This window comes from Balaenoptera ricei, chromosome 4 (genome assembly GCF_028023285.1).
Source record: "Balaenoptera ricei isolate mBalRic1 chromosome 4, mBalRic1.hap2, whole genome shotgun sequence".
Classification (NCBI taxonomy): Eukaryota; Metazoa; Chordata; class Mammalia; order Artiodactyla; family Balaenopteridae; genus Balaenoptera; species Balaenoptera ricei.
This window is the reverse complement of record NC_082642.1, coordinates 87,403,312-87,546,484: the sequence shown is the minus strand read 5'-3', so window position 1 is coordinate 87,546,484 and position 143,173 is coordinate 87,403,312. Positions and strand designations below refer to the sequence as shown.

The 143,173-nt window shown below is 45.7% G+C and overlaps 3 protein-coding genes across 5 annotated transcripts; 2 read left to right on the top strand and 1 right to left on the bottom strand.

The window, feature by feature from the left end:
* Positions 1-22,896: 22,896 nt before the first annotated feature.
* FAM43A (family with sequence similarity 43 member A) lies at positions 22,897-27,635 on the bottom strand. Its single transcript, XM_059920796.1, has one exon. It carries the CDS (start codon positions 26,706-26,708, stop codon positions 25,410-25,412), a length of 1,299 nt encoding a protein of 432 aa, XP_059776779.1. The 5' UTR covers positions 26,709-27,635; the 3' UTR covers positions 22,897-25,409.
* A 15,376-nt stretch (positions 27,636-43,011) lies between these two features.
* Positions 43,012-69,580, top strand: LSG1 (large 60S subunit nuclear export GTPase 1). Its single transcript, XM_059920795.1, has 14 exons — positions 43,012-43,169; positions 46,024-46,150; positions 49,993-50,113; positions 50,293-50,379; positions 50,870-50,956; positions 56,303-56,363; positions 57,992-58,168; positions 61,823-62,221; positions 62,650-62,751; positions 62,898-63,041; positions 63,485-63,608; positions 66,010-66,089; positions 67,440-67,613; positions 69,107-69,580. The coding sequence occupies exons 1-14, from the start codon at positions 43,071-43,073 to the stop codon at positions 69,284-69,286; spliced, it is 1,962 nt and encodes a 653-aa protein (XP_059776778.1). The 5' UTR covers positions 43,012-43,070; the 3' UTR covers positions 69,287-69,580.
* Positions 69,581-81,432: 11,852 nt separating this feature from the next.
* Positions 81,433-114,983, top strand: TMEM44 (transmembrane protein 44). 3 transcript variants are annotated; one of them, XM_059920793.1, is made up of 11 exons: positions 81,433-81,780; positions 84,648-84,774; positions 86,489-86,582; positions 87,649-87,815; positions 88,030-88,116; positions 92,811-92,981; positions 95,619-95,747; positions 97,402-97,506; positions 102,394-102,552; positions 111,934-111,966; positions 114,574-114,983. In XM_059920793.1, exons 1-11 carry the CDS (start codon positions 81,644-81,646, stop codon positions 114,682-114,684), a joined length of 1,320 nt encoding a protein of 439 aa, XP_059776776.1. In that variant the 5' UTR covers positions 81,433-81,643; the 3' UTR covers positions 114,685-114,983. The 3 variants fall into 3 exon arrangements, with proteins under 3 accessions (XP_059776776.1, XP_059776775.1, XP_059776777.1); XM_059920792.1 differs by having other exon boundaries at positions 95,619-95,759; XM_059920794.1 differs by lacking the exon at positions 111,934-111,966 and having other exon boundaries at positions 95,619-95,759.
* Positions 114,984-143,173: the final 28,190 nt, after the last annotated feature.

The following is a 143,173-nucleotide window of genomic DNA, read 5'->3' as shown; positions in this document are numbered from 1 at the left end:
TATGATAATAGGGGAGCATGCCAAGGAGGGAAGGGGCCCAAGAGGAAGTTGTAGTGCTTTCAGGGATAAGAGTCTTCAAATAGACATGAGGATCACCTGCCCCGGTAGGGGTGGGGAGTAAAAGAAAATACAATGCCTGCCCCCTACCCCCGCTTCAGACCAAGTGAATCATATTGTCCAAGGGGTGGGCCTGGGGGTTGGATGGGAGACTGTTGTCATTGTGCTGTTTTGGCATTTGGTGCTTTTGTAGCTCCTTAGGGGATTCTAAGGTTCTGCAAGGCTGAGAATCACTGTTGGAAAGTCTTATCCAGAGCTGGAGGCTGGGGTTCAGGCTGTTCTGTAGGAGCCTGAGCACTCAGAGGTAACCTAGGGAAAGGGAGTTGGGAGAAGAGAGGGGCAGAGGAAGGAAGAGGGGGAAGTAGCTTGGTGGGAAGAAAGAAATGACCAGAACCTGAAAGGCCTGCCAACATTAATTGCTAAATTTGTCCCTAGGAAAAGTTAAATTAATGTGTTGTGTCTTGTGCAGGCACTGTGCTTGGAGCCTTGACAAGTGAGACATTATGCAATCATGACATCATGCCAACCTGGTGAGGTCCATGACCCACTTACCAGGGGAAGAAAGGGAGGTCCAGAGAGGAGACACGGTTTGCTGGCTGAGCTGGGATTCCAGAGCAGGTAGGTCTCCAGATTCCAAGACCAGATGAGGAGGCCCAGACTGGATTTTCTTGGAATGTTGGCACTGACCAGGACTCAACCCATTTTTATGAAGAATAAAGAAGATGAGGTAGACAGATTAATAAGTGCCTGAAACCAGGACATCGGAGACCCATGCACTATGTGAGCACCTGGGAAAGCCTGAGGGAGATAAAACAATCAGGATCTCCAAGCCTCCAAGATTCCCCTGTCCTGTGGCAGGAGGTGGGTGTGAACTTGTGCTCTTCTTACACAGCCCCAGGAGTACAAAGGCTGGAGCTACCCAAGGAGGCACACGCGGGCAGGCAGTTTCACCAGTGCAAAAGTAGTCAGGGGCTTAACCTTGGTGCTGAGACGTGTGATTCCCAGCAGACAGCAGATCAGAGAGGAGCCACCAGATCAGACATGAAAACAGGAAGGGGAAAGAGGCACCGCAAGTGTTGGTGGGCAGAGCCGAGACTGCACCATGCATGGCGGCATCCGGGGCCCTCGAGCCTGGTGTTGCCACATCCAGACTTGCATCCCAAGTGCATGCCAGCCCATCTCTCCCCTGGTCATCTCCACCTGTCTCATGCTCAGAACATCCTGGTTGGTGCCCTACTTTCTTTTTGTTACTATATATTTTTGTATTATGAAATACTTCCAAAAGGAAAGAGTATAGAAAATGATATAATTTGTGCACATCACCAGGCTTTGTCAAATTCTAACATTCTTCTCCATATTTGTTTCAGATATATATTTTTAAAGACAAAACTTCACAGATACCTTTGAAGCCTCCGTAGGCTGATTTCTTTTTCTTTTTCTATTCCCAGAAGAAACCACTGTCTGGAATTTGATGTTTACTATTCCCATGCATGACTTTACTTTCGCTACGAGTGGACATCCATAAATAATGTTGTTTTCACATATTTTAACTTAATGGAATCATAAATGTAAACAATATAAATTAATATAGTATTAATAAATTATATTTTATGTAATATAATAAATAATATATGAAATATGATAATAAATAAATATGATATTAATATAGTTGGAATCAAACTGCTACTTGCTCTGTTTTTTGCTGATATTCTTGATCAGGGATTCATCTATGTTAATGCTAACTCATTTAATTTGATGCTGAATAGTATCTCATTGTATGAAAATTTATGATTTATATATTCATTCTCCTTTTGATGGAAGGCGATGTGTCCACTTTTTTCCCAGTGTTCCAATTTTTTACTATTGCAAACAATGGCATAATGAGTTTTCGTGAACGTGCGTGGGTTTGTCCAGGCTGTGTACCCAGGAGTGGAGCTGCTGGGCTGGGGGAATGCATATCCTTCATCTATGCCTCAGTCTCTTTTAAGCCTCTTTGCCCATACCTTGCTATCATGGGTATTTCAGAGGCACTCCTGGCACCAAGGGTAAGATCAGGAAGTGTTAACCATGGAAACAGAAACTGCTGGACATATGCTCTCAGTACATGCACGAGTGCCCGCTCTGAGCTGGGCTGAGTGTGCTTGTCAGTGAATCGGGGCCTCTGGTCCAGATGTTCTCCAGGAGCTAAGAAAATCAACCTGAGCGACTGAGACCTGAAGCCTGCAGTGACCTCACCAGCTATATTTTGGAGCCCAACCTCAAACACACAGCTGCCCTGTCTTTATCTTTTCTTTATAAATATTTAACTTTATTTCCCCTGACTATCAAAGTAATATGTACTCTTTTTTTAATTTTATTGAAGTATAGTTGATTTACAATCTGTAATATGTATTCTTAACATAAATTTTAGAAATTTTAGACAAATATGTTTTATGTTAAACATTTAAAATATCACTCCTGGGACTTCCCTGTGACACAATGGTTAGAATTCCACTGCCAATGAAGCGGACACGCGTTTGAGCCCTGGTCTGGGAAGATCCCACATGCCACGGAGCAACTAAGCCCGTGCGCCACATCTACTGAGCCTGCGCTCCAGAGCCTGCGAGCCACAACTACTGAAGCCCGCGCGCCTAGAGTCCGTGCTCTGCAACAAGAAAAGCCACCACAATGAGAAGCCTGCACACCGCAGTGAGGAGTAGCCGCCGCTCGCCACAACTAGAGAAAGCCCGCGCGCAGCAACGAAGACCCAACGCAGCCAAAAATAAATAAATAAGTAAAAAATTTTAAAAACATAAGATAAAATATCACTCCTCAGAAACAGTCACTATTAGCATTTTAGCCTAAATATCTTGTCTTTTTTCTTAGCATTTTCCCCTTACATATATATTCTGTTCTATTCTGATTTTTAACCTAACATTATATAATTTTCCATATTGTTAGAAACTCTGTAAACATAATTTTAATGGATTCAGATTATTCTTTTACTCATTTTCTATTACCTACTTAATTAGATACTCAGTTATCTACTTAATCCCCCTCAGTATCCATGAGGGATTGGTTCCAGGAGCCCCTTCATATACCAAAAATCCTGGGATGCTCAAGTCCCTTATATAAAATGGTGGAGTACAATGAATACAGCTGGCCCTCCATATCTGCAGATGCAAAGCCCACGAATAAGGAGATCCAACTGCATATTTATTGAAAAAAAATCCAATCCACAGGTTTGGACCCTGTGTTCAAACCTGTGTTGTTCAAGGGTCAACTGTATATTGGATATTTAGTTTATTCCTGATTTCTATTTTTACAATTAAAATGCAGTGGCCGTCTTTGGGGATAAATCTTTGATGATCTTTCAGATCCTTAAGAGAGGATCTTAGAAGTATAATTCTCAGAAGGGGAAAGAGCATTTTTAAAACTTTAGATATTATAAAACTGATATTATAAAAGACACCCATATTACGAGCCCACCAACAAAGTGTTCAGAATGGCCAGCGGGCCTACCTTCACTGAAGCTAATTGGGAGAGCTTGTTACACTGGGGCTCAGATGTGGAAGGAAAGGGAACCTATAAATGCCATCGTGCTCAGCCACAGACTGTCTGGTTTGGTGGAGTAGAATGTTTGGCGTCCTCCCAAACAGTATGTACTAACCTGCTTTCCCTCCATGAGAACTAACAAGACAGCAAAATGGATGAATCATACTGTGGGAAAGTCAGACTCCAGAACCAGGTCTCTTATATATAGTAGACACTTGAAATAGGCCACTGGGACAGTAGAAGATGTATTATTTAAATTTCCTTAGGTTGAAAGTGACAACAGCAAAAAGACTCTGGCTAATTTAAGCAAAACAAAAAGGAATTTCTTGGAAGGATACTGGGATCAAAGGACTGTGTCGACTGTTGGGCCAGTTGTACACTGTACAACTCAGGCAGGGTGGAATCATTCACGTTGCCACCTATATGAACTGCACTTCCTAGAGTTGTGCAGTGCACTACCTATACAACCCTATATAGCAGCCCGGCTGGAATATCTCATAAGCCAGTGTTTCTCAAACTATCTGTGCTGAAGGCCCAGGGGTTTTTTTTTTTGGTTTTTTTCTTTATTTTATTTATTTATTTTTGGCTGCGTTGGGTCTTCATTGCTGCACGTGGGCTTTCTCTAATTGCTGCAAGTGGGGGCTACTCTTCATTGCAGTGCACTGGCTTCTCATTGCGGCGGCTTCTCTTGTTGCAGAGCACAGGCTCTAGGCGCGTGGGTTTCAGTAGTTGTGGCACGCGGGCTCAGTAGTTGTGGCGCATGGGCTTAGTTGCTCCACAGCATGTGGAACCTTCCCGGACCAGGGCTCGAACCCGCATCCCCTGCATTGGCAGGCAGGTTCCTAACCACTGCGCCACCAGGGAGGCCCCAAGGCCCAGGTTTTATTATTATTATTATCCATTGTAGATCAATACTTTGGTAAATTACATCAATATGAATTACTAGAAAAATAAAATGCCTCTTAATTTACTAAACACTCACTTTCTGAATTTACCTCACTACAGACAAATAATGCACAGTTTGGGAAACAGCACTGGTCCACAAACACACCTGAGTACACTTTGAGTAGTACCAACATAGATTATCCAAACTGCACAAAAGTGGGAATGGAATGAGAAGTCCAGAGCCAGAACCAAGGAGTCAAATACAACTTGTCTCTCCGTCTCCCATGTTTTCCCCTCTGCCTGTTAGTACTATTAAACACCATCACAGAACAGCTTTCTCTGGATACGAGAAAACATAACAACTAACAGTTCTTCACATTTTATGTCTTACAGGCTCAGCCACCAGGGAAAGAATCATTGGTCCCAAATCCAAAGATTTCAGAAAAGGGACTGAGTGGCCCAGCCCAGGTCTGGTGCTCACTCCTATGGCTTCGAGGTGTGTTGCTTGTGGTCAAGAAAATGCCAGCTCCCTTGGGGACTACATGAATGGGGCTGGGAGCAGTTCTCAAGAGAGGGGTATGGTGTTACCAGAAATAATCGAATGTGGATGTGGCACACAGATGAAACGGTAGGTTTGCAATTATTAGGTCTATGTTTTCCTATATCTATTTTCCGCTGAATACTTTTTCTGAAATACACCCCCCCTCCCAAAGCGGTTTATGATCAAATAAATGTGGGAAAAACTTTAGATTGTATCACCCTCATAGAGATTCATAAGGAATATTAGTATATTAAATGCTCTGAGAAGTCCTGTAAAAAGGAAGCTTGTTTAACTATGTTTAATCCAGTGTTTCCTGACCTCATTTGATCACTGAAACTTTTTTAATGTAACGTCCAATAACACCCCATGGGACTAGTGTTCCAAGAACACGTTTTGGGAAAACCTAGGTGATAGATGTTCTCCAGAAAGATGTGCCTCAAATCCTTTAAAAAAGAAAATAAAAAATGTTTAAACAAACCAGAGAGCTGGGTATTTACAGAAACTGGTAAATTATTTGCAAAGAGTCGTTTTATAGCATAAGTTATAACATCATCAAAACTACCAGTTTCTAGGCTCAGAGTTTTGTATGTTCGATATTATTAACATGAGGTACATCTCTGCAACTCCAAACCTTCCTGCTCTGGAACATTCCTTTCCTAGGGCAATTTTACAGGTTGTTCGGAACCCTTTTCATGTGATGTCTGGTACCCTGCCCCCTTCGAGGTGAAGTGTGTCTTTATGCCATTAGGTAGTTGGCCACTGCGGTTTGCAAAACCAACTTAATAGCACGGGGCATCTTCTCTGCTCTGTGTGCTCATGTAATAAAGAGGCCCACTGGGGTGAGCAACACCCTGGAGAGCAGTGCTAGTAGCACCCACATCTGGGGAGGCTTGGAGGTGAGGTCAACATTAATAAGTATAATGAAGGCCTTCTCCTCTCTAATGAGAGATTAGGATCTTATACCAGATCAGCCAACTGGATTACAGGCACGACTAAAGGACAGAGTAAACTGCCTGGGCAATCAGGATCAGAGGGCATAGTAGAGGTTGGCCACCAAGTCTGGCAACACAGGCCAATATATAATAAATGGTTTATGGATATCACATTATAACACGTGATAAAATAACATCTCTGTTTCCAGACTTTGTGGCCACTCTGGAGCCAAAGCTAGGATTTATATCAAGCAGTCACTAAATGTCAGGAGGCACTGTTCTTAATGTTTCACCTGAATTAGCTAATTTAATTTTCACAACATCCCTATGAAGCAGGTAGTGTCATCATTTCCACGGAAATAGGTGCGGAGACTGTGGCACAAAGGAATTGAGTATCTGGCCCCGGGTCACACCGTTGGTGAGTGGTGGAGCTGAGTTGTGAGCCCAGGAAGGCTCACTCTAGAGCCCAACCTTGTACCCACCGTACTGCAGCTGCCTCCCCTGGAGGTCTGAATCCCCATGCTTTGCTGAATAGCCATCAATAAGCAAGGATGTAGGGTTCTCTCTCTTGCATTTTTTTTAAACAAAGGTGGCTTAGGAATAATCACCGGAACTAACATCTGTACTGTTCTGTGCAGTTTGGTCCTCATCACAACTCATTATGGCAAACCAGGCAGGACCAATTGTCCCACTTTAGAGGTAAAGGAAGTTGAGTCTTTAACGGGATCCCTACCTACCAAATGGCAGAATCATGTCCTCTGACTTCAAGAGTCTCCCAGTTTTAACTCACTTCCTGTATTGGGTTCTATGGTAACCAACATCCAAGCTGGTCCCCAGTGATCCCTGACTCTTGTATTATCTCCTGCCACACTGAATAAGACTCACTCGTGTGACCACTAGGATATTGTGGAAATGATGATGATGACTTCTGAAGCTAAGTCATAAAAGACTTTGGAGCTTCTGCCTTGATCTCTCTGGATTTCTCACTCAGGAGGAACCAGCTGCCCTGCTGTGAGGATGCCAGCAGCCCTACAGAGGCCCCCAGTGAGGACCTGCAGCCTCCTGCCCACACCAGCACGAATATGCCAGCCACGTGAGCGAGCCCCTGTGAAAGCTGATCCTCTAACCCGTCAGATGATGGCAGCCCCCGCCGACATCTCTACTGCAATTTCACGAGAGACCCCATGATGGTTAATTTCCTGTGTCAATTTGACTGGCCATGGGGTGTCCAGATTAAACATGATTTCTGGGCGTGTCTGTGTGGGTGTTTCTGGATGAGAAACAGTAAGGTTGATGGCCCTCCGCAGTGTGAATGGGCATCATACAATCCGAGGGGCCTGAATAGGACACATGGTGGGGGAAGGAAGAATTCATCCCTCTTCTTCTTGCTTCACTGCTTCAGCTGGGACACCTCATCTCATATTCTCCTGCCCTCAGACTTGGATTTACACCACTGGCTCCCCCGATTCTCAGGCCTTCAGGCTCAGACTGAATTACAACACCAGTTTTCCTGGGCATCAGGTTGTAGACAACAGATAATGGGGCTTCGTAACATCCACATTGTGTGAGCCAATTTCTCATAATAAATTATATATACATAATATATATAGGTTATATATAGTTATAGTTATATCGTTTATATATAACATATAAATTTTATATAATATACAATAGTTTATATATTTTATATATATATATATATATATATATATATATATATATATGTAAAACTATTGGTTCTCTTTCTCTGGAAAACCCTGGCTAATACAGACCTCAAGCCAAATCCACCCAACTAAGTCACTCTTGAATTCCTGACTCACAAAAACTCTGAGATAATAAATGTTTATTGTTGTTTTAAGCCAGTTTTTTAACTGTTTTTTGAAAGTTGGGAGGAATTGTGCTTGCAGTTTTAGATAACTATTAAAACTTCCACCTCCAAAGTGTTGATCCTGGGGAAGGTCACTAACTAGCTGTGATCCTGAGAAAGTCTTTGGAACACTCTCTGGCGCTCCCCTGCTAAAAATAACCTAGGAAAATTTCTGAGTCATTCTTAAGGTAATTAATTAACCATTACAGCTGGATTCAGGGAATGCTCTGTGTAAAGATGAACTCCTGGCACAAATAGACTAGTTCCTGGTAAACGTGCATCACGTACCTGTAAGTATTTAAAGAACATTTCATTGGTGCATCTGATCTATCAATTCATAAAGATCTGCTTGAAGATTCTGCTAGCAGTAGCCAACAAACGGTCACCAAGCATCTCTTAAGTTCCATTCTCTGTGCCGAGATACCCCAGAGGAAGGTAGGCCTTTGCTCACACTGAGCGTTCACTAAAAATGTCTTCCCATACCCCCTACCGACCACAAACTTATCGCTTGCCCAAGGCTCACCTCAAATGCCTCTGAAATCTCCAGAGGCCACTGCCTCTGATGCCGCCCTCTGCACCACCCACAGCAGGAGAAGCTCAGCAAAGGTGTGTTGGTAAATGTTTAACAACCAGCTCTCTGAGGAGAAAAAGTCCTGATTTGTAGACTATTTTTAATTTCTGTGGTGTTACTACTACTCCCACGGCTGCTTTAAAGCTGCCAACATGATGTTCCTGAGTGCAGATTTAGGAAAAGATGTACACAGTCCGTCTCCTGAGCCAGTGCCAGCCGGCTCTAGCACACCCCTGCATTTTGGACACCTCACTCTCCCTTACTCTTGTCCTCCTGATGATTTTGAAATGTCCCTGGGACCTGTCCCCCTTCTCCATGCCCAGCATCTCTCCCTCAGCCCAGGTCTTCATCAACTCCTGCCTGGACTATTGCAAGAGCCTCTTCCCTGTTCTCCCTGCCTCCGGGCCCTCCCTCCTCACCCCCACCCCTCCTCCCTCCTCACCCCTACCCCTCCTCCCTCCTCATCCCCACCCCTCCTCCCCAGCATCAGGAGTGAGCGCTCCTACACCGGTCATCTCACGGCACCGTGCTGCCCATGCTTCAGATCCTTCAAACCCATGGTTTTCAATGGAAAGATCAGAGTTGTCGGGTGTGCAAGCTCCTTATGATCTGATCCCCATCCACCAATCCATCTTCACACACACACGCACACTGAGCCCCAAGGCATTTCTCTGAGGAACCATGATACTCTTCATGTCCCCCCTTGACGTTCCTACAGCCTAAAATGCTCTGTCTCCGGTCATTGCTCCACTCCTCCCTCTGGGCTTATCAGCGTTGTCCTCTTCCTCCAGCCCCCCTTGCCCCACATTCCCACGCATTTTATGGAGAACTCGGTGGGGGAACTTGCTATGGGGAACCACGGCTGCTTCTGTGTACCTCTGCCTTTCTCTCCCCCCACCAAAGCCACAAGGTCCTTGAGGGCAGGAGCCTCGAGTGAGTCTCCTACTCTTCCGTGCCCGGCACCGTGTCCTGCGTGATGGGAGAGGCTGTCTGGCTCTGGAGAGGGAGGGTGGTGCTACGAGGTCAATGGGGTGAGGCAGTGGGAATGTGCCCAGCCAAGCACCTCTCCCACCCCAAAGCCTCGTAGCTCCTGCCAGACAGGGGTACAGGTTGCTGAGGGAGGTGGGGGAGTGTAAGGGAGGGGAGTGAGGACCAGGAGCCTTTCCAGAATGCTCTATGGTGGCTGAGGCTCCCAGGATTCCTCCCCCATCTGTTTCCTTCTTCTGGGACTGAATGCCCCACTCTGCATAGTTAAAACCCGTCTCTTAGGTTCTATGTCTGTTACGTTGCTTCAAATTGGTGATTACGGGCTCAAAACAACCACTGGGCCACATGTTAAAGGCTCTGGTCCAGGCTCTGATCCCGAGGCTGGAGGACAGCCACTCCCCTTTCCCCAAACACATTCAAACTTAAGTGCCAGATCAAATGGACAATGTCTTGGATTTCAGGTACTTTCCTTAAAATAATTGTGAGAAAACACCCTTGGCAAGTTATCTCTGCTCCAGTTACTAAGAGACTCGGCAAGACTCTCTTCCCTCCAGCTGGTTTTTCCATCTGAAAAAGAAAGTCAGTGACCAGCTGATCACTACTATCTCTGGTGCTACGATTCTAAGCCAGTTCCCCCTCACCGTGCCTTAATCTCCTCATCTATAAAATGGTCATAATATCTACCCATCTCAGAGGGCTAGTGAAGATCAAAAGAGATAATGGACATAAAAATACTCTTGTATGCTATAATTATATTAGTATTATTATTTGTGAAATTTAATGAGGGCACTAAAAGTCTTTTATAAACATTCCTGGGTGATTTAAATAGATTTTAACATGATGGTAGTCATCATGGTGACTGTGAATTTAGGAGAAAAGCGAGAGTACATTAAAGGCGAGACTTCCTAAATGGGGACTCTTCACATAATTGGGCAAACTCATAGGTCAGACATCTCCTAGGTGAACTATGGACAGTTACAGGCCAGGCCTGTATCAGCAGTTTTCATTATGGCTTTTTTTATTCCACAAGATCTACACAAAGGACTGGCCATTACAGTCTGTGCATGCCGGTTTATTCTAAGGCTTGTCCTGAATGTTCAGTCAGCCTTGTAACAGATGTGCTGAAGAGAATCAAAGTAACTCATGCCTGTTCGCCTTTCCCAAGTGGAGTGTAGCTAGGTCACTATAGTATTTCAAAACGTTTTCATTCCATCTTTTTTATTATCATTATTATTATTCAGCCCTTCAAAACCAAGGTCAAGATTCAGAAGTAAGCCATGTCTTACTTTGATCTTCAAGATCATGGGCACACTCTGCTCAGCAGCCTACATACCCGTGTCTCCAAGCACAGTAAAAGTCTAATTAGGAAATCTTTATAGTGTCCTTGAGAATTGGGACTCCGGGGGTAACTGAGGCCAGGGACAACAAGAGGAGTCCATGTCACTCCACAGCTTTTGCTTGAAAATGATGGCTGACCACTCTTCCAAGCCTCCAACCAAAGAATGACACTCTTCTTTTGCTCGGTAGATTAGTAGAGAAGTACTTGTTGGTAAACACCTGTGAGTGAATAGCCATTGACCCAGACCTCCCTGCGGTCCTCCTGCTTGTGTCACCCTGGCCACCCTGGCCACCCAGGCCCTCCCTCTGTACCTCGCACCACACACGTGATATTGGGAGTGTAGTTTCTGTTCAGTGGTTCCAACTGATGCTTAGAATAAAAGGTTGACTCCTAAGGAACCCACTTTTTCATCAATATACAGTTACCTGATCTACAAAGGTGGACAAACACAGGTGGCCTACCCGCAGGTGACCATCTATCTTGCAACAATGTAAATGTATCTTACTGATGGAAGACACTGAGGAAGAAAGAAAAACTTACCCTCCCCACCACCCCAAAAGCAAGAGTTAATCAAGGCTCCCAGTCCACTGACCAGCCAATCAGAAACATCCTCTTGGGACTTCCCTGGTGGCGCAGTGGATAAGAATCTGCCTGCCAATGCAGGGGACACGGGTTCGAGCCCTGGTCCGGGAAGATCTCACGTGCCGCGGAGCAACTAAGCCCATGCGCCACAACTACTGAGCCTGCGCTCTAGAGCCCGTGAGCCACAACTACTGAGTCCACATGCCACAACTACTGAAGCCCGTGTGCCTAGAGCCCATGCTCCGCCACAAGTGAAGCCACCACAATGAGAAACCCGCGCACCACAACGAAGAATAGCCCCCGCTTTTCACAACTAGAGAAAGCCTGCATGCAGCAACGAAGACCCAACACAGCCAAAAATAAATTAATTAATTTAAAAAAAAAGAAAGTGAAATTCAAACATAATTATTGTTCTTTATAAAAAAAAAAAAAGAAAAGAAAAGGAACAACTTCTTGGTATCTGAAAGGCAGCACATTAGAAAATAGGCATGAAAGCAAAGTCCAATAGTGCTGTTATGAAGGGACTAAATGTCATCATTTTATTATTAATAAAATATTATTATTATTATGAAATATTTGATACTCATAAATTACTTTACAGATAAAAAAGTACTTTTCTCATGATTGATATTCTGCTAGTACAGTCATATTGATTGGTGAAACATTGAGTTATTTCCATATCTATTGGTAAATAGCCACTGACCCAAGCCTCCCTGCAGTAGTGCTTCTTGGGTCACTCTGACCACCGGACCCTTCCTCTGGACCCCCTCCCCCCTCCCCCACACAGACACACACACGCACACACACACCTGTCCAAGATCCAGCAATCAAACAGTTAGCACCTGGCCAAACAGAGGTCCCTAAGACCCGTGCTAGGCCAGTGCTACAGCCAGTGTCCATTCAGATGGGTAGGTGAACATGCCGCACTGGTTGTTGACTATTTTAATACCTCCCTGCCTAGCTGCACTGAGGACTTTAGGATGGAACAGCCTGCAGGGTTCCTGTACTCTGCACCCCACACTCTGCTCTCTGGCTCTGTGGCAGCCCCATTGTGGGAACATAAGTCAGGTGGCTTCAGAAAGCCACAGGGCAAACGCTGAGTGCCTAGGCAGGCCCTTCCTTAACCGTGAGGGAGGAGTGGGAAATGTCCTCAGTGACTAGCACTTAAATGTGGCCTCCTTCCCTTCGGCTGTACCCCAGAGCCCCAAGTTAGGTGCCTCTTAAAAACCAGAAATAATAACACGTAAGAGCCACATGGGCAAGTCCCCAACCTGCCATCTGCATCAATTTCTCTCTGTTCAATCCAATGGAGAGAGATAATAACCTATCTTAGGCTTAATTAACATCTGGGCTCTGCTGCTGGGAGAGTCCCAAACCCATGTCTCCCTGTAATTGCAAACCTTTATTTATTTGGGCACTTTGATGACAGCCACGTAATGGGAACTATGGCCCAGACCCCATCAATAGCCTCATACTTGCCAGCAGCTGTCCACCTCCCCTCCGCACCCCGACCTGCCCCTCCCTATTCCTCTCCTGCCTGTCTACCCAGCCATCTCCCAGTATCCCTTGCTCATAATCCCCCTGCCTCATGCCATTCTGTGCTTGTAGAGCACTTGGAATCTGGAGGCCTGGACCGCAGTCCCAGATCTTCCCGTTACTTACTCCACCACCATGAGATGCATGCACTTGAAGTGCCCAGCACTTTGCCTTGCATACAGTAGGTGCTAAACACTTGCGGTGGCCTTCCTTTCTACTCCATTCCATTCTTTAACCCCTAGGTCTCTCACCTGAAAATTGAGTTATTTATGCTGCCCAGCCTGCCTCGCTTGAGTGGTTATGAGCGTCAGAAGAGAAAATGGCTAAGAGCATCTTTTGTAAGGTATGCTACACAGAAGGGTGGCCTCCTCAGAAGGAGGGAGGGTTGGAGTGCTGGAGGGATCACTGACCAGAAGAGCCTCCCGGGTGGAGAGTCCCTTGGACAGACCCCAATCTAGGGTCTAGACTTTAGTAATGCAGGTCTCTAGGAAATAGGTCTCCATCCTCAAGAAGTTTTGGGGGAAGCGGAACTCCCAGGAAGCAACTAGAGAAGGATAGAGCAGGTTTGGCCACCACATGGCCAGAATCTCTCCGGGGCATGCTTCCCGATCCGCCTGAGACCCAACTGTCAGCAAGGAAAATTCCTCACATTTGTGTCATGCTTTTCCATAAGAAGTGGCTTATATACGTGATTTCCTTTGAATTGCACAATGCCATAAGGAAGCATAATTACCTTGTTTACAAATTTATCAGACCTAGGAGAAATGCACCTCTTTGTGCAACGTCACACAGGGAGCCTTGTAGAATGGGGTGCAAACCCAGGTCTCTGAGTTGGAATCCTGTGCTTCTATCCGTGTGGTGGTTACCTCTGGAAGAGACACAGCCTGTTGCCTTTGTTTTCTTTTTTTTCCCTCCCTTCCTTCCTTTCTTCTTTTTTTTTTTTTTTCTCGATAATGCTGCATTTATTTAAACTATTTGCTAGTTTATCTCTAAACTTATCAAAGAATAATAATGAATAAAGTAATGCCATATTCCATTAACACCCACACCAGTAAATTTCCCAGTTAATCCTGTTAGGTACCCTAAGCCTTTTTAAAAATACTATTTTGAATTAAAATATTTCTAAAATGCACTATACAGTGCTTTTTAAAAATTAGATTCGTTTATTATAAATGTAGCGTGCTAATAAAATAAAAATTCAGCCAGTCTAGTATCATATAAAGTCCCCCTCTCCTGCCCTCCCTCAGGTCAGTATGCAGATTGAGCTGTTTACTAGAGGCATTTCTTTTTATATATATATAAATTTATTTATTTTATTTATTTATATTTGGCTGCGTTGGGTCTTTGTTGCTGCGCACGGACTTTCTCTAGTTGCAGTGAGTGGGGGCTACTCTTCGTTGTGGTGCGCTGGCTTCTCATTGCGGTGGCTTCTCTTGTTGCAGAGCACAGGCTCTAGGCGCGCAGGCTTCAGTAGTTGTGGCATGAGGGCTCAGTAGTTGTGGCTCATGGGCTTAGTTACTCCATGGTATGTGGGATCTTCCTGGACCAGCGCTCAAGCCCGTGTCCGCTGCATTGGCAGGCAGATTCTTAACGACTGCGCCACCAGGGAAGCCCAGTAGAGGCATTTCTGACGTGGGACAGTGAGACCTCTCTCAGACCTCTGGGGGACAGTGCAATTCATTTAGGGCCTTCCCAGAACTTGCAGTGACCACTCACGCATCTATCCAGGTCTCCCTCTCACTGGAAAAGCAGAGCCGTCCTCTGTCCAGGTGTCTGGGTCCCTGGTGGGAGGAGCTGAGGTCTTTGTAGGAGAGAAGGACCCAGGCATCTCCCTGCAGGCGGCTGGGTCTGACCAAGGAAGAATTCGCTGACTTGTTCTCTACAGCCTCACAGGGCAGTGTGACAAATCTTAGAAGAACTTTTCAAGAATCAGAGCTGTCATCCAGGGGCTGGGTTGTCTCAGGAGAAAGAGAGATCTGCTCCCAAAGGCCGTAGGAATTCACAGAGCCCCCAGAGAGGGGACAGTTTCCCTCAAAAATCCTTCTAGTGTTGGGCTAATGTTTACAGCAACTGTTTCTGAAAAGTTACTTGAACTCTGGGTCCTGAGCTCTTGAAAGCAGCCCTTAGGACCAAGTGCAGACTGAATGATGACTGTCTTCACAAACTTTTATAAATAACAGTTTTCCTCTGATCCTCCTAAAGTCTCAGCTCATCTAAACCTGGGCCTGTGGTCATAAGATGAAGAGTCTCTGTTGCAGAGACTGTATCTCTTCCTCAAGTCCATTTCCCTTTCCTTATGAGCACACTGCTGGACTACATTTCCCAGCTGGCCTTGCAGTTACATGTAACCATGAACTGAATTCTGGCCAATGGAACATGGTGAGAAGTTGTGTGTGTCACTTCTAGGCCTGCCCATTAAAACCTCCAAATGATCATGCACACTTTTTCTCTGTCCACTGGAAGACATTCTCTAGCTGGAAGCAGGTGACCCAGAGAGAATTTTGAGGTACTAGGATAGAGGTCAGCGAATTTTTTCTCTAAAGGACCAGATGGCAAATATTTTAGGCTTGTGGACTATACAGACTGTTGCAACTACTCAAGTCTGCTGCCATAGTGCAAAGCAGTCATAGACAATGTGTGAATGGATGAGCATGAATGTGTTCCAATTAAACCTCATATACAAAAACAGCCAGCAAGTCCAACTTGGCCCACGTCTCCTGCTCTAGAAGATGATGGAGCCACAATGTAGAAGGAACCTGGGTCCCTAAATGACTGCTTGACAACCACAAGTATTCACACTGAATATTGCATAGGTGAGAAATAAACTCTCCTTATGTTAAGCCAGTAAGAGTATGGGATTTGTTAAAGCAGTTAACAGTCTTTACCCTATTTAATTATACCCAACATATTCTGTTCCTTCTGGTTGCCAGGTTCATGGATCAGGAAATGGACCAATGAGGAAGAAAACCCAAAAATTCTTCTAAAATGGCCTTTAGAAGTACAGGGCTGGAGAGAGGTTGCAGGTAGGAAATTTTCAAAAGCATCCTCCAATCTCACCCTTTTAAAAAGAAAAAAGTTCTGGAGGATTTTACTTCCCCCAGAACCTAGATGAGGCAAAGTTTTAACTCAGTCAGAGCCTTTGAGAAGACCATCTTGATGGTTGAAAAGGATAACTATCTCTTTTGTGAAGCCCTCTATGACCATCCTTCCCTCACTTGGCTGGGTAGCGGTGGGTTGGCTGCTTGTCCTGTGTTCCCTCAATACTTTACACACTGACTGACCTTACTTCTTTTTAGCTTGTACAGGTATTACATGCTTTGGTCTCTTCCACTGGATTACAAGCTCCATTACAGCAGGGATGCCTTCTTGTTTCCCTGGGTGCACCCCATCCCCCACCTCAGACTCACCCACCTCACCCCACAGCCAGCACAGTGCTTGGTACACAGTAGGTGCATTATAAATGTTTCTCCAGTGAAGAAGAGAACTGGAATGCATGTATAAAGACATGCACAGGTTAAGGTCAAAATTATCTAGGTAATAGGTAGGGAAACATAATTTATCATCCAAACTAGGACACTTTTGAGAGTGAAATGTGGCTCTACTATAACTATGTGAGGACATCAGGCATAAATGGGGACTGTCCTGGGCAAACGAGAATCTGTGGTCATCCTAGCAGAGGCCCCTGTGGATCGTGGTCTCCCACGATACAGAGCATCCCTCAAGGAAATTGGTGATTTCTATTAGTTTAAGGATCCTTTAAGATTAAAAACAAGCCAAAAAGGAGACTCAGAGTACAATGGAAAGGAAAGGGTGACGTGATTTGAAGTTTTTCTTGGCCGAAATCTGGGAGGATCAGCATAGCTCTCTCATTGCGCTGTGAGCTTTCACTGATCATTTCACACTAATGCCAAGTACAACATCTTGAGTTTACAGTGCAGCTCAGCTGCGTCCTAGAGCACAGTCCCAGGCATACCCACAGGAACTTGTACATGCGTGCGCACACACACACACACACACACACACACACACCAGTTCCATCAGAACAGGAGGATCCTAATTATTCCTGTGTGTACTCTATCTACATAGCATGTCTCCAAGGAACACCTCAGAACTTCCACATTTCTAGAAAATAGTCTAAAGAATCACTCTAAGAGAACCGTGTCCATTTCAGGGACATCCATTTGAGAAGTAAATGAAATCATGATTGTGAATATTTGTGAAAAGTTTCAGGAAGTAGTGCGTGTGTGTGTGTGTGTGTGTCTGTCAGTCTGAGTGTAGAACAGTAATCACACTAGAAATACTGATCTGGCTGATCATCACATGCTGACAAAATGAATCTAATTACAGAGAACAAATAAAAATCTAGCCAGAGAACACAGGCAGTTGCCACGCTCTCCCGCCACAGCCGATGGAAGAGATTGGGCTGGAGGTGGAGCCACATAGTTCAGGTGGCTATCTAGAGCTTCAGATGGAAAATTGGCCCATAATCTTTCCACATAAAGCATGCCATTTGAACGCCCACCTACTGTTTCCTATTCTTAATAGATTACTTCCTTGTGTTTGCCTGTTTTCCCTCCTTGGGTCCCTGGAACATGTTTCATGGAAAATGTCCCTGCCCAGCTATACATTCCCTCCGTGGAGGAGCCCCACTGCGGCTCAGTCATCCCGACTGTGTTATTTCAATCTGAATGTTCCAGCAGCCACCACTCCTTTCCTGGACTGCTCTTTACTGAGAGCACTGACTTATCCAACATTTAGATTTTGAGCCTCAAAGCAACCTGAGAGATCGTTTGGTTAGCTATTACTACCTCCATTTCACAAAAAGAAACTGGCCCAAGGTCAAAGAGCTGATATACGGGAAAAACAAAGGCTAGAACCAGGTCTCAAGTCCAATTCTCTTTTGGCTCTACCCACAGACTCATCCACAAGAATACTACCCCCCACCCCACCCTAGCCCCCCAGTTATTTCATTTGTCAGTTAATATTGGACATTTGCTAAGACCTGGGTCAAAGAAATGAAGTGGCAGAGATATTACGTAACTAAAACCTCTTTGGACTTCATCAACGTGAACGCCTCCAAAAGGGTCTGACCAGCCATGGGCTCCGTGAGCTTCCTTCATCAGCAACAACTGCTACAGATATGAGAGGAAGGGTCCCACACACCTTGGTGTGGCTCCACATCTCTTTCGGGCAGTAGTGTGGTTCGGTGCGGGCACAAACAGGATCACCTGATCTCATGGTGCTCCTTTAAAGAGATGAGCTCCTCTACTGGAAATCAGGTAGTGTGAGCGTTTTCCCTGGGAATCGAGGACGTGGAGGATGAGTTGGCCTGCAAAGGCTAAGACAGGTTTACCTGCAGAGGAAGCCTTGGTGGAGGACAGACAGCAGCTGTGGACAAGGAACTGCTGATGGTTTTGTAGATCTTTAGATGGTGCCTGGGAATCATTTGCAAGCCCTGATCTGGCACACAGAACTGATAGTAGGACCCAGTGGCCCTACCCACCCTCCCTCCTTGAACCCATGAGACTTTGGAAACATCACTTTCTCTGTGTATGAGTTCACCTGCAAGAGTGTGACCTTTGGGAACGTGGCTTATGATGCTAGAATATCTGTAATGTTAGGAGAGGTATTCCCTGCACTAAAACATTTTTTCCTGCCTACTGTGGCCTCCTACATCACAGTGCCTGAAATTCTCTTATTATGGGGTTTTATATCTCAAAGGCTTTTAATATCCAAGAATACCCTATTAAAATGTCAGTTCCCTGAAAAGGCCACTTAGGTAAGAGTTTGGGACACACTGTAGGCTTTAGGAACAATTGCTTGAGGATGCAAAAGTGCGAACATTACCACTTAGGGAAGGGAGGGAGGCAGGCCCTGTGCTTCACACACACACACTTGGCCCATGTCACCAAGGCAGTGGGGGGAGAAATTAGAAGCCTGAGTTCTAATCGTGGCTCCACTATAAGCTCCCTGCAACACCTGAACGAGTCCTTTCCCTTCTCTGAGCTCGGTGTCCTCATCTATAAAACGAAGGGACTGGTCTGGAAGTGCGCTGAGGTTCTGTCTGGCTCTCAGGCTCTCAGGGAGAGTAGATGATCTTGGAGTGAGCTGGTGACCTCTTGAGCCATTCATTGTTGGCTAATCCTGGAACAGAGGGGAGGGAGAATCCCCGACAGGCAGCAAAGAATAAATTCCCCTAGGAGAGGGATCCAGGATTGGGATGGGTCCTGGAGTAGGGAGGAGCGAGAGGGTGGGGAAGATGCCCCAGGATGCCTACTCCCTCCTACTCCCAGACTTGTTGCCAGTGGGTCCTGATCACCCTTGTTAGGAAAACAAAACACCGTGCTACCAGGTGCCCTTATGGTCTTTGATCAGATGCCTGGGCTCTGCCAAATTTCCTTGAAGAGTGGCTGGGTTGCTTTCAAACTAACTTATCCCAACCAAAAAAATACAGAGAAAAAGAGGGTAGGACTTGGAGTTAGGAGACCTGACTTCTGGCCCCAACTTGCTGAGTGATCTTAGGGCAAGTTATTTTATGTTTCCTAACCTGGCCCTTAGATACAGTATCAGTCTGCATTTTAGGACACAGCATGGCCTCCAAGTTTTGAGGTAGTGAAAGGGACGTCTAGCAGGCAACTCCTGCTCTGGCTTGGCCAAGAGAACATCACCTCCAAATTAGACTCTGGTGAGGGTCCAGGCCACAATGAGTCCTAAAGATGTCCCCAGAGCCCCAGGCAGTTTCTAGCCCACAGTCAGAGGTTTCTTCTATTCTCACCCACTAGGGGATGGAGGAAGGCAGAAACATGCTTGACTTTAACCTTTGCTCCTTCTTTAATTCAGAACATTAGTTTTGCTATTATCTAATGCAATCCATCTATTTTACCTATGAGGATCCCAAGGCTAGAGAGGGGAAGTGACTTGACTGGGTCAGTGCAGACAGAGTCCCGATCACTTCAAGGCCTGGATTCAAGGCTCTTCCTTCAGGCTTCTGCCATACCACATTTTACGAGCCTTCATTTGGCTCAAATTACAGGGAGGGATATGGGCAATAACTTTGGTGACTACAATTCCATTAAAGCTAATTCCAAGTAAACCAACCTTCTCCAAACCAGAACCATCCCTTCCCTAAGAAGGTCGGGGAAGTTCCAAGGAAAATCTTGAGAACTGAATCTACCTGATATGGAGTGGAGGAGTCAATTGAATCCCAATCTTCCCTCCCTTCCAAACATAATATCCTTAAAACCTTGGCTCCTCCATCTGGGTGATGACCTTGAACTTTATCAGCCCTATTCTCATAGCATGAAGTGGAATCACCCCCTTTACTCCCTCCTTAGCATTTCCTGAGCACCTGCTAGGTGTTGGGCTCTATGCTAAGTTTGGTGAATCAGAGATGCCTAAAGTCACATGCCTGTCCTGGGAGAACTCAGCCAACCAGGAGGGATACAGATGATTAATAAATATGGTGCAAGGGAAAGAGCTCCTCCACCCTCAAACTACACCTGCTCTTGTAGGGCAAGGCCTTGCCAGACCAGACCTCAGGGGTGGAAACAAGAGGAGACCAAGTTCCTCTGGGGGTGGCCACCACACCCACCAGCAGCATCCTTGCCAGGAAGACAGACACCTGGCCCCTCTACCTTCAGCATCGTGCAGCTAGTAGACACTCATGCGCACTTGTTGGTGGGAGTGGCATGTTAAAGAATGGCACACAAGTTTATCATCCAGCATCTACCATGTGTAAAATGTAGGGGTAGCTAAGAAAGGGGGAAACAAAGAACAATTCAACTGCCAGTTTCTGCCATCCCAAAGCTAAAAATCTAGTCATAAGCCATAAAAACTGGAGGAATGTGAAAAGAGCATGGGTTTAGGAGTTTGAAACCCTGGGTCTTGGTGTCTCCTTGTATAACTTTGGGCAGGACATCACCCCTCTGTACCTCATTTGTTCATTTCTAAGTGGGGGGTGGGCAGGGCCAAAGCATGCCCTGGAGTTGCAGGATTGGCGTTGATGGATGACTGTGTACTTGGTTTGTTTTTCCTTTAAAGTTTGGGCTTTCTTTTATTCCATGTGATTAAAGTCTGAACTAGGTTTGTGGGAAGAAGGAAAAATGAAGCCAGGATCAGGTGGGAAGCTGGGTAATAGGAGAAGTCCAAGGGGAATGATGTGTTACAGGAGGAAGTGGGGTGGGAGGTAGATGAAGAAGAGAAACAGGAAAGGAGGTGGTCAGAAAGGCTGCTCTCCCTGGGGGTTAGAAACAAGGGCCTTTGCTGGTGCCACTGAACAGCCCTAGAGCGGTCAAGGAATTAGTGCCAAGCTCCAGGGCCACCTAGCCATTCAAACCACCAAAATGATGGTTAGTCAAGGCTGTTCAGATTGGGTCACTCCAGAGCTGGGGGGGTGGTGGGGTGGGGAGGGCGGGAAGTGGGGTTGGTCCCAGGCACATTGTGAACATGGATGAGCCAGGAGGAGCAGGAAAGGCCCCAGCTAACCATAAAGCCAGATCCAGATGGGGCCAAGCACATGGAACATTCTCCAGGATAGATCACATGCTGGGTCACAAAGCAAGCCTCGGTAGATTTCAGGAAACTGAAATCATAACAAGCATCTTTTGCAACCACAACACTATGAGGCTAGAAATCAACTATAAGAAAAAAACTGAAAGAAACACAAACATGTGGAGGCTAAACAATATGCTACTAAACAACCAATGGATCACTGAAGAAATCAAAGAGGGAATCAAAAAATACCTAGAGACAGATGTGGCCAAGTACAGAAAAACCTGGTGCCAAGAGTATAGAGCGCCCTGGCCCTAGGGCCCTCCTGCCCGCCTGGAGCCCTGAGTAGTTTCCCACGTGTCAGGCAAGGTTCCTAGCACCAACAATCCCTGCACATTGCTAGCTCTGTCATGCATCACTTACCAGCAGATGCTAAGGCTACGGTTGCATACCACACAGAGGAAAGAGTTCTTCTTATTACATTACTAAACCCTTTAGAAATGAGGGCAACGAGCTCCTAATAGAATTGTTACGTTTCTCATGGTTCTTGGTGACTGCCATGAGGTTTTCTAATCTCCAGTGTGGTGCCAGGGGTGGATTCTACCAGCCAGTTCCTTCTCCTTTCACAAGCAGAACCCTTAAAAGCAACTCTGTCCCTGGGAGGGCATTGTGTTTTCTCAGTATAACAGAGCCTTTCTAATTTGTTTAAAATCTACTCTTCTGCTGACTGAGGGGCAGTGAGAGGGAAGGTTTTCTTTAGGGGGGGGCGCATGCGTGTGTGTAGAGTGGGTGTTGTCTGACACTGTAATAGTTGAGAGGCTATGTAATACCACTGTCTATTTTACTGTCCTACTCCTCTCTCCTTCTGCCTCAACACACACAAAAATTGTACAAATGGGATGTTTGTGCCGAGAGAGGTGGAGAAACACCTCCTCTGTGGACGCATGCGGCCACCCCTGCAACCATCTCTCTTTCAGCCGGAAGTCACTCCGTGTTTCGTGCAGTCAAGGCTGCATTGTTGGACACCGAGGATTACTTAGGCTGGGGAAGACTGTGGCAAGAGTCTCACTGCATTTAAAGTACCATCAGGTAGTAAAGGAGAAACGTGAGCCTCACCTTGCAAGACGGAAAAGCTAAATTTGATGAATAAACCAGACCTCAGGTGCTTTCTGGAACGTGTATTTCCTCTGCTTCACTGTGCTTTTGTCACACCACTCTTTTCCCCCTGAGTGTCAAGAGTAAATTGGTTTTCCGGTTTTGTTTTGTTTTGTTTTTTCATTTAAAACATCTCTTCTTACGCTAGTGATGTCATCCCTGGAAGACTGAGATGTAAGAAGAGGTGAATCATGTATCACCTTCGCATCTCTTCTAGAATTACATCAGCCAGAGCCCTGGGGTGCAGTGGGGATAAAAGCCAAAAAGTAGAGGGGAGGAAAGAGGGAAAGGGAGGATGCCGGTGGGGGAGGGAAAAAGAGAGCTGGTTCTTTTGCAGTTTGCTTATTTTCTTCTTTCTCCTTCCTCACCCCCTAAACACCCCCTCCCTATTTATAAATCAGATAACAGGAAAAATCAGACTTTAAAGAGACAGTTGCTTTATATTTATTGATGGTGTTGGTGTAAATGTCATTTGTTTGAACTTTCTGACCAATCACCATACCCCCATCAGTCACAGACGAAAGCCACCTTGGCATTCTCTCTGGACACATCAATTGGATTAAGAAGGAAGACATGAAGACCCTGCCCCACCCCCCAAGTATTCATCAAATGATCTTCACCGTGATTAACGTTCTCATCAGTTTCAAACAGCAAAGGAACTGGCAGTGCATGGAAATAATTTGAAATATGAAATTACTGAAATGTGAAATCTAATCATGCAAACTAGCGATGACCTGCAGCTGACTTTCCTGCCCTCTCTCTACCTGGGGGTTTGAAAACATCATTCAATAATGTGTAGCTGAGGTATTCAGGGAAAGGGATAGGGACTCTCAACCAAACCAAAATATAATAGAAGAGAAATATAAGATAGGCCTTGTTCTAATGCCCTCAGAAAGTGACTCTGAATATTTTTCAATTTCCCACACACCCACCCACCTTTTGCTTTTCTAAAGATCATCTTATGCCTGAACCACTCCTGTTAATTAGGAAGAAAGTCTACCACCCCCCTTCCTCTATGGCTCCAGTGAATTCCAGACTCCTTAGGATCACTGGGTCTAGCTGCTCAGAACGTATTTATGATGAAAACAAAACCAAGGGCCTCAGGACACTACACTAGGGAAGGCCAGGAGAGCGCTCAATTTCTGCAACACAGGAAAAGGGGCCCATAGGGGCAAAGGGAAAAAATAGTTTGCAGAAGGCACAGTTTTGGCAGAATCTTATTACAGCTTCCAGCTGATCGGGTGTAGCCAAACTAGAGACATCTGTTTGGAGTTTACAACAGAAACAAACACACGGAAAGCATGAAAACGCTAAGACACACACACAGACCAAGCTCTAGCAGTCCTTCTCCGCCTTGACCTCCAAACCATCCTCCCACTGGGTCATGCTGGGTTGTAGAAGGGAAGGAAATAGGCTCTTCCACCTGCCCCTGCCCCGACCCCACCCCACGTGCACCATGACTCATTCAAGCCATGACTGGAACCTCTCCACTTTCCTCTCTCCTTGACTTTCCTCCCAGGAAAAACAGAGATGTTCCCACTCCTCAGAGAGCATCATGGGGACTTTCCTTAGCTCTCTAATTCACATCTAAAGCTCCTTGAGCTGTTTGGAAAGGAAAAGGTGAACCACAGAAGGAGGTGGTAAAACCTCAGAAGACCTTGAAAGTCACCCCTCCCTAAATAACATCATAGGTCTGGCAATGAGGAACAGAACTCACCCGGCATCTCCAAGAATTGCCTCAAAGAAGCCAGAAAAAGCCCACACTCACATTAACTAATAATAAGTGAAGAATATGGTCCCAGCTGCAGCATCCAGAGTTGCAGAGGACCAGAAAGGCCCCAGGCTACACATAAAGTGGGTTCCCCTTCCCTAATTACCTCCAAGCCCCGCAAAGGACAAAGACTGTTCTCCCACCCCATCCCAGCCATGGTCACACCTTCTGCCGCCCAGCCCCACGGCCAAGCATTTTCTGAAGCAGGTCTAGACGCTCACCTGTTCTGTTAAATTTTCCTCTTTATTCTCTCCCCACTGGCGGGCAAACAGAACCAGAGCAGTGCTACTCTTTAAAAATAACGAAATGTTTTATACACATTTCTGTATATACAGCTGAACAACATTTTACATGTCCCTTTTGCACAGCAAAAGATATAAACATTGGACTCTGAGAACACAGTTATGTACAAAAAAAAAAAAAAACCAAAAAGATGTCAAAAATACTTCACAACAGTGCAAAAATATTTTACACAGTATCATGGAGTGAGATCTTTTGAGCGGGAGCACGGTGTGTGTGTTTCTAAAGGAAAACTCCTTTTTTAGATATTAGATGTCTTTAACTGTAAACAAAATGCAACTTGCTTTCTCCCCCCCCCCCTTCCCCACCAGTTATTTGAGGAATTTGGCAGAATTTCAAGGGTCTGAGTCTGAGGTAAACAACCCAAGCTCTCGCACCAAAAAGACTGGGGGCAAGGAGGTGGCACTAAAGCCTCAAACATTGTGAGAGCAAATTCTTTTTTTTTTTTTTTTTAATGACATGTCAATGACAGCGCCAGGCCGCTCCCAGTTGGGGGCTGGTGGAGGAAGTTAACCCCTCCTCCTCAGGCCCCAGCTGCCCCACAAACAGGAAACTGGCCGGCAGACACCTCACGCCTGTGGGGCTTTGCTAACACCAGCTGCCCTTCCCCTCCCCAGACCCCAGAGGCTGCCTCTCTCCCCTTCCTTATAGAGTTTCCCTCCCCCATATCTCCACGTGCAATCTGAGCCCTGCTTCAAACAGAGCCAAACGTATGGGGGTGGGGGAGGGTCTGGGCCTCAAGTGTCCCCTTTCCCCTTTCTTTGGGGGGGGGGGTCGGGAAGGTAAGGAAGTGGTGGAGAGACGGGGTGGGGGGCGGGTCACGATGGGGCAACAGGGGAGCGCACAGGACATTGCTGGGAGCTCAGCCCGAGTGGGGCTCGTCTGAGCTGGCGCAGTCGGCGGGGTCGGACTGGTCCCCGGCGGTGGTAGTGGTGGGTTCCGGGCCCCCTCCTTCGATGGAGCTCTCGCTACCCGTGCTCTCACCCGACAGTAGGCGCGTCACCCGCAAGTCGGCCTGCAGGCTGCGTACGTCGTTGCCGAAGCTGAGCTCTCCCAGATCATTAATAAGCTGGGACAGCTCGGCCTTCATGTCGGAGGTGCTGCCCAGCAGCAGAGACGGCGACACAGCCTCAGGACCCGGCGAGACCCCGCCGCCCCCCAGCGCCTCTTCGCGGCCACTCTCCAGCGTGTCCAGCAAGTCCCCGCATTCGAAGGGCATGGCCACCACCAACGCCCGCTGCGCCTCGGCCTCTTGCTCTGCCGGGTCTCCCTCCCCGGCTCGGTCCTCCTCCTCCTCCTCCTCCTCCTCCTCCTCCTCCTCCTCCGGGCAGCCCTCCGTGTGCAACCCTCTCTCTTCCTCCTGCAGCTCCTGCTCCTGCTGTTCGCCGAGCAGATCCTCGGTGATGGAGCCGAGCTTGGGCGCGCTGCGGCTGCGCTCCACCGGCGGCTTGTAGCAGCAGGGTCCGTGCAGGAGCAGCTTGCGCAGAGGCACTAGCGGGATGGTGTGCGCGCCCACCAGCTCCTGCTGTTGGTGACGCGCATCGTCCCGCCGCTTGAGCCGTTTAAATTCCGCCAGAGCGTTGGCTGACGTCTGGTAAAGCAGCAGGGCCATGGCCTGCGCCTTCTCGGGCTTGGACACCAGCACCGCGTGGCAGCGCAGCATTACCGCCTTGTGCTTGAGCTCGTGCCGGTACACCCAGGCGAAGACCTTGGGCAGTCGCGCGTCCGCCACGCAGTAGGTAACGCGGTGCAGCAGGTAGAGGTGGCCCGGGCGGCGCAGCGCACGCTCCTCGGCGTGCACCATGCGGATGCCCTGCGCACTCACAGTCAGCTTCATCTTGGTGCCCTGACGGCCCGCCTCGCTCTTGCTCCAGATCTTGCCCACCGCTAGGTCGGTGCAGCCGTCGCCGCGCGCCTGGATGGTGGTGGCATTGCCCAGGTAGAGCACGGTGTAAGTTGGGTCCTCGCTGGTGATGTGCAGCTTCTTGCGCTTGGAGCGGAACATGCTGCCCACCCGGCTGAGCGCGCCTTCGGGGCACGCCCGCGCCAGAGAGCTGAGCGCCGAGTAGTGCAGGCTCACCGCGTAGCCCTTGGGTTTGGACGCCTGCCGTGGCGGCGCCTCGGCCAGCAGCTCGAACTTGTGCTTCTTCCACGGCAGCATCTCCGGAGGGCGCCCCAGCGCAGCTGGGCGGCGGCGGCGGCGGCGGAGCGCCGATTGAGAGCCCGGCTGAGCCACCCGCCCCGGCCGGGCCCGGCCGGGGCAAGACCGAAAAATAAAACTCTGCTGGGAGTGGCCCAGTCGGAGGGAGTGGGGGCGGGGGAGATGTTCGAGAACCCCGCCGAAAGAGGTAGGGGTAGAATTTTTTTTTAAGAGGATTTAACTGCAACGAGTGGGGGGGAGGGAGGAGCACACAGATTTACCCCAGCCTGGGCAGGACCAGGGCAAAGAGTCTTGGGCAAGCAAAATGAGAGAAAGCACGAGAGTGGAGCAGAAAATGTCTTTAGAAAAAAGGGATGCGCGCGTGCAGCAAAAGCAGCCGGGATGGTGCGAGAATACGCAGGAACTCCTCGGCGAAGGTGAAAAGAGGCCCCCTCTCACACTCACACACACAATCCCCAGGGCTAGGGCCAGAAACCGCGGAAACTCAACCGCTAGTGTGCCCAGGGGTCGGTGCTCCCCACCCCCAAGGGGTGCTGGAGGCAGAGAGGCCCTCGGCTGAGCGGGTCCCAGAATCAGCTGCTTGCCCCAAGTGCGCTCAGATGGTGGGTCCGGCTGGCCGCGGCGGGCCCAGCGCAGCAGTCCCGCCGTGGCTCACTGCATCTTCTCTCCCGCAGGACGCCGGGGACTCGGGCTTCTCCGGCTCACTGTCCGGGCTGGCTCCGCCAGGGCAGCGCCAGGCTCCGAGGGCGGGGCGTGCGCATGGTCGGCTCCGGGGATAGTCACTACCTCATTTCTTCCCTCCGGAGGGTGTCCGACTGCACTCCCGGGATCCCCTGGCTCGGCTGCCAGCCTTTGCTGCGCGCCCCCTCCGGTGTCGCGAGCGGTAGCTGCCTCGCCAGCCTCACATCCTTGCCGTCTGGGAGGAAGATCTCGGGTAAATATAGGCCGGCGCGAACCATTCGCCGCGCGGGGACAGGGGAGGAGCAGAGAAGAGGATCTGTTTCGGGCTTGGAAGCCCGGCGGGTTCCTGGTCTCTTAAAGGGACCTGGTTGCAGCCATTGGTTGAGGGAAAGGGCAGAACGGTCCAACCTGGCAATTAAATCCCAAGTTTACCAGCAGAAATTCTGTAGAATTTATCTACAAAAATCGCCAAGACCTTTGGTTACCCCGCAAGAAAAGCAACTTGAATTCTGACACTCCACCCCCAGCCTGAGTTGCAACTCACTGATGTGAGTCTCCATCGGAACTTCTGGGGGAGGTGGTGGAAGGTGGGATTTACACTATAAAAGACAAAAAGGTTGGGGAAATAGTGATTCTTTCCGTGTGTAATAGCTTTCTGAAATTGACTGGGTGCTGTTTAATTTTTTTTTTCCAGAATTTTATTCTATTAAAGAAAATAAATAGGGGCAAAGAAAACGCTGAGACTTATCTTTCACTATCTTGGAGCCCTTTCTCCACAGGCAAAGAGCAGATAGTGAAAAGAGAGATGAGTGGTAATAGGATGATTAGAGTGAACACTATAGTATGTGTTTGGTAAATAAGGTGCTTCCAGCTCCTAACCCCCAGCAGTGCCCCCTCCTTCTGTCAGGCCTCAGAGTAGAGCAGTTTTCTGAGATATATTCAATTTCTAAGTAATGCTTGTGTGTGGTTAGAACTCAGTTTATAATTTGGCAGGCCAGTCATTCAGTTTTATTACATCATTATCACATTATGGATGAGAATTCCAAGTAAAAATTCAAATGACGTTTTTTATTTGTGTCAAATAATGCCCGGCCACCCTCCACAGAGAATGGTTAGCATTAATCATTCTTTTCTCTTGTGCCAGCTGGATAATGTCGCTTTAATCATCTGGCCAGCTTGACCCTTGGCTAGTAACTCATTTCTGGGCCCTCGAAACAACCGGCTTGCCTCTATGGTCTGCTCAATCAAAGCAAAACCACTTCTAGCTGGAATGTGTGATAAATGTCCAGATGACCCTGCATCAAACTCCCAAACTCATCCCAGAGGAGGAGAGTAGGCCCTCCCACTCCCCAGGCCCAGTCTACTGGGTATCTGGATGTCTCTGGCTGCCATGCCAGATTCTGATTTCAGAACAACTGTAGCTCCTCATGGAAATTCTCTGGCCCTCTACCTTTGCTAACTTTTAACCTTTCTTTGAACTCTAACCCAATTTCCTAGAGTCATTGGTGCTGCGTTTCAATTTAACTAACTTTCCTGAGTACCTTTTGGTACCAGGCCCTGAGCTGGGAACACACCTAATTCCCGTCTCCAAGAAGCTCCCAGTCCAATGAAGGATGTAAACTTCACCCACCTCTGGGCTTCTTCTGGAATGTAAGTCCTGTGAGAGCACCCTATCTCCCCCCAGTGCCTGACACTACTTAATTGTTGAATGAATGACTGAAACATGCATGTGAACAAGAAGACAGAGTGAACTAAATGCCCTGAGAAAGACCCAAAGTACTCTGAGAAGCTGGAAGAAAAGGTTCTTTGTGACTAGGAAAATCAGAAAAGGTTCCATGGAGGTGGTGAAGTTTGAAATATGGACAGGATTTTGCCACAGAGGGAAGAATTAAAGGGCTTTCCAGATATAGAGAACGGCAAAATTATAGAACCTAAAAATGCGTGCACATGTGTAGTTGAGGATGGCATTTGACAATTGTGACAATGAAAGAAGAAAATTTCCTGATCAAACAAGGAAGTCTTCTGATCATGCCCTCCTAGTCTCTGAGGGAAGGAATGGCCTTTTCATGGCTGGCTGGTCCCAGAATGTCATTAGACCAAAGCTCTAATGCCTTACTCCTCAGCTGCACTGATGGGTTAATGGAGGTATGGTGTTAGAATGAGCTGGTTAGGACTATAATAACCCATTTAAACCAAGGTTAATTCCTCTTCTGCTCACATTTCTGGAATATCTTGCAGTGGCAATGAAGCAGATGGTATGTGCTCGCAACAAAAAATTCCGATAAAAAACTCACCAAATTAACCTGTGCTAAGTGACCTTTAGCAGGTCCATAATCTCAAAGTCTAGACTCTACAAAAGCAGGCATCATGTTCAAGCAGTTAACATTTCCAAATTACTCAGAGGTCCAGGGACCAGAAGTGTTTGAGCAGGAAGAGGAGGGAACAGTGGTGGGAGCTAAGGCTGCTCTCAGCCTCCGCGGGAGGCACCTCTTTGGGCTTCATGCGGTGGCAGGGAAACCAGTGGACCACAGCAGCAGGGAGGACTCCACTGGTGGGCCAGGCTTTCCAGTGGAGCCAGAGTGTCAGACCCAGATGCACAGCCCACAGAGCCTGCTCCTGACTGTCTTCTTAATAAGCCTGTTTTCAACCTGGGGAGGACAGAGAAATTCTAGACAAATGTCAGCACTCTGACATGTGAGTCCCGCTCTGTGCAGATTTGAGACACACAGCAGTTCCAGAAGAGACCTCAACAAAGTCAGCCGGAAACGGCTTAGAACCTGCATGGGACCGCAGACTGCACCTGTTTTTTATGACACTGCCCCATCTACTGGTGCCAGGCAGAAGTGACACTTGATGAGATGGTTTCTCATAGAACTGGATAAGCCAGTGGTTGAATCAATACACAGCCAAGTCACAGCTGGAAAGAAACCCAGCCTCTAACGTAACATGTAAGAGTCAGCCTTTTAGCACGCAGGAAGCTTTCAGGCTGGTTTTCTCCCACCTTATTTCTTGTATAACGCTCCTGCCTCTTGGTCCCCCTCCCCCTACACCCCACTGAATGAATATGGGCTTCAGAGATGACAAATGATGTATCTGGGATCTTCAAAGTCATTCAGCAAATATTTGTGGATGTGATTTGTGGATATACTGTGGATGTGATGTTGTTGCTGGGGATACTGCCCCAAAGCAGACAGACGGGTCTCTGCCCTCATGGGATTTATATCCTATGGGGAGGCAGATAATCAGCAAACAAATCATTAATAAAATATCCTTTAGTGGTAAGTCTCTGAGGAAAGGAAAACAGTGTTAGGAGTAGAAAGTAGCTGGCTTAGACAGCAGAGCCAGGGAAGGTATCTCTGGGCAGAGACCTGGATGAGATGGAGCCAGCCAGGCACAGAGATGGAGGGAGAACGTTCCAACCCGTGTTGGCCAAAGTGGTAGTCACTGGCCACGTGCAGCTAATGAGCACTTGACACGTACTTGGTCCAAATTGAGATGTGATGCAAACATGAAATACACTCTGGATTTTAAAGACTTAGTAAGATAAGAAGGATGTAAAATATCTCAATACTTTTATAGTAATTATATATTGAATGATAATATTTTGGCTACTTTGAGTTAATAGAATATACTATTAAAATTGATTTTGCCTGTTTCCTTTTACTTCTTTAATGTGGCTGCTAGAACATTTAAAACTATACATATGGACAGCTTTGTGCTAGGCAAAGGACACACCCAATATGATGTCCCCAAGGTGGGAATGATTCCAGTGGGTTCAAGGACTCTCTGGCTTCAAAATCCCACTGTGTGATCACAGCCTCTTACCCTTCCAGCCCTCTTCATTCCTTACTCTATCACATCAGTTATTTAACCTTCTCAAGACCTCCAGGATCTACATCAGCATTCCTCACAAGTAGACTCACCCACTGGCTGCATCAGAATTCCCTGGGACAAGTCCTGGATCCCACCCTTAAATGGGAATTTCTGGAGTTAGGGGCTGGGAGTATACATGCTTAAACTCCTCCATGATAGAACAGTTACTAAAGTTTAGTGAGCCCTGCCCTAGCCCACTTCATTTTTCCCACTATCAACTCATTCCTAGCCTCTTATCCTTGCCTTCCTCCCCATCCAGGACCTTCTGGATGAGCATCGGGTCCACAATTTCTGTGCACTGCCTCCACCCCAGCCCTGGACCACTACCACAATCTCTATGCTCTGCTTCTGGAGCTATAATGCTGAGTAGAATCCCTCAGCCGTTCAGGCAGTGCCTCAACCCATTCTGACCCCTCCTATGGTAGGCAGAATAATGACCCCCCCCCCAAAGATGACTATGTCCTAATCTCCAGAACTTGTGAATATGTTACAGTACATGGCAAAGGGGCAGATTCTACAATAGATGGAATTAAGATTGCTAACCAACTGACCTTAAAAAGGGAGAATAATCTGAATTATCCAGATGGGCTCAATGTAATCACCAGGGTCCTTAAAAGTGAAAGTGGAGACCTCAAAAACATTATGCTAAAGTGAAGGAAGACACAAAAGGTCACATACTGTATGAGTCCATTTATATGAGCCATCCAGAATGGGTGAATCCATAATGACAGAATGCAGATTGGTGGTTGCCAAGGGCTGGAGGGATGGAGGAAGGGGGAGCAAGTGCTTAATGGATACAGGGTTTCCTTTTGGGGTGATGAAAATATTTTGGAACTAGATGGAAGTGGTAGTTGCACAACATTGTGAATATGCTAAATATCACTTAATTCTTCCCTTTTACAGGGTTAATTTTATGTTATATGAATCTCACCTCAATTTTTTTTTTAAATAAAGAAGGAGGCAGAAGAGCGGGTCAGAGTAGTGTGATATGAGAAGGACCCAACTCTCCTTTGCTGGTTTTGAAGATGGAGAAAGGGGCCACAGGCCAAAGGATGCAGGCAGCCTCCAGAAGCTGGAAAAGGCAAGGATGAATTCTCCCCTAGAGTTTCCAGAAAAGAGGCCCTACCGACACCTTGACTTTAGCTCTGTGAGACCTGTATTGGACTTGTAACCTGCAGCATTGTAAATTTATGTTGATTTAAGCCAAGCTTGTGGTAACTTGTTACAGCAGCAGTACACCTCCCATCTAGCTGTCCATTCCTCTGTCACTCCCTTCAATGTGTACCCTGAATCCTCGCACTTTCTAGAAACCACCCATTCCCCATCAGAGCCAAGCAGAGGACCTGGTGCTTCCTTAAAAAAACTAAGGCAGGGCTTCCCTGGTGGCGCAGTGGTTGAGAATCTGCCTGCCAATGCAGGGGACACGGGTTCGAGCCCTGGTCTGGGAAGATCCCACATGCCGCGGAGCGACTAGGCCCGTGAGCCACAACTACTGAGCCTGCGCGTCTGGAGCCTGTGCTCCGCAACAAGAGAGGCCGCGATAGTGAGAGGCCCGTGCACTGCGATGAAGAGTGGCCCCCACTTGCCGCAACTAGAGAAAGCCCTCGCACAGAAACTAAGATCCAACACAGCCATAAATAAATAAATAAATAATAAAAAAATAAAAATAAAGGAATTCCTTTTAAAAAAAAAAGTAAAATAAATATCCTTCTTTAAAAAAAAAAAAACTAAGGCAGTTAGAGCAAAATTAACTGTGTGCCAACATCTATACCCATTCCCATCTCTCTGCCTGCCCCCCTCAAATCCACCCTTCACGCTCTCACCAAACCAGAAATCTGACCTTGTACTTCCTCTCATTATAACCCTGCAGTGGCTTCCCACCAGCCACAGGTTACAGCCCCAGCTCCTCAGTATAACATGTGAGAATGTTCGGGTCTGGCACCTGCCCACCTCTGCAGCCTCATTCGTCGCCTCTCCTGGCCTCGTAATTTATGCTGCAGCGATGGAGAAGAGCCTATGCTTCTCCAGGGCTTGTGAGACTGTTTCTTGTCTTCCTGCCATTGCTTATGTGGTTCTAACTGGAACGGCCTCCTCCTACCACGTCCCCTGGCTGACCCGGACTGGGGTCTCACCCTCTCTCCAGGAAAATGTCCCGAGATCCCTAACTCCTTCTCCACACCCCCTTGTGTGTATCTCGACTTCTGTGATCACCTGCTTGTCGTCCTAGCGCCTTTAATTCTCTGCCTCCTTCACTAGGCTGTGAGCGCCTCAACAGGAGTGACTGTATTTAATTCATCTTTCTGTCCCCAGTTCCTAGCACAAGGCCTGCCACCAAGTCAGTATACGATAAACCTTTGTGGACTGGACGTCAACCATGTGCTTATTTTCATAGCAATCGAATTGTCATAAGCACAGACTGGCAGGACTGGAAGGGTCCCTCAGGATAATCTAGCCTGGGGGCTTCCCTGGTGGCGCAGTGGTTGAGAATCTGCCTGCCAATGCAGGGGACACGGGTTCGAGCCCCGGTCTGGGAAGATCCCACATGCCGCGGAGCAACTAGGCCCGTGAGCCACAACTACTGAGCCTGCGCGTCTGGAGCCTGTGCCCCGCAACAAGAGAGGCCGCAATAGTGAGAGGCCCGTGCACCCCGATGAAGAGTGGCCCCCGCTTGCCGCAACTAGAGAAAGCCCTCGCACAGAAACGAAGACCCAACACAGCCAAAAATAAATAGATAGATAGATAGATAGATAGATAGATAGATAAATAAATAAATAAAGGAGTTCCTTTAAAAAAAAAAGATAATCTAGCCTGCCCCTCGGTTTTATAGACAGGAAAATCAGGTCCTGAGAGTACACGCACTGGTCATACAGTTATTTTCTGACCAGGCCAAGATTAGGACGCATGTGGCCTGAATCTCAATCCAGGTAATCTGTTCAGCTAAACATAAAGCCAGAGGCTTTCAAACACATAAATGTGTGGCACACATGTTCTGCACTCTCTCCCTTCTATGAAGGGCTATGTCTGGGGACTCATGGGGGGACTGGGCAGAAGCCGCCCTCATCAATCAAACGTACATCTCCCTGTGACACGATTGAGCTGCCACTCACTGGGTCCCTTGAAATGTCCCCTTGTCACTGGCCTTCATGCCACCAAAGAGGTTCAAGGCAAACATGACTGTCGTGGGATCTACATGGTCGGACTTTGGTCTCCCTAGTGGTTGAGATCTCACCCAGGTCCACGACAGTCTGGTGGCCCATTGGGCTCCTCTGCTCTGCCCAGTAACCCTCAACCTCGCTGGGGTTTTCACCTCCAAAACAATGAGCATTGTAGCAGTTCTTACTTCTCAGGAAATAGTAAAAGACGTACAGTAAAATGAAATGAGTGTGGTAAATACTTGGAGATTTTCAAACTGAGGGTAGAGAGGATATTATGCAATCTGTGTTTTAGTTCGTCTCTCAGTTTTGAACTTCTCTCTGGGCATGTGGGCCTGACGGATCTCTAACTAGGCCACACGAATGAGCTGGCAAAGTCACAGCTCTTCAATCGCGAATATTAACTGCACTGGCCTCTCCGTACTGGGTGCTGGGGAGATGCACAGGGTCTCACCCTTAAGGAGCCTATAATCCAGTGTTCACTGATTCAGAGAGGACTTGAGGAGGTACTTTGGGTATGTGGTAGGACAGGGGTCCCCAACCCCCGGGCTACGGACCACTAATGGTCTGTGGCCTGTTAGGAACCGGGCCGCACAGCAGGAGGTGAGTGGTGGGCAAGTGAGTGAAGCTTCCTCTGCTGCTCCTCATTGCTCCCCATTGCTCCCCATCGCTCCCCATCGCTCCCTATCACTCGCATTACCACCTGAACCATCCCCCCACCCCACCCCAGTCCGTGGAAAAATTGTCTTCCACAAAACCGGTCCCTGGTGCCAAAAAGTTTGGGGACCTCTGTCGTAGGGGATGAAACATAGGTGCAAATAGGTTTAGTCTGAGATAGTGGAGGCTGAGCTAAAGCGCTCTGAGGGCTCAAAGGGAAAAAGAAGTTCTAGCCAATCAGTGAGAGACCAGGGCCCTCTTCATGGAGGGGGTGGGTTACAGGCTTCACTGAAGGATGGGCAGGTTGGTGTGGACAGAGATGGGAGAGAGAAGTCTAGAGGGAGGAAAGGGCTTGTGCGATGGCATTAGTGTTGAACCCTAAATGATGGACAAAAGCAGGAAACTCAAGCGTATTGAGCACCTACTACACGTAGTCACTGCGCTGATGCTTCACATCCATCTGAACGTTTCATCCTCTTAAGACTGTTGGGAGGGGCTTCCCTGGTGGCACAGTGGTTGAGAATCTGCCTGCCAATGCAGGGGACACGGGTTTGAGCCCTGGTCTGGGAAGATCCCACATGCCGCAGAGCAACTAAGCCTGTGAGCCACAACTACAGAGCCTGTGCGTCTGGACCCTGTGCTCTGCAACAAGAGAGGCCGCGATAGTGAAGAGGCCCGCGCACCCCAATGAAGAGTGGCCCCTGCTTGCCACAACTAGAGAAAGCCCTCGCACAGAAACGAAGACCCAACACAGCCAAAAATAAATAAATAAATAAATAAAATTAAAAAAAAAAAAAAAGACTGTTGTGAGGTTCATGATATTCCCTTCATTTTACACAAGGAAAGGACTGAGGCTAAGAGAAGTTAAGACACCTGCATGATATCATGTATATGTGGAATCTAAAACAATACAATTGAATGAATATGCAAAACAGAAACAGACTCACAGACATAGAAGACAAACAAGTGGTTACCAAAGGGGAAAGGTTGGGGTTGGGGGGAAGGGACAAATTAGGGGTATGGGATTAACATACGAGCTACTGTGTAAAAAATAGATAAGCAACAAGGACATACTGTATAGCACAGGGAATTACAACCATTATCTTGTAATAACCTAAAATGGAGTATAATCTACAAAAACACTGAATCACTAGGCTGTACACCTGAAACTAATATAATATTGTAAATCAACTATACTTCAATTAAAAAAAAGAAAGAAAATAAACCTGCCAAAGATTTCCAAAGCCTATGCTCTTTTTATTTTAAAATTTATTTTATTCTAGTAGAGTTGATTTACAATGTTGTGTTAGTTTCTGCTGTACAGCAAAGTGATTCAGTTATACATATATATATATATACATTCTTTTTCATATTTTTTCCATTATGTTTTATCACAGGATATTGAATATAGTTCCCTGCGCCATATAGTAGGACCTTGTTGTTTATCCATTCTATATATACTAGTTTGCATCTGCTAATCCCAAACTCCCAAGCCATCCCTCCCGCATCCCTCTTCCCCCTTGGCAACCACGTCTGTTCTCTATGTCTTTGAGTCTGTTTCTGTTTCGTGGATAAGTTCATTTGTGTCATATTTTAGATTCCACATATAAGGAATGTCATATGATATTTGTCTTTCTCTTTCTGACTTACTTCACTTAGTATGATAATCTCTAGGTCCATCCATGTTGCTGCAAATGGCATTATTTCATTCTTTTTCATGGCTGAGTAGTATTCCATTGTATATATGTACTACATCTTCTTTATCCATTCATCTGTTGATTGTTTCCATGTCTTGGCTATTGTGAATAGTGCTGCTATGAACATAAGAGTACATGTATCTTTCTGAATTATAGTTTTGTCTGGATATACGCACAGGAGTAGAATTGCTGGATCATATGGTAATTCTATTTTTAGTTTTTTGAGGCTGCTCCATACTGTTTTCCAGAGTGGCTGCACCAATTTACATTCCCACCAACAGTGTAGGAGGGTTCCCTTTTCTCCACACCCTCTCCAGCATTTGTTATTTGTAGACTTTTTAATGATGGACATTCTGACTAGTGTGAGGTGGTACCTCATTATAGTTTTGATTTGCATTTCTCTAATAATTAGCGATGTTGAGCATCTTCTCATGTGCCTGTTGGCCATCTGTATGTCTTCTTTGGCAAAATGTCTATTTAGGTCTTCTGTCCATTTTGCGATTGGGTTGTTTGGTTTTTTGTTATTGAGTTTTATGAGCTGCTTGTATATTTTGGAAATTAAGCCCTTGTCAGTTACATCATTTGCAAGTCTTTTCTCCCAGTCCATACAAAGCCTATGCTCTTTGTGTTGAGTCAGGTCAGGCCTGACTCTGGAGGACCTTGAATAGCAGGTGGAGGCATCTCACAGACTGGGTGAGTCACTGGAGGCATTTGAGTAGGGACGTGCCTTGATCAGAGCCGGAGCTCAGACACCCACATCCCAGCTCTCACTCAATGAGGGTCCCAGAGCAAGATGTTGCCCCTTTCTGGCCCTCACCTTCCTGCTTGTGAGCTGAGCAAATTCCCCTCTGGTTCTAAGATCATAGGAGGCTGTGTTGGTTTTGTAGGGCTGCCATAACAAATTATCATAAACAGGGTGGCTTAAAACAATAGACATTTTTTCTCTCACAGGTCCTGAGGCTGGAAGAAGGAAGCATCCTTCCTTGCCTCTTCCTAGTTTCCACAATCCTTGGCGTTCCTTGGCTTGTAGACATATCGTTCCAATCTCTATCTCCATCCTCTGATGGTGTTCACCCCCTGTGTTTTCTCTGTGTGTGCCCAAATTTGTGTCTTCTTATAAGGACATCTGTCATTACAGTAGGGCCCACTCTAATCACATATGACCTCGTCTTCACTTGATTACATCTACAAAGATCTTATTTCCAAATAACGTCACATCCAGGTTAAGACTGGAAGTTCTATTTTTTTTTTTTTTTTTTGGAACCTCTGTTTTTGAGAGACACCATTCAACTCAAAGCAGAGGCCATGATAGGAAACTGCAGGGGTAAGAGAAGAAAATAGACAAGTTAGATGTCTATAAACTCTGAAGGTCACCCTGTGTCTGAAGCCCCCAGAGATGTTGTCACCATGACCTTGTTTGCCCTGAAGCCCCTCCTTTCATGCACTGCTTGCTTGGAATATTTACCACCTGGACAAGGGCCAGGCAGAAATGCAAAGGCATAAGAAGGCAGTCAAGAGAAGTGAAACGATGAGCCTTGCAAGTGAGCCTTTCTCATCAGGGCCACCAGAGGCAAGGAATGCCAAGTTTGTCCCCTCCAAAAGCAGAGGGCAGAGAAATTGCTATGCCTGCATGGTTCCCTTTAAAACTGAAACCTTGTATCTTCACTTTTCCGTTTGTGCTAACAGTACTGTAACTAATGATGACCGCATTTGCTAGATGGTTGGTTCATGGTGCCCTCAACCCTCACATGACAAAGAGGGCACAATGTTGTCTTCTCCCTGGGTTATATGGTGAAGGAACCGCCCTGCTATTGACAGCCTGGGCACCTTTTCTGAGACTGTCATTGTGCCCCTGTTATTTCAGAAACTGGGGTGAAACAAAGGGTAGCATGAAGCAGAAGGGAACCCATTGAGGTAAGGAGTCTGTAAAGCACCTTAGTGATTATGTATTCCAACACCCACTTTGAAGTATGAACCTACTTGAGAACATCCTGATGCCTGGTTATTTAGCCTTTGCTTAAACACCTCCAGTGGCAGAGAGCTCACTACCTTTCAAAGCTATCCATTCCATCTTTGAACCACTCCAATTGTAAGTAGGTTCAGACAGATGGTAGTGGCAACTCTGTAGCTTCTCCCTATTTGTTCTAGTTCTGCTTGCCTCACGTCTACTCAGAACTCTCTTCTCTCCTGTCCTAGGGTAGTCCTTCACATAAATAGAAATGGCCCATCCTACCTTCTCCTGAGACTAGCCATACTTCCTCCACCTTTTCCTCATTCCCTCACCATGCAAGTGTACCTGCTAACATTATCAATGTATCTATTAAAGTGACTTAGGGGAGGGCCCACAGTTAGACACAAAAAGTAAAATCCCAGTGGTCAGAAGACTTTCCCAGTGGATTAGGGTCTACCTGGTGGTATAGTTCGTGGCTCCACCAGCGACTTGAGCTATTTAACCTCGGATGAGTCCCTCTGTCAGGCTGATCACCACTAAAATACAAGTTCATAGGGGCAAGGAGTTTGTCCAATGCTGAATCCCCAGAGCCTAGAGATGAATGAATGAATGAATGAATGAATGAATGAACAAGAGAAACCTGGCACTTTCCATCTGCAGATTTTAGAGTTGGTGATTATTCATTCTACTTGGAGCCTTCTTTACTTTATATTACTTCACTGAACTTTATTGGGTCTCAATTTCTACAACTAAAAGTTCAGAAAAACAACAGTGCCCTTTCTCACTTGACTGTTGCGAGGGAAAAAAGAATGGCAAAGTCATCTGTGAATAAAAGACCCCAGAAATTCCACATATAACTACAAGAGTTGGGAAAAAAATCCACAGGTTCAAATACAGTACACGTAGGATCTTGTAGCCTACACACCAAAACAAGAGGTCATTTACACGTTTCGTTGTACACACAATGACTTGCACAAGCACGAAATCAATGTTTGAAGTGACTCAAATTAATCATTTATAATAACCACAAAGGGCTGCTGAACTACTGAAACTTGATTATGTGTAAGAATCCACTCATTTTCAACAGGGATAAATTGAGAATCGCAGATAACCGAAGGGAGTTTCCCTACTGATTCAGTGACTCTGCAGAGACTGCCAGACTTCTATTTTCACAACTCTCAGCATTATGCAAACTGCTTTAATGTCCTTGTGGAAGTAGTTGGTGTAGAGAATGGGAGAGAGGGAGGGGCAGGGTTGCAAGCTTGCCTGGGAACAATTTTTCTACCAGTGACACATTGTTGGCCAAGGGGTGAAAAGAAAACCAAAGCAGAAACCCACCTACTCACCCCTCTCCACTCCCAGAGAGAGGTGGAGCCCAGAGGCAGAACAGTGTGGAGTTGGAGAGCAGAAAGCTACTCCAAGGTTTGTTCCTGAGTGTGGGTTTGCGGGGCTTGGAACTACATTTGTTGAATCACAGTAAATCAAGTAGTATGCAACATCATGAATGAAGAACACTCCATATTGCTATCTGGAAACTGGATATGAGGCTTCCAATCTCAAAATCAATGCAACTTTCTCCAAGGGTCAGCTATTCAGAAAATCTTGGCTTCAAGAGAAGGTCTAAGCTATATGGGCATTCAGGAGGATCTGACCAGTCTTCCAGACAGAAACATTTCCACTATCGTGACGAAGTGATGAGAGGAGTTTGAGTGGGTTGTGTTGTTCCCTGAAGTGTGTGGGTGGAATGGCTTTTGTAGTTAGAGGGCAGGGACTGGGCTGATTCATCTCTGCAACCCCCTCACTCGGGAGCAGCAGCCAACACCTTCCCCATCCTTCACCACCACCATCATCACTCCCTCCTCATCTCACTTGGTTCCTCTGAATCTGGATACCATGATCGTGTCTCATCAGCATCCTCAAGTCCCCTTCCTCCTTGCCCTTCTCACTGAACTAGCCTCATAATCCCTCAACATGGACCAATTATACATCTGGATTCTCACCTGCATTGTCCACTTCTGGGGAAAAAATTGTTCAGTTGTGAAAATGGGTACCCCACAAAATACCAGGCAATGAACTTGCAGCATTATCTCATTTGCTACCTCTGCCAGACAGGAATTATTATTATCCCCATGAACCAGATAAGAAAACTGAGGCTCGGTCGGTCAGTTCTTTTTCAATGGTAGATTTGAGGAGCATCTTGGGGGGATAGAATTATTTATGCCTTACTTATTTGTCAGCTAAGAATAGTTGCTGCTATTTTAATTTTATAATGTCAGTGTCTTTTTGACGCCCCACCCATCTTGATTAAACTATCACTTTATTTGGTCAAGATTTTTTGGAGCCCATAAGAGGAATGACAATAGAAACCAAAAGTGTTTGTTTTCCTTAAATCTCTGAAGGTGACAAAATCTGGAAGAGGAAATGAGGGTGAAGTCCCAAGTTTCTGACTGAGCTCTAGGAATGAGGTGGCAGGTTTCTTTATATCATCTATTATTATTATTTATTTTTAACATCTTTATTAGAGTATAATTGCTTTACAATGATGTGTCAGTTTCTGCTTTATAACAAAGTGAATCAGCTATACATATACATATACCCCCATATCTCCTCCCTCTTGAGTCTCCCTCCCACCCTCCATAACCCACCCCTCTAGGTGGTCACAAAGCACCGAGCTGATCTCCCTGTGCTATGCGGCTGCTTCCCACTAGCTATCTATTTTACGTTCGGTAGTGTATATATGTCATCTATTATTATTATTGTCACTAGAATATAAAGTTCATTGAATCTTACTGTATGAGTTAGTTTTATCTTTAACCACTCAGCTCCAAGAGAATGCCAGAAACTGTCTGCTAATTCTCTTCCATGGGTCTTCTCCATATCTTACTTCTGGAGATGATGTTCAGGGTTTTTAAAGATACACTGTTTCTAAGTTGAGAAATGGGAGAAACCATGTTCTAATGTATTCCTTCACTGATCTGTGAGCACTGCCTTCCCAAAGCCTTGCCAGCTACTACATGGCTTGTCAGCAGCCCTTTGGGTGTTTCCCAAAGTTCACTCCAATTCAGTAAGAGTCAGCAGTGAGGTGTAGCACACAACGGTCAGGGTCCCAGCTCTTCCTGACCCAAACTTGCTGTGACTGACTTTTAGCCAGTCCACTTCAGTGTCTTCACTAGCAGGCAGTGGACTTCTCTTGCTACTCAGAGTGGCCTGTGGCCCAGACCAGCATCATCAGCATCTCCTGGAAGTACAGAGGGCCGGCCCCACCCTAGACCTTATCAATCAGAATCTGCACGTTAACAAGATTCCCAGGGGGTTCACATGCACATCAAAGTTTGAGAACTGGATTGTGAAATACACACTAACAACCGTCATTCTCCCCTTGCCCCAGGAACGAATAAAATAGTGAGGAGACCTGGGTTCGATGCCTGACTCCGAATATATTTCATCTCTGACTTGGGCAAGCTGTGTCCTCTCCGGAGCATCACAACATTGAGGTGTTTCTCCTGATTAAGGAGAATGGAGCTTAAACGCCCAACACCCACACAACTCTAACCCGACTTTTCTAACGATAAAGTGAGAAACAAAATCCAGGCCGCAAAGAGTGGAGCGGGGTCACTGTTTTTCACTTTATTTTAATTTATAGGAAAATTTAAATACAATTCTAGGTGGAACTTTTAAACGCTTTTTAAAAAATTATTTGAAAAAAAAAAAGCATTTAAGTCAGATCCATTTGGCTTTCCTTGCAAACTTGCCAAGCTCTTTCCATTCCGAACTGCCATCCAGGCTGAGACTCTTCTCACCAATTCACAGCTCCGGAAGACCAAGTATACAAAAAGCTGTTTAGTTGCCGGGCGTGACAGCGGCGAGGACACACCTTAGAACACCGGCCGAAAACTAGCGCCAGGAAGCAACGCCACCTAGCGCTGCAGGAACACCCTTCACCCGGGCCTCCGCCTCCTTCTGACGAAAGTAGCAGGGAGGCGGGGCTAGTATCCCGAATATGAACGGCCACGTTTTCCAAGTCTCCTAGTTCTACACCGGAGGCTAAAGACCGATGCACAAGTTTGGAAGGTACCATTCTTTTAATTTAATCAACTTATCAAAATTTGAGATATTCCTAGGAATATACATTGAAAATTAAGTCCTCAGACCACTTTACATTTATTTTCCATCATAGTGGCAAATATGAGATATATAAGTGGCGATTTGAAACAGTTATTGTGTTTCCCTTCAACTTCGGGCCTTAACTACTTGGGCTAGCTCTTACGTCACTTCCGGAGATCTATCGTCTAACTGTCCAAAAAACAGGAGCGGGTCCGGCAAGGAAGATTCGTGCGCCGACGGGGCAGCTATGGGTCGGAGGAGAGCGCCGGAGGCTGGGACCCTTGGCCGGGCTCTTATCCGCCAGCAAGTTCAGCGGAGCCGTAGCCATCGTCCCACCGACTCCTGGGTAAGACATTGTCATCTTTCCCAGTCTGTCTAGTTATGAGTCTGAAAGCTGTGAAGCTTGGGGTCAGAGGTCACAGTGAAATTTTCCAGAGGAAATGATGCCAAAATAGGGTTTCTAAGGATGAATACAGTCGTCCTCCGTTAACCGCGGGGGTCGGTTTGGGACCCCCCCCCCCAACTCCCCACGGATACCATAATGCGCAAATGTTCAAGTCCCTTAGAGCCTCCCAGGCAGATAAACAGGCCCTCCTTCTAGCAAGGCACAGGGCCCAGAGGTGGAGGTGGTGGTGATGAGGTTGCAGTGAGATCTTGAATGCCAGGATGAAAGTTTGGTCTTTGCCCTGTAAGCCCTGGAAGCGTTTGCAAGTTTCTGCACAGGAAAGACATAAAAACTATTTTTTTGTATTCATTTGTTCAAAGAATTGACCCTCCAGTAGCCGCTGGTTGGTACCAGAAATACAAAATAACTCAAATTCCTGCTTCACCCTTTTTATTTCCTAGTGGTTTCACTCAAAGCTGAACAACTTATCTGCAAAGTTTGGCGGGCCTAATAGTTCCCTGGGCCTGGGAACGACCATCGTTTTTAGGATCCTTGAAAAGCGGATGAAGTAGTTTGACTTGTGTTTGTCATTTTGACATTCATTCCCTCATGTATTTGAGAACTCACGAAGTTCTCTGTAAGAATCTGTGCAAAGTCAAAGGTGTCTCTAATTATCCATGTGCACTTCACGCCATCTAACTTCCATCTGTGTAATCTGCAGAATAAACAGCATACAGAGCTCATCAATATTCATCAGGTCAGAGTTACTCTGGACATTAGATTACGAGTAATTTTAATTGATTTTGAAGCAACTTGTTGTTAATGTACCCATTAGGAAGCAGTGGGAAGATTCGATTATGAATTCTGAAGAACTGGATTCTAATCCTTATGCTGATTTTTGCTGATTCTGTGGCCTTGGGCAAACCACCTAGCCTTTTAACCTTCAATTTTTTCACTTACTTGCACCTGTACAGAGTGTAGAGCTTAGGATGGTGTTTATCTTATCAAACTATGGGTTGTGTCTGGAAATCAGTTCAGTAGCTCGCAACTAGCCAGGTTTTTCACCCTACAGAATAGAATTCAGGAAAATACCAGTCTGTGTGGCATGTAATAAAGTAACTTTGTTTCAGGATTCCTTTGTTTCCATTTTACTATACTGAATGGTACACGGTTGTATCACTAAGTTTCTCACAGCATTTGGGTCACTATGTGAAATGTATTTCTTAGTGTGGGTCTCCATCAAAAAAATGTGACTAACAGTGGCTGCCAGGACCAGAGTATATGGTATATGGGTTCAGGTTCTTACCTCTACCACGTATTAGCTTGCCACTATAGGTAAGTTATTTTATCTAATTTAATCCTGTTTCCTCATCAGTAAAGCAGAGATACAATAAAATTTATCTTAAAAGATTTTGAAAATAAAATGAGAAAATAAATGGAGAGTAACTATCATGAGGTAAGAAAGTGCTAATTTAAATGTTAACTCTTAATGGACATATGGACACCAAGGGGGGAAAACTGCGGTGGGGTGGGGATGGTGGTGTGCTGAATTGGGCGATTGGGATTGACATGTATACACTGATGTGTATAAAACTGATGCCTAATAAGAACCTGCAGTATAAAAAAACAAACAAAACAACTAATACTAAACTTTCATTGGGTTATTTGTATGGAAACATGTTAATATAAATGTTTCAGACATTACATGAAATTTCTAAAAATCTTATATTTGTATTTGTATGGAAATATGTATGGAAATATGTTAATATAAATGTTTCAGACATTACATGAAATTTCTAAAAATCATATTTGTATTTGTATGGAAATATGTATGGAAATATGTTAATATAAATGTTTCAGACATTACATGAAATTTCTAAAAATCTTATATTTGTACTTGTATGGAAATATGTATGGAAATATGTTAATATAAATGTTTCAGACATTACATGAAATTTCTAAAAATCTTATATGTTCTGGTATAATGTTATAAGTAATAATCCTATTTATTACTTTAAAATGTATATCTCAGAAATAACTAATTTTCTTGTCAACTGCATTATTATGAACTGTCATCAAATCTTTAACCGTGGTCATTTTTAAGTCTTTGGTCATTTACAGACAGTTCTGGGTGTACTCTGATGATTTTGCAAATATGTTCCTATAAAAGGGTTTCATCTTCAAGAAATACATGGAAAAGACTCTGACAAGTACAGGTTTCTGGTAACGGACTGTACTGCTGAACTGAATGAATAAGCATTTTCAGAACTCTAATGAAAAACTGATGAACTCATAAAAGTGCTAACAAAAGATCAAGATGAAAAAAAAAAATTAATTACATGGGACTGAGTGAACTGATGAGGATGAGTATAATTTTTGTGACTTTCTGTCTGAATTTAAAAAAAAAAAAAAAAATTCCACAAGGACTCAGAGGCAAAGAATATACAAATCAATTTTCACTGCAAAGTAAAGGAGCTGTTACAGTGGAGGATTACTGGACTGAATGTCAATACTATGACATAGTATGAGTGTGTTTCATGTTTGGTAATTGCAATCATTGTTGCTTTTGTTGTGGTCATCCATGTACAATGCTTGGTGTCAGTCGATTTATCTCTTGTAAAAATAAAATACAGTGTGTGTGTGTGTGAAAAAAATAAAAATAAAAAAAAAAATAAATAAATGTTAACTCTTATTAGTATTGACTCTAAAGGGGCTGATACCACCCTCAAGACCATAGAATAGTTACTTGGGAGTTAGTTTGGCTGTTAAGAGCAGAAGAGAGCAGCTGTATTACCACCTTGTGTTTTATTCATAGTTGCACACAAGTGAACTCAATGATGGCTATGATTGGGGTCGTCTTAATCTTCAGTCCGTGACTGAACAGAGCTCCCTGGATGACTTCCTTGTCACTGCGGAACTTGCAGGAACAGAGTTTGTAGCTGGTAAGTTGTTGCTGAGTGCCTACAGCACATTTGTGTCTTTGCTGACTATATACAAATAAGTCTACTTGGAAGTGTTTTGCCGATCCTACCAAACTCATAAAGGAGCTGTCTTTAATCCAAAGGCAGATATCCCAGAAGCAGTGTGGGAAGGTCCAGGTGAACTCAACTGGGAGGTACAGAATGTGCCACACTACTTTTCAAATTAAGCTCTTAAAAACACTTCAGCTTATCCATCATCATATCAAATTCAAGAACCTCAGTCTCTCATAAGGAAAGAGACCAGTCAACATTACAGTGACAATACCAACATTTTCCAGAAAATGTTTTCTGATACCATTGTTAGAAGCAAAATCCTGGGCCTGCTGCTGTAACATAGGCAATTTGAATTGTATTTTGAAGCACTTGTTAACACATAATAGTGAATTTTTCCATGCATGTAATTTGTTTTAGTCACTGCTTTCCCTTTTTTTGTTTTTGTTTTTGTTTTTTCTAAGCACTTAGAAAACTACCTGGCACAGAGACAGCATTATAAACTACCATTTCTATTGCTCTTCTCTTATTATAAGTGTTATTATGTTGTTTAGCAAATTCATTCATTTGTTCAAAATGCTTTTATTGAGCCCCAGCTACTCTCAGGTATTGTACTGGCTCCTGAAAGTATGGTGTTGACTAAGACAAATGTTGTTTCTGCGAAATTTTGTCTAAGGTGCTATAAAAGAAGTCTGTAGCAGAGAATGGGGTCATAAAAGATGGAGTTGGTGTTCTTTTCTGTCTGAAGGAAAACGGGCCAGTCAGGGCAAGCTTTACCCTGGGGCTGAGTCTTAAATGATGAGTAGATGTTAGCAGGACAGGTGAGATGACACAGGACATTATACACAGGCAGGCAGAGCACTTGAAACTAAGATCTGAGCAGCAGTCTACTTTGTTCAGAAAACGGTTAGGAGCTTCGCCCTGTTGGTGCTTAAAGTACATGGGGACAGGATGTGATGCACAAACACGAGGGAGGAGGGCCAGGGCCAGGAGAGAATAAGGGCTTTAAAGGAGTCTTTAGAGGGATGTAAGCAAGTAGGAAACATTTTTTGAAAGATCACTGATGGATTTTGAGGAAGAAAGACTAGTTAGGAAACTATTGCTTTAGTCCAGCAAGAGAATCAGGCCAGAACTGAAATAGTAGTAGTAGAAGAATGGACAAAAGAACAGGAACAAGATTTTTAGTGGGCTAGAATAAACCAGACTTTATGGAGGGGGTGGAGTAAGTGAAGAGTGAGGAGTGTCTTTCTGCATGTTAATGAAGACCCCTAAATAGCTTCAGGGTGGGGGTTGGTCTTGTGAGCAGTGTAAGGATAATTAGAAGGTTGGAATTTTTAGCCCCACTGGGGAGAGGAGAGGAGCTGGAGATTAAGTTAACCACTAATGACCAATGACCTGAGCAGTCATACCTACATAATGAAGTTTCCATAAGCCTTTCAAAAATCGGCAAGAATTCCTCATTGAAATTAATTTCATGCCTTTTCCCCTTTTTCCTTAATAATGTAGAAGTGATAGAATTTTGTCTCAACTCTCTGTGGCCTTCAGACAGCACTTGTCTCCTGGACACACAGGGACAGGGACTTAACCTGGAGGCTAAAAGTTTCAGCTGTCTGTGAACCCCTCAGATTGCAGGCAAAATTGTACGTGTGTGTGTGTGTACATAGTGCATTTTGAATCAGGTTAAGTCCATGGTTTTTAAGCCGGTTCTCACATGGATCCCTGACCTTGCAAAGGAGAGCAAAACAATGAGAAATGCTAAGCGTTCACTGGGAACTCTTAACTTTTAAAAGATGGCACAGGCCGTACTCACTTCTTATGTTCAGCAAGTAAGAGGAAGATGTGATATTATGATATAATAAGAAATACATTTATATTTGGTCTTCATCTCTGGTTCCTTGATACAAGAGCTTCTAAAACCCTTGTAATTTCTTGAGTGGTAAGGGTGAGAGGAGTGTCTTTTGTTGTTCATAATAAGCCCCTTGCAGCCTTACTAGAGTTTATGCTAATGAGGTGACCGGTGGGCCCCTAGGTAACTTCTTTGTGGGGGCTGATTGCCACAGGAAGCAACCCTGGGATTTGAGGGTTGGGACTTTCAGAAACTCCTCCCTCAACCACTGGGGAGCGGAGACGTCCTGGAGATTGAGTTAATCACCAGTGACCAGTGATTTAATCTATGGGGCCTCCATAAAAATACGTTCAGAGATTTGGCATCTGAAGTGGGGAAGTCACTTAATAGTTAGTGTCAGAATAGAATTGAACTGTAGGACACCCAGTTGGTGTCTGGAGAGTTGGAGAACTGGTTGTTGGTGTGGGAAAACCCACACATTCGGTGTCAGAAGTGTTGGTAGTAAAAACAGTTCAGAGACAGGTGGCTGCATTATTGTGTGATTACCTCCAGCAGAACTCAGCATCATTGCTGAATGAGAACGAGAATGGATAGTTGGCTCGGTGCAGTGGGCTAAGGAATTTGATGTTTGGTCAGAGAGTGGTGGAATGGATGGACCATGTGGTTTTAGCCAAAGAGGGAAAGAAGTGAAGCTGCAAGCTGGGTGGTACACTGGGAGAAGAGGAAAGAATCAAGGGGCTGGAGACATTTACAGAGGTTGACCCAAGCAAAGTGGGAACACTGGGTGGGAGATCACCATTGGAAGGAAGAAATAATGTGAAAGAATTATCCAGTATGGGGCTAAAGGGATGTGTATTCTGACTGTAGGTTGAAGATGACATGAATGAGAATGGTGACTGAATTGGCTGTACTCTAGGTCAGGGGTCCCCAACCTAGGTACCAGTCCGCGACCTGTTAGGAACTGGGCCGCACAGCAGGAGGTGAGCGGTGGGCGAGCGAGCTAAGCTTCATCTGCGGCTCCCCATGGCTCGCATTAGCGCCTGAACCACCGTTCGCATTACCTCCTGAACCATCCCACCCCACCCCACCCCCCGCCAGTCCATGGAAAAATTGTCTTCCATGAAACTGGTCCCTGGTGCCAGAAAGGCTGGGGACTGCTGCTCTAGGTGACTGGACCGTGCAGTATTGGTGGTCCAATGAGGGTAGCAGATTGCAGTCTTTGCTTAAAGGTTAAGAGGAACATTGCTGAAGATGTCCTGTTATCCTTGGATAGGACCTCCCCTTGGCATTTTGGTAAGAAGCTTAGCTGGCTTCTCAGGTGCTTATCTCAGTGGAGTCACCTGCCCAGGAGACTAGGTGGCCATGTGTGGTACAGTAGAGGGGCCTGGAGCAACTTGAGGGGGATAGAGCCCTAGAGCAGAGGTCTCTGGTTCATACATAGACTGGATGTTTTTTTATTCCTTTGAACTCTTATATAGCTTAATTGTGGATGTTCATAAATATTTCATATAAATTATAGCTGTGTAGTAATTTACCAGTTCTAACTGGAGTGAGTCTCCTTGCTGAATCTTTGCTTCCCCCCTCACTCCCATTGGCTTACAATTATTCTCCACATGTAAAATGAGGAGATTGGTTGTAATGAATGTTTACAATCCCTTCCCACTCTTATTGCTTCTGTTTCCATGAAATGCATTTAGCATGTGGAGTTTTATAAAATCAGTACTTGAAAAAGTGGTTGATCTTTTGAAAGTTTTAGTAAAGATCTGTTCTTGTATTCTTTCTTGGGGGGTGGCTAGAAAACTTCCTTTAGAAATTATAATTAATTCAAGGCTAGGGGAATCTATCTAAATCAAGAAAGCTTAAATTCTGTTTTAGGTGCTCATATTTTTAGTTTTCTAAGTAATGACCAACATTCACTCTCTATACTTCCTCTTAAATAACAGTACTTTTTTTTTCCTACAAACAGAGAAGCTTAATATTAAATTTGTGCCTCCTGAGGCTAGAACTGGACTACTGTCTTTTGAGGAGAACCAGAGAATTAAGAAACTCCATGAAGAAAACAAACAGTTCTTGTGTATCCCAAGGAGGTGAGTTGAATAAAAATATAGGACATTAAAAGGCATAACAAGGCCACTAAATATAAAATTTTTTATTTGGTGTTCACGTTTTTCTGCTTTCTTTTCTCAGCTGCTATTATTAAATCCCAATCTCCTATATTATTTTGGTAACTCATGTGGAATTTTTTTTTCCTTTATGATTGTTGCAGACCAAAGTGGGACCAAAAAACTAGCCCAGAAGAACTCAAACAGGCAGAGAAAGATAACTTTCTAGAATGGAGACGTCAACTTGTCCGGTGAGTGTTAGCCTACAGGAAGATTTGCCTTGAAATTCTGAGTTAGGCATTTTAGTGTGCTTGCATTGCTATTTGCATTTTGAAGGCTTTGTTCTTTTAAAAGGGAAATGGTAGATTTCATCTTATAAGTGCAAATTGGTGTGTGTGCAAACCGCATTGCTTTGTGCACATGTGTCCTTGCACAAAGATGGTGAGTTGATTGCTCCATTCCTGGCCTTTTCTCCTTTTCATACCCTTCTCTAGCCATTAGTCACCCTGGAGTTGATCACTGCTCTCTGGAGCATTCTTCCAGGAAGAGATGTCTGGGAGAAATGTCACTTCGTGTGTTAAATAAACTTTCAGGGCTTAAAAAGCTTAAGTATAAAATTTGCATTTGATTTGCATATTGATTCAGCAGAAAGTATATAAAAATCACTTGACAGTTAATACTTGTGTACTTATTTTTTTAATGCAGTGAATTTGGGTGTTAAACTTCTCATTCTAAAACCAGGTTGGAAGAGGAACAAGACCTGATATTGACTCCATTTGAAAGAAATTTGGATTTTTGGCGCCAGCTCTGGAGGGTGATTGAAAGAAGGTAGGTTACCGTTTTCTTTTTGTGTAAGGAGTATGTGGTGGTGGCGGTATATTAGATTGGGAAGTTATATATGTTTGTGAGCCCAGGGAGGGGCTGAGGGGACAGGATCAAGTTATGCACAGGGCTACTGAGAATTATTATAAAACCTGAAAGTATGATGCTATATTTCTTTTTAAATATAAGGGGTTTTTGTTATTAGATAAACACATTGATAAACTTGCAAGAATGGTGACTATCTTCTGTAAGATAAGTTCTGAAGCACCTGTAGTTTTTCAGCAAATGTATATGAGTTCCTCCCGGTGATATGGAAAATATGGCTGGGAGAGGGGTAGGTGTCTGCTTGCAAAGAGCAAATATGTTAATGGGGGAGGCCAAGAAAAGGGCCAAGCACCAGGGTCATACAGTTGGATGAAACGCAATCGTTGCACTAAGGTATTAGTAAAATACAAACTGGAGTGTGATTCCTATTGTATTAGAGAGAGGGTAGTGGGCTGAGTCAGAGCAGAGGAAGGAGCAGTTAGTAGTTTTGGGAGAAATTAAGGAGTGATTTGTTTTAATTGGGCTTTGAAAACAAGAGAATGCCTTTGATAAGTTGAGACTGGGAGATTTTTTAAGTCTTTTCCATATCCTGATAGCTAAAAGGTTTTTATTTTTGTCAAAGAGTGTATGAATTATTTATAAGGATTCCATAAATGAACCTTTTTTTTTTTAACATCTTTATTGGAGTATAATTGCTTTACAATGGTGTGTTAGTTTCTGCTTTATAACAAAGTGAATCAGTTATACATATACATATATCCCCAGATCTCTTCCCTCTTGCGTCTCCCTCCCTCCCACACTCCCTATCCCACCCCTCTAGATGGTCACAAGGCACCAAGCTGATCTCCCTGTGCTATGCGGCTGCTTCCCACTAGCTATCTGTTTTACGTTTGGTAGTGTATATATGTCCATGCCACTCTCTCACTTTGTCCCAGCTTACCCTTCCCCCTCCCCGTATCCTCAAGTCCATTCTCTAGTAGGTCTGCGTCTTTATTCCCGTGCCCCTAGGTTCTTCATGACCATGTTTTGTTTGTTTGTTTGTTTTTAGATTCCATATATATGTGTTAGCATACGGTATTTGTTTTTCCCTTTCTGACTTACTTCACTCTGTATGACATACTCTAACTCCATCCACCTCATTACAAATACCTCCATTTCATTTCTTTTTATGGCTGAGTAATATTCCATTGTATATATGTGCCACATCTTCTTTATCTATTCATCTGTCGATGGACACTTAGGTTGCTTCCATGGCCTGGCTATTGTAAATAGAGCTGCAATGAACATTGTGGTACATGACTCTTTTTGAATTATGGTTTTCTCAGGGTATATGCCCAGTAGTGGGATTGCTGGGTTGTATGGTAGTTCTATTTTTAGTTTTTTAAGGAACCTCCATACTGTTCTCCATAGCGGCTGTATCAATTTACATTCCCACCAACAGTGCAAGAGGGTGCCCTTTTCTCCACACCCTCTCCAGCATTTATTGTTTGTAGATTTTTTGATGATGGCCATTCTGACTGGTGTGAGATGATATCTCATTGTAGTTTTGATTTGCATTTCTCTAATGATTAATGATGTTGAGCATTCTTTTCATGTGTTTGCTGGCAATCTGTATATCTTCTTTGGAGAAATGTCTATTTAGGTCTTCTGCCCATTTTTGGATTGGGTTGTTTGTTTTTTTGATATTGAGCTGCATGAGCTGCTTGTAAATTTTGGAGATCATAAATGAACCTTATATTTGAAATGATGCTTTTAACAAGGAGCCCTTAGGATGTGGGTTTGTTGGTTTGTTTGTTTGTTTGTTTAGTCCATAAAATATACCCAATAAGAACATTAGGAAATAGGGTGCTTTAACTGGGATTCTCGGGAAAGAATATTAGCACATTTAGCACCATTACTAAGAAAAAGGACTTGGATTAAATTTGTAGAAGTTATTTACATTTCCTTTTAGAGTGATGAAAATGATCTGGAATTAGATAGTGGTGGATGGTTGCACCACTTTGTGAATATACTAAAAACCACTGAACTGTACACTTTAAAAGATGGATCTTATGATATGTGAATTACATCTCTCTTTTTTTTTAAGTCACTTATATACCTCCCCCCCTCATCTTGCTCCCTCAGGGGCAGAGAGGGCTGTTGGCCTGGGATGTGAGGAGGTCAGAGTAGCAAGGCAAATCTCTAAGCCTGAAGAAAGGGGAAGCTTGCTCCTGATCGCGGGCTCCATGCAGGCTTGAATGGGGCTTGGGAAGACCCAGTATGGTTCTCCCAGGGAGCAGAGTGAGCTAATCTCTCCTTCAGGGCCTCATTAACATTTGGGGTATGTACTGCTGAAAATGTCTGTTTTCTTATTTCCAAAGATAAATGGTAACAATGTGAAATATTGAAACCTCACCCTTGAGGGAATGCCCCCATTTGCAGGCTTATAGTTTACTATTTAATTGTAGATTTTCTCCTACTTCCTTTATTGTCTGTCTTCCCTCTGCATTCCTTTTTTTTTTCCTACTTATTCTGGTTTCTGACTTTTACATAAGAGGCCTTCCTCCGATGTCAAGTGATGTTTGTTGTCTGTTCATATTTCAGAACAAAGCATTACAAAGCTGATTGACAGGACTTTTGTTTGGGTGGAGTTTGCCCACTGGTGAACTTCACTGTACAGTAACTGAGCAGGGATCAATTTTATTTTTTTGGAATATGCCAAGATGTCAATATCTATGGGTGTTTTCCCTAGGATCAGTCAGTTTCTTAAAGAGGAGGACTGTCTCCTGCCAGGAACAGGGCTAAAGGTGGTGGTGTAATACAAGGGAGCTGGGCATTTCCATCATTTGGGGTGTAGACTTATGTTTAATCCTCCTCTCTTCAGTACAGCACCTCTTTCCCACCTTCTCCTGTGCTTGAGGTCCCAGTTCAGGAGCCTGTCAGGTTCATTTTCTCCATGGGTTCATTTTCTCCACAGGGGCTGTGGGGTGGCGCGCGGCTGCCTGGCTGAATGGAACAGGGGCGTGGACCTAATTGCTCCCTGCTGAGAGTGATTTCAGTCCTATACCTCACCCTCGCCATGCAAGCTAGACGTGTTGCTTCTAATCCTGAGCTTTCTCGGAGCTCTGGGGCATGAACAGGCTCACTTCTCGTTGGGCTGACATTTCTTAGTTGCTGTTCTTTCTTTCTGTTTGTCCTGATGAGTTCCAGTCTTTGCTTTCATGTTTTGCAGGCTTTGAGAGGGAACAGAGGTAGCCATATGTGTTCTTCCAGGTTTAACAGCAAGGCCCTTCCCTTGCTTTTCATGCCCCTAAATAAGCAATTTGTTTCCCCAGAGTGAGCCTGTACCATTGAAACTTCTAGCTTCTAGTGGATTACAGCATTACTTGCTCTTTTACTTTTTTGTGATATTTCTCTGTTTTTATAAGAGAGAACATGTTTCTGACCCGGGGAATATAGTTTATATCACACAGAAGTGGATCTGAGTCACATAGAAACATCAATAAAGTGACTACTGCTGTGTCTTTTAATAGGAAATATTTATTGATATGTTCTGTACAGCAGATGTCTCCTGTTTGGTAGCAGGCTAGCTACGCCATCTGCCTCTTTAATTTCAAGAGTAGTTATCAGAAAAGATTTGATGTATAATATGTCATTGAAATGGCGGAAACTGCCAAGGCACAGAGGGCAGAACGCTGTATTCCAGTAAGACAAGGCGCTTCCATTGCATCAACCCTTCCTGGTACATAGCAGGCACTTTGCTAGGCATCCTAATTCAGCACACGAAGCAAGCTGCCTTAAACTTTTCTTCTTTTCTTACTGGTGTGTCTAAGCTGGTTATTCTTTCTACCTGTTTGGTAGGTAAACATAATGTGTGTGGACCTTGTAATTTTAGTTCATTAGGCTTTGTCCATTTTTTGCAGTCATTTTTACATTTACTGTTAAATCCTCACAGTTGGAAAGTGGTAGATATTACCTTAAAGAAGGAAATACTAGGACCCACTTAACTAGAGAACTTAAAAGCAATTTGTCATAAATTAGCAGGTCTGTGAGTTTCTTTGACTCACAAGATCATGCTGGAAATTTAACTATTCTGAAGGAGAATGCACTTTGTCGAAAGCTCTGCCCTAAATGGTAACCTTGATTTAATACATTTTCTTCAGTCACATAGGAGTTACCTCAGGAAAAGCTGACCAGATACGGATTTGGAGAAGACTGGTGGAAGGTGGTAGCACATCCACAGCTTGTTTCCTTCCAGTGGCGGTCACAGCTGGCCCTTAAAGCAGCTTTCCTAGCCACAGGGTCTGAAGGGAGGGAGGATTCTGCCCGAGAAGTGCAGTGTTTATTCTTACAGTGCTCAGCTGCTGTCGTCCCCACTACATTTGTGAGGGATTCGAGGGGCTTGCTGTCAGCCGCAGAAAGTTTTCATATTGCTACATCATCTTACCTGTGATGGAAGGCATTGGACTCATCATTCCTGCTTCATTATGGCAACTTAAGTTGATATTTTAATGTTTTGTATTTTTGCCATTTAAACACATTCTTGGAACTGGTGGATGATGATTTGCTACATGTACACTTATCAGCCCTAGGTTTAAATAAGATATAGGCTTTGATGGTGGCAGCTGTGAGCAGGTGATATATTAGGGGTTTTTTTTTTAATTTTTTATTTATTTATTTTATTATTATTTTTTTAATAAATTTATTTATTTTTTATTTTTGGTTGCGTTGGGTCTTCGTTGCTGCATGCGGGCTTCTCATTGCGGTGGCTTCTCTTGTTGCAGAGCACGGGCTCTAGGCTCACGGGCTCAGTACTTGTGACGCACAGGCTCAGTTGCTCCGTGGCATGTGGGATCTTCCCGGCCCAGGGCTCGAACTCATGTCGCCTGCATTGGCAGGCAGATTCTTAACCACTGCGCCACCAGGGAAGCCCATGTTAGGGGTTTTTGAGGCCTTACTTAACACAAGTGTAAACTAGGCACTGAGTGTACAGTAGACCTCACCTTGGATTGAAGTCTTTGGAATACTCTTTGATCTCTCCAGGAGAGTTTACTAGAAGATACAGGTAAAAGTTTTAACAATGAAACATCATCAGAGACTACAAGCTCTGATCCAGAGTGCTTGCGTTCTCATTCCAGCTCCCTCACTTAGTAGCTGGTGACCTTGAACAAGCCACTTAGCTGTTCTAAACTTCAGTCTCTTCGCATATAAACTGGGGATAATTGTACCTTAAAAAGGTAAATATATCAGTGCTTAATATGTGGAAAGTGTTTGCTACTATTTCCTTTCACTTCACAGTGATAGGTGTATCTCACAATTGTTTTTCAGTGATATCGTGGTCCAGATAGTAGATGCTCGAAATCCACTCCTATTTAGGTGTGAGGATTTGGTAAGTAAAATGTGACATGATTCAAACTTTAAGTCCTTGGGCAGCAGTGGGAGGACAGCATCACCGATAGCAGTGACCCTAGGCAGGCCTTTGCACCCTCCTCTAGCTTTGTTTAATCTGGCCTCCTGCTCCTCCCAAGGTCAGGAGCTTGCATTTTGGGACTGTTTAGACAGGTGTTTTCTTCAAACAGTTGTTTCCATCTGCAGCAAGGCACAAACACTTGAACTTTCTACTTTTAGAAGCCACTTTGTTAATAGGCATTTGCCAGTGTTTCTCATTTTTTAAGAGACTCTAGTTGAAATAGCATTTTGCTTACTTTAGCGTATGCCTAGTCCCTTCACTTACCCATCCCACTAAGCTTTCTCTTCTCACACCGTAGTTATTACCTCCTGTGGTATTTTACAAATGAAGTAAGTGTGTAAAACACCACAGGGGGTAATCATTAAGGTGTGAGGATCACAAGAAATAGTGATACAGGCTTTCAATTAATAAGACACTGAACACACATGAAGTATTCCTATTTTTGTTTGAGGACCAGAGTAGGAATAGTACTGATTATTTTAAAATCCACTGGTGAATAACAATCTTAATGGGGAAGCTCTTATTAATTCAGCTTTCATACTTCTGGTGTATTTCCTAATGGAGAGCTGTGCTTGGGAATTAATTTAATCACTGGGTCTTGTTTTCCTTTTAGACTTCAAAAATAGTTTTTTATATTAATAGGTAAGATTATTATTAGCTATCATCACTTGGCTTGAAGATAGTCCCTGCTGGCTTACAAATCTAGTTATACAGTTCTTTAACTTTGCTTAAAAGAAATAATTCAGGATTATTAAAGAGAGGAACTGTATAATTTAAAGAAATAAGAACGTGTTATACTTAAACTGGGCAGGAAAGCATTTCTTTTTACCCTTCCCAGTTTCTTATGTGAAGAGTTATTTTTTCTAAGTATAGATGACCTAACTTCTTTTCAGAGCTTTCTGAAAGGATCCATAGAATGTATCATGATTAAAAATCTTTAAATTAGGAATGATTTAAAACTGGGGGCAGGGCTTCCCTGGTGACGCAGTGGTTGAGAGTCTGCCTGCCGATGCAGGGGACATGGGTTCGAGCCCTGGTCTGGGAAGATCCCACATGCCGCGGAGCAGCTGGGCCCATGAGCCACAATTACTGAGCCTGCGCGTCTGGAGCCTGTGCTCCACAACAAGAGAGGCCGCGATAGTGAGAGGCCCGCGCACCGCGATGAAGAGTGGCCCCTGCTTGCCGCAACTAGAGAAAGCGCTCGCACAGAAACGAAGACCCAACACAGCCATAAATGAAATAAATAAATAAATTTAAAAAAAAAAAAAAAAGCTTCCTTACCTACAGTAACTCTGTTTCATCCCTTCACAGATCTGTGCTGGGAACAAGCCAGCACTTGATAAATGCAACCTGGAACTAATAGGATGCGGGACAGACTTGGGGTAAAGCAAGTTGTGTAAACATAGTCCTTGACCACCACTGTTAAAAAAAAAAAAACAAAAAAAAACTGGGGGCAGTAAAAACTTTTCATAGCTGGGGACCTTCAGTATAATTAGCCTAATTTTTCCCCTTTTGGAGAAATATCTAAATATCTTTATCTTGCATAGGAATGTTATGTGAAAGCAATTGATGACAACAAGGAGAATGTTATTCTGATAAATAAGGCTGACTTGCTGACTACCGAGCAGCGGAGTGCCTGGGCCGAGTTCTTCGAAAAGGAAAATGTGAAAGTCATTTTCTGGTCGGCTTTGTCTGAAGCCATTCAACTGATTGGTGACTCTAAGGTAACCTGGGAGACTTTTTCAGGTTGGGTTTCAAGGAGGAGGATTTTGGCTTCTGTTAAGTGTGCTCTGGTTTTTTTTTTTTTTTTTTTTTTTATTGTTGATGTGTGGGGTTTTGTTTCTTTTTTCCCTAAGTGCTGTGATAGTCGGGTGATCTATAGAAAAGTGAGTCACAAGGTTGCTTTCTCTGGTTTTTAAATAGTCTGCTATCCCAGGGGTCTATGATGCACACTGGTAGTAGCTATAATTTTTAATTTTTTTAAATTTGAGGCAGAAAATTGTATAGGAAGTTTCATACTGACCTTGTATGTAATTGCTTTTTTTTTTTTTTTTTAAAGAATTGTTTCTTTTTTTTTTTTTTTTTAATTTTATTTATTTATTTATTTTTGACTGTGTTGGGTTTTCATTTCTGTGCGTGGGCTTTCTCTAGTTGCGGCGAGCGGGGGCCACTCTTCATCACAGTGCGCGGCCTCTCACTGTCGCGGCCTCTCTTGTTGCGGAGCACAAGCTCCAGACGCACAGGCTCAGTAGTTGTGGCTCACGGGCCTAGTTGCTCCGAGGCATGTGGGATCTTCCCAGACCAGGGCTCGAACCCGTGTTCCCTGCATTGGCAGGCAGATTCTCAACCACTGTGCCACCAGGGAAGCCCTGTAATTGCTTTTAAGAGAAGTCAGAACAAAAAGTCAGATACAACTGAATGTAGTAACTTCTCTGGACTTGATTAGACTCTCTTTTGACTTTGTTTTGAAAACAAAGAAATGAAGTAGTCCTAAATTAAGATATACCATGTTATTTTCTGTATCTTTTAATCCACTTTTTACAGAAACAGTTTAGGAGTTATTTTCTAGTAAAAATTAATGATAACCAACTATGAAAAGAAATTAGTAATAGAATCTTAGAGCTGGAAGAGACTTAAAGTCATATCTTTTCCTATCCACCTCCTTTCCTCTCACCTCTATTTATCAACTATTTGCTGACTGGTTAGTGTGCTGAGCTGGGTGCTATGAATACAGCACCCTCCCTTGGTGAGCTCACAAGTTAGCGAGCTCTAACTCTGTGAAGGAGTTCTTCCCTCCACCTCCCTGGCAGTCGCATGCTGTCTCTGTGACTACTTTAAATGGCAGACACCAGGTGTCTCATTCCTTTTTATCTCCAAGGTTAGAAAGTTCTTCAGTCCAGTGAAGCTAAGTCAGCTTCCCTACCTTTGCTCTGAGGCCTCTTCCTCTCTGCCTCTGTTCTCTCTTCTGCAGAAGATACATTGTCTGCTTTCCTGCTCCTTATAGACATGACCTCCGGAGCACTCCTCACCCTGAGCGCCTGCCTGCCTGTGTCAGACACCTAAAATGGGTGGCAGCTGGTTGAGTACAGTATTCCAGGTGTGGTTTGCCCAGGACATGTCCTCTTATTTCTTGTGATCAGGATACTCCCAGTAATTCAGAGTTTTTGTTAATTCACCCCCTTTCAAAGGAGCTTATGCTCTTGGCCCATTGAACCTGTGAAAAACCACATCCCTCAAATATTTAAAAGACAAGACTTACTAAGCAGATCTCATCCTATCTTTACATGTGGCAAAAGGTATTCATTGTGGTTTTAGCTCAGCTTAGGATCATGCTGTTCCTCTTAGATATTAGTGATTTGGGAACAAGGTAGAATCATTTTGCGTGTGTCATTTGCTTTCCTCTTCTTCCAGCTTTGAATCATCTGCAGATTTTGTATTGGCCCTTCTATATATTCTTTCTGGTCATTGATAACGCTGTTGAGTAGACCGGAGCCAAGGATAGAGCTCTGTGACCTTTTGTGGACTTAAGAAGCGCTCAGTACCAAGCGTTTTAGTGTGATGCATACAGATGTATTTGAAAGGCTATAACAATAGTTATTCTGTTATTACTGTTAATAAAAACTAACCCATAGAAAACTTATTCTTAGCCAGGCACTACTATTCTGAGTACTTTATGTGTTTTATTCATTTCATCTTTTACATCTGTGGTATTCCCTGACCTATCAACCAAGGAGTAGATTGCAAAGGGAAGTGGGATTTGTTTGCACCATCTGTTCTCAGGGAACCCTTGTTGCCTCCCGTTGCTGTCAGGGGAGGAACTGTTTGGAGGAATTTCCTAACTTGAGGAATTGTTTCCCTGTCAGACTCTGGATTAACAGTGCATGATTTATGGAAGATATTCTTTCTTCCTTTTTAAAAGTTGAACCCTATTTATTCCTCCCAGGTCTTCTGAAATCTGTTATTCATGGTTTTCCAAGTCAAGTAACCAGCTACCATTGTGATATATCTAATCACATCTGTCATTTGAGTATCAAACATGAACTTATTAAAAATAGATACTTGCTGTTTTCTCACCTATCTGAAGTTTGGTTCTTTCTCTATGGTTGCTTAACCTTTCTTATTTTAAAAAAATAGGACATTTTTTTGAATTGAGTACTTTGGTTTTCTCTTGGCCATCTCTTAAATTGCACTGTGTTCCCCCAAAAGACTGACTTTTCCCTTCTTTCTTTCTATTTTTGATGTAACTACTGCAAAGTCCTTTTGTTGCCTTTATCATTTTTCCTGAACCAAAACTGCTTCTAGCCTTAGTTTTCCTGATACACATTCATGTTCAGTTTACATTCTTGTGTTCTGCAGAAGAGCACACAGTGACTTCTTTACATTTATTGCTCATTTATCATAGAAATTGCTTCCAATTCCATATTTCTTTTTGAGTTGCCAGGAATGACAATGAAATCATACCTTTTTTCCCTGACATTTTTTTTTAGTATCTCCTTCCCTAAAATGTGGGATGCCTGTTTAACTGAGTCCATCATGCCCTCTCCTGTGGCGGCTACTCATTGTAATGCTAGATTATTTGTAAATGATAGGTTTCCATCACTTCTAAATCTGAATCAGTTCTCCCTTGTTGACACTGATTGGTAATACTATAAATTGCCATATTTCTGCTTTGTTATCCATAGGAATTCAGAAGGATTAACACACCCATGAATCGTAAATGATTTTTACCTTTCTCTTTCCAAAGGAAATCGTTGGTTGGTGAATAATTTCCATACGTAGAGTTGAGTTTTATTGCTCTCATACTTCACACACACAGACCTATGCTCCATGGTGCTATGATTTATTAAAGGCAGTTATAAAAGAATAGCAGTTTGCTTAACTATGCAAACCACTGTCTTTGAAAATGCAAATATACAGTGAAGCTCACATTACAAATTATACCCTTCTTGCTTTGTGCAGAGAAGAGAATGTTAAATGTTTTATCGTTCATGAGAAATGCTTTGTTTTATTCTACAGCCCATTGCAAAAAAAATGTACTGCCAAGGAGTTCAGCTTGATACAGGTTTTTCTAAACCCTTGCTTTCTTTTAATAGGTAAAAGAGTTATCTATTAGAAAAGTAATACATGTTTTTTGTACAGAGTTCAAATAATACAAAAATGTGTAAAGTGAAGGTCCACCACTCCAGAGGACACCACTGTTGATAGTTTGGTTATATCCTCATGCTATCTTCTCCCTCTATTCACCTTTTTCTTTCTCCTTCATAACTTTCCTTGTCCTCTGCTCATCTTAGATAACCAACTCTGAATGTTGTTCACCAGAGTGAAGAGTGCAGTTGTTACACACTTCTGAACTTTTGTGGTTTCTGTTATTTCATCAGGAAGAAGTAAACGGAGACAGTGGAGAAGCCATCACAGCTGAGTTTGAAAACTCCAGCTGTGACGAAGCTGGAATTCTACACGAAGAGACTGAACATCTTTCACTTAATGAAGTTGCCAGGAGTGATGAAGATGACAGCGAGTATGAGGACTGTCGGGAGGAGGAGGAGGAGGATTGGCAGACGTGTTCAGAAGAGGGCAGCAGCCCTGACGAGGAGGCCTGTGGCCAGGATTGGCAGGAAAGCTGCATTGTGGATTCTGAGGCTCAAGGAAGGAAAACCCCACAGAAGAGGCAAATACGCAACTTTAGCCACCTGGTATCAAAGCAGGAATTACTGGAGATCTTTAAGCAGCTACACTCTGGAAAGAAGGTGAAGAGTGGACAACTTACTGTTGGACTGGTAAGATGAAATATGTCATAAAATTGTTCCGTGAGGGTCTGTATTCCCCATCCTTTGGTAGCTACACTGGAACCTCAGAGATCAGTCAGGCCCTGGCATCATAGGGAACATTGATGCCCTCTTGTTGCCCAAGGGCATCCTGGGAGCAGGCTGGGTGACAGGCAAAACCCAACTCAAAGAATGAACTTTTTCAAGGCTTATACTGGTTACACCACTGTTCATATTAATTATCTTCTACAGTCTCCCAGTTCATCCCTACCTGTCACGTCACTTCCAAGAGATACTAGAATGAGAGCTTTCAGGGCTGTCTTCAGACTTACAGTCCAACGTTCTTACCTTTAGATAGGCTTTTTAGATAGGGCAGGCTTTCGGCATCCTGTGATCCTTGCCAACTTATACTGTAAACATTCCTTCTGACACCCTTCTAGGTGGGCTACCCAAACGTTGGGAAGAGTTCGACAATCAACACCATCATGGGCAACAAGAAGGTGTCTGTGTCTGCCACGCCCGGTCACACCAAGCATTTTCAGGTATTTCTGCAGCATCGGCCTCTGTATTTCCTTCTCCGCCAGTTCCTCCCTCTGGGTGTTTTCTGGAGTTCTTTGCCACTCGTGTGCTGCTCTCCTTTCCCTTCCAGTGCTGTATGCCCAGCATAAACCTCTTACTTGTCTTTCAGACTCTCTATGTGGAACCTGGCCTCTGCTTATGTGACTGCCCAGGCCTGGTGATGCCATCCTTTGTCTCTACCAAAGCCGAGATGATTTGCAGTGGAATCCTCCCGATTGACCAGATGAGAGATCACCTCCCACCTATATCACTAATATCCTTTGTGCTGTGCCAAAATTCTGGTTGTTATGTGTATATTAGGGCTTAAGAAAAGTCTGGGTAATAGACAGGGGAGGAAAAACTAATCACTCCTTACATAGTTGTAAGGATTAGAAACAAAGACTCGGTGCTTTATGTCTGAATTAGGGTCATCTCACAAATCTATAGTGTATTTACATAAAAATGTGTCATCTTTAAGGTCTGTTTCAGAGATCATATTTTAATATTTTTAAAGGATACATTTGGAAGTGATCATTGTGCATAAGGCTTTGTTTAAAAGAGGGGAGAAAAGTCTTTTAAATTAACGAGTAATCGTACTACTTTGGAGAGGTGAAAAGTTTTTTTGTCACAGATGTGCTGAAATACCATGTTCTTAGAAGACACCATGGGGAGGAGGAGGGGGTCAGTTCAAAGAAACGGATTCCTTGACAATCTTACGTTTGCCAGAATATTCCAAGACGTGTTTTAGAAGCTACGTACGGCATTGACATCATAAAACCTAGAGAAGATGAAGATCCCCAGCGACCTCCAACATCAGAAGAACTGTTGACGGCTTATGGATGTGAGTTGTGATTTATTTTAAAACATGAACAAAAAATAACAGTATAGCTACTAAGAGAAATACTCTGCAAAGGTACAAGTTCAGAATTTTTCCTTAGCATTTGTCATGTCATCTTTCAGGCTTGATATTTTTGTTGTCCTGTTGGTCTTGCCCACCAAGTGGCCTCCAGGTAGCTGACTTGGTCCAGCAGTAAAGGAGGGAGAGCCGGCCACTGCCTGAGTGGTATTTTACTTCAGTGTTAAGTGCTTTTTAGAGTTAGAGAAGGAGATGCTCTGTATCCTAGAGTTAGAGAAGGAGATGCTCTGTATCCTTTGCCTCTTCCCCAGGTCTTCATCATAGAAATCAAGTGCCTGGGAGACACATCTTCTCAGGCTCTCTCAGGCCCTTTCCTATAGGAGGCCTAGGACCCAAGTGTAGACACAGGGCTTCTGATCTAAGGCTATGTTGGCTTTTTGTTTTTCTGCATGGGAATTATCTTTGTCATTTCTCCAGTTCATTGTGATTTATTTACCTTAAACACAAACTTTAAAGGTAATCTGGAAAGACGCGTATCTACCTAAAGAAAAAGCGGTGTTAAAAAAATTTCCATGCGTGTGTGGCTTGCCTTGTAAGGAATTGCCCCCAGCCGGGAAGGAGTTCAGGTTATTTGCGTATTTACTGGCAGAGAAAGGTGATTTGATATAAACCACAGTTATATGGTTAAAATCAGAGCTTGAATTTACTTTAGTTGAGCGACTTTAAAGAGGATGAATACTAAGCACTTGTTACAAGACTGCTATAGTCACAAAATCATAGGACAAGAAGGGGCCTTAAAGATTCCCCCACCTCTCATCCCCCTTTTCATAAGACAAATAATCTGAAATCAGAGCATGAAATGACTTGCCCAAGGTGGTGTCTGGTCAGAGGCATAGCCTCAGTGAGAACCCAGATTTCCTAATCTAGACCTCTCCAGTGTGCTAACCTGAAAGATGGGAAAGGTAGACTTTGTACTAAACTTTGCATCTGGTTTGATTTCCAGATAAAACTGAAAGGAATGTGAGTCTTTTAAGATTTTTCATCTGATTCTCTCTGATGAAATCAAAGAGAGTGAGGGCAAAACCAGTTTATAAAAACAGATGATTAAACATTCTTAATGTATTAGTGAAATTCAACATCTCTCCATATATTTGTTAGCCATTTTGTCTTCTGAGAATCACTTTTTTCTATGCATCATTTGTTTTTGTCGTAATGATTTGTAGGAGTTCTTTGTTACCTGTGCTGCAGATGTTTTTCCCAGTTTTTATTTATGGTTTCTTTAGCCCTGTAGAAGTTAATGACTTTAATAAACAATGTTTTTTTTGTTTCTTAGGGGGGTTTTTTTGGCTGCATTGGGTCTTTGCTGCTGCGCGCAGGCTTTTCTCTGGTTGAGGCGAGCGGGGGCTACTCTTCGTTGTGGTGCGCGGGCTTCTCGTTGCAGTGGCTTCTCTTGTGGAGCACGGGCTCTAGGTGCACGGTCTTCAGTAGTTGCAGCGCACAGGCTCAGTAGTTGTGGCTCATGGGCTCTAGAGCACAGGCTCAGTAGTTGTAGCGCATGGGCTTAGTTGCTCCGCGGCGTGTGGGATCTTCTGGGACCAGGGCTCAAACCCATGTACCCTGCATTGGCAGGTGGATTCTTAACCACTGCGCCACCAGGGAAGCCCAGCAATGTTTTTCCTTCTTAGTTTTGTTGGGTTCAGTGTTTTACTTGGGAAAAACTATTTTACTGTAATCCTTTTTTTTTTTTTTTTTTTTTAAATCTTAGGGGTTTTTTTCCCGTTTTCCTAAATGTATTTTTGTGTACGGTTCTAACCATTGATACTTTCTTCTAAACTGAAGGAGCCAACATACAGCTAGTATGGGAGGGAACTGAGTTTTGAACCTGTCAGCCAAAGCTTGTGTTTTTGCCCACTGTGCTCGGCTACTCCCTTCTAATTGAGTTAGTATTAAAGGAATCTTCGTTGTATGTTTGGGAAACTGAAAAAGGTGTAGACATATCATTAAATAAGAAAACTTGCTCTATTGCTTTGGATTTTGCTAATAATATTGACGACATAGCATTGTACAAGTAGCCTCCTTGAATCAATAATTAAAATCAGAGAGATAGAAGAAATGACTGGAGTAGAGAGAGATTGAATGTGTCACAGCATGTTGCTAGGTGGTTGTCAGAAGATCAGATGTAACAATATAGTCTATTCTGGATTATCAGATGTTTTTGTAATGCTAACCAAAATATTTTCTACATTATTAATTGATTTGTTTTTTTTTTTAAGTTAAATAAGAATGCACAGTGTAATAACAGAAAAGGCTAGATTTCCATCACCTCAGTTGTCTTTGTTGTGATGTTTTCTAACTTAGGTTTTGCAAAATTCATTTCTCCTCACAGGTATGCGAGGATTCATGACAGCACATGGACAGCCAGACCAACCTCGATCTGCACGCTACATCCTGAAGGATTATGTCAATGTAAGTGAACCCTGCTTCTTGTTCCTCTGGAATAAGTAGGTCTTCTTTCTCCACAGCGTATGTTTAGAGTAATGGCAACCAGCTGGGTTATAAAGGAGATATCTTCTCATTGATATTGTGACATAACTGGAATTATATTCTTGATCCAGGAGAGCTAACATCATATAAATCATAGAAGTGATTGACATAATATGAAAGAGATGAAGATCTCTGAATACCTCTTCGCAGTGAAGGTGATAAATTTATGTCTCCAGTTTTTCCATCTCCTCCAGCCCTTGGGTGTTTCTACTGCAGCTATATCACAATATTCCTTGTAGTGTAGCTGTTTATATACCTGTCTTCCAACACTTGTCCAGTAACAATAATAATCATAGCTAACATTTATTCAAAGCTAGGCCTGCTAGGAATAGTTCTAAATGTTTTACGTTTGTCATCTCATTAAAAATATGTAAGTCTGTGCAAGTATTATTCTCCTATTACAAGTGAGGACATGCTAAGTTTTGGGTTTTCTTCATCAGTAAAATAGGAATTAATAGTACCTATCTCATGAGATTACTATGGGAAATAAATGAGAACAGTGTATGTGTGTGGAGACACACACACACACACACACACACACACACACACCACTAAGCTCAGCGCCTGGCACATAATTAGCCCCAGTAGTTTTTATTTATTAAGCTACTTCTTTCTACAAAAAAGCATTCCAGGGGCTTAATTGGTTGTGAGGATTTCACTTTATTCCCTCCTCTTCTCAATACACCATCAGCGGAGCTTGGAGCATAGAAATAAAAGAAGGCAGCCATATTCTCTTTTTTTAAAATTCAGGAGGAAAACAGTTAATAGAATATTTGTATAGATGAATTATTTATTCATCTACCATTTGTAAAACTATGGAGGGTGGGGGAGATGAGGTAAAAACAACCACAGTTTTTAGAGTGTTTATGGTGGAAAGAGGAAACTTGGCACCCAGTGGACAGCAGCAGCAGGCCCAGTGTCCCCATTAGTACAGCCACACTGTCCCACTACGTCCTGGCTTTGGTTTTGGAAAATATTCTCCTAAGTATAATCATATACATGTACTGAAGAGTACGGTAAACAAGGTCAAAGGGGGCACAGGGAAGATTTCATTCTTGTGTGGGAGCTGTGGGAAGAGGTAGGCCTCTAGAACACTAAGGATCATCATCAGGGTGTAAGTTGGGACTCTCCAGTTGCAGTGACCAAAACTCAGCTCAGCTGTCAAAAGGCCGAAAGTTCCATCAGAGTGTGCACGGTGGAGAGGCCTCCCCTGTGGACGCTCACACAGATGGCCCTGAGGATGTGCAGTTACCATGCATGTTGTCTTTGCAGGGTAAACTCCTGTACTGTCATCCTCCTCCTGGAAGAGATCCTGTGACCTTTCAGTATCAACACCAGCGACTCCTAGAGAAAAAAGCGAATGGTGGGGAAATCAAAATGCAGCCGCGCAGAAATAAAAAAGCAAATCAGATTGAAAATGTAGTGGACAAAACTTTTTTCCATCAGGTAAGTTTTAAAGTTTTTCTTTAACTTCTGATCCAGTACATTTTGTATAACAGCTTTATTGAAATAACATTCGCATACCATAAAATTCACGCTTTTAAAATATACGGTTCAGTAGGTTATAGGATATTTGCAGTTATGTAACCATCACCACTCACTCCAAAAAGAAACCCTGTACCCATTAGCATTCACTCTCCACTCCCCTCTGCCCCAGCCCCTGCCAACCACTAATCTACTTTCTCTATATAAAGATTTGTCTATTCTGGATGTTTCATGTAAATGAAATCATATGCTCTGTGGTCCTTTGTGACTGGCTTCTTTAGCCTAATGGCTTCAAGGTTCACCCATGTATCAGTACTATATTCCTTTTTATTGCCAAATAATATTCCATTGAATGGATGGACCACATTTTGTTTATCCATTTATCAGTTGTTGGACATTTGGGTTGTTTCCACTTTTTGTCTGTTATGAATAATGCTGCTATGAACATTCATGTGCAAGTGTTTGTGTGGACATATATTTCATTTCTCTCGGGTATATACATTAGGAGTGGGATTGCTGGGTCATGTGGGAACTCTAAGTTTAACAGTTGAGGTACTGCCAAACTTTCCAGAAGTGGCTGGACCATTTTACATCCCCACCAGCAATGTGTGAGGGTTCTAATTTCTTCACATCCTTGCTAAACTACAGAAAGGAAGTGATATTTAAGCTGGAATTTGAGGAACAAATAAAAATGTGTCAGTTGGAAGAAGCGGTGAGGGCCAGATTTCCAGGCAGAAGGAGTAGCATGAACAAAGGCAAAAAGTTGTGAGAGTGGATTTTTTCAGTAAAGAGCCCATGTTGTAGGTGGCCTTGTGTGCCATGTGAGGGAATATGAACTTGATTCCCCAGGCCACAGGCGGCCATCAGAGATCTGTGAGGACAGGACTAGAGAGATACAGAATAGAGAACTCTGATAGAAATGTGCACACTGGATTTGAGGAGTCTTGCAGTGGTCCAGTGAAAGCTGATGAACACCTGGGTTAGAGCAGTGGGGATAGAGAAGAGGGGGAAAGATGTACAAAGTTCTTGAGAGTGGAATCCACAGAACTTAGGGCCTGGCTGTATGTGATAGATAAGGAAGACAGAGTGTGTGCCATCTTCAGGGCTGGGCAGATTCTTATACCACTAGCCGAAATAAAGAATGGAGAGTCAGCTTCTAACTAACTTTGGGTTGCGGCCGGTTGAAGTTTGATATCGAGATAGAGATTTCCAGAAAATAGCTGGTATTGAGTCTAGTTATAGATGTTGTTTGAAGCCATGGACTAAACAAAGTTGAGGACAAAGAGAATGAAGTGAAGACAGAACGCTGAGAAGCTTATTTAAGGAATGGGGAGAGAAAGAGGACCAGTGAGAGATGGAAGTCCACTCTCTTGGAGTTCTCCATAAGCAATCCTGTGTATATCCTGTAAAGGAGACTGCTGACATCACCAATAATATTTTCTCTTATTTCCTAGGAAAATGTGAGAGCTTTGACCAAAGGAGTCCAGGCTGTGATGGGCTACAAGCCTGGGAGTGGCCTGGTGACGGCAGCTACTGTGAGCTCTGAGACGGGGGCTGGGAAGCCCTGGAAAAAACATGGTAACAGAAATAAAAAAGAGAAAAGTCGTAGACTCTATAAGCACCTGGATACGTGAACTTGGGCTGCAACAGAAGTAGCATCTGCACTGTGCATCTGTGGTGCTATAGGGTGGACCCTGCCCTTGTGATTCACACCCAACAGCTGATATCAAGACCGAGGGGCTCCTCAGAGCACCAACTCCAATTAACAGGGTCGTCTTGGAGCCCCAGAAACCTGCTCCTGTAGGAGGCTGAATCTGAGATGAGGGAACGAATGATGTATGTTTATTTGTGTAAACATATATACAAATGCATAGTAATTTGTAAACTGGGAATTTCTTGAAGAGATAGTAAAATTAAATTGCCACTTATGGATTTTTTATTTGTTCGTATAGCTACACTGCAATTTGGACATTTCACATTATTTAAACAATTTTAATCTGCTAAAACATACTGGGATTTTAGATGGATTTTTGAGCACATTATGAGATTTGTGATTCTCCACCTCACACACATACCCAGCACACACCCCTGATATGGCAGAAGGCATATCAGATCTTGGAATAGGGGCTAGCACAGGTGATTTTTAAAAGCCCTTGAAGAGCATAATCCTCTGTTGAAAGTCACCGTGAGTCTCTTCCCCAGAGGGGAGCGTGGGTTTTTCTATAGCCAAACCCACAGCGAGTGAGGAAAGAGGCAGCTAAGCAGCTGGTTCTTGTTTTAGGTGTAGGGATCCTTGATGTCCTTAGCACTTAGGACCATCAGGAGTAGTTGACCAACAAGGGCAGTTGACCTTTTACAATCAACTTTATAATACACTATGGCTGCTTCAGCCTCTCACTTCTTTACTTTTGTCTCTTTTTCTCTGAGCCTCGTTATTCCCTTAATTCAGATCCTTACCTTGTTCTGTGTCATAAATATTTTTGGAAATCTAATGGAAGTTATGGATGCTTTCTCCAGAAAAATGCACATTCCCACCTACACAATTTTGCAAAATGTATCAGAAGATTCACAGGTCCCCAAAGTTCATGAATTCACTGTTAAGAAGCCTTGCCTTGGGAATTCCCTGGTGGTCCGGTGATTAGGACTCTGCTTTCACTGCCAAGGGCCTGGGTGCTATCCCTGGTGGGGGAACTAAGATCCCATAAGCCATGAGGTGTGGCCAAAATAAAAAAGTGTTATAATTTTTTTTTTAATTTTTTTTTAAAAGAAGCCTTGCCTTTAACTGACCATAATGTATTTGGTATATTTGAAAATTGTTATATGTGGGAAATTAAAAAATTTTGTTCATTAATAAGTATTCATTGACCAAATTTTAATTTTGAGAAGTCCAGATTTATCTTTTTTTGCTTTGGTTGCTTGTGCTTTTGGTATTATAGTTAAGAAAGTATTGGCAAATAAAAGCTTACTAAGATTTACTCCTGTGTTTTTTCCCAAGAGTTTTAGGGTTTTAGCTCTTAAATTTAGGTCTTTGGGCCAGAGTTAATTTTTGTATATGGTGTGAGGTAGGGGACAAGCCAACTTCATTCTTTTGCATGTGGATATCCAGTAGTCCCAACACCATTTGTTGAAAAGACTAGCCTTTCCCCATTATTTTGATAACCCTGTCAAAAGTGGAACGTAAGTGTGAGGGCTTATTTCTCAATGTATGCCTTTGATATTTAACATTCATGGGTGTGTAACAATTGTGAAGAGTATCTGACTCAATTTCCTAGCACGTACTGCTGGTAAGAGATGATGTCTGTGCAGGTGCCCCACCCACTCCTCATCCCTTAGCCTAATTGGAGCTCGCCTGCAGCCCAATACACGGTTCCTGTGCAGGCTCACAGCTTTCCACAAGCCCTGTGTTTTCTGCTTTCCCACCTGAGGACTTTTCCTGCACCCCAGGAGCTTGCTCAGCCTGCACACAGGGCAGTCTAGAAGGGCTGGGGGCTTAACACTCCCTGGGGTAACCCCCAACCAGTAAGGAATGGGGGCCAGTTGGTAAGCACCCCAGCTTCCCTTTCACCCAGTGTGTACATTCTACATGTTCTTCCTCAGTGGAAGTGAGCCCCACTTGTCCACGGCTAAAACTGTCTCATTAACTCACCTTTCCTTTTCTCCCTTCCCGGTCTCACTTTCTCCTCTTCCTCATTTCTGCTTCACAGAAGTGCCACCCAAATTAACTGAACCTAAGTCTTTGTTTACAGTCTGAGGAACCCAAACTAGGACACCATGAAAAGGGAATTTCTATTTTCACCTTTGCTTCTGCCCAGAATATGTCTCGTTAAGCATCCTAACAATTTTTATTTTTAAGTATCCTCCTCACCCTTGTTTTACAGGTTAGTACTTAAACTTACGAAGCGCAGTCATTATCATTATCACATTATCAAACTTTTTGTTTCGAAATTTTTTTCCAATATTTAATTACAAGGACTATGCCACCCTTTTCAAGTAGAACCTGCTATATACATCTGTCATCTGTTTACTTTTCAGGAAATTAGAAGGAAGTGTGGTTTCTCTCAAGAAACCAATAGCAGCGTATGTTTTCTTGGTGGGGAACCAGGAAAAATTTGGCAGCAAGCCAGAAATCTACTTACTGCCACCTTGTTTTACCAGCCTTTTCCCATCTTCGGTCTTTGTGGAGAAGTGAGGAAAATCGTTTTAAATTTCCACCCTTAACAAACATTTGTTGTCTGTTGTGTTCAACATACTGTATACCAGGCAAGGGTGAGAGGCCCTACAGAAAGGAAAGATGGTGCTTCCAAAAGTTTCCAGTATAGGGACTTCCCTGGTGGTCCAGTGGTTAAGAATCTGCCTTCCAATGCAGGGGACGCAGGTTCAATCCCTGTTCGGGGAACGAAGATCCCACATGCATGCCACAGCTAAGCTTATGTGCTCTAGAGGCCATGTGCTGCAACGATGCGGCCAAATAAATATTTTTTTAAGAAGTCTCCAGTATAAAGAGGAAACAACAACCATTTTGAGCAATTTAAAAACAAAAGGCATTATGTTAGCAAAAAGTAGATCCTCAATAAAATTTTTAAATGTTTTATTGAAGTGCAAAATATGTATACAGAAAGTGCACAATCATAAGTGTACAGATAGCTGAATTTTCACAAGCAACACATCGATGCAGCCAGCACCCTGATGCAGGCACAGAGCATGACCAGCACCCACCTAACTGCTATTCTAACCTTTTCGCCTCACTTTATATTATATAGAAACAGAATCAACGGCATGTACCCTTATGTATCTCACTTTTTTAATCAGGGTTTGTGAGATTCGTCCATATTCTCACGTGTAATCGTAAATCCTTCATTCTCATTGCCAAATAGTATTCTATGGTGTGAATATATCACAATTTATCTGTTTTATTATTGGTGGACTTGTAGAGGTTTCTCAGGTTTGGGGTTTTTTAAATTTTTTAATTAAAAAACTTTTATTATTTAGACCAGTTTTAGGCTCACAGCAAAATTATGCAGAAAGTACAGAGAGTTCCCATTTATCCCCAGTCCCCCCCCACACACAGAGCCTCCCCTACTGTCAACATCCCATACCACAGTGGCTTGTTTGTTACAATGGATGAACCTACAGTAACACATCCTTATCACCCAATGGGTTTTGGTTTCTTAAAATAGTGCTGCCATGGATGTTGTAATACAGTGCTGTTCAACAGAACTTTCTGCTGTAATGGAAATGTTCTATAATCGGTGCTGTCCAGTACGTAACTACAGCCATATGTGACTATTAAGCACTTAAAATGTGGCTAGTGACATCTTCAGAAGTTAACTGCTAAAGGTAATGACTGTTAACTCCTGCCTGACCCAACAATCAAAGGTCAGTATGATGAGATTTTTTTCAGAGTTGGGGAGAATAGGGGTAAATTTCACATTTATAATTTATACATCTTGTCTACTTCTAAAGTAGGCAACACACAGTATTAAAACACTTATAATCTTTTGGATTATAAACCATTGAGTTTTTTTAAAAAGGATTTTTGGATCCATAGTAATATTCAAAAAAGGGAGAGGAAGGGAAACTTTTTTTACAAAAGAACCCCAGGCAGAAAATGTAGAAGGAACGATAGGATCATCATTTTGTAACCGTCAACGAAATCAAGGATTCAGGCAAGATCACCAACGGATGCTGAAAGCACTGAGTGAAGGGTCGTTGTGCAACTGGATGGTCCCACCCCTCTAGGTATCACCCACCCTTACTTATTAAGTTCAAAGGGAAAGTGCTTTCTACAGTGGAGCAACCTGGCGGCCACTACGTTAAACAAGTGATCAAACGCAGCATCACCCGTGGAATGCCAGCCTGGCATTCTGCACCCCCGATGCGGTGTATTAGGGAGTACACGACATCCCCTTGTACCGCTTTTGCAAAAGCATTTCACCTCAATATAATCACGAGGAAACAACTAGACGAATTCCACATTTGGGACAATCTATAAAACAAGGGACCTGGGCTTAAAGAGACACACGGCTAAATGAGTGAATCCTAAACTGAAAAAAAAAAAAAAATCAACTACATTACTGGACATCATTGGAACAACTGAGCAAATTTTAATATGGATTACATTTTTTTCTTCCAGTTTTATTGAGATATAATTGACATACAGCCCTATGTAAGTTTAAGGTGTGCAGCATAATGATTTGATTTACATGCATCATGAAGTGGTTCTCACAGTAAGTTTAGTGAATATCCATCACCTCATATAGGTATAAAATTAAAGAAATAGAAAAAATTGTTTTCCTTGTGATGAGAATTCTTATGATTTACTCTCTTAACAATTTTCATATATAACATACAGCAGTGTTCATTATATTCATCATGTTGTACATCACACCCCTAGTACTTATTTATCTTATAACTGGAAGTTGGTACTTTCCGACCACCTTCATCCACTTCCCCCTCCCCCACCCCCATCCCCGGATTACATATTAGATAAGATTATTGTATCAGTGCAATAGAAGTGTGGTTCTGAGGAGACTATCCTTGGAGAAACACGCTGATGCATATTAAGGGTAAAATGTCATGATACCTGCAATTTCAAATGGTTCCAAGTGGAGACAGAGAGATAAAACAAATGCGGCAAAATGTTAACAGTTGGTGAATCTAGGTGGGTATTCTTTCACCTTTCTGTAGTTTTGAAATTTTTCAAAATAAAAAATCAGGGAGTGAGGGGTTGTAAGAGTTGACAGTTAAATACCATAAGGGCTCAGGAGCCATTCAGAAATACCATAAGGGCTCAGGAGCCATTCAGAAGCACAGACAAAATTGTACCAGAAGACTATAGAATCAAACAGTTACCACGATTAACAGAAACATGCAGAGCTTCCGTCTTTACTCTTTGCCTTTGCTGGCTTTTAGGCAGGGGGTTTATCCAGCTCCCATACTGGCATGTAGGAACTTAGCAGGAGGCTGGTTGCTTTCTGAATTGCAAACGGCAGTGAGAACTCAACATTTCTTTTAAATAATTATCTCAATGCAAATATTCAAGTACTGAATTCGCTTTAAGAGGTGAGTTGCCGGACTTCCCTCACGGCACAGTGGTTAAGAAGCCACCTGCCAATGCAGGGGACACGGGTTCGAGCCCTGGCCCAGGAAGATCCCACATGCCGCGGAGCAACTAAGCCCGTGAGCCACAACTACTGAGCCCACGCCCCTAGAGCCCATGTTCCACAAAAACAGAAGCCACTGCAGTGAGAAGCCCGCGTACTGCAACAAAGTGTAGGCCCCGCTCTCTGCAACTAGAGAAAGCCCTCGCAGCAACGAAGACCCAACGCAGCCAAAAATAAATACATTAATTAATTAATTTTTTTAAAAAAGGTGAGTTGTTTTGCTTTAAAGCCCCTTTAAAAAAGGACTTTCCTTGATGTAACATCTCAACATCTGTCTGTTCCATTAGCCCTTGCCTAGCTTCTGAGTGACATGCAGGAAGTGACTTTCAGCAATCAGATGTTACGAGGAACTTGAGGGGAAAAAGGTGAAGAAACCCTCACAAGATCCTACAGTGTGTTGATGACAGAGTTTTAAATAGAACCCAGGACCCCAACAGTCCTACCACCTGCTGCAATCACAGAACTCCAACTTGTCCACAACGGGACTGATTAAGATTTGGAAAGGCCAGGATAAACAACAAGGTCCTACTGTCTAGCACAGGGAACTATATTCAATATCCTGTGATAAACCACAATGGAAAAGAATATGAAAAAGGATGTATATGTATGTATAACTGAATCACTTTGCTGTACAGCAGAAATTAACACAACGTTGTAAATCAACTCTATTTCAATAAAATTTTTAAAAAAGATTTGGAAGAGTCAGTATTGCATTCTCTTAGAATTAACTTCTCTGTATTTATAGCAGGTAAAACAAACTGATGCAGAATTTTTTTTTAAATGTTGTTTGAGGAGTAGCCCCAAGCCCTTTCTCTCAATAATGCATTTTAAAGAACACTGGCAGGAGGCAATGCGTCCTCAGAAGAGAAAAGCTGTTGAGCTGCTAGCCTGTCCCACCCACCACCACAAGCGGATTTACGGCCTGATTGGCTGCCCATTCCTCAGAAATGCCCAGCCCACTGCAGCCCTTCCTTCGTCAGGATGATGCCTATGGGCGCAGTGCCTCTACCAACAGGACAAGTTTACGAGCTGCGAGGGAGGACGTGTGTTACGGTCCTCTTGTTAGTTTTTCTTTCTGGCAAACTCTGGACCATGGCCAAAAAAACATTCTCTTCTGGGCCTCGGAGGAGCCTGGTAAAGGAACTGAGACACTTCCTGAGGGCGGATCAGGTGGAGAGCCCTATGGAAGGTACTGGAAGAATTTGGGAGGGGTCCTAATGGCAGGGAGGGAGTTGGTTAGAATACATCACCCTAAGTGTTCCCTACAGGATGAAGTCCTGGCTCCTTCAGGACCGGACCATCTGCCCCTCTCGCCCATCTCCCCTCGCTGCAGAACCTCTGCTGTTTCCCGTGCCCATAGGCCAGCTCTTCCCACCTCCAGGAGCACCTTTGCAGGACTGGTGCCATGGCCTTGCCAACAAAAGCAAACATTCTCCAAAGCCCAGCTCATGCGTTTCGTGAAAGCCTTCCCCGATGTACCCACACATGCAATGTTAGGTATCACCAAAGCATTTTTTTTCTTTTTTTTTTTTTTAACATCTTTATTGGAGTTAATTGTTTTACAATGGTGTGTTAGTTTCTGCTGTATAACAAATTGAATCAGCTATATGTATACTTATATCCCCATATCCCCTCCTTCTTGAGTCTCCCTCTCACCCTCCCTATCCCACCCCTCTAGGTGGTCACAAAGCACCGAGCTGATCTCCCTGTGCTATGCGGCTGCTTCCCACTAGCTATCTGTTTTACATTTGGTAGTGTATATATGTCCATGCCACTCTCTCACTTCGTCCCAGCTTACCCTTCCCTCTCCCTGTGTCCTCAAGTCCATTCTCTACATCTGCGTCTTTATTCCTGTCCTGTCCCTAGGTTCTTCAGAACCATTTTGGATTGGAAGAATCAACATTGTGAAAATGACTATACTACCCAAAGCATTTTCAATATGTTCTTAAGTACATATCACATTTCTTTGGCCTGTTTAAAAATCAATATTTTCACTCCGTAAATATTTTTCTAACTATGTGCCAGGCACTGAGCTGGGGAGACAGGTAGGAACTAACCAACCCCGGCTGCAAGGTGCTCACAGCCTGGTAGAAAGACAACACTCATCGCGCTTGAGAGGCACCCTAACAGAGGAGGAGAGCAGGCACCTACCCCCTCAGGACCAGGACGCCCAGTCACCTTGGTAGGGAAGACCACTGGTGGAGCAGCTTTGGGAAGGAAAATCACCCAGTTTGGTTTTAGACGTGCTCAATTAAGACATGCAAGACATGTCACGCATAGGCAGTTGCATATGTGAGTCTAAAGTTTGGGAGCTCTGAGCTGCAGATAACTCACTCGGGAGGCACAAGCACAGAAGGCAGATATTCCTGGCACATCTGGTGGTGGGGAAGGGAAGAGAGCTCAGAACTGAGCTCTGTGTCTCCCTCCATTGTTGATCTTCCTTTTCACATTTTCTTTATACCTCTTTTTTTTAGTGGATCTGAGGTTCTTCCTAGGAAGGACAATAACAATAATAATTGCCACTGCTGACATGTGCCAGATGCTTTATCTGCAGGATGTCTAATAATCACAGTAACTCTATGGTAGGCACTCTTATTCTCAGTTTACAGGTAAAAATACTCCCATGCAGAGAGAATCAGTGCTTCGCCCCAATCACACCTGCAAGGACGCAGAGTGAGAATTCCAGTCAAGATTCTCCAAAGCTCACATCTTCCCACTGCATCATCCAATGAGCCAAGATATCCAGAGACTGGGAACAGCTCCCCACAGCTTCTCCAGCCCCACTGAGGGCCATCTCATAACCCAGTGTGTCTCATAAGAATCTCCTAAGAAGGGACTTCCCTGGTGGCACAGTGGTTAAGAATCTGCCTGCCAGTGCAGTGGACATGGGTTCGAGCCCTGGACCGGGAAGATCCCACATGCCGTGGAGCAACTAAGCCCATGTGCCACAACTACTGAGCCTACACCCTAGAGCCCGCTAGCCACAACTCCTGAGCCCGCATGCCACAACTACTGAAGCCTGCATGCCTAGAGCCTGTGCTCCGCAACAAGAGAAGCCACTGCAATAAGAAGCCCGCACGCTGCAACGAAGAGTAGCCCCCGCTCACCACAACTAGAGAAAGCCCGCGTGCAGCAATGAAGACCCAATGCAGCCAAAAATAAATAAATAAAATAAATAAATTAAAAAAAGAAAAAAAGAATCTCCTAAGAAGCTTGTGCAAAGCAGTGTAGTTGACTAAATAATGGCCTCCAAAGATTTCAAGTCCTAATCCTTGGAACCTGTAAATGTTACCTTATGTGGAAAAAGGGTCTTTGCAGACGTGATTAAGTTAAAGAACTTGAGACAAGAAGATTATGGTGGATTATCTGCGTAGGCCACAAATGCAATCACAGTGTCTTTATAAGAGAAAGGCAGAGGGAGATTTAGCACACAGAAGAGGAGGAGGCAATGCAGCCACGGAGGCAGGAGGCAGAGACCGATCAGAGGGCTGCAGCCATAAGGCTGCAAGGAACGCGGGCAGCCACCAGAAGCTGGAAGAGGCAGAGCAAGAAGCAGCTTCTCCCCGAGAGCTGCCATGGAGAGGCGGCCCAGCCAACACCCTGATTTTGGTCCAGTGAAAACTGATTTCAGACTTTTGGCCTCCAGAACTGAGGGATTACGTTTTTGTTTCTTTAAACCACTGCGTTTGTGGTGATTTGTTTCAGCAGCTCCAGGAAACTAATCCATGTAGATTCCAAGGACACATGCCCAGGGAGTTGGATTTAGTAGGTCTGCTTTTTGACAGGCAGCCAGAGTGATTCTGATACCGACAATCTGTGGGCCACACTGCCTCAACTGCTCAGGCAGGGGACCTGTAGGACTTAAACCCTTAAACTAGGGGTTTTTAGTCTGGGTCTATTCTGCTATGGAATCCATAGTTGAATTTCAGGAGTTCCATAAATTCCTTAAGATTATACGAGAAACTGTGTGTGGGTGTGCACACAAGTTCATATTTTTCAGGGATGAGGTTTTCTTCATCCTTAAATTAGATGAAGAATTTCTAATTTAAGAAAAAGACGTTACTAATTACTAATTACTAATTTAAGAAATTACTAATTTAAGATTTACTAATTTACTAATTTAAGTAAATTAAATTTACTAAATTAAATTTACTAATTTAAGTAATTTAAGAATTACTAATTTAAGAAAAAGACGTTAATGTGTGTAAACCTGGTCCAAGGTGGGTGAGGAGAATTGGCCAAGCAGGGTTCTTAGTTCCCCGACCAGGGATCAAACCGGGGCCATGGCAGTGAAAGTGCAGAGTTCTAACCACTGGACCACCAGGGAATTCCCTGAAGCAACTTTTATTTTTTATTTTTTTTTCGGCCACACCATGCAGCTTGTGGGATCTCAGTTCCCCGACCAGGGATCGAACCCGTGCCCCCAGCATTGGAAGCACAGGGCCTTAACCACTGGACAGCCAGGGAAGTCCCCGCAACTTTTAAATTAGGCCCACCTCCCCAGGGTCTATGCTGAACCTGAGAGAGCAGGAAACCGGAACAAAGATTGAATCAAATTAAATAGTGGTATCTTCAAGTCAAAACAAAACTGAGAGCATAAGGCAACCTTAGGGCCTGGTGAGAGAGTGACACAAGACTGTGGGCTGTGTCCTCACTTCAGTGAGATAATTAGTGGAATAGATTATCTTTGGATAGATCTGCCTTTGGGAGCAGTAAGTAGACAGCATCACTAGAGGAACCCAGGATCTAGGCAGTCACCAGTCAGCACCCACAGGAGAGCAAGGCAGAGATGACCATTTGTAAGCACAGAGGACAAACACCGGAAGAGCCCGAAAAGAACCAGAAGGCAAAAACAAAGAAGAAAAAAAAAAGATGAAGAAGAAAAAAAAAAAGATGAAGAAGGCAGAGGTTTCAGACTAGGAGCATTTATTGTTTATACACTATGAGAAACTTGGGTTACATATATTTTTCCTTTTAATTTAGCCCTTTAATCTTGTCTTAGTTGGCATGAATTTTATATCAATTCATCTTAATCATTTTACTATTTGAATTTTGGCCCCTTTTGTTTAATAACATATGTTAATTTTATCTTTATTTGCTCGATTGCCTGTTTAATATCGCTCTCTTTTCTACTGGACTGTAAATTCCACTGAGGTAGAAAAACATCTGTTTTTCTCAACAATGTGTCCCCCGCTCCTAGCACAATGCCTGACAGATAGTGTTTTATTTCTCCCGTGTGTGGTCATAACTTTTAAAAATGAATGAACCAATAAAATAGTGTAGCCACTTTGGAAAACAGTCCAGTAGTTCCTCGAAACTTGAAACACAGAGTTACCATGGGACCCAGCAATTCCACTCCTAGGTATGTGCCCAAGAGGACTGAAAACCTATGTCCACACAAAAACCTGTAGACAAATGTTCACAGCAGCATTATTCATAACAGCCAAAAAGTGGAAACAACCCAAATGTCCATCAACTGATGAAAAGAAAAATAAATGTGGTACAACCATACAATGGATTATTTTTCAGCCATAAAAAGAAATAACATACGGATACATGCTACAACATGGATGACGCTTAAAAACATTATGCTAAGTGAAAGAAGTCAGTCACAAAAAGGTCACTATTGGATGATTCCATTTATAAGGAATGTCCAGCATAGGCAGCTCCATAGAGACAGAGGTAGATGTGTGGTTGCCTAGGGCTGGGAGTGCTTGAGGGGGGCTGGAGAGTAACTGCTAGTGGGTACTAAGTTTTTTGGCAGGTAATGAAAATGTTCTAAAATTAGATAATGGTGGTGGTTGCACAACTTTGTGGATATATTAAAAACCACTGAATTGTACACTTTAAATGGGTGAATTTTATGATATATGAATGGGATCTCAGTAAAGCTATTTTTAAAAATAAAAAATAAGAAATGATATAGTCATGTCCTTTAAGAAAAGTTATTAAAATCAACAAGGAAAATTTTAAATCATAATAATAGCTTGTTTTCAAGAACAATAGCCCTGTGTACTTGAACTGATGGCAGTGTGGCTGGATGGGAGGGGACAGATCGCAAAAATCACGGGGCTCCCTGGCTGCGGGGGTCGCCGGGTAAGAGGACTTCGCCTCCAGAGCCCCGCTTGGGCAACGGAGCAGGGACACAGGGTGCAGCTCCAGCCTCAGAAAAGAGTGAGGGAGGATGCAGAGGGGCGCGTTTGATTCCTCCTTCTTGGCCTCCCACAGCACCCTTTGTACTGTGCCATTTTAACGATCTGGACCAAGCCCCACTCATCGCGGGATCCCCAGCGCCCAAGCAAGCTCCCCAGGCGCCAAGTATGTATTGTTTGACTCAGGAAATATGGTGGGTTAATGAACGGACGAGGTGCCTCACAGTGCGCCGGCAGGTCACTGTATTCCGCTCTGGCCGCCGGGTTTGGGGGTGCGTGACAGCGAAGGGGTCCGCGGGAGCCGCGCTGGCGCTGTCTGGGGGGCGGGGGGGCGCAGCCTTTGTGCAGAGGCTGTTCCCGGCTTCCGCCGCTGGGGGGCGGCCTCCCGCCCGCCGACCCCCGACAATAGCGCGAGGGGTGGGGAGCCGCGCGTTCCCGGAAACTTTTCCCTCGAGTCTTGACCGCCGCCGCCCGCCCCCGGGAGCGCGGAGCTGGGCGCGCCCATCTCCGGCCGGCGGTCGGCGCGCTCGGCTGGGGCCGCTGCGAAGGAACAGGATCGGAGAAGGGGACGCGCGGGGAGGCAGCGCCCGGGGCGGCGGGCAGCGGGGGGAGGCTGCGCGCGGGTCCCCGGCCAGAGGGAGGCGCGGGCACCGGGCCAGGCGGAGCCGAGACAGCCATGGAGGAGGCGCCCAGCCCCGCGCCCGCGCTCTGGAACTGGGACTACCTGGACCATTGCTTCGCCCGCCACCGTGTCTGCATCTCCTTCGGCCTGTGGATCTGCGCCTTTTCCTGCTGGATCGCCGTCCACGCGCTGTAATGGGGACTGGGGCCGGGCGGCGCCGGGGCGGGGACCGGGGCGGCCGCGGGGGGCAATGGGGCGCTGCCCTCTGCTAACTCGCGCTTGGAAATCTAGAGGGAAGGGGGCAGAAAGGGAGGATGCAGGAGGCAGCACAATTGCAGCATCGAGAGGAACATTTTGCTGTAGACTGAAATCAGATACTTCTTTCCGGATTCCACGCACAAGGAGGCTGGGCTGGGAGCCAGCAGGAGGAGGCTGGGTGGTGCAGTGGACGGGGCCGTGGACCGGAAGCAGCCAGTCCTGGGTTCTAGTGTTAGCCTTTCCCCGTTTACTGGCTATGTGAGCTGGGCGAGCTATAAGATCCCTGGGGCTCGTTTTCCTCACGTAAATGGGGATGATAGCACATAATACGGCTGGGAGGATCAAATAGTGCTGGTAAAGCTCTTACTAAGTGCTCATTAAACAGCATTATTATTGCTCCAACACTGCCATCAACCCTTGGCGGAGGGCAAGGGCCTTGGACAAGTCTCTCAATGTTTCGGGCCTCAATTTACTGGCCCTCTTAGCTGAGAAGAGGGGAGGCTAGTAGTACCCGACTCTGGCCACAGATTTTGCCCTGGTCTGTCCGACACCTGGAGTGGTTTGGCCAAGTGGTCCCCATAACCTGGGTTCTAAGGGTGAAGTCTGGCTAAAGATGGTCTTCAGATCTTCTGCCACCCTGTCCCAAGCTCTGGAGGATGGTGCCACCCACATATTCCCTGGCAGGGGAGAAGGACCACCCCTGAGGGAGGCTGGCACCGGCTCACCTTCGACAGGCAATCACGTTCCCCTCAGGCATTTGACGCTGGTGGAGAGATTCTGCAGCCCCACTGCCCAGTCCCTGGAATATGAATAAGAAGACACTTAGAACAGTGACTGAGGGCCTTGTGCTGCCTTAACTCACTGATCCCTGCCACAGCCCCATGGGGTAGGGACTGTCATTGACCCCGCTTAGATGAGAAGCCTGAGCTGCTGAGAGGTTAACTAACTTGCCTGAGTGAATGGGGAGAACCGAAATCCCAGAACCTACAGAAGGGGGCGGGCTTGTGAGGTAAACTACCCAGATGAGAGGATGGGAACTAACAAGGCAGTTTTCGTGCATTATCTCACTTGTCCCTCACCGCCGCCCTCTGAAGCCAGTATTATTAGACGTCTTACCCTCCAGGAACTAAGGCGTGGAGAGGTTAAGGAGCTCCCTCGAGAATGCCCAGTGGCCAGGCTGAGAGCACACCCTCTGCCTTTGCGCCTTGCCTCAGCTGTGTGGGGACTGGGTCAGGGTCAGCCCGGGATCCGTGACCCCTGAGAGCTGGGGAAGTGGCCGAAGAGCCGCAGGGCACACGCAGAGCCGCCCCACGTAAAGCAGAAGGCCTGCCATTAACTCACCTTTCACCATAGGCCTCAGTTTTCTCCTTTCTCAAATGGGAGGGTTGAAATGAATTACTTCTGTTTTTTTATAAATTTATTTATTTATTTGTTTGTTTTATTTTTTTGGCTGCGTTGGGTCTTGGTTGCTGCACACGGGCTTTCTCTGGTTGCGGTGAGCGGGGGCTACTCTTCGTTGCGGTGCGCGGGCTTCTAATGGCAGTGGCTTCTTTTGTTGCGGAGCACGGGCTCCAGGCACGCAGGCCTCAGGAGTTGCGGCACGCAGGCTCAGTAGTTGTGGCTCGTGGGTTCTAGAGCGCTGGCTCAGTAGTTGTGGTGAGCGGGCTTAGTTGCTCCGTGGCATGTGGGATCTTCCCGGACCAGGGCTCGAACCCGTGTCCCCTGCATTGGCAGGCGGATTCTTAACCACTGCGCCACCGGGGAAGCTCTAAATGAATTATTTCTAATTTGGGTCCAACTCAGAGAGTCTCTAATGTAGGAGTCTTCACTCCTGGGCCTTGAAACAGTTTCAGGACCCAAATTAACAGTTGGTGTTCCCACTGTGAGCTTTGGGCTTCAGCTGGCCAGTCGGGGAATGTTTGGGAGCCCAGTGGCCTTCTGTCCTCATTCATTAGTCCCAAGGGCTGACGCTCAGAACCAGTCAAATGGTCCTAATGATGTACAGTGAGTACCACCCTGTGGTTAAAGGAAATGAAACCAGAACTGCAATCATGCCTCAGTTTCTCCATAGAAATGGAGCAGGGAAACATCTAGAACAAAGTATTTCCAAGGTCCGACCAATGATGCTGACAGAGAGACATCTGGCCCCTTCCAGTCTGTCCTGCCTTCCTGCGCTTGTTCCTGGGGGTGGAAAGCAGGCAGTAAGGGAGAGAAGCCAGCAGTGGGGCCCCTAGGGGGAGGTCAGCCCAAAGTGCCATCGCAACTTCAAGGAGTCTCCCACAGTGTGTGAAAAGCATGCACCCAAAATGAAATCAGTTTGGATGCAGCTGGCAGAAGCCAGGCCATTTCACTGCACAGATGGATTAGAAGGATTTCATTTTAATTTCAAAGAAGCAAGTTGCCTTTTTAATCCAGGCAGTTAACTCTGCTCTGCAGTTAAACTGCAATGATTGGGTTACTTTTATAACCCTCCTGTTTCCTTTCAAAACGTAAAAGCTGACAGCTCATTTGTCAGCACTGAGTGGTGGGTCATGAACTTGAGGCAGCCAGATTTGTAGGAGGAATTTCTTTCCTCCTTTCATGAGGTCTGCCTCCTGCCATGGGCTTGTTGGTCAGAGGCTCGGAGGCTTTCCATCCTTTCTTTTCCCATCTGTAAACTAAGGTCAAAACCACCTGCTGAATATCGGGAAGAAAGTGATTCTGAAGGACATAAAGTCACAATTGCCCTTTTCAGACACCTGCTTTGGGAACCCAAACTCACATCTCTGTGTTCTGCCCACACGCCTGTCTGTCCCCGCAGCCTTCTCTATCTGAGATGTGGGAAGAAATCCGGACGGGACCAGTCGGCGCTGTGTGCTGCCTGCTGCCTCCTGACCAGCCTGTGTGACACCATCGGGGCAATTCTGGCCAAACAGCTCACCATCCAGGTGTGTTGGGCCCACAGGTGACAGTGGTTTCTGTCTTGTTCCTTCCCCATGCGAGGCAGTTTCACCTCAGGGCTTGTGCCCCTGCTGGTCTTCCTGCTCCTCCAATACCCACGTGGCTCACTGCTCACCTCCTTTAAGTCTTTGCTCAAATATCTCCTTCTCAATAAGCCCTCCCTGATCACCTGTTTAAAAGTGTGCCCTGCCTCTACCACAGGTGCTCCAGACTACCTCATCTTGCTCTATTTTTCCCTAATATACCATCAACTTTACTTATTCATTATGTTTATGGCTTATTGTATGTTAACCCCTACTAGGATGTCAGCTCCATAAAGGCAAAAACTTTTATTCGCTACCATATCCCCATCACTTAAAACAGCAGCTGAAGCATAGTAGATGTCCAATAAAAAGGGATTGTTGCTCTTACTGTTTTTAGAGACCAGGGCCCAGCCGCAGCTGAGGCAGGGGTGTGTGAATCCTTTCCCAGGTGGTGATGTGGGCTTTGGAGCAAGTGAGAAGCAGTTTCAAGTTTTTCCAAAGTCTAGACCCTCAAACAAATCTGTGTAGAAGGGGCTTATCCCAAAACACATATCCCAAGGAGGACCTATGGGTCCCACTTCAGGGGGCTGGTCCTGGCCTTTTGCCATCCAGGTAGATGTGAAGGAGGGGAGCCTAGTGGTTGGACACAGATCTGGAGAGTTCTAGACCCTGCTGTGAGCAGCATTCTATCAGAAACAAATCACCTTTCATTCTGGGAGCCCATTCTCATTAGCTGATAGACTATAATGAGGCCTAGCTCAAGTCCAATAATAATAGCTGATATTTATTAAATACTAAACTATGTACTTGACATTAAGGGCTTTTCATGTATTAACTCATTTAATCCTCAAATCGACCTATGACGTGGGTGCTCTCATTATCCCTGTTTTATACATGTGGAAACTGAGGCATAGAGAGGTTAAATAACCTTGCTAAAGTCACCCTCTAGTAAGTACAGAGTCAGGATTCAAACCCCAGAACGTGTGCTCTTAAGCACTAAGTACAGTGGACCCTTGAACAACATGGGTTTGAACTGTGTGTGTCCACTTATACGTGGAGTTTTTTTCAATAAATACACACTACGGCACTACAGGATCCACAGTTGGTTGAATCCATGGATGCAGAACCTCGGATACAGAGGGCTGACTGTAAAGTTATACTTGGAATTTCCACTGCAGAGGAGTTGGTGCCCCAACCCCTGAGTTGTTCAAGTGTCAACTATACTGTCAGTAGCTAGTGCATGTATGGGTGGGTGCATTTTACTTTCCTCCAGTCGCTGGCCTAAGCAACTTCCCATGTATCGGCCCATACAATCTACTTAACAATGAGGGAGGCACTGTTATTATCCCTGCTTTATAGATGAGGAAACCGAGGCCCAGGGAAGTTCAGTGGCTGGGCCAAAGTTGCACAGCAGAGACTATGCTGTCCAGTGGGAAGTGGGGCGGGCTGAGTTCTTGTCCCATCTCTCTGATGGGCGTCTGCATAATGGGATGGTTACTTAAGTACCCCATCTCCTCGTTAGTCAATTGGAGGTGATAACCAACCTTTCCTGGGGTTGGAGGTGTCCCTGGAAACCCTACATCAGTGGAACACACGTGGTAGAGGAGATCCAGAATGAGAGGTGCTACAGTTGCTGAAAGGCGTTTGAACACCAAGACCCTCTTTCCTTTGCTCCCAGGTCTTCACTGGTGCCTACCTAGCAGCTGTTGACCTGGTGAACTTTGTGTCCATTCTCTTCCCAGTCTGCAGCTCCAAAGTCAAGTCCAGTTCAGGTAAGCGTGCTGCCATCTGTTCCTGTCTTCATCCATCCACTCATTTCATCCATCAATGTGCTGAGTGCCTCTCCCTGTCACGCCCGAGCCTGGACCCTGCCAGGCACAGACGAATGGGCGAGCTCCCTGGCTTCACCCAGAGGGGGGAGTCAGGGGCCTAAAAGGTAGTTAGCGCTGCTAGTAAGGGGGTGTGGGCACGCAGTGGGCAACCAGAGGAGGGGAGGGGCTGCAGGTGTCAGAGAAGGATGTGACGTCGGAACTGGGGCCGCAAGGAGGGGCATTCCAGGTGAAAGAGCAGCATGGGCAGAGGTCAGGAAGGGGAGGGGGCAGGGCTTTGGGAATGGACAGCGATACTCAGTGTGCAAGTCCAGGGGCTCCAAGAGAAGCACCTGGGCTGCCTCAGGCCGAGCGGGGGCTGGAAGTGACTGAGATGGGACGAGTAGCCTTAAGCATGTGGGACTGAGACGTTCCTGAGAAGGGGCACCAGTGCGTCCCAAAAGGAAATGCTTGCATCAGGAGGTAATGTAAGATGCTCGAGGCTGCCCAGAGGAGGAATGTTCTTTTTGGAATTGTTCAGAGGAGTATCTGTCTTCTATTTCAAGGAGACTTTCAAAGACGATGCTTATCCTACTCACAGCTTTGGTGCGTTGGCACCAGTGTGCCCACTCATAGTACATTCACCAAGCTTGTGCCGGTTCCACTCTGTGCCGGGCTCCGTGCAGATTATAGAACTGGCCGGGCACGGTGCCTGCCTTCAGCGGTCTCCAGTCTAGGACGGGCGACTCTGTGTGCATGCAGACGCGTATGATAAAGGATCACGTTGCCCTGCCTTGAAACATAAAACACTGCGGGGGAAGAGTGCCAGTCATGGGGGGGTGGGGGAATAAGGGGAAGGGGGGAAAACCCAACCACAGGCCCTTGAAGGGGGTGGTGAGGGGCTGGCCTGTGCAACAGTGTGGGAGCCCATCCTGGCCTCGGGTCTGGGGTCGACACCAGTTCTTCCCACGCAGCTGTCTGTCGAGTTCCAGATCCCGGGAGCCCTATGGGATCTTGGTGTCTGTTGCAGGTCGGGGCTCCCGGGAGAGAAAGAGGAGGCGGCAGCTCAGGGCCAGCATATTTGCCCTGGTCCTGCCGCTGAGCCTGGGCCCAGGCTGGGCTCTGTGGGCCGCTGTCCCGAAGACTTCAGGCCCCATCCGAGGGCCACAGCGGAGGCTGCTGGGAAGCCTGGTACAGGTGAGGCCGAGCCTGCTCAGGGGGACCTGACGGCGGTGGGGTGGGGGGTGGGGGGGAATGCGGGCCCCTCCCCTCCTCCTAGTTCCAACAAATGCCCTGGGGGTGGGCATCAGGGTTAGGCCTTGTTGGGAAGAACCTCCTAAAAGCAGAAAAGGACGGGCCTGGGGAGCATGGGCATCTCCTCGGGGTGCTGAGTGTATCACTCTTCCCGCAGGACAATACTGAAATCCTCGGCTACCTGCTGGGCGGCGTCGCAGCCTTGGGCTCCTGGGCTTCCCGGATCCCCCAGCTCTCCAGAATCGTGAGTCTGGGGCCGGGACTGTGGGTTCCAGCTGGTCTGGTCTTAGGGCATCTGGGAGTATCCTCCCAGCTCCAGGTCACCGGGGTGGAGAGGTGGTGTCTCCGTTCACATGCGCGTGTGGGTGTGTACGTGGGTGTGTGTGCATGTATACACGTGCGTACGGGCAGCGGACAGCCGCCCCCAGGCCTCGGGGGGTCCTGAGGCTCACAGGGAGAGGGCCCTGTGTTCTCTCCATTTCTCGTAGCAAGTGAAAAGCAGGCTCTCCGGAAGGAGCCCCTGAGTTTGGATGGGCAAGCACCCCATGAAGGAATGAGAAGATCTGAGGTTTTAGAGAACAGGATCATGCAGCTCCTGCGGTCTGTGTATTCGAGAGTGTCTTGTTGGCAGATATTTTCCAGGCATCTGGGGTGAGGGAAGCCCTGTGATGGCCAGTCCCTTGGGGGAAACAGATGTGCCTTGGGATGCCCTGCTTGCCCTTGGGGAGCTCACAGTCTCCCCAAGGAAGACACAGAAATGGAAAGCAGGATGTTTGAATGCTCTAAGAAAGAATCAAATGTTTGGGGTTTTGGAAGAAAGAGAGAAGCCTCCTACATTATTCAAATTGAGCGAGGGTGAAAACTGTTCACACTGCCAGGCACTGGGTGCTGGCGCGGCCCCAGGTTGGCAGAAGGCCAGGTGGGGTCTGAGGAGGCAGAGGCGAAGGGAAGGCGCCCAGGGCAGAGGCGAGTGTGCGGGAAAGGCCACCGAGGCGGGAGAGCGCCTGCCGAAGAGCCACGTATCATGGACGCGTGAAAATGGCCGGGCCTGACACCAGAAATGTGACGGCCCATCATTTAGTCTTGCCCAAGAGCACTGTGGTTTAATAGCAATCCCAGGAGAACAGGATTTGAGGAGGCGGGTGCTTAGTTGACCACTCGTGGGAGCTGCAGCCTGAAACCTCCCGGGGCACGGGGCCTCACCAGCAAAGATGCTGTCTCCAGGGCAAGGGAGGGGGGCATGGGGCCACTGTGCTCAGTTCAGCCGCCGCTGGGACGGGCCTCCAGGGTGTGGTCAGGGCTGGGAAGCCGTGCCACATGAGGACCTCTGAAGGAACCGCTGCAGTGCCCTGACCACCTGTATTAGTTTCCTGCTGCTGCCATAACAAAGTATCCCAGACTCTGAACAACAGAAGCGTACTGTCTTTAAGTCCTGGAAGCCAGAGGTCCGATACCGAAGTGCCAGCAGGGCCACACTCTTTCTGAAGGCCCTAGAGAGAAATCTGTTCCAGGCCTTTCTCTAAGCTTCTGGTAGTTCCTTGGCTGGTGGCAGCACAACCCCAGGATGTGTGTGAAGTTCTCCGTGTGTGTGTGTGTGTGTGTGTGTGTGTGTGTGTGTGTGTGTGTCGTCACATGGCTTCCCTCCATACGTTTCTGTGTCTGACTTTCCCCTTTTCACAAGGACACAGTCATCTTGGATTAGAGCCCACCGTAATAACCTCAGCTTACCTTGATCATCTGCAAAAACCCTATTTCCAGATAAGGCCACATTCACTACCTCTGGCGGTTGGGACTCCCAACATCTTTTTGGGGGGACACAATTCAACCCATAACACCATCCCACCTAAAATAGCCCCAGGCCAGCCCCACCTCTGTGTCCCTCCCTCTGCTTCATTTTCTTCATCGCATTTATCACAGCCTGAATTAGCTCCTTTAGTTATTTACCAAGTTGCTGCTGGTCCCCTCGCAGAGCATCAGCCCTGTGAGAGCAGTGCCCTTGTCTGTTTTATTTCTCACTGTGTTCCACGTGCTTGGGGTCTGCCCAGGGTATGTTCCAGCAGACACTTCTTAATGAGTCACTGCATTTGGCCTAGAGAAAAGGAAGCTCATGGATACAGGAAACAGAGGGCTGTCTTGGGGCAGAAAGAGCAGCCTTGTTCTTCTCAGTCTCGGAGAACAGGACCAAGACCAGAATCAATAACCAAGAGGTTACTGGGAGGGCCGCTTCCCATTCGGTGAAAGGAAGAATTCCATGGGTTAGACACTTTGCCCAGTGCCTGGCATGTTGAGAACAATTGGTATTGTTATTCCTGCTTTAGGAGGTAGTGGGCTCCTCATCACTAGAGCCATTCAAGCCTGATGGCCCCTTGGCAAGAAGATAGAGGGAGATTGCAAGGGGACTGAGCTGGGCAATCTCGGAGGGGCTGCCAGCCCTGAGTGTCTCTGGTCCCATGAATAACCCAGAGCCAGGGTTCCCTCATTAGGGAGAAAGCCAGCAGGGTTGTAGTGCTATGGGAAGCCAAGCCAAGCCAGCCTAGACTTGGACCCTGGATCCCCCAGAAGCCGCTTCTAATTTACCCCTGGAGGGGGCGCTGAGGAGCAGCCTGGCTGGGTGGCTTTGGTGGGAAAAGATCCCATTTTTCCAGGAGCAAGTCCTTGAACAGGACAAAGGGTGTGAAACACGCACTGATCAGTAAAGCGTTGTGCTGACAACACCGGGAATCACTGCTGCTGTAAGAGTGTCTGAGGCACAGCCCGCTTCCAGTCCCCAGTGCGGATTTGCCGGGAAGCCACCAGGCAGGTCGTCCTCCCAGCCGTCTGTCCTGACCTGCTAGACAGGCCTGTGTGTGCTGGAGAAATTCATACCACATCTCGAGTCACCAAGCCAGTTCCAGTCTTCAAGCAGTGATGCTTGGAGCACTGCTGTGAGTTCAGCGCCGCAGGCGGAGCCCTCTAGACCCTAGCACCGACCCTGAGAAGAGCTTGAGTTCGGAGTCAGTGGGCGCTGGGCATGGGTTGGCACTGGAGTGAGAGTGGAGGGCCCCCCCAGCTTGGCCTCATCCAGCTCAGGGCCCAGCCCGGCTCTGCAAGTCACCTTCCCCTCTGGCCATCAATGTCCTCTGTAAAGTGGGGGTGGGTGGGCTGGAGGACCCCAAAGTCTTCCCGCCATAGCAGTGCTGCCTGGGCCGTGTGAGGTGGGACGGGCTGATGGGAAGGGGTGACACTCCACCCGCAGCCTCTGGGGCCAGTGGGCCAGGGGCCACCGTCCCCAGCTGCGTGCCGTCTGCTCAGGGGGTGGCGGGCCAGGAACAGGGAGGCCCGGGAACAAAACTAGAAGAGATGCAGAGGGAGATGTAACACTCCTGAGGAATCTTTTTTTTTTTCTTCCCCTTTCCTTGGCCGCGCTGCGCGGCTTGTGGGAAACTAGTTCCCCAACCAGGGATTGAACCCAGGCCCTTGGCAGTGAAAGCGTGGAGACCCAACCACTGGACCGCCGGGTAATTCCCAGGAATCTTTTTTTTCCTTTTCTTTTTTTTAAATTTATTTTTGGCTATGTTGGGTCTTCGTTGCTGTGCGTGGGCTTTCTCTAGTTGCGGCAAGCGGGGGCTACTCTGCGTTGCTGTGGGTGGGCTTCTCATTGCGGTGGGTGGCTTCTCTTGTTGCAGAGCACGGGCTCTAGGCACACAGGCTTCAGTAGTTGTGGCACGCGGGCTTCAGTAGTTGTGGCTCGTCGGCTCTAGAGTGCAGGCTCAGTAGTTGTGGCACACGGGCTTAGTTGTTCCGTGGCATGTGGGATCTTCCCGGACCAGGGCTCAAACCCATATGCCCTGCATTGGCAGGCGGATTCTTATCCACTGTGCCACCAGGGAAGTCCCAGGAATCTTTTTGAGGGTTAAAATTAAAATGGAGAAAATCGGCTAAAACATGCTTTTTCTCTTGAATTTTTTCCATTCCTTAACCAAGGCCTGTATGTCTCTAAGTACGGTCATCTAATGAGCAAATTAAGTTACATATATATATAATATAATTTATATTTATGTATTAATTTAAATACCTATGTAATTGTATATAATTGGAAATACATAATATTTGTATATATACTTAATGTGTATATAAAGTGACTTTATACCTGTAAAGGATACTTACATATAAATATTGCTTGTTTCCTTTTTTAAAAACCAGTATTTCCATTGCTCATTCTCCAGAAATATCCCCTTGGCTTCAAAATTTCCAGAATGTTATCTCTAATTTTCCTGACTTTCCCACCTCGCCTGGTTCAGAGTTGGTGGCCCTGAGACGAGAAGGGTGGGCCCTTGGCTCTCCATAATTCAGTCTCCGTCCTGCTCTCCCCACTGACATTCACGAGCCCCTGCCCAGCGCTGGGTTTCAGGGCACCGAGATGGTGAGGACCTCAGCCTGCTCTCAGGAGCCCTCTGTCTGTTGGACCGACAGATGTGTAAGGAGCTAAGTCATGATCAGGGTGAAAGGCACTCCAATAGAGGGATACGTCAGAGGTGTGAGGGACCCTGAAGAGGGAATAACTTGCTCCCCTTAGGGTGGAGGTGTTAAGGGATGGTTTCCCAGAGTTGGGTTTAAGCCAGGTTCTGAGGGATGAATAGGAGTTCACCAGACAAAGGAAACAGCTTTTCTTTTTTTGGCCACGCCACGCGGCTTGCGGGATCTTAGTTCACCAACCAGGGATCGAACCCATGCCCTCTGCAGTGGAAGCGAGGGGCTCTAACCACTGGACTGCCAGGGAATTCCTGGAAGCAGCTTGAAGCCCAACAGAAGTGGCACCTCTGGGGACTGGCCATGGGCAGAGGGCTTGCCCTCCAACTTCTTACATCACCAGGGGCCTGGGTCTCAGAATCAGCTTTAAGGGAGCTGACAGAGGTGGCAGTGTTCCTCCCAGCCCAGCCCCCTTCTCTCTCTGCCCAGTGCTGGGGTAGAACATTTCCCTCCATCTACCTGTGGACCCGGCTCCTGTCGGCCCTGGCTGGCCTCCTCTACGCCTCGGCCATCGTGGCCCATGACCGGCGGCCTGAATACCTGCTACGGGCCACACCCTGGTTCCTGACCTCCCTCGGCCGTGCAGCGCTGGACCTCGCCGTATCCACCCCAGGCCAGGGGGCTTGGCTGCTGTGTCTCATCTGCCCTCCTACCCTCTTGCTAGAAAGAATTATTTCCCAGTAGCCAGGGTGGTGGTTTGAATCCTGGGGGAGGCACACACAATTGCAACGTGCAGTTTTGTGCTGTGTGTCCTTTTTTTATTTTAATTATTTATTCATTTATTTGGTTGCACCGGGTCTTAGTTGCGGCAGACTGGCTCCTTAGTTGCAGCTCGCTGGCTTCTTAGTTGCGGCATGCGTGTGGGATCTAGTTCCCTGACCAGGGATCGAACCTGGGCGCCCTGCATTGGGAGTGCAGAGTCTTACCCACTGCACCACCAGGGAAGTCTCTCCTCCTTTTTTTTTTTTTTTTTTTTTTTTTAAAATAAGAAGAAATATCTCTTGACTGGAGCTTTGTGAAACAGCAGAGGGGAGTATGAAATGAAGCTTCCTGGCCTTGGGATCACAGAAGAGCCAGGCTCCTGTCTCGGTGCTGCTCCCCACCTGGATTGGTCCCCGCCCTCTGTGAACCTGTTTTCCTCACCTTTGCCTTGTCTTTCTCACAGGCTGGGAAGGGCTTTACGAGCTGACCTGCCCTGCACGGGTGATCATCTTCTTTCTGTCCTCTTCGGTGCTGGAGCCTGGGGTGGGGAAGCAGAGAGAAAAGCTGTCAGTGATCGCTGACCCCCTTTCTGATCCCCAAGGGGGTGTTGCCTGATGTGCTGACACACCAGTGACCTTGGTGTGAGGGACTCAAGGGCAAGCTAAGCTCAGACAGTGGCGAGTGGAGATGCTGGGTGGGGTCGGGGGAGGGGTGGAAAACCTGTGGATTTAGCATAAATAGTTCAGAAATGGATTTTATCACGTACTATTTGAGTCTGCGAGGGCTGCCGTAACACATTACCACAAACTTGATGGCTTAAACCACAGGAATTTATTCTCTCAGATTTGGAAGCCAGAAGTCCGAAATCCAGGGAGAGCCATACTCTCTCCAGAGGTTCTAGGGGAGAATCTTTCCCTGACTCTTCCAACTTCTGGTGGCTCCTGGGGTTCTTTGGCTCCTGGCAGCATAATTTTTTTTAATTTTTTAACATCTTTATTGGAGTATAATTGCTTCACAGTGGTGTGTTAGTTTCTGCTTTATAACAAAGTGAATCAGCTATACATATACATATATCCCCATATCCCCTCCCTCTTGCGTCTCCCTCCCTCCCACCCTCCCTATCCCACCCCTCTAGGTGGACACAAAGCACCGAGCTGATCTCCCTGTGCCATGCAGCTGCTTCCCACTAGCTATCTATTTTACATTTGGTAGTGTATATATGTCCATGCCACTCTCTCACTTTGTCCCAGCTTACCCTTCCCCCTCCCCGTGTCCTCAAGTCCATTCTCTACGTCTACGTCTTTATTCCTGTCCTGCCCCTAGGTTCGTCAGAACAATTTTTTTTTTTTTAGATTCCATATATTTGTGTTAGCATATAGTATTTGTTTTTCTCTTTCTGACTTACTTCACTCTGTATGACAGTCTCTAGGTCGATCCATCTCACTACAAATAACTCAATTTTGTTTCTTTTTATGGCTGAGTGATATTCCATTGTATATATGTGCCACATCTTCTTTATCTATTCATCTGTCGATGGACGTTTAGGTTGCTTCCATGTCCTGGCTATTGTAAATAGAGCTGCAATGAACATTGTGGTACATGACTCTTTTTGAATTATGGTTTTCTCAGGGTATTTGCCCAGTAGTGGGATTGCTGGGTGGTATGGTAGTTCTATTTTTAGTTTTTTAAGGACCTTCCATACTGTTCTCCATAGTGGCTGTATCAATTTACATTCCCACCAACAGTGCAAGAGGGTTCCCTTTTCTCCACACCCTCTCCAGCATTTATTGTTTGTAGATTTTTTGATGATGGCCATTCTGACCGGTGTGAGGTGATACCTCACTGTGGTTTTGATTTGCATTTCTCTAATGATTAGTGATGTTGAGCATCCTTTCATGTGTTTGTTGGCCATCTGTATGTCTTCTTTGGAGAAATGTCTATTTAGGTCTTCTGTCCATTTCGGGATTGGGTTGTTTGTTTTCTGATATCGAGCTGGCAGCATAATTTTAATTTCTGCCTCCATCTTCAACTGGCCTTTTTCCCTTTGTGTGTCTCTGCATTACTTCTCTTCTTCCTGTGAGGTTCCTGCCACAGGACTTACCTTATCCACCCTAATCCATTGCCACCTCATCTTAACAAATTATATCAGCAAAGACCCTGTTTCCAAATAAGATCACATTCTGAGGTTCCGAGTGGATATGAATTTTGGGAGGACACTATTCAACCCACTACGTGTACTGTTCCTGTAAGCCAGGGAAAATGGTTTTCAAAATCCTTTTGTGTAACAAGTATCTACTAAGTGCTTGTTAGAGGCGTTGTCTGGCTGGGTGCTGGGCCCTCAGGGGGACAGGAACTAGGGAGTGTCGGACCTGGCTCTGTCCTCCGGTGAGCTGGGTCTGTTCTGGGGCCGACCCGGCAGGATGATCCCGGGGAGGGAAGGAACCAGCCCAGGGTGGAGCCCTCAGGGTGCAGAGGTGAAGGCAGCACCGGTGGCTGAAGGTCTCCGCCTCCGTGGACCTTAACTTCACTTCTCAGATCATTTTCCTTTCCTGGGTGATGAAGAGCAAGATGAGGCATGCCTTGGGATTTGCCTCTGAAGCCAGAGAGAACGCCGACACCCAAGCCCTTTTGACCTGTGCAGAGAAGGAGGAAGAAAACCAGGAGGCAAGGACCGAGGCAAGGTCTCACAGCTGGACGGGGGCCTCCCCGGTGTTTGTGCACAGTATGGGCAGAGGCAGCGAGCCTCACCGGGGCCGGGCCTGGGAATCCTGGGGGTCCCCACGAGCTTGGCCAGTTGGTCACTTTAAAAAACTACTGTTAAAAAAAAAAAAAAAAAAAAAAACTACTGTTACGCGCAATCCTGAGTGCCCTGAATAAGTAGGATCCTCTGTTTTCTCAAGTACAAAATGTTTTTTTTAAGTTTGCTATTATGCTATTTGGTAATTTACATATATATATTTAAGTTCACATGCTATATAAACTAATATGTTAGTTTAGAAGTAATGTGCTTTTTGCCCTCATTTCGTAAAAACTTAAGTTCCCACTTTTGCATGCATCTGACATCCACAGTATCGCCACCACTAACACAGCTTTTTTTTTAAAAGTTGGTATTACTAAAAAGCTGGTTTTTAAAAGTGCTGTTTACAAATAACATCCACCCTTTACAATTATGTCATACCAGTAAATGTGTCTGTCTCTGTCTTTTGCTGATTTAATCAGGTGACCCCTCTAAGTAAGCAGAACTATGCTAACTGAGGCAATTTTTCTTTGTCAGAAGTCCTTGGTTGCAAATAATTGAGAAAGTGCCTCATAATAATAAGAGAGCTCGTAAAGAGTTGAACATAAAGCAGCTCCCTCTTTTCTAAGATCATTTTTTGAGGAAAAAAAAATCTCGCCTACTACCTGGGCTCCTCACTACCCTCATTTCTTTCAGAGTAGAAATGAGGCTCCGTTTGAGTGAACCGGGTCCACTCCTCCGAATTTTCTAGGTTTAACATTGTAATCTGACTGAGTTAATGAAGTAGAAGATAGTGTGGGTATGACCAAGGTAAAAGGGGATATACAGGTGCTTAGACCAAAGATCCAAGTTCCCAAGAAGGCTCTAGTGGGAAGTTATTTTCATTCCATTCTAGAAACTGTTACGAAATTATATCCCAATGGGGAGCTAAGGTATTTAAAGAGAGCCCCGTGTGTTTAGTATTTTGAAGAGAGGAAGTGGAGCCTTTGTAATCTCTTCAGCAGTCTTTCCATCAGTGGTTCTCAAAGTGTGGTCCCCAGACCAGCACTGCCTGGAAACTTGTTAGAAATGCAAATTCTAGGGCTCCACCCAGCTCTACCAAATCCAAAACTCGGGGTGTTTTTATAAGTCCTCTGGGTGCTTCTGGTATGCAGTAAATTTCAAGAACCACTGCTTTACAAAAGCATTTATTTAGCACCCACTCCAGTGATTCCCAAACTTTGCCATACTTTAGAATTATCTGGGGGGCTTTTAAACTCTGTAAGTCACATCCATACCAATTAAATCAGAATGTCTGGTGTGGGGCGGGGTGGGGGGGTGAGAGCTAAACTTCAGTTGTTTGGTTTTTTAAGAAGCCCAGGTGATTCCACTGTGTAGCAAAGTTTGGGACCCACCCACCTACTGTGACCTCAAAGAGACAGATAAGATACATCTTACAGGAAGCAGAAAGTGAGATGTGCCATAAAAGAACAGAAAAAAAATACTGTAGGCGTTCTTTTGAAGAAACTGGGATCCTATTTTTAGAAAAGGTCTCCTGACTTTAAGAATCCCCCTTTCTGTCTCCCCATCCCCGCTTGAAAGAATTCGGACTGGGTGCCTCTCACCACGCTACCGTACTGCAAGCCCCTCAAGAGGATGGCAGCTGTCAGCCACTACCTGGAGCTGACCATCGAGCCTGTGCAGCAGGTAAGTGGCTGTGGGCCACAGCCGGGTGTCCAGAAGGGTGGGAGGTAGTCCTGGAAGGCTTCCTGGAGGAAGTGACACTTTAGCTGCAGGAGGGGCGGAATGAGGCAGGAAAGCCTGTAAAAAGAGGAAGGAACTCTCGGAGGCCTTGGTGGGGGCCGGGTGGTGGCGGGCGGTCAGATGAAGGGGAGTTCGGAGATGAAAGGGTGGAGGCGAGGTAAGGGTGAGATCGTCACACTGCGGAAGCTGACTATCATCAGAGGGTGACGGGAGTCCAGGGGGCTTCAGGACTGGAGACTCAGGGTCAGACGTGCATTTTAGAGCCGTCACTCAGGCAGTGTTGGGGGGCAGACTAGGGAGTGGAGACTAAAAGCAAGGGGGTCAGCGAGGGGCAGTTGTAAGTCCAGGAAAGACATGGTGTGGCCTGAACCAAGGCTGCAGCCGATGGAGAAGCAGAGCTGCAGTGGAGTCGGCAGGTAGAGCAGTGGGGGCAGTGAGGATGTGGTGGTGAGGAGGACCGTGTGCTCCAGATGACTCCCAGGGTTCTGGCCTGCATGTGGGGGCCTTCAGGAGGAAGAGGGGTGGAGGGAAAGAGGCGACAAGAAGCCCACTCCATGTCCCACACCCCACTAAGTCGTTCCTGTCGAGGCTACAGCGACCTCCCAGTTGCTAAATCCCGGGGTCATTTCTGTCCTAGTTGAGGTTCAACTCGTTTGGCCACCTGCTTCTTCTGATTTCTGGGCCCCTCCCTGTTCTGGTTTTTCCGCCACCCTCACCTCTGCGGGCTCCTCCTGGTGAGCTGACTTCAAGGTTGCAGTACCCCAGCTCCACCTCAGGAGGGCTCCCTTCTCTGGGTACACTCTTCCAGTCCCATAGCCCTACCTGCCAGCTCTGGCTGATTTCCCTGGCCTGTGTCTCCATCCTTTTCCTCTCCTTCAGTTCCAGTCTTGGCTGCCCCACTACCTCTCCATCCTCCCTCTTCATCGTCACCACGTGGCATCTCACACGTGCCGTGTCCAATACGGAATTCTGGATTTCCATGTCCAGACCGGCTCCTCTCCCCACCTTCCTCACGTCAGTAAGCGACACCACTGTCCGTGCAGTGGGTCAAACTCAGATTCCTCTCTTTCCCTCACTATACGCCCGTGCCCATATCACCCATTTGTGAGTCTTGCAAATACTTCTTTTAAAGTAGATCCAACCTAGAGATTATCATACTGAGGGAAGTGAGACAGAGAAAGGCAAATATCATATGATATCACGTATATGTGGAATCTAAAAAATATTACCCCCAAAAATTACAAATGAACTTATTTACAAAACAGAAACAGACTCACAGACATAGAAAACAAACTTATGGTTACCAAAGTGGAAGGGTAGGGGGAGGGATAAATTGGAAGTATGGGATTAACAGATGCACACAACTATATATAAAATAGATAAACGACAAGGTTTTACTGAATAGCACAGGGAACTATATTCAATATCTTGTAATAAGCTGTAATAGAAAAGAACTGGAAAAAAAGAATATAGGTATATTCATATAAATATGTAGAAATGAATCACTTTGCTGTACACCTGAAACTAACACAATATTGTAAATCAACTTTACTTCAATAAAGAAAGAAAAAAACCAGTAGATCCAGGAGCCTCCTAACTGGTTTTCCTCTCACCGCTATTCTTGTCCCACCCCCTCCATTTACAACCAGTAACCAGAAGGGTCTCTTAGAAATGTAAATGACATCTTGTTCCTCTTTGGTTTAAAAGACTCCTCTGGCTTCCCATTTCACGCAGAATAAAATCTAATCTCCTGACACAGCCCCTCGCTTTCCCCCTCCCTCACTGCCTCCTATTCTCCCCTCTTCACTTCTCTCTGGCTGCACAGAATTTCTCTCCGTTCCTCTGCCTACATGTTCTTTCTCCTGATTTTTTGCATGAATGCTTCTTTCTTGTCTTTCCAATTTCAGTAAAAATGCCACCTTCTCCTTCCCCCACCACTCATTCAAAAGTTGCTTCCACCCCTCTGCTGTTTATTTTATTACCTTTGAAATGCTCTGCAAAGCACTTATCGTGATCTTTTACTTTTGTTTGTTTTCTGTTTCCTGCTGGGATATAAACTTTGTCTCCTTCTGTCTTGTTTGCCAAAACCCTGGTGCGTCAGGTCACGGGCTCTCCATACAGGTGTGTTTGGAACGCAGAGTGCAGTGATAGCCGCCCCGCTGGGCTGCCCCTGGGACGGGCTGACACTCGACTTTGGGCCTGAGAGAGAGGTTTTACTCTTTGTTGTTGTTCCTTGGAAAGTGGGTGTAAATAACCTGTATGTGACGTAAGTGGAGTTCTGGGAGGTTTGGAGCACGCTTTCACGATTAAGAGCCCACTTCGGCCATTAAGCTCTTCTTCTGTCAAGAGGGTGGGTGGGTGGGTGGGTGATGGGAAGCCCTGGGGAAAGCACAGGGAGCCCTGGCAGCATCTGGCCAACGCTTTGCACTAGAAATTTTTAAGCCGTGGAACTTGTGAAAAATAATAGTGCAAAAGTTGCATTCACTTGAACCCTTCCAGTACCTGAATCTTGAGTGGATGCCCGCTGGAGAGCAGACTCCTAGAGAGAAGACTGTGTTCCTCTTCCGTTCTCCTCCACTGAGGCCGGCCAGCACCTTTTTGAGCAAATACTTCCACTCGGCCTCTTCCTTCTGTGTCCACCAGAGGGCGAGAGTTGCCTCCAAGACAGCTCCCAGCAGGGAGCCAGGAGCCCCGCCCTCTCTAGCCTGGGCAGAAGCCACTTCACTGGGCTCTAGGTGATCTGTTTACTGCGGGCTAACTACCTGCCAGGCTCTGAGTAAATAATAACAGCCAACACTTCCATGACGCTTATTGTACTTACTGGTCACAGTGCTTGGAGTACTGGTCTAAGTGCTTTACATAGATCAACTCATTTCATCCAACAGCCAACCCATGAGGTATTATGCTCATTTTACAGAGAAGGAAAATGGGGCCCAGAGAGGTTAAGCAACCTGCTCAAGGTCACACGTTTTGTTGGTGGTAGAACCAGGATTCAGACCTGTCTCTGCCAAGTCTGTGCCTTTGACCAAAATGCTATGCTGCTTCTTACTCGGCATGATGGCTGACACCAAGTAAGCGCTTGATAAATGTTTTTTACAATTATTAGCAACGCAGATTCTTATAACAACCTGAGGTAGACACTATTATTATTTCCATTGTCATTTATTAATAGTTAATCATTTTATTATTCTTTTAAAATGAGGCACAGGGAGGGTTAACTCACTTGCCCAATATCCCATAGTTAGAAAATCACAGAAATAGGTTTCAGACTAACCCTGTCTGACTCTGGCACCTGAGCTCTTATAGAGAGGACATGCTTTTTATGCCGCCGTTTCATGCCACCATTTCATGCCTGCTGCATTAGCAAATTATTTTCTTTTTTTCATGAGAATGTCCCGATGGGCGTGTTGTGGTGATATTGGTACCCTGTTGCCATGTGCCTTGATACACGTCCTGTCTGAACTACCATCAGGAAGTGGGCAAAAGAGCCAGAGTGGTGCTCACTCTTTGCCAGCACCCCCTCCTGAGCACTGGTCAAGGAGAGATTTCCCAGGAGATGCAGCTGGGGTCAGGCTGAGCCTGGGAGGCCGAGGGCGTGGGGTCCTAGGAGTCAACAGCTTGCAGCATTTGAAAACTCCATTTTATCTGTTGACTCAGGTGTGGTCAGACCTGAGGAATTTATAGATTCTTTCGTTTGTTGTGGCCTGGGAGGCCTCTGCTGCCCCGCCTCCCCCCTCCCCCACCCAGAAAGCTGTCTTTGTCTCCTTTGTGGACTTTCCTCCCTTCCAGCCAGACTCTCACAGGGAACTGTGTGCCCTTGACCCATCCAGGGCTGGAGCCCTGCGTGATTTGGGGACCAGTACGAGCAGCTGTTCTTCTCATGTGTCCAGGACATTTACTAAACCTGAGCCCCGTGACACCAGTTCAAAGGAAGCAAGGCAGGGGTTACCAGCCCCTTCTATAGATTAGGAAACTGAGACTCAGGAGGATAAGTTTTTTGCTGAGGTCATATGGTTAGTTGGTGGAAGATACGGTCCAGAAGGCGGGTTATTCCCCCTGTGCTGTGTCAGTGGGATGACTGCCCGGCTCTGAGAGCCCAGCCCAGAGCCTTGAGGATCTCTGGGGACACCCCTGTGAGGCCTGTGGGAGGAAGCGCTCTTCTGAGATAGATGGACAGACAGACAGACAGACAGGTCATCTCAAGTTTCTTCCTCCCTTAACCCTTCCCAACTCACTCTCATATGCTGCTGGCGGGTGCGTTGGTTAAGCCTCTATGGAGTGCACTTTTGGCAAGAGCTATCCAAATTACAAGCGCTCATACCCTCTGATCCAGCAATTCCACTTCTAAGAACTTATCCTTTATATCCTGAGATTTTTAATGTGCAATATAATTTACTGCAGCCAGGACTGATTGTAAAAGCAAGAGACTGGGAATATCCTAAACGTCCATCAGCAGGGGACTGGTTTAAATAGATTGTGAACATCTCTACCATGTTACCAAAAAAAAAAATCTGCTATAAAACTATTTCTAAGGCATGTTGTTAAGTGAAATAAAGCAAGATGCCTAAGAGAGTATAGAGTGTACTATCGTTAGTGGAAATGGGGGAAATATGTACATGCATATGCTCGTGTGTGCACAGACTATTGGGAAGGACACACAAAGGAGGGCCGGCTGCCTCTGAGGAGGAGCTGGGTGGCCGCAGGAGGAGGGTGGCGGCGGCTGCGTCCTTTCGTGCCTTTTGGATGCTGAAGCACGTGGATGCTCTGACAGTGCAAAAAACAAAGATGCCAACCAAGTCTCCTGCCTGCCCTTCCCCGCACACCTTGCAGGCGAGCTGCAGTGCCACCAGGCTGCCTGGAGATGGACAGACAAGCACGGGAGCCACGTCCCTGCAGGAGCCGCCCTCGTACCCTCCGGTTCAGGTCATCCGGGCGCGCGTGTCCTCCAGTAGCTCCTCCCAGGTCTCGTCCATCAACTCTGACCTCGAGGTAGGTGCTGTGTCCGCCGGCAGGTGCACGGGGCCTCCTTCACCCGTGCTTGCCGGTGCCTCTGTGGTGCCTGCACTGCTCTGTTCTCCTCGGCCCATGCCAGCCTCATGCCCGCTCAGTAGTGAATAAGCATCTGCCCAAGGACTTTCCCATGCTGTCTGCGCTGAGGAGGATTTTCCGCAGTCAAATGAGTCATGGAAACACTGCACGCTGAATCACGGGGCACATTCAAGTCTTACAGAAATAAATGCTGACTAACAAACTTTTTAAAGAGTCTTGGTGTTTCCCAAACCCATTTGACCATGGAAGGCTTTCTTCCCCACCAAGGATCACCAGGCTTCTCCCTGTGATGCTGTCAGGGTCATACACGGGGGCCCTCAATGGGCATCGTGCCTGGCACTTTCATAAGCTTTGCCTCATTTTGAATTTTTGGATCTTTGAACAAAACACATCACGTTTTGGATACCGGAAATGGGTCTAACTCTCAGGTCTGCGGTCCTGTTACTCTCAGCCCCACAGCTGTGGCTCCCAGCCCTGGTCAGGAGGAAGTTTCCCTTTGTCTGTGGCAAGTGAGAACAAGGACAGCATAGTGGCCAGGTGGTACCAGGACGGGGAGGGGCCGTCCTTCATTCTGGGTTTGTTGGTTCTCCCACTCTTTTGATATTTAAATGCCCTTTTATGAATTGACGATAATAGGAAGTGCTAAGATGGTGTTGAGGGTTTGGTGTTGGTCTTAATGGCCTTATTTGGCAAAGTAATCAATCAGCTGTCCTGAGTCAGTCCCACTCGTAGTGGACCCTGAAATCCGAAAGACTTAGAGCCCCTGATCTGCGGGGTAGAGTCCAGATCCCTTAGTGTGGGGTTCAGGCCTTGCACACCTGCCCCAGCCTCGTGCCCCTCCCCTGCCCTCACCTACATGTCCTCCCTGGCCGTGGACTCTTCCCTCATCCCCAGGGCTCTGGGCCTTTCTTCCTGGGATTTCCTCTGGCCCAACTGCCGTGTGTCAGAATCCTACCCAGATGCCACCTCCTGTGTGAACTCCCCTCCCCTCCCCTCCACGTACACACCAGAGATTAAAGCCTCCTCCCCTTGGGTGCCCAGAGCATACACCTCTCTTCCACCCCTGCTGTTGTTTGCCGTGTAGCCTGAGGGATGCAGGGACCTGTCTCCCTGGCCAGGCTGTGCACAGGCTTTTAGGTCTAGGGGCCTGGGCTGCCCTCATCTCTACCTCTTGATCCTGGAACACACACAGCTGGTCATTGAGAGGTGGGTTTTGAGGGAGAAATTCTGCTCCAGACCAAGGACCATTTGGGGTCCGTGTATCCCCGAGTCCTTCATTTGGTGCTGTTTATTTCTTGGATCTGGTCCCAGAATGTGTCGGACAACCCAAGGCGCATGGCTTGGCAGCCCAGAGCCAGCAGTCTGGGCAGAGTCTAAGGCTAAGGGGAGAGAGAGAGAGTGTTCAGTGAGGGGAACGGACAGTTGAGTTGGTGAGATGGGGGAGGGGGCTTGGGGAGGACAGGATGCAAGCTCGCTCAGTGGAAACCCTCAACTGAGCTAAGGATTGGACAGTGACCTTGAAGAATTCAGAAATTTGTCTTTGTGGCTGTTTTGGGCCGTTTCTGTGTTTTGCAGTCCTTTTTCTCCCTCTCTGTTCGCTCTTTCCTTTTAAATTCCAAGGGCACAGGGTCGCACTCATACATGAGGCAAATGGAGATGAATGCTTTTGCCCTTGTTAAACAAGGAGTATATTTTTAGAAGCTCAGGTGCCCCCATTCACCCCACCCAGCCCCTCCATAACCCCCAGCACAGTCCTCCTACCTCATTCCCCAAAACACCCATACGCTACACATGACAAAGCGCTGAGTCCCGATCGAAGTTACTTAGAATCTCACTAAACACAGACACTGATGAAATGTGAGCAGGGGACAGTGTAGCTTGTCAGGCTTGTGGCCCATCCGGCCTTCTGGTAATCTATATATTCTCTGCTTAGAAGTAATACATGTTTATTGTAGAAATTTTGGAAGATGTAAAGAAGAAAATTAAAGTTAAGCCACAAGCCTATCAACCATCAGCTGCCTCAGGGTGGTGGGATTGGGTGGGCTCCCCAGTTTTTCAGAGCAATATTCCTTAAAAGTTCTGGCTCCTTGATGGCTGAAGGGGAGCAAGAGGGTGTCTTTTAGCCGACGAGTGTGACACTGCATTTCACCCACCTGTTTGGGTCACTCATTCAGAAACATGTTCTTGAGGGGGATTTGAAAGAAAAATGCATGAGGGCAGGGGGGCTGGCCTGACCCACCACACGCGGTGAGAGGTACTTGGTAGATTGGTCACAGCCTGATCATGACCTTGCTCCTCCAGACCACACCCCCAAGGGACTGAGGCGGGGCCCCAGGTCATCACCTCTTCTGGTTTGCAACTCCTCTTATTCCCAGGATGGATTGCACAGTTCAGATATTTCCTAACACTGGGCTGAGACACCCAGGGCATCTGTCTGTGCTCTCTGGCTACAGTCGTCTGTGTCTTTGGCCAGCCAGCTGGGCTTCTGCTTGACCCGCGGGTCCATAAGTGAATGCTTGCGCGCTCCCACTCTGGAGGCCTGGGAGGCATTCTGTCGCTAAGGTGTTGTGCTTGTCACCTCTGTGGTCCTTTACAACTTTGTGACTTAACTCTCAGAGGGTGCTTTTGTGTCCATGTCCTTGGGGCACATACCCACAGGTTTGAAGACCTACTTCCTGCCGTGCTGGGGGAGGTGGAGAGAAGAGAGGTCCCTCAACACGATACACATTGTATCCACAGCACTCAGCTAACTACGCGTCTTTAAATTCATTGCTCACAGTGACTGCGTGTGTGTCATGAGGCAGGCGTGGTATGTTCTATACTTTACAAGCACTGTTTGGTATAGTCCTCCCAACAGCCCTGAGGCAAGTACCTTTAAATATTCTTGTTTCCCAGAAGAGGAGCCTGGGATTCAGTGAGTTTAAGTAACCTGCCCAAGAAAACATCATCTTCATCATCATCATCATCATCATCATCATCATCATCATCTTCATTGTCATCGTTATAATTGGCAGACCTGGGGATTTGAACCCAGCTCTGTCTGGCTCTGAAACCCTGTTGTTACCCACTACACCCCACTGCCTCGGCAGGAACTACCCAGGGCCGAGTTTCTTATCTATCATTCCCATTTTACAGATGAGAAAACTCTCTCCACAGGACTCTCTCCACTCACCTATGCGCTACCTGTGTTCTCAGGCAGGGTCCTGTCTAATAGACAGGATAAAACATTGGGATTTACAAGGAATGCCAGTGATGCAGAACACCCCTGAAAAGAGGTGAAGCAGAGACAGATAAGGCATGGGAGCTTGCATGGAGGGAGAGCTGGGTTATTTTCACCTTTTCTCAAGTGTCCACTGGATGGGCTGGTCAGGGCACCAGACGAATGGCAGTGGAGCCTGAATGTGACCCACGACTCTGTAGACAGGCCATGTGCGTGGGCTGTGCGGATTCCTGGACGTCTCCGCAAGACAGGGCACACTCCACGGAGACTGCACCCACTCACTCACTCACGCAGCCGCTCGACACCAAGCAGCCTGGCTCCTGACACAGCCGTCGGAGGGCGTTCTGAACACATGTGGGGGAAGGGTCACCGGCTCATGGTCCGTGGGTGAGGGCCCAGGGCCCAGGGGGAGCAGGGCTTTCCGGAGCGGCCCCCTCACTTGCCGGGGCAGCCAGCACCTGTTTTATGAGCGCAGGGTCGACATTCCCTCAGTCTTGAGACTGCTCCTGTGCCTTTTAAAGGTTTTTTTGGCCTCCTAGCCTCTGGGATGCCAGAAAAGATTGAGTCCAGCTTTGTGTTTAGTCATTTTTTTCCTTCTGTGCTTCCTAGCAATGCCACTGAAGCTTTGTAGGAATTCTGCAAGGAGGCTGTTTCTGTCAACAGAAGAAAGTCTGCATGTTGAGAATGACTGTACCTGGAGCTGGCTCAGTGTGTGTGTGTGTGTGTGTGTGTGTGTGTGTGTGTGTGTGTGTGTGTACAGAGCCAAATGCCAGACACCATGATTGCTGTCTGAAGAGGCTCGCGTCCCAGGCCCCCGTGTCCTGCTAATTCTGTGCCTAAGGCTCTTGACAACCAGGACTGCTTGTTCCCTCGCCAGACCCTGCTTCCAGCACCAGCAGACCAGGACAGAGTCCCTTGGATGTTTGTCAGTCTTAAAGCCAAATCATTCTTTCAAGGAAAAAACAATTAATTAGTTAGTAAAAAGAATACACACACACATACTGATTCTAAAAGTGCTAATTTTAGAAGTAAATACATATAAGTATGAAGAAAGAGGCCAGAAATTTCTAATAGGTCCCAAAGACCAGAAATCAAGTTCAGGGCATGGTGTCTGCCCTGCACAGATCTGTGTGCCCCTGTGCGCTCTGCAGCAGTGAGAGATGGTGCGTCCGGAAATGTGTGGACAGTCAGCTAGTTTCCCTGGGGGTAAGGAAAGACTGTACTGGGCCCCCCAGGGCAACGGGGCTGAGCAGGAGAGAGAGGGCTGACCAGGGGTCGGGTGGACACTGGCTTGTCCAGGCTCTCGCTGACCTGCCAGGCGGCCTTGGTTCTGCCCTGGACTTCTTGGGTTTTAGTTTCTCCCTCTGTAAATGGGAATCAGGAGACCTGCCCTACTTACATTACAGAGTGATTCTGAGGATCAAATGGGGGTGCTGCTGGGGCCCTGCAAGCCTGCCGATGGTGCTAGATGCAGCGCAGTGGACAACGGGCTGCAAGTGGGCTCGGGCACCTACGCTGGCCCTGAGAGCCTTTGAGGCAGGCGACGCCGTTCATTCCTCTGGACTTGCTCTGTAAGTGGAGATAATGAGCTCAGGGAGCTGGTGAGGCTCCGACAGAGCACTGTTCCCGCAGATGCTGAGCTTTGAGCTGGGCCATCTTTCAGGTCCCATTTAGCAAGTGACCTTAAGTGAGAAAGTGTACTGGGGGAGTTAGGCGGAGGTTAATTACACTGAGTCAGTTCTTAGAAGTGGAAAGGCTTCCATCAGGAAAACAGCAGGGTCAACCACCAGCAAAATGGGCTGCTGTGTCTGCCTGGGTGCCGCTCAGAAAACCTCTTCTGGCCTCCGCAGTCTCTAGAAGCCTTTCCATCGCGCTGCCTGAAATCCAGGGAAGAGCCCCTGACTGAGCTCCTGCCTCCGTCTCCCCTCCTTTCAGGACTGTCCTACCCAAGGTCTTCCCAACACTTGATCAGCCCCATGGCCTTCCTGCTCTAAGGCCCTCTGTTACAGTTTATGTCCAGACCCCTTGGCCTGACCTCTAGGACATTTCATTGTCTGGTTCTGGGCCAACTCTCCAGGTTTTCCTCTGCACATCCAGCCAGCTTTCCCTTCTCTGGGTTCCTTGGCTCATCTGTCTTCTCCTGCCCTTCAAGGCCCTGGCTAAATTCTGCTTCCTCCAGGAAGCCTTCCCTGTGTTCCTGAGTACGGTTGCTAGATTTAACAGGCAAAAAATACAAGAGGCCAGTGAATTTGAATTTCAGATAAACACACCTATACTAAAACATTATTTGTTATCTGAAATTCAGATTTCACGGCGTATCCTGTGTTTTATCTGCAGCAGCCCTGCTCCTGAATCCAACTTGATCGTGGCCATTTCCCGCCCTTCCCTGGGTCACTTCTTCGGTTCTGAGCAGCATATGAATAGCAAAATTTCTTCCAATAAAATCAGGAACATACAATGTTTTATGTCAATTATATCTCCTGTTTTAATGGGAAAAAATAATTTTAAAAAAATCAGGAACAGGAGCCAAGGTTGCCAAGGCCTTTCCCACTGGTGGTCTTGGAGTTTGGCCTAAATACAGTATTTGCATCTCCTTGTGAGTGGAGTTCAGAGGTGCTCGCTCCCAACCCTTGCTGCCCACCGTTGTAATACATAGGGCTTCATCTCGGCTTCCCCTTCATCCCAACCTTGGGATGTCCCTGCAGTGAAACTGTCATCTTTATAAGGGAAACCGGCCCAGTGTGGGTCAGAACTTCTCTCTCACTGATCCAGTTCACCATGGGCCTTGCATACAGCACTCCACAGCCTGTGATCCATTTTTCCTCACATCCCATTTTCCTCACGACAGCCCGGGAAGGAAGAGCTGAGTGGGGAGTTTGGGCTGGTAGAGGAGGAAAGAAAGTATGGGAGGTGAAACCGCGCTTGATCCAGAGTAAGTGCTATAGAACTACTTAATTAACTAAAGAAATTGAAAGGATGAGATTTTTGAAGAGTATGGTGTTAAGGTTTAAAAGCCTGTAAGGTACTAGGAAAATCAAAAAGGAAATCTACTTGATGAAATCTAAGATGGAACTGTAGCTGGTGTGTATCTGGCAAGTCTCAAAACTTTATGATCAGAAAAAACAAAAAACCTTTATAATGGGTCCTGAGTCCAACACCATTTCACCTCCCCCATCTTGGGGAAGTCACTTCTCCCCAGATGTAAGAGGAGGGAGTTGAACAAATGGTTTCTGAGGGCCCATCCAGCTCCCAGTCCTAGAAAGTGACCCTGTTTCCTCAGTGGCTGAGACACACCTCAGAGTCTTCAGGAACAAAGGAGAACTTACCACGTGCCCTGTGGACAGGGCCTATAGGTTGCCTCTTGGTTTCAGAAGCACGAAAAAGTGTGCTTTTAGATATGAGGTGAATTGAAACTCTACATGCTGTGGTTCACGGAGATGATGGAATTGTGGTCCTAAAGACAATTTAAGGATATGTGGAAATGCTCACTATATTTTAAGAGAAAAGAGCCATTTGCATAATTTGGGGTGTGTGTGTGTGTGTGTGTGTGTGTGTGTGTGTATTCCAGAGGGCTATTCAATAACTGTTCATAGAGGCCCTCTTTTAGGGATAGAATTCTGGGCAATCTTTATTTTGGGTTTTGAAAAAATTTCTATACAAAAATGAACAAATTTTGCTCTTGAAACAGGGAAAAGACTACAAAAATGTTTATTTATTTTTACTTCTTTGTGGGGGGTGGAGAGAGACCTCAGTTACAAAGATTTGGGTTAATTGTATTCCTTAGGCACATTATCATTGGTTTAGAAAGTAACTTAAAAAAAGAAATCCTGGCTACTACTTCCACTAGAGGGTACTCTTCTGAAATTTTAGATTGTTGTGATGCCGAAGATTTTGGAAAGGAGGTTTCAAGGTTTCATTTCAAATTCAGTTGGAGGACTCAAACTTCTTTATTTGTTTGCTTGTCTTTAAGTACACTTTTTCTTTTGGAATAATTTTAGATTTACAGAAAAGTTGCAAAGGTAGGACAGAGAGTTCCTGTATACCTTCACCCAATTCCCTCTAATGTTAACATCTTGCACCACCATGCTGCATTTGTCAACACAGAGAAATTAACATTAGTACATTACTATTAACTAAAGTACAGACTTTATTTGGATTTCACCAGTTTTTCCGTTAATGTTCTTATTCTTAGCATATTTTCTTTCATCTCTCTTTTTATTTCTATTACATTTGCAGAAGTTATGTAACTCTTTCCACCCACGTTGTCATCAACATTTCCGTCTTTTGCAGTGTGTGTGGAAACATCATTTTTAGTAATTTTGTGTGCTCTCCATTTAATCTTTTTTTTAGTTTATGTTCTCCCCAGCAGGATGTCATTAAAAGATGAATGCTATGGAATTATCACAGTTTTGTTAGGTATTAATGGCACTGTGCTTAGGATTTTTTAAGTCCTTATCTATGAGATACATACTGAAGTATTTACAGATGAAATTATTTACTTTAAAATACTTCAGCAAATAAAAAATTGGGGGAGCTAGAGCAAATGAAAGAGTATATGTCCACGGGTGTTCATTAGATTATTCTTTTGCTTTTGTGTATGACTGAAAATCTTATAATTAAAAAGTTGTTCAAAAGAAAAAGGCATGGTACAGCTGAAGTCAGTGGTGACTCAAGTTTTCTAGGTCCATTCTGTTCTCCCGTGGAACGGGGGAAGGAGTTCATAGGTACCCGGCTAGAAGCATGTGACCTGGAAGGGGTGGGTGGGAGAGGGAGGGAAGAGGGAGAAACTGGGGAGACGACTGTCAAGCTTCATTTCTGCCACCCACACCCCCATATCCTGCCCTCCCTCCTGCAGCGACCACCACATCCTACCCAGCAGGGAGCAGGGAACTCTTGTGGGGGGCACTGACCAAGGACCCAGCTTTGGTGCCCCTTCCCTGCCCTCCTCAGTTTCAGGGTGGGACCTCTGCCCTTCACCTCCAGTCTGCCAGGTGCCCTGCCACGGAGCTTGGGGCACAGCTCTGTCAGCACAGCCTGGGTCAGACCTCTCTGTCTGACTCCACCCCTAACTCCAGCTCTGACCCAGAATGGGACTTGTGCAGGCCCCAGAGCAGAGCCCCATCTCTGGGCTAGCACAGATATCAGCGGACAAATAGAGGTGTTCAATAAAGTTTTTATAATCTTAACAGACACACAGCTGCACACACAGATTCACGTAACAGACTTGCTGAGTGCATTCTGTGCCAGCCCTGCCAGCCCTGAAGACTCAAAGTTGAGTCAAACTGCAGCCCTCAAGGAGCTCAGAAAGACCAAACAAAAGCAAACAAACAGAAGTTGTTCAAAATGGAAATTTTAAAAGAATTGAACAGTAGGGGCTTTGTTTCAATGTGACAATAAAGCCAAATCCTGTGTACTGTGCAGATTGGCAGCAGTTCAGTGTAACAGACATACACAGATCAGTATAACAGACATTTGCAGATTCATAGCTTATGAACACACACACACACACACACACACACACACACACACACACACGTGTCCTGGGCACTACAGGAGGTGCTGGACGAATGAGAGCAGACAGCGACGCTACCCTTCAAGAAGCTGAGCCAGACATATTTGAGGCTTGGGGTGGAACCAACCGTGCAGTAAAGGCTGATTAAATATGAATCTTGGCTGGTAGCAAATACCCCATAGTTTCAAGATGAGGATTTTATTTGCATCTCTCTTTCTTAGTTTTATGGGTTTGAGTTGACTCATCTCAGCCATGTGGTTAATAAATGGAATCTTTATTATTATGATTATGCCTAATAATAATTTCTAATAATAGTAATTTAAAAATCTGCATAGATGGTAATTTTTTCAAGGACCTGTAGCCCTTCATAATTATCACAATTATCCTACTGACCATTTAACTAAGTTGTAGCCACTAGTAGCTGCTGCCTTTTTGCTTGCTGAAGTCAGTTGTTCCTTTGCCTCCGGACCAGCGGAGGGCCTGCCTTCTGGCTCAGTGAGCAGACAGGGGCTGGCGCTGATCTCTGCTCTGTGATGGTGGCAAAATCTAGTCAACACTTGTTTTTTTAATCTCTCTTTTTATTCTGCAGCAGAAGTATTGGGAAGCCCTAAACTCGGAGCAGGTATGGACAATCGTGCTCTCTCTTTATTCCGCAAGGGACTTCCTGTGGCTTGATGTCAGTTCCTGTTTTTGTGAGCCCCCCTTGGATGGCTGGGCCAGTGCCAGATTCCTCTAGGAAAAAAAAGAATTTGAAAATGAGAGGAGAGTCTGAAAGTCGAGGGTTTTTTCCAGGCTCTCCATTTCAGAGTTCTTTCTGCTTTGTCCAAACCATCTAGTAGGGGCTCAGAGAAGATGCATAACGCAAGGAAGAAACGTGCTTGGAACAAAAGTTTTTGAACAAGAGGAAGCCCAGCAGGTCACTAATGGTAGTGGTGCCGGGAGTGGCTGCAGGAGTTGAGATCAACATTCCCCTCTGTTGTCATTGTGAGACCTTGGGCAGCTGGCTGCTGTCTCTATGCCCTCCTCGCCTCCAAGTGACAAATAAGCACATGATTCATGACAGCCACCTGTGCCTGTCACCTCCCAGGATTTTTTTTCTGATAAGAGAGTAGATTATCTTTTGCTCAAATTCTCTGAATGCCTGGATTCCAGCGATGTTTTTATTACTTAAAATGACATTTTAAAACACATTATTCTGGGAATTCAGAAGGAAGAGATTTAAATTGTTTTCGAAGGCTTAACCCGCTTTGAAGAGCGCACCTGACCAGAGTGGTGGGCTGTTTCTGTTTGCCGGCAGCGGAATTGGTCAGGAGTAGCAAGGATAACTCTTAAGAAGACATATTAGGAGCTGGGGCAGTGGTTCTGACACATCAGGGCGGCTAAGAATCACCCTAGGAGCTTGTTCAAATGCCAAGCCTTAGGTCCCAACCCACAGATAGGGTCTAGGGTGGGTCCCCAGCATCAGTCTTTTTGATGAGCACCCTGGGCCCTCCTGGTGAGACTGGTCCAGAACTGAGATCTAGAACGTGGGTCTCCACTTGAAAACAGAATTCATCAAAAAGCACACTGTCCATTCTCAGAGAATGGAACAGGCCCCCACTTCCACTACTAGGCAACTGGGTCTCGGAGGCTGAGGGGCCGGGGAGCTCTTTTACTTGGGATCTCTGATAACGTCTGGAAGGAATTTGCTTAGAGGTGCCCCCCCAAGTCCACCTCCACAGGCAGATGAGAAATTAGCACACATGTGCCTGACACAGCCCCAGACACGTACAAGGGGCTGAGCTGCACCAACGAAATCAGCTCAGTCCCTGGCCTGCAAGGTTACTGGGGATGAGGTGGTTTTCTTAACATGACGCTGTTTTTCATGACCAAGTAGTAGAACTCAGTTCAGTTATGAGCAGTAAATCAGTAATTGAACGGGACTCTCTTTCTGTTGGAAACAAAGCTATAATTTGTGTTTTATAACTAGTGGGGTGTGGGCATTATCTTTCAGTGGCTCAGGGAGCCTTGAGGACCTTGTCCTGACCCTCTAAGGACTGGACTGTTTGATTCTGCTCAGGTTTGAGTAGCTGGTGGAACATTTTTCTTGGAGTGCATGTCCATGCCTGGCTCTATTTTCTTGCCCAGATAGATTGTCTGGCCCGGGCTGACATATCCTATGTGGCCTTTGCTTGTTGTTTCCTGGGTCTTTTGCTACTGTCAAATGCAACCTTATGACTCAGAATCACCAGTCACAGAAACTCAGAAATGAGAGATCGTATTATCCAGTTGCTGATTCAGCCTCCCAATTTACACATGGAGAAATCAAGATCCAGAGAAGAGAAAGCAAGTTAGTGGCAGAAAGAGGACCTGAGCCCGGCCCCTACTTGCCTCTGTGGCTGGAATCACTAAAGACGATGCCCTTGCTCTTGGCCCACATGAAAAGCTCTCCTTTTATCTGTCGTTTTAGAACAATAGGAGGATTTTGCAAACAGCTTCATCAGTGCTTGTGTGCTCACCTATTTTTTTTTTCTTTTAACCTTTTTTTTTAACCCCTGTGCATTTCAATTTCCCATACTTGTCTGAGTCAGAGTGATGAGATATTCACTGGCAGTGACCACCACTCTGGATTAGGTTTTAAATGTTTGTTTTTGACAAGTCTGCTGACCTCAAGTTTAGAGGAAACACCACGTGGGGGGCAAGGGCAGACCAGTGCCCTGCTCCTAAGAAGCTCTGTCATCTACCTGAGAGGACAAGGTGGACACCCAGGGCAGGGCTTCCCACACTCAGCTGCAAACCAGTGGTACAGGCAGTAGAGAAGCGGGGGGGAGCTCAATGGGTGTCAGGATAGGCTTCTTGGAAGAGGAGGAACTTACCTGGGCCATAAAGAATGGGTTGAGTTTGCCTGGTCTTTTCCAGGAATGAGTTAGGCAGGGAGGTGGGAATTCTCAGGATAAAGGGAACATGACTGAGTCTCACTAGAGAAGGACTTGGTGAAGACAGGGGAACATAGAGTAGGAGGGGAAGTAGGGCTGGTCTGTTCAGGGTGTCTGTCCATTAAAACTCCTTGATTTAAAGTTATACTTGCCCTGTTAGGTTCTAGAAACACAGGCCTGGTTAACTTGTCCTTACCTGTTTGCTCTTGTCTGTGCCTGGGCCATGAGAACCAGGATTGGAGCTGTTGTTGGGGAAATTGTAAGATGGGAAGGGCCTATTCCACCAAGGTACCTCTTGTGTCTTTTCTCCACAGTGGGATCCTGAAGACGTAAACCTTGGAGGGAACAAAGACAACATGGAGATATTCAGACCCCGGGTGCACAGGTGGTCTATGAAGCCAGTGGACTTGACCTCTGATAAGTAACACTTTCTGGAGCCAGCTCAGCAGCTCAGAGCCGAAGGTCAAGGTTTTGTCAGGAACTGAGCAGGGATCAACCTGCAGAGACAGCCATGGCAGGAATTTAAGCTTCTGCCAAGGCCGCCCATGAAAGTGAGGAACCAGGAGCTGTCAGGGAGCTTGGCTGGTGTGCACCATGGCTCAGAATGGAGCTAAGACCTTGGGCCCTGTGGACAGACCTGGACACACCCAGAGTTTGTTCTGAAAATTCAAAGTTCACAAACCAATCTTGCTTTGAAATATAGTCTAAAATAGTTTGGCCTCTCTTTTCCCTTTCCCTTTGGATTCAACCCTACTCTGAATATCTGCTACAAACGAGTTCATCTAACAAACAGCTAATATGTTTGGATCTTAGTAAAGCCCCACTCCGTAAGACCTGGTTAAGCCTAGAGAGGGGTGGGCCCGCGTTTGGGGGGTTTGGGACACAATCACAGGTTCTGATGGGACCTGGCTCCTGCCCTCCAGTCACCCACTTGAGTTTTCTGCTAGAAGTTGAGAGAGGACTGTTCGATCAACCAAGTGTTTGCAAGGTCACTGGTATTGCAAGGGTGAGCAAAGCAAAGTGCTCTAGGTACCAGGACTTGCTCCAGCCTGGCCCAGTGTGTGCTGGGCTAGGGTCTGCAGGTGAAGGGGACCGTCTGCTTCAGGTCCTGAACTGAACTGAAACCATGCAAAGGGTAAGAGGCATGGTGGGAGGGGCTCGATTCAGGTACCGAAATCCCCTCTCAGGATTATTTTGGAGCTAAGGTGGGAGGAACGCTGCAATGAATAAATCCTGATTGAGTGAACTGAAGTATCTCACCATGGAGCACAGAGATACATCTGAATCCCAGCACAGCCACAGAAGTTGGCCACCAGGGGACCTGGGAGAAATGCCAAGAAACACAGCTCTGCGCCTAGCTGGCCCCTGGCAGCCTGTGTGACTCAGCTGCAGCTGCCCAGTTGCTCCTAAGGGGTAGTGCAAGTCTCAGCAGCATGAAAGAAGGGGTGCCTCAGGGAAGCAGGTTGTTCCACATGTCTCTGCACAGATTCCAATCCCCTGCATGATCTCTGAACTAGAAGTGAACCTAAAGCCACCCTATTTATCCAACTGCTTTGGACCCTGGTTGTCTTTTAATGGAGTTTGCTAAAGTCAATTTTGCTCTGTGATCTTAATCACTGAAGCTGTACTTTGAGGGAAGATGAAACTTTTAACTGGGGACAGGGGGAGGTTGGGAGAACATTCCAGCAGATGAAAGCACACAGAGGATTGGAAGCAGGGAAGGGGGGAATCTAGCTAAGGAAAGAGGACTCTGATGTGGCCAGAATGGGTGTAGGGGGTGGGTGAAGAGGCTGGAAAGGAACCTGGGAGTTGGTGCTTCATTCTTTGGCTGACTGGTAGCTGTTGCAAGATACAGAGTAGGAAGCTGACTGACATGCCTCAGGTGGGCCCCAGCTGATCGGTGAGTTTTACATCCCTGCAGCCACAACTTTTCAAGAAGCAGAAATGTACAGTCATGGATACAGTACCAACTTGGGGAACATGTTGAATTTGATTAGTAACAGCAGGGCAGGAGGAGGGCTCATCTTTGGAAAAGCAGAAGGCCTGGGGATAGGATGACATCCCTGGAGTTTTTCTTTAGCACATCGCCCCTCCCAATGGGAGGCTGGCTCATGTCCCTGGGGCACCAGAAATTGGTTGGATCCTAATGGAAATGGCCATTCACTCAAGAACATCAAATGCTCTCGCTGGCTTTGAGCAGCACAAACTACTTGAGCTCCAGATGTTAACCATCTCTCTAGATCCCATCGTCCCTGCCTCTTCCTTCACAAACCAGTTGTTATCGTGTCCAAGCTGGTCTCAAAATGGGATCCCAGAGTGAACTTTTATACTGACAATTTTGGCAGCAAAGTTTGGCCTCATTGTTCAATGAGAATCTGCCTGTTATGCAAAGCTCTGGAACTCTGGAGCCTTTGTGAAGAGATGCCAAACCAAATGCCTTCCTCCCAGCAGGACTGTTCCCACCCTGGGCCTCCACTGCAGCTTCATCCCTAGCCGTTAGTCAGACCAGGAGGATAACGGGAGTTACTTGCCCTGAAGACCCACTGAGCAGAGCAAGGGGGTTACCTACACTAGGGAGAAGCTGGGGAACCAACTGTGTCATCATCCTCTCCTGCCCACTCCTCTGGAGATGAGAGATGGTATAATAGTTGTAGTTGTGCTGCCTATTATCTGCATGGCTTGGAGCTTGTTACCTAACCTTTGTGAACTCCTGGGGTAGACTGAGAATCATACCTATCTAGAAAGCTTGTTGTGAAGATTAAATAACGTATATGAAATGCATAACACTACGTGACTCAAAGTAGACACTGAAGAGGGATTAGTTTCCTTCCTCCCTATAATTCCTGGCCACATATGACCTGCAAGCCAGTTGGTAACCAAAGAATCAGACCCACAGATGGAAGGGACTTCAGAGGATTGAATTGCCTTGACAACAACCCCAATAAGTGATTACCCAACCCCTTCATAAGCTACTCAAAAAAAAAAAAAAAAGGATTTCACCCATTTTAATCTCCCAAGGAAAGAAGTCTGTGTGATTTAGGGAGAGCTCTATCCCTAAGATTTTCTTAAAGCCCTGTCTAGATCCTGAAGAACCAATTCGCTTATCTCCCCCAGTACTTCAGTATGATGAAGAGATTTATGAGAAGTCATCTGATGCCACACTCACATCTGATTGTTACAATTGGGTATGAGCTCCTCCAGAGCAAGGAGAGTCACTGGGCCAAGGAGCATGGCTGGGGTCCAGTTCCTAGGTCTGATTCAATGTGATCCTTGTTAAGTCATTTCCTTTTCTGGTCACAGTTTCCTCATCTGTAAAATGAAAGGACAGATTTCTTTCCTTTTTTTTTTTTAACCTTTTATGAATATGCCAGTGAATTTTTTTTTTCCTACAGAAGACTGACATCTTCATAAACTCTCAAGAAAGAGACAATATCAAGAGAAATTTCAGATACATTTTAAAAATAGGTTTCATTATATAATATACACTTCTCTCTGTTTGGATTTTACTATCCATTTAAGATAAAAATCCCCTTTTATGAAGAACCCAGGCTTTGCTGTAACAAGAAGAGATCACAGCATCTGATGTTTAAAATTTTTGCAGTTTCCTTCCAGTACTGAAAATTTTAAAATGTGATATATGAATAATATTTTCCAGTGACAGAAAAAGAATTCTATATCGATCATTAAGAAAAAGAAGAGCAGTGTCTTAGTGTTTCAAGACTAATTTTGCAACATTTCCAAGATTCTCTCCACTTCTTTTGCTGTCCCTTCTTGATCATCCCCCTCCACAGTTTCCAACTATGAGGGCATTGCTCTACTCTCTTCCACTTTTCATTGTTTTTTTCTGACGTTCAAGTCGATGTTTTGACAGAGGAGGCCCTACCTTGAATGAACCCAAGATTTGGTGTAATGGTGACGAACATCTCTTCAAGAAGTTTACACGTGCCTGTCCAGTATTATTCTAAAGGTCGTCATCGCGTGAGAGAGACAGTCTTAGAGTTCAGGGAATGGTGCTAAATCAAGTGACTTAGAGCACATCGGATTTGCTGTTTCCTTACCCAACTCTGAAAGCCAAACAAGGCACCAGGCATTCAGCACCGCTGCTTCTGGACTGGACACTTCATTGAACAGCGCGTTAACTTCCAGTGTCTCAGTTAATCTGTCGCCTAGAGAACTCAGCATACCCTCCCAATTCCACTGGAAATTTTCCACGGGCAGTCGATATTGGTGGCAGAGAGCCAGGCTCTTCTCTTCCTGGTCCTCGGGGTCCTGCAGCTGTGATTGCAAGATGGCTTAGTCCCTGTTGTAGGTCAGGGGCGCTCGCCCCCTTCTTCACCCTCCACTGGGCTCCTCCACGACCGTCCTGGCGGGGCAGTAAGTGGTCTCCTCAAGCTGCGACGGCGAAGGAGGCCACTGTTGGCACCGTCAGAAGTGAATCCCGACCTGCTACTGGCTACCTCTCCCTCAGAGAAGCGGCCTAACCCCGGCGGCCTGCTTCCCATTCAAACCACTGCCCTGGGACTTCCGGGAAGAGAAGAAATGCCCGGCCCCGCGAGCGAGTGCGCACTAAGCAGCCTCCGCCTCACGCGAGTCCAGCGCGTCCCACGCCGCCCCCGGGGCCCCAGGCCGGCGCGGGGTCCTGTTTCACCGCCTCCGGGGAGCTGCAGAGGGCGGATCCTGCGGTGCGTTTCACACCGCTGGTTTTGTAAGGGGGTGATAACAAGATTATGGTTCCCAAATTATTGACAGCGTTCAGCATCCTTTATGGTGTACTGTAAAACATCCTATTTGGTTTTAAATACATTTAAAATGTTTTTTGAAATATAGTGCAGGTACACAGTTTTTAAAAAGAGAATCAGATTGTAACAAAAGGCTTATGAAGGGAAACAGCAGTGCCCTGCTCCTCCGACCCCAAAGATCCTGCTTCTCGTGCGTCCACTTTTTTTTTTTTTTAACATCTTCATTGGAGTATAATTGCTTTACAGTGGTGTGTTACTTTCTGCTGTATAACAAAGTGAATTAGCTATATGTATACTTATATCCCCATATCTCCTCCTTCTTGCGTCTCCCTCCCACCCTCCCTATCCCACCCCTCTAGGTGGTCACAAAGCACCGAGCTGATCTCCCTGTGCTATGCGACTGCTTCCCATTAGCTAGCTATTTTACATTTGGTAGTGTATATATGTCCATGCCAATCTCTCACTTCATCCCAGTTTACCCTTCCCCCTCCCCGTGTCCTCAAGTCCATTCTCTATGTCTGCGTTTTTATTCCTGTCCTGCCCCTAGGTTCATCAGAACCTTTTTTTTTTTATTTTAGATTCCATATATATGTGTTAGCATACGGTGTTTGTTTTTCTCTTTCTGACTTACTTCACTCTGTGTAACAGTCTCTAGGTCCATCCACCTCACTACAAATAACTCAGTTTTGTTTCTTTTTATGGCTAAGTGATATTCCATTGTATCTGTGTGCCACATCTTCTTTATCCATTCATCTGTCGATGGCCACTTAGGTTGCTTCCATGTCCTGGCTATTGTAAATAGGGCCGCAATGGACATTGTGGTACATGACTCTTTTTGAATTATGGTTTTCTCAGGGTATATGCCCCGTAGTGGGATTGCTGGGTGGTATGACAGTTCTATTTTTAGTTTTTTAAGGAGCCTCCATACTGTTCTCCATAGTGGCTGTATCAATTTACATTCCCACCAAGAGGCAAGAGCGTTCCCTTTTCTCCACAGCCTCTCCAGCATTTATTGTTTGTAGATTTTTTGAGGATGGCCATTCTGACTGGTGTGAGGCGATACCTCATTGTAGTTTTCATTTGCATTTCTCTAATGATTAGTGATTTTGAGCATTCTTTTCATGTGTTTGTTGGCAATCTGTATATCTTCATTGGACAAATGTCTATTTATGTCTTCTGCCCATTTTTGGACTGGGTTGTTTGGTTTTTTGGTATTGAGCTGCATGAGCTGCTTGTAAATTTGGGAGATTAATCCTTTGTCAGTTGCTTTGTTGGCAAATATTTTCTCGCATTCTGGGTTGTCTTTTCATCTTGTTTATGGTTTCCTTTGCTGTGCAAAAGCTTTTAAGTTTCATTAGGTCCCATTTGTTTATTTTTGTTTTTATTTCCATTTCTCTTGGAGGTGGGTCAAAAAGGATCTTGCTGTGATTTATGTCATAGAGTGTTCTGCCTATGTTTCCCTCTAAGAGTTTGACAGTGTCTGGCCTTATATTTAGGTCTTTAATCCATTTTGAGTTTATTTTTGTGTGTGGTGTTAGGGAGTGTTCTAATTTCATTCTTTTACATGTAGCTGTCCAGTTTTCCGAGCACCACTTATTGAAGTGGCTGTCTTTTCTGCATGGTGTATTCTTGCCTCCTTTATCAAAGATAAGTTGACCATATGTGCGTGGGTTTATCGCTGGGCTCTCTATCCTGTTCCATTGATCTATATTTCTGTTTTTGTGCCAGTACCATACTGTCTTGATTACTGTAGCTTTGTAGTATAGTTTGAAGTCTGGGAGCCTGATTCCTCCAGCTCTGTTTTTCTTTCTCAAGATTGCTTTGGCTATTCAGGGTCTTTTGTGTTTCCATACAAATTGTGAAATTTTTTGTTCTAGTTCTGTGAAAAATGCCATTGGTAGTTTGGTAGGGATTGTACTGAATCTGTAGATTGCTTTGGGTAGTAGAGTCATTTTCACAATGTTGATTCTTCCAATCCAAGAACATGGTATATCTCTCCATCTGTTTGTATCATCTTTAATTTCTTTCATCAGTGTCTTATAGTTTTCTGCATACAGGTCTTTTGTCTCCTTAGGTAGGTTTATTCCTAGGTATTTTATTCTTTTTGTTGCAATGGTAAATGGGAGTGTTTCCTTAATTTCTCTTTCAGATTTTTCATCATTAGTGTAGAGGAATTCAAGTGATTTCTGTGCATTAATTTTGTATCCTGCTACTTTACCAAATTCATTGATTAGCTCTAGTAATTTTGTGGTAGCATCTTTAGGATTCTCTATGTATAGTATCATGTCATTTGCAAAGAGTGACTGTTTTACTTTTTCTTTCCTGATTTGGATTCCTTTTATTTCTTTTTCTTCTCTGATTGCTGTGGCTAAAACTTCCAAAACTATGTTGAATAATATTGGTGAGAGTGGACAACCTTGTCTTGTTCCTGATCTTAAAGGAAATGGTTTCAGTTTTTCACCATTGAGAGCGATGTTGGCTGTGGGTTTGTCATATATGGCCTTTATTGTGTTGAGGTAAGTTCCCTCTATGCCTACTTTCTGGAGGGTTTTTATCATAAACGGGTGCTGAATTTTGTCGAAAGCTTTTTGTGCATCTATTGAGATGATCATATAGTTTTTATCCTTCAGTTTGTTAATATGGTTTATCGCATTGATTGATTTGCATATATTGAAGAATCCTTGCATTCCTGGGATAAACCCCACTTGATCATGGTGTATGATCCTTTGAATGTGCTGTTGGATTCTGTTTGCTAGTATTTTGTTGAGGATTTTTGCATCTATGTTCATCAGTGATATTGGCCTGCAGTTTTCTTTCTTTGTGATATCTTTGTCTGGTTTTGGTATCAGGGTGATGGTAGCCTCGTAGAATGAGTACGGGAGTGTTCCTCCCTCTGCTATATTTTGGAAGAGTTTGAGAAGGATAGATGTTAGTTCTTCTCTAAATGTTTGATAGAATTTGTCTGTGAAGCCATCTGGTCCTGTACATTTGTTTGTTGGAAGATATTTAATCACAGTTTCAGTTTCAGCACTTGTGATTGGTCTGTTTATATTTTCTGTTTCTTCCTGGTTCAGTCTTGGAAGGTTGCGCTTTTCTAAGAATTTGTCCATTTCTTCCAGGTTGTCCATTTTATTGGCATATAGTTGCATGTAGTAATCTCTTATGATCCTTTGTATTTCTGCAGTGTAAGTTGTTACTTTTCCTTTTTCATTTCTAATTCTATTGATTTGAGTCTTCTCCCTTTTTTTCTTGATGAGTCTGGCTAATGGTTTATCAATTTTTTTAATCTTCTCAAAGAACCAGCTTTTAGTTTTATTGATCTTTGCTATTGTTTCCTTCATTTCTCTTTCATTTATTTCTGACCTGATCTTTCTGATTTTTTTCCTTCTGCTAACTTTGGGGTTTTTGGTTCTTCTTTCTCTAATTGCTTTAGGTGTAAGTTTAGGTTGTTTATTTGAGATTTTTCTTGTTTGTTGAGGTAGGATTGTATTGCTATAAACTTCCCTCTTAGAACTGCTTTTGTTGCATCCCATAGGTTTTGGATTGCTGTGTTTTCATTGTCATTTGTTTCTAGGTATTTTTTAATTTCCTCTTTGATTTTTTCTGTAATCTCTTGGTTATTTAGTAGTGTATTGTTTAGCCTCCGTGTGTTTGTATTTTTTACAGATTTTTTCCTGTAATTCATATCTAGTCTCATAGCATTGTGGTCAGAAAAGATACTTGATACGATTTCAATTTTATTAACTTTTCTGAGGCTTGATGTGTGATCCATGATGTTATCTATCCTGGAGAATGTTCTGTGTGCACTTGAGAAAAAAGTGTATTCTGCCACTTTTGGGTGGAATGTTCTATAAATACCAATTAAATCTATCTGGTCTATTGTGTCATTTAAAGCTTGTGTTTCCTTATTTATTTTGTTTGGATGATCTGTCCATTGGTGCAAGTGGGGTGTTAAAGTCCCCTACTATGATTGTGTTACTGTGGATTTCCCCTTTTATGGCTGTTAGCATTTGCCTTATGTATTGAGGTGCTCCTATCTTGGGTGCATAAATATTTACAATTGTTATATCTTCTTCTTGGATTGATCCCTTGATTCTTTTTTTTTTTTTTAAATGCCTCTCCCCTTACCAGACTTCTTTTATTTATTTATTTGTTTATTTATTTACTTACTTATTTATTTATTATTTTTGGCTGTGTTAGGTCTTCGTTTCTGTGTGAGGGATTTCTCTAGTTGCGGCAAGTGGGGGCCACTCTTCATTGCGGTGCTTGGGCCTTCCACTGTCGCAGCCTCTCCGGTTGCGGGGCAGAGGATCCTGATGTGCAGGCTCAGTAGTTGTGGCTCATGGGCCCAGCTGCTCTGTGGCATGTGGGATCTTCCCAGACCAGGGCTCAAACCCGTGTCCCCTGCATTGGCAGGCAGATTCTCAACCATTGCACCACCATGGATGACCGATCCCTTGATTCGTATGTAGTGTCCTTCTTTGTCTCTTGTAATAGTCTTTATTTTAAATTCTATTTTGTCTGATATGAGAATTTGCTACTCCACCTTTCTTTTGATTTCCATCTACATGGAATATCTTTTTCCATCCCTTCACTTTCAGTCTGTATGTGTACCTAGGTCTGAAGTGGGTCTGTTGTAGACAGCATATGTACAGGTCTTGTTTTTGTATCCATTCAGCCAGTCTATGTCTTTTGGTTGGAGCATTTAATCCATTTACATTTGAGGTAGTTATCGATATGTATGTTCCAATTACCATTTTCTTAATTGTTTTGGGTTTTGTTATTGTAGGTCTTTTCCTCCTCTTGTGTTTCCTGCCTAGAGAAGTTCTTTTAGCATTTGTTGTAAAGCTGGTTTGGTGGTGTGAATTCTCTTATCTTTTGCTTGTCTGTAAAGGTTTTAATTTCTCCGCTGAATCTGAATGAGATCCTTGCTGGGTAGAGTAATCTTGGTTGTAGGTTTTTCCCTTTCATCACTTTAAATATGTCCTGCCACTCTCTTCTGGCTTGCAGAGTTTCTGCTGAAAGATCAGCTGTTTAACCTTATGGGGATTCCCTTGTATGTTATTTGTTGCTTTTCCCTTGCTGCTTTTAATATTTTTTCTTTGTATTTAATTTTTAATCGTTTGATTAATATGTGTCTTGCTGTGTTTCTTCTTGGATTTATCCCGTATGGGACTCTCTGCACTTCCTGGACTTGATTGACTATTTCCTTTCCTATATTAGGGAAGTTTTCAACTATAATCTCTTCAAGTATTTTCTCAGTCCCTTTTTTATCTCTTCTTCTTCTGGGACCCCTATAATCCAAATGTTGGTGTGTTTAATGTTGTTCCAGAGGTCTCTGAGATTGTCCTCAATTCTTTTCTTTCTCTTTTCTTTATTCTGCTCTGCAGTAATTACTTCCACTATTTTATCCTGCAGGTCACTTATCTGTTCTTCTGCCTCAGTTATTCTGCTATTGATTCCTTCTAGAGAATTTAGAATTTCATTTATTGTGTTGTTCATCATTTTTTGTTTGCTCTTTAGCTCTTCTAGGTCCTTGTTAAATGCTGCTTGTATTTTCTCCATTCTATGTCCAAGATTTTGGATCATCTTTACTCTCATTACTTTGAATTCTTTTTCAGGTAGACTGCCTATTTCCTCTTCATTTGTTTGTTCTGGTGGGTTTTTACCTTGCTCCTTCATCTGCTGTGTGTTTCTCTGTCTTCTCATTTTGCTTAACTTACTGTGTTTGGGGTCTCCTTTTTGCAGGCTGCAGGTTTGAAGTTCCTGTTGTTTTTGGTGTCTGCCCCCAGTGGCTAAGGCTGGTTCAGTGGGTTGGGTAGACTTCCCAGTGGAGGGGACTGGTGCCTGTGTTCTGGTGGATGAGGCTGGATCTTGTCTTTCTGGTGGGTAGGACCATGTCTGGTGGTGTGGTTTGGGGTGTCTGTGACCTTATTATTAGGCAACCTCTCTGCTAATGGGTGTGGTTGTGTTCCTGTCTTGCTAGTTGTTTGGCATAGGGTGTCCAGCACTGTAGCTTGCTGGTTGTTGAGTGGAGCTAGGTCTTAGCGTTGAGATGGAGATCTCTGGGAGAGCTTTTGCTGTTTGATATTACGTGGAGCCGGGAGGTCTCTGGTGGACCAATGTCCTGAACTCGGCTCTCCGACCTCAGAGGCTCAGGCCTGACACCCAGCCGGAGCACCAAGACCCTGTCAGCCACACGGCTCAGAAGAAAAGGGAGAAAAAGAAAGAAAGAAAGAAAAATAAAATAAAATAAAATAAAGTTATTAAAATAAAAAAATTATTAAAAATTAAAAAACTAAAAAGTAATGTAAAGAAATTTAAAATGAAAGGAAGAAGAGAGCAACCAAACCAAAAAACAAATCCACCAATGATAACAAGTGCTAAAAACTATACTAAAAGAACAAACAAAAATACAAACAAAAAAAAAAACAGGCAGATCCTTAGGACAAATGGTAAAAGCAAAGCTATACAGACAAAATCACACAAAGAAGTATACACATACACACTCACAAAAAGAGAAAAAGGAAAAAAAATATATATATATATATACATATATAAAAAAACGAAGAGAGCAGCCAAATCAATAAACAAATCTACCAGTGATAATAAGCTCTAAATACTAAATTAAGATAAACATAAAATCAGAAACAAATTAGATGCAGAAAGCAAACCCCAAGTCTACAGCTGCTCCCAAAATCCAGTGCCTCAATTTTGGAATGATTCGTTGTCTATTCAGGTATTCCACAGATGCAGGGTACATCAAGTTGACTGTGGAGATTTAATCCGCTGCTCCTGAGGCTGCTGGGAGAGATTTCCTTTTCTCTTCTTTGTTCGCACAGCTCCTGGGGTTCAGCTTTGGATTTGGACCCGCCTCTGCGTGTAGGTCGCCTGAGGGTGTCTGTTCCCACCCAGACAGGAGGGGGTTAAAGGAGCAGCTGATTCAGGGGCTCTGGCTCACTCAGGCTCGGGGGGAGGGAGGGGTACGGAATGCGGGGCAAGCCTGCAGCGGCAGAGGCCAGTGTGACGTTACAGCAGCCTGAGGCACGCCGTGCGTTCTCCCGGGGAAGTTGTCCCTGGATCACGGGACCATGGCAGTGGCGGGCTGCACAGCCTCCTGGGATGGGAGGTGTGGATAGTGACCTGTGCTTGCACACAGGCTTCTTGGTGGTGGCAGCAGCAGCCTTAGCGTCTCATGCATGTTTCTGGGGTCTGCTCATAGACGCGGCTTGCGCCTGTCTCTGGAGCTCGTCTAGGCGGTGCTCTGAATCCCCTCTCCTCACGCACCCTTTTGGGGAGTCTGAGGTCTTCTGCCAGCGTTCAGTAGGTGTTCTGTAGGAGTTGTTCCACGTGTAGATGTCTTTCTGATGTATTTGTGGGGAGGAAGGTGATTTCCACGTCTTATTCCTCCGTCATCTTGAAGATCCCTCTCTGGAGTTAATTCTTGAGAGGAATTTATTTCATATATCTGCCTTCTGCCTCTGGTCTCTCGTTGCTGCTTGTCTTGTCATTGGCTGAACCCAAGTGAAAGCCAGAGGGCAAAGCAATCCATTGATTTTGTTTATAGAGGCACCTCCTGTAAGCTGGGGGGTTTTTTTTGTTTTTTTTTTTTATAATTTCTTTAATTTATTTCTAATTTGTTTCTATTAAGTCCATAGGATGGACTCTTCAATATATAACTCAACATGTGTTAAGCTTCGCACGGTTTATTATAGCAAGCAATAAATCTTTTTTTTTTTTAATTTATTTATTTGTTTATTTATTTTTGGCTGTGTTGGGTCTTCGTTTCCGTGTAAGGGCTTTCTCTAGTTGTGGCAAGCGGGAGCCACTCTTCATCGCGGTGCGCGGGCCTCTCACTGTCATGGCCTCTCTTGTTGCGGAGCACAGGCTCCAGACACGCAGGCTCAGTAGTTGTGGCTCACGGGCCCAGTTGCTCCATGGCATGTGGGATCTTCCCAGACCAGGGCTCGAACCCGTGTCCCCTGCATTAGCAGGCAGATTCTCAACCACTGCGCCAACAGGGAAGCCCCTAAGCTGGGGTTTTTATGAATCTGAAGTGGCTCCTCCACTGTCTCTTTCCCTTTCTGCCAACTGAAGCAGAAGACTCTGAGGCTTTAGAACAGGGCAGTACTCCTCAACATTGTCGAGGTCATCAAAAATGAGGAAAGTATGAGAAATTGTCACAGCCAAGAGGAGCCTATGGAGACATGAAGACTAACTGTAATGCTGTTTCAAATCAGCAATGTTGAGGAAATTTTCTGAACTTTCCCAAAATGCTAGTCCATATCGCAGAGAGTTATTTAATAAGGCTAATTATTGGCAATGTTCTGAAAAGGTAACAACACCAATAAACTTTTCTGGACTTGCAAAGAGAAAAGAAAAAACAGCTGGTTCTGCTGGCGGTCCAGTTTCCAGAGCTACTTGACGTGCCGTCTGCTTGCAGCATAGAGTGGTAACCATGGCTCACGTGTCACACCCTAGGCCACCAGTTTTTTAATTGTTTTGTTTGTTCTAGCAGTTTTCTCTTTTAGGTTTGATATCAAACATGCTTTCCAGTTGTAAGGTTCTAAGATTATACTGTATTTTTTTGTTTGTTTGTTTTTGGCAGATTACCTCCAACTTCCATTAAGTACAGGCTAATGAGACACTGCAGCTAGGACAGGACCACCAGTGTATTGAGAACGTTTTTTCAAAACTGTCTTCACATCCTGTAGGTTGCTGTGGAATCCTTTGTGCAAGGCCCCCTTCCCCACGCCGTTATTCCTGAGCTAGTTTCCAGCTTCTGAGTCCAGACCGCACCAACTCAAATGTGCTTTCAGAGCAACCTGTCAAGTGCCTCTGCTCTGAACTGGACCTTGACCTTCATCCTTTTGTCTTTCCTGCAGGTGTCCTAGTATTTGGGGTGTCTCCAGTGCAAGTCTGGGAAATTTTCTAAACCCACAGCTGGAACAAGGGCTCTCATACACTGCAGCTGCCACAATCTTTCCCAAGGGCAGCCTGACCACGTGTGAGAAGAGCTATCCCATAGGCCTTTCCTCTGACCAGAAATTGCACTTTGGAATATGTAGGTCCTCAAGCTCTGATGTGTGTGGTATCTGTTCAAATATGGGCTCTTAGTCTCCACCCCAGGGATTTCCTAGATCTGGGCAGGGTCTGGGAATCTTTGACAAGCTCCTCAGGTGATTCTTTGAGAGCACTGCCCTCAGGAAGTTACTTTTAAAGTGATCTATTTGTATGAGATGTTCTCATAAAACTATCTAGAATAGGGGGAAAAAAGTGATAAAGCCCCAAAACTCCACTTGTTCGGAAAGATTAAACATTATAGTTTCATGAAGAAATGCTACTTTGGCATTAAACCTAAAAGATTACAGACCCGTAGACTGAGGAACAGACTTGAATTACCTTGAAATCATCTAGTTCAGTGCCTGAGCGGCCTGCTCATTCTCACAACATGAATTCCCAGTTCTAACATGGTAAGAAAAATCTGCAGAAGACAATGTCAGGTAATAAAGTAGAATCCAAGAGAGTGTGTGCCACCATCAGCAATTATTTTCAAAACACTGTGTACTGACAATATCAGATGAGTCTTATTATGAGACTTTCCATAGTCAGGGGATTATGTGGATTCTTGTACTAGTGGTTTCTGACTGTGGAAGCAGTTGAATACATCCCCCAATTAAAAAATAGTTCCCCCTAAATTCCCTTTCCTTTCAAGTTTGCAGCATAAAACTTTGTTTCCAAAGGAAACCACTTGGCTCAAGAAGCTGTTGTAGTTCCAGTTCATTGCCAATCACATCCCCCAAGACCAAAGAATGGTAAAGGGAGACCAGATAGCATCGACTCCCAAACCGGGGAAAACAGGCAGGAGAGAACCCCTGAGAAAATATAACAACCTAGTTACCATTTAAAAGCAAGGCAGGAAAATTAAAAGGACAGAATTTTTTTGAGTTCTTAGTATGAATAAGAAAAGAGGCATATGAAAAAGTAGGTATTATATAAGTAACTTTGTCATGGATATATTTATGAATGTTATGCTTTTTAATACTTTTTGGTGCTTCATAAACTTTATAAAATTTTTTTATTGGAGTATAGTTGATTTACAATGTTGTGTTCGTTTCAGATGTACAGCAAAGTGAATCAGATATATATATATGTATATTTATATATATATCTCCATCCATTCCTTTTCAGAATTTTTTCCCATGTAGGTTGTTACAGAATATGATAAACTTTTTCAATTAGTATAGGTCTATTATGTAATCAGACAAAATAAACTGAAGAAAGTTATAAATACATATATGGTCCCCCAAATAACATTCACAGAAACATTAGAGGAGGGGAAGTTTATAAGTAACTATACTGCGTATTGTGCATGTATTTTTATCTTGCTCTCTGTGTGTATGTAGAAATTATATTTCCATTATACTTTTCATTATTCTATACCTTTTCCATAATGAGTATTTCTTTTCTAGGTTAAAAACAATGTGATCCACCATAATAATAGTTGACAGACAAGGACCTCAATAATTGCAAAAAACACGTGAAAGGTTATTGGGAGTAGGATACTCACAGGGTCTCAATGTACCATCTGTCGATGAAAATTCAATTAACAATCAAGCTAAGAAGAAAAAAAAGGGAATTTTATTTGAGCCAAACTGAGGATTATAACCCAGGAAACAGACTCTGAGAAAGCTCTGAGAACTGTTCCGCCTGTTAGAAGTCAAAGGCACAGTCATATCATTCTCAAGACAAAGGATCATACATCCAATGATATTTTACATAAGATTCACCAAGGTTACTTAGTCCAGGTAAGCACGTACAAAGTGGGCTGCAAGTCAGCACAGCCCCCTACAGAGTTTGGAAAGAATGCTGTTCTTCAAAGAAGTTACATTACTAGCGTCAGAAGAAAAGGGGAAAAAGTTATCTTTTTTTTTTTTAAACAGGATTTATGTATTTATTTGTTAAATCTTATTATTTATTTATTTATATTTTGGCTGCATTGGGTCTTCGTTGCTGTGCGCGGGCTTTCTCTAGTTGCGGCGAGCGGGGGCTACTCTTCGTTGCGGTGTGCGGGCTTCTCATTGCGGTGGCTTTTCTTGTTGCGGAGCACGGGCTCTAGGGGCGCGGGTTTCAGTAGTTGCGGCACGTGGGCTCAGTAGTTGTCGCTCGCGGGCTCTAGAGTGCAGGCTCAGTAGTTGTGGTGCACGGGCTTAGCTGCTCTGTGGCATGTGGGATCTTCCCAGACCAGGGCTCGAATCCGTGTCCTCTGCGTTGGCAGGCGGCTTCTTAACCACTGCGCCACCAGAGAAGTCCCGAAAAATGTTATCTTTATGGTGAAGGCACTCCCGTCTTTGAGAAGTTCTGGTTAATGTGTAACGCAGACGCACACTGCACATTAGGGAGAGAAGGAGGAGGCACAAATGGACGCAGAGAGAGGATTTTATGTTTAAATTTTCTTGATCTGCCTTAAAAGATAAATTTTGTTTCATCACACCCTGCAGAGTAGTTTATGAATTACAAATGGAAATGGGTTTGTTCACAATGGGGAAATCTGGATCTCACCATGGGGGTGATATGAGGATATCACCATAACCAAGTCATCAAGTTCACATTACCAAGACGGGACAAACTGACATCATGTGCCTCCTGTTGTAATATCCTGATCAGGATACAACATCACCTGTGAAATATTCTTGCCAAATATTTTCATCAGAAATCCATTTTTGAGGAAATAATCAGACAAATCCAAATTGTGGGCCATTCTGTAAAGCAACTACCTTGGATTTTTTTTTAATGTCAATGTTATAAAAAACAAAGAAAAAGACTAGAGAACTGTACTGGTTTAAAGGAGCCTAGGGCTTCCCTGGTGGCGCAGTGGTTGAGAATCTGCCTGCCAATGCAGGGGACACGGGTTCAAGCCCTGGTCTGGGAAGATCCCACATGCCGCAGAGCAGCTAGGCCCGTGAACCACAATTACTGAGCCTGCGCGTCTGGAGCCTGTGCCCCGCAACAAGAGAGGCCACGATAGTGAGAGGCCCGCGCACCGTGATGAAGAGTGGCCCCCACTTGCCACAACTAGAGAAAGCCCTCGCACAGAAACGAAGACCCAACACGGCCAAAAATTTAAAAAAAAAAAAAAAAAAAAAAAATTATTAAAAAAAAAGGAGCCTAAAGGCGGGGGATGGGAAGCTACATGGGATTATTGGGACAATTGAGGACATTGGAATATGTACAGTATATTAGCTAACATTATTATTTCATTTTCTTGAGAATGATAATAGTATTATGTTTGTATAGGAGAACGCCCTGTTCTTAGGATAGATATGCCAACTATTTAGGAGAGAAGCATCATGATTTGGCAACTTTTAAATGTTCAGACCAAAAAAAGTATACATGTTTCAGGTATTTATGTACATGGAGAGAAAGAAGTAAACATGACAAAATGGGATCAACTGATGAATCCAGGTGAATAGTATAAGCACGTTCATTGTATTATTGTTGCAACTTTTCTGTAGGTTTGAAGTTTTTCAGAGTAAAATTTGAGGGAGGAATTACAGGCGTGAAGACTCTCACAGTCAGCTTCATCACGAGGTCGCTCTCCATCACCCTTGATGGTAGAGGACCCTGAAATCCTAGGGCTTTGTGAAGGAAGCAGCTGGATTACTGGTGACTGTAGCTTCCCCATGCAGCTGGCTTCTGAGCCGGCTAATTGTGGGATGATGTCAGGCCACAAAGGGTAGACAGATTCCAGTTTGTCTGGTACTGAGAAAAAAATAGTCCCTGTATCTTAGACAGCGCTGATAAGGCACCTCCGTGGATATGAGTAATGGTCAGACCCAGGGGATGAACCGGGGCTGAGAAAGCTGGACAATGGAAAGCTGGGAGCACCATGACAAGGAAATTCTTCCCTTGAATTGCCTTTTCCTATTGAGATAAGATAGTACGCAATAAAGCACCAGACTCAGAAGTGCTGTCACCAGCGGTAGCAGCTGGCGTGGGGCCTGAGTTGCAGCACGTGAGTGCCTAGTGTTGTCAAGCATCTAGGGGGTCTCTCAAGGGCTCGCTCTGGCCTGCCGCACAAGGGGCAAAGTCAGTGACCTCAGACCCAGAAGACCTGGGGGCAAGTCCTCATCCCACTACTCACCAGCTCTGAGACTGATTCTGTTTTCCTTGTTCACAAAATAAATGTCTACTTCTCTCCTACCTGCCTTACTGATGGGTTGCAAAAACTGAAAACAAACCATGAAAGGGTTTTTCAACCCAAAGGCTGTTGAGATATCAGTATTATCATGACTTCCTAGGCATGAAGCAATTCATTTTGTAGCTTTCCCCCTCCTCAGGCCCAACTCACCTGAATGTCTTTTAGGCTCTGAGTACGTTTTTATTCTGAGGTTGTATGAGTAAAACCTTTCAAACTTCTGAGGAAGCAGGATGGAGATGCTTTGAGATGCTCTAGTTTCTCCTGAATAGGCAGAGTGTGGCAGCGAATGTTACCCCTTTGTTATACCTTAACTGGGAAGTAGATCCCCATAGGCAAGCAGTGACTCGCCCACACTGTCCCGAGTGAGTCAGTGTCCCAGCTGAGCGAGCACGGGTGGCCCTGGGCCAGAATGCCACAAGGGAGGGGAATCTGGGACTCAACTCAGTCCAGGATGTGGGCCTTGGCATCTCAGGGGCAGTAGAGCAGAGCCGACAGAGTGAAAATGGAGCAAGCCTTAGGCTGGTCTTCAGGAGAAGATTGAGCTAGTGGGTATATGCTACAGAGAAGGAGTTTAACTCAGTGCAAGGGAGAACTTTCCTTTGGCCCTGTCCCAGCTGCAGTGGTGGCCAGGAGCTCCCTGGTACTAGAGTGATCCCACACAGCTCCATCACCCCTCCTCTAAGATGTTTCGGGAAGATGCACCACTGACCAGAGATGGATCAGATGGTATTCCAGGGCTCTTCCAACCCTAAGAATACTTTTATCCAGCAGTGAATTTGCATTAACCCATTCCCTGCTTACTAGTCATGTGACCTTGGACATGTTTATTAGTTTCCTGATCCTTAGTTTTCTCAGATGTAAAATGAGACTGTTAACATCTACCCTACTTATTGGGTTGTTAGAAACATCAACACAGATGAGAAGTGACTCCTGGTGAAATCATAAACGTTCTCCCCACTCCCTCAGGCCTCTGCCCACAGTTCCTGGGTGACCAGGAGAGTGCCTGGACTGGCCTGTCCCATGGGCCAGAGCAGAGGTCACAAATGCTCAAGGGATCAGCACCGAATCCAATTTCACTAGCCATCCTCCATCCCTGCTTAGCACTTTGCCCTGTCTGGCTTCCCCATCCCTCTATCTTTACCCTTCCCTTCTTCCCTTCCCTTATGCTCAGTCGGCTAGCACTTTCTGAGAGGGTACTATGTCTCAGACACCCTGCTGGGCTGGGGCACATGTAAAAAATACCCAGTCCTGCTAGCGTGTCTTGCCTGGTTGTGGGGAGAACATAGAGAACAGATGAGGTGGGCAGTGCTCTGAGGGAGCGTTGTGCTGGGGCTCACAGGGGCAAGCCTTTGTAGGGGCGAGGCCGGGAGGGCAGGCTGGACGGGAGAAGTATCCACCGAGAATAAGACATTTGAGCCTGTCTTTCAACAGATCACTTTCCAAGTAGAGAAGGCAAGCGGAGGGCATGAACAAAGAGCATGTGGATGTGAGCCTTGGGCCCCACGGGCCTGGCTTCTCTGCTGGCCCTTAGCCAGCTCCTTCCCTCTGGTCCACTTCCACAGGGAGCTTCCTTCTGTGCAGGAGGATTTGGAAACTCGAAACAGTTCCTGGAAACACTGCTGCCTGGTCACTGGGGGCTGTGAAATGTTACTATGAAATAAAGGCAGTAATTCTCAGCCTTGGCTGGGCACCAGCATCACCTGTGGTTTGTTTTCGGTTTGTTTTGAATTCACATTTACTGGCCCCAACCTTCATGTACTCTCATTCAGTAAATCTGGGGCGGGACCTCTGAAACTGGTGTGATCTGCTTTCACAAAATTGGAGGTAGAAATATTGTCCCACTTTTGTTTTTCCAGTTCCTCACTAAGGACTGCACAGGTTTTATTGTGGGAAGTCCAGTATCCCCTAGTCAAGATTCCCAACTAGCTTCGGTTTTCTGAGAATCCTAAAGGCTTAGAAGTTCCAAAAAGCCGCAGAACTGTGGTGGGATTAGAAGGAATTAGTCCGGCCTCCATTCCCGGAGTGGAGAGAACGATGGTGAGCAGTCCACTACTTATATCTTCTCTGAGCCTCAATTTCCTCATCTGTGAAATGGGAATAAGAACAGTTCCCACCTCATAAGATAGTGGTGAAGACTAAAAGAGCACAGAGAACACAATATATAGCACGTAGTAAGCACTCAGTCAACAATGGTTAATGTTATGGAGGCAACAAGACCTGCCTGGCAGTTAGAGGGATGGGCTCTGGAGCCAGATGGCCTGGTTCACAGTCTGCCAGCTACTCACCATATAACCTCCATGCCTCAATTTCCTTTTCTGTACAAAAGGGGTAATAGTAACTCCCTCACAGAACTGTTATTACATGAATGAATAAGTGCCAAGCACTTAAATCAGTGCTGGGCAAACCACACCAAAGAAACCTCAGCAGGGAATCATGATTTCTGCTGTGACCTCTAGCTGCCTCGTGGTGTCACTGTTGGACACTGGTCCTACCCCCTCCTCAGCTGGTGTCCGCTGGCGCTCCCAGCAGCCTTTCAGGCCCAGCTGTGGCCCTTCGAGAAGGAACCACTGCCTCCCCCTTTACTAACCATGGCCAGGGGAGACGTGGTCTCCTAATATAGCAGTTCACCTACACAGCCTCCTCCAAGGACACCAGCTGGCCTCGCAATGCTGAGTCAGGCCCAGTTTCAGCCCCACCAGCTGGCAGAGCCAGCATCTCCTCTCCCACCTTCTTACCCGCAAAGATCTACCCCAGGGTCCAAGGTCTCTTCGACCATCTTGGAGCCTAAAGCATCTGAGTACATCCCTTTCCCCAGGGAGGCTACCTTTTAAAGGAAGTTATTAGGGTAAGTCTTGGGTCCCCAAGCCCCTCTTTGTTCAGAAGGCTGTCTGTCCTCCTTGGCGGCAAGCAATTGGCCCTCATTAGGGAGATTCCCCAAGAGATTAGCAGGTGCCAACACATACCCTTCTGGTGGAACCACTACCAGGGATTCTAAAGTGTTCTTTTGGCATGTTAGAGAAGAGAGGAGAAACCCCACCTCTGCTTGGAAATCATATATGTAATTTTTTAAAAAACACCATGCATGATTCTATTGATAACATGCCTCCAGGGTAAGAATCACTAAAGTAAGAAGACGAGACCTAATGGTTATTAAAACTCCCTGTACCAATGGGAGGCTGTGGGCTTACACCCTGGAGGCTGCCGTCCTCAGAACATTCTGATCCGAGAATACAGGAGCTAAATCTGTCCCTAGAGAGCGGCTGGCTCAATGATTCTCAAATTCAGTTCAGCAGAATCACGGGGTCTGCCTATTGAACAGATTCTCAAGTCTTGCTGATTCAGGAGGTCTGGGGATGGAGGAGTGGGGAGGAATCCCAAATCCCAGTGAGATGCCACGGAAGAGCCCCGTGGGGTGGGGTGGGGAGGAAAAGCGGGTGGAGGGCTGCCCACAGAGTGCCGCTTAAGCAGGGGCTTATGAGAGGCAAGGGGGCTTCTGAGGGAGGCTCAGACGGGAGGGAGTTGTCATCTGTGCAGTTCTCAAAGTTAAAGCTCAAATCTCTTGCTAAGTAATTTATCTCCTCTCTGGCTATCGGGACATGTTTTCAGATGGAAGAAAGTATATGTCCAAAGCAGGAATCCCAGTATCAGAACCCTCCGTGGGAGCGGAGGTGAACCCCTGGGAATGCAAGCCAGGAAGACAATTGCTGCCACTGGTCAGTGAGGAAAGCCTTGGGCTCCGATGACCTCATGGCTCTTTTCTGTCGCCGGTGACGGGACACACCCTTCCCCTCTGCCCACCTCCACCCACAGGCATATCAGACAGATGACTGCATGAGCACAGGGGAAAAGTGTTCCCCATCGATAACACACATTCTCACATGCTGCTGCCGCCACTGGCCTCATCTTCCAAATGTCCCATGATGTCAGGCTGAGCAAGCCTGGCTGAGGTCAGTGGGAGCTCTCTCTCCCTGGAGACGCAGGAATTTTTGAAAAGTTGTCTAAGGGCAAACGTCTGATTGTGCCTTGAATTTTTTGTGTGAAAACTTTAGCTCTGACAGCTCAAGTCACATTTGCCTCCTGGCTCACTGTGCCTGATTTTGTTTTTCTGAGCAGTGCTCATTGTGAGAAGTAAAAGAGTATTTCCCTATCTCTCCAGAGGCGTCGGCAAGGCAGCTGGTCCAGCCATGAGGTAGGTGATTGCTGAATCAAACAGCTCAAATGCTTATAGCCTCCAGAATCCATCCCTCAGAAGGAGTCTCTCCCCTTCTCCCTGCATTCCGGCAGAGACCCCAAGGTGTCCCCTTACCCCCAAAGAGCTCAATTAGTGATAAAGAAGTCATGGGGCCAGAGCCTCCTGGGTGTCACCATTTCCATCAAAATGCCAGAAGATCACCAGAAAAAGTCCTTTCCCCACATTATCAAGCTCTCAAACCTCTGACAGCTCCCCAGTCATCCCCGGCCTCCTGCTTGGCTAAATATTTGGGAGCTGAAACAATAGCCTTACTGAAGCAGTGATGGGCAATTACTGGAAAGTCATGTGATTGTCCAAATTCAACCAATTTGTCAGACCATTTTCCTTTCACTCATCACCTCCCCCACGATAAGATAGGGTGCCAGAGCACAATAATCCTTTCCTGAGATACAATGTAGAGGCTCCTGAGAAAAGAAACAAAAGTGGGGCTAATTTTGGCTTTTCTGGGACTAAAGAAAAGCAGGCAGGCAGGCTCCGTCCAACTCAAGGAAGCCAGGGTGGGCCTTGTTGCATTGCTCCAGGGTGTCTGCTTAGATCACCAGGGGATTTGGAGAACAATGCAAGGGGGGGAGGGGGAGGGGAACAGAGTTCTGGCTCTGGCCACGGTGACCAAGCTTTGTCCAGGCTCTGAAGAGGTCTCTGAAACAGCAGCCCATGGCTTCAGACTTGAATTTTTTTTTCAACTGTAAACGCCTTGCCACTCCTCCCCAACTTAATGAATTAAGATTTGGGAATTCCTTCCAGAGCCAGCAGTGGTCTTTGTGCTCTGCAGGGCTCTGTGAAGGCCCTAAAGTTGTAGGTGAATGTTGGCAATCATGGGCACTTTTTTCTGGGGCAAGGGTCCGTGGCTTTCCTCTGATTCTCAGAGGGATCTGACATCCAAAAAAGACGTGCCCCTCAAGGCAAAGTGTCCCCCCACCTCTCACCCCAGCCCCAGGGAGAACTCCTGTTCTTTGTGGCAATGCTGGTGAAATTTCCATGTGCATTAGCATCAGCTGGGTATCAAGTTAAAATGTAAATTCGAATTCCTTCGGTCTTGAAGGCGAGCAGTGATTCTCTCTCCCCAGGCCTGGATCATGGTCACAGCCTCCCACCTGATCTCTAGTCCACCCTCCCTCTGGCCACAGGAGTGACCTCGATGCACATTTTTTAAAAAAATTTTTATTGGAGTAGAGTTGATTTATAATGTTGTGTTAGTTTCAGGGGTACAGCAAAGTGACTGATACATATACATATATCCACTCTTTCAATGCACGTTTCTTTTTTTTTTAATTTAATTTTATTTTTTTGGCTGCGTTGGGTCTTCATTGCTGTGCGCAGGCTTTCTCTATTTGCGGCGAGTGGGGGAGGTGGGGTTTCTCCTCTCTTCCTACTGTGCCACCGGGGAAGAGAGGAGTGGGCGAGTGGGGGAGGTGGGGTTTCTCCTCTCTTCCCACTGCGTCACCAGGGAAGTCCCTCGATGCATGTTTCTAGCTGTGTTCCTTCCCTTCCTTAAAACCTGTGTGCCCTTCCATCTCTATGTTAAATAAAGCACCTCAGAATCCATAAACAAGATGTTCCATGATTTGTCTTCATCCTATCTTTTCTCCCATTGTATCTCTCCATGAGCAGCTAATTCCATCCATGCTGGACTACATAAGAGCAAGGACTTGGGAAGTGAGGGGGTCAGACCAATGTCTGAATACTATTCCCGCCATTGACCATCTGGACTCCAGTTTCTTCATGTGTAGAATGGGAATAAAAATACCTATCTTGGGCTTCCCTGGTGGCGCGGTGGTTTAAAAATCTGCCTGCCGATGCAGGGGACATGGGTTCGAGCCCTGGTCCAGGAAGATCCCACACGCCGCGGAGCAGCTAAGCCCATGCACCACAATTACTGAGCCTGTGCTCTAGAGCCCGTGAGCCACAGTTCCTGAGCCCGCGTGCCACAACTACTGAAGTTCGCGCACCTAGAGCCTGTGCTCCACAACAAGAGAAGCCACCTCAATGAGAAGGGATTGACCCAAGGTCTTGTAGCAAGTAAATGAAACACTCAATACCCATATCCATACCTGCTGACTAAAGGTCCAGAAATTCCTTCTATTGTGACAGGATTCTGGGTCTCGTAGCTAGGAAAAGATGAAGCAGGATAGCAAAACAACCCCTCCGCTACTTACTCTCAGTGCATTTCCTGAAAGGGAGGAGGGGACCAGGTGAGGTCTTACGGCTGTGGGAGTATGGGAGACGTGGGGCTAGAGGGAGGGTAGCACTTCCAAGTGCCAGGGAAGTGCTATTTTTTACAAGTTCCCCCAGGTGACCTATTACATAGTGACAGTGAAGAAACAGGATGGGTTAATTTCTGACCTGCTGGGAAGAGCTGGGCAAGAACCCTAGTTCTTGTGTCTATCTGGTCGACATTCCACAACGTACCATGTGGCCACTCCAGCCTTTAGACTCAAGGCTATGAAAGACCAGAGCAGACAGTATATACAGAGACCCCCTGGGGGGCCATGTGGTCCAGGTACACAGCAAGGCAGAGCCATCAGGTGTTCAGGCATCCAGCCCTCAAGCCAGTGGCCTTGTCTTACTGCCACTCAGTGCTGGAAGAATCCAGGGGAATTAATGGAGAGAAAATAATACTTTTGCCCAAAGTGCTTCCCAGAAGCCTTTCCCCTAATGGTGTTTTGGAGTTCAGTGAATATTTCCTCATTCCTCCTGCACTTGATAACTAAGTGGTCCAAGCCCCAGAGAAGCAGGCTGTTATTATCCACAGATGACAAAATTACAGGTGGAAAGGTTGAGACTTGCCCTGGTCACACAGCACACTAACGGCAGAGGCTGTGTATTGGAAACAGAAGCCCTTGTTGTCCTGGAGGAAACACCATGACTTAGCTGTTCAGAAGCAGCAGGTCTTGGCTGGGTAGCTCCATGGAGAACAGGGCATCTGCCGGAGGTTCTCCCGCCCTCTCGAGTCCCAGCAAGAAGGGAGAGCACACCTCAGGCAACACTTCTCTAGCAGGGCAGCTCTGCATCTGTGTTTTGGCACCTCAATATCTCTCACATGTTTATCAAGCCCTTTCACATCTTGTCCACCGGTTCTCCCCGCCCTTGTGCTCAGGCACGAGCTCTCTCGGCTATCCCCAGAGGTCTCCTCTGCATCATTCCATCCGGAAAGGCAAAATGACAGGAAAGCTCCCACCAGGGGGTGGAGAGGTGATAAGAAGGAAAAACCTTAGGCTTTCAATTGTCCTGTGGTCAGTAGAACAGCCGCTGAGGTGCTCCGTTGTGAAACCACACTGTGCCAAAGTGGAAACTCCACCAGCTCCTACAGGGTGCCGCCCATCACCACACATGCAGATTTTTGGTATTCTATTGACCAAGAGTGAGACATCTGTTGTCATCAAAATCCAGTATGCCATGTAGATTTCTTTTTAGCTTTGCTCAGTGGAGAATCATTTTTGAAGCCCTGCTGTTGTTTCCCTACGCCTTCCCACTCGGCTCTAAATTCATTAGCAGCCATAGACAATGCGCATCAGGAAACTGGGCAACCCACACACATAGCCAACAAAGAGTTTGTGCAGCCAAGCAAAGCTCCTTTGTATGCCTTGGCTTTGATGGTCCCAGCTGATGCTTCCCTTTTGGGAAACTATAAATTCTTCACCTTTGGGAGGTTATTCGGGCTGATGGAAAATCTGATAGACCAAGAACACCATCCACAGACCCCTAGGCTAGAATAGCCAAGACAGTGAAGCACTTCTCTCAGTCACCTGCCCTTTAGCTTTCTGTCAGCACTGCTCCCATCTGGCTTTACCTGACCTCTGCCATGCCAGGTGTGGCAGCCAGCCACCCATGTGACTCCTCATCTCTTGGTATTCACAACTGTGTAGTCCCCTCGCACAATGAAGAGGGCTGATCCGTGTGACCAAAAGAATATTGCAGACCTGATGGTGTGGGGCTTCTTGAGCAAAACCATTAACAGAAATTTCAGCCTCCACCTTGGGCCCTTGACTTGCTCACCTGGGGAAGCCAACCACCATGTTGTGAGGACATTCAAGCACCTGTGGAGAGACCATGTTGGAAGGAACCAGCCTCCAGCATAAACTTGCCAGGCACTTGAATGAGCTACGTCTGGAAGCAGATTCCCTAGCCCCAGTTAAGCCTTCAGATGATTCTAGCTCCTCAGCATTTGAATCTTCAGCAAAGACCCAAGACATCAGGGAGCAGAGATAAGCTGTCCCTGCCGTGTCTTGTCTGAATTCCTGACTCACAAAAGTAATGGGATAATAAATCATTATTGTTGGTTTTTGCCAGTAAGGTGTGTGAGTGATTTGTAATGCAGCAATAGATGCCTCCAGCCTAGTTGTGTATGGATAGCAGCCATCATAAAATTCTCTCTGCAAAGCTCATCCTACTTTACAAAGCCATCATTCAAAGCTGAATTCTTCTACCCCTGCCTTCTAAATTGCATTCATGTGGTCTTGAGTATTCATAATTGAGGAGGGTCCTCCACCTACCAGTACCAAGGAAGGTGCAAATGCACCTTGTGGGTGGAGGGGACCGTACAAAGTCCACTAAAAGAGCCATGGCTTGAATAAGCAGTTAACTTTCCACTCCTCCCACCAAACCTCCCTTAAGAGAGGGAATCTGACTTTGGTCTCTACCACTCCTTGGGAATCATCTTCTCCTCAGTCATCAGGGGCCGCCCCATCTCTAACTCCAAGAGCCTAAATTCTAATTCCCCTGTACCTTCTTGGTCTTCCCCTCCTTTGATTTTCTTGATACCTACCTCCCTTTGTTCCTCTTCGGTCCACCTACTGCTTCTTCTATTTTAATGGCAAATCTTCTTCCCAACCCTTTTTCATCCTGGACTTCTGATGAACTCCTAATGATCCAGACTAAAGGGAAATGGGCCGCCTTGGGAGGCAGTGAGCTTCCTGGTGTTGGTAGATGCAGGGTGACCTTCTAACAGGGGTGGCGTAACAGGGGTTCCAGCAGTGGTCTCTGAGACACTACTCAACAACATAAGACTGTAAGTATTGAGAGACTTGGAATATCAAGATAACTTAAACAATATTCAGAACTGGGACTGTTGTTATTCCAGAATTCAGACTCATCATAGAGAGTCAAATCTGGACACGATCTTTGAAATCGTCTATGGTCTTATCCGCTCTAAAATTTTAACTCTCCCTGTAGAGATGACTTCCATTGTTTTCTCATGACTAGCCCTATTTTTCAAGAGCTAGTCGCAAGTTTCCTCCAAGAACCTATACATCTGCCCTGGATGTGTCGTGTGCCATGCAGACTCAGGCCAGCTAAATCAGGTGCACCCTCTTCTTCTCCAAACCTACTCATCCTCCTGACTTCCTTATCTCAGTTAGGCACACTCTCCTCTGGTTGGGTCTCCAAGGTAAAATCTTGGAATCATTCTTGTGTTTTTCTCCATCCTTCAAATCTCTGTTTTATCGGTTGCCAAGACATCCATCTTTCTCCTTAATGTCTCTCTCATCTTTCTCCTCTGTATTAGTCAGGGTTCTCCAGAGAAACAGAACCAATAAGAGATAGATGGATAGGGGCTTCCCTGGTGGCTCAGTGGTTAAGAATCCGCCTGCCAGGGCAGGGGACACGGGTTCGATCCCTGGTCTGGGAAGATCCCACATGCCACGGAGCAACTAAGCCCGTGCACCACAACTACTGAGCCTGCACTCTAGAGCCCGTGAGCCACAACTACTGAAGCCCGCGTGCCTAGAGCCCGTGTTCCACAGCAAGAGAAGCTACTGCAATGAGAAGCCCGTGCACCGCAACGAAGAGTAGCCCCTGCTTGCCACAACTAGAGAAAGCCTGTGTGCAGCAACAAAGACCCAACACAGCCAAAAATAAATAAATAAAATAAATTAATTAAAAATTTTTTTAAATAAATTAATTAAAAAAGATATAGATTTATATAAGCCAAATCCTCATTATATATAACACTATTACTGAGCTGAGGCTGGCAGTTCCTACAGTCTGTGAGCTGGAGACCCAATGGTTTAGTTCCAGTCAGAACCAGGAAAGCCAGTGGTAAAGTTTTCTTTCAAAGGCTGGCAGGCTCAGTGCCCAGGAAGAGCCAATGTCTCAGTGTGAGTCTAAGGGCAGGCAAAAAAGCTAATGCCTCAGTCTGAAGGCAGTCAGGTAGGTAGAATTATTTCTTACTTGGGGGAGGGTCAGCATTTTGTTCTATTCAGGCCTTCAACTGATTGGATGAGACCCTCCCACATTAGAGAGGACAATCTGCTTAGCTCAGTCTACGGATTTAAATGTTAATCTCAGCCAAAACTGTCCTCACAGAAACACCCAGAATAATGTGCACCCCATGGCTCAGTCAAGTTGACACAAAAAAAATTTTTTTTTGGCTGCATTGGGTCTTGATCGTTGTGCGCCAGCTTTCTCTAGTTGTGGTGAGCAGGGGCTACTCTTCATTGTGGTGCGTGGGCTTCTCATTGCAGTGGCTTCTCTTGTTGTGGAGCACAGGCTCTAGGCGTGCGGGCTTCAGTAGTTGCGGCACGTGGGCTCAGTAGTTGTGGCTCGCAGGCTCTAGAGCACAGGCTCAGGTGTTGTGGTGCACGGGCTTAGTTGCTCCGCGGCATGTGGGATCTTCCCGGACCAGGGATCGAACCCATGTCCCCTGCATTAACCACTGCACCACCAGGGAAGTCCCGACACATAACATTAACCATCATATCTTCCTACCCATCCCCACCACCTCT

Excerpts from the sequence above, each read along its gene's own strand:
- FAM43A (XM_059920796.1), bottom strand. The coding sequence starts at position 26,708 with ATGCTGCCGTGGAAGAAGCACAAGTTCGAGCTGCTGGCCGAGGCGCCG.
- LSG1 (XM_059920795.1), top strand. The coding sequence starts at position 43,071 with ATGGGTCGGAGGAGAGCGCCGGAGGCTGGGACCCTTGGCCGGGCTCTT. Across the intron at positions 62,222-62,649 it reads GACAACTTACTGTTGGACTG|GTGGGCTACCCAAACGTTGG; the intron begins GTAAGATGAAAT and ends ACACCCTTCTAG. Across the intron at positions 63,042-63,484 it reads ACCTCCCACCTATATCACTA|GTTTGCCAGAATATTCCAAG; the intron begins ATATCCTTTGTG and ends TGACAATCTTAC.
- TMEM44 (XM_059920792.1), top strand. The coding sequence starts at position 81,644 with ATGGAGGAGGCGCCCAGCCCCGCGCCCGCGCTCTGGAACTGGGACTAC. Across the intron at positions 84,775-86,488 it reads CCAAACAGCTCACCATCCAG|GTCTTCACTGGTGCCTACCT; the intron begins GTGTGTTGGGCC and ends CTTTGCTCCCAG. Across the intron at positions 97,507-102,393 it reads CCATCGAGCCTGTGCAGCAG|GCGAGCTGCAGTGCCACCAG; the intron begins GTAAGTGGCTGT and ends CACACCTTGCAG.